This window comes from Rhopilema esculentum, chromosome 5, assembly GCF_057945365.1.
Source record: "Rhopilema esculentum isolate cy_ngs chromosome 5, ASM5794536v1, whole genome shotgun sequence".
Lineage (NCBI taxonomy): Eukaryota > Metazoa > Cnidaria > Scyphozoa > Rhizostomeae > Rhizostomatidae > Rhopilema > Rhopilema esculentum.
The window spans coordinates 3497455-3641633 of record NC_142819.1 but is presented as its reverse complement, the minus strand read 5'-3'; the positions used below and the strand labels follow the sequence as shown (position 1 = coordinate 3641633).

General features: G+C 35.5%; 7 protein-coding genes and 1 non-coding gene across 12 annotated transcripts in view; 6 read left to right on the top strand and 2 right to left on the bottom strand.

Moving 5' to 3' along the window:
- The window catches only part of LOC135689565 (uncharacterized), a 7762-nt gene extending 312 nt beyond the window's left edge, over positions 1–7450 (top strand). Inside the window, exons 2-11 of one of the 2 annotated variants that reach the window (XM_065206822.2) lie at positions 225–362; positions 650–698; positions 898–945; positions 1810–1940; positions 2249–2320; positions 4172–4442; positions 4826–5006; positions 5436–5642; positions 6217–6262; positions 7102–7450. In XM_065206822.2, the coding sequence (XP_065062894.2) occupies positions 225–362; positions 650–698; positions 898–945; positions 1810–1940; positions 2249–2320; positions 4172–4442; positions 4826–5006; positions 5436–5642; positions 6217–6241 (1122 nt within the window). In that variant the 3' untranslated portion in view covers positions 6242–6262; positions 7102–7450. The remainder of the gene's footprint in view (positions 1–224; positions 363–649; positions 699–897; positions 946–1809; positions 1941–2248; positions 2321–4171; positions 4443–4825; positions 5007–5435; positions 5643–6216; positions 6263–7101) is intronic. The other variant, XM_065206823.2, reaches the window with a different exon arrangement.
- Positions 7451–11412: 3962 nt separating this feature from the next.
- On the top strand, positions 11413–61987 carry LOC135689435 (protein scribble homolog). Its single transcript, XM_065206658.2, has 40 exons — positions 11413–11909; positions 12749–12866; positions 14139–14217; positions 15260–15349; positions 17265–17321; positions 18038–18101; positions 18389–18463; positions 19483–19627; positions 20644–20716; positions 21198–21243; positions 22643–22726; positions 23992–24107; positions 25049–25115; positions 25385–25490; positions 25906–26006; positions 26243–26338; positions 26991–27113; positions 28615–28917; positions 31633–31771; positions 32237–32424; positions 33460–33549; positions 35125–35205; positions 35384–35515; positions 35756–35827; positions 36868–36960; positions 38375–38455; positions 39065–39271; positions 44970–45050; positions 45801–45911; positions 48597–48656; positions 49157–49273; positions 49831–49947; positions 50280–50342; positions 51885–52115; positions 55100–55150; positions 56088–56150; positions 58876–58899; positions 59176–59197; positions 59646–59740; positions 60200–61987. Exons 1-40 carry the CDS (start codon positions 11745–11747, stop codon positions 60407–60409), a joined length of 4236 nt encoding a protein of 1411 aa, XP_065062730.2. The 5' UTR covers positions 11413–11744; the 3' UTR covers positions 60410–61987.
- A 2563-nt stretch (positions 61988–64550) lies between these two features.
- Positions 64551–90556, top strand: LOC135689370 (oxysterol-binding protein-related protein 1). Its single transcript, XM_065206563.2, has 29 exons — positions 64551–65083; positions 66405–66459; positions 67021–67106; positions 67849–67923; positions 68413–68524; positions 68919–69004; positions 70259–70335; positions 71142–71209; positions 71534–71601; positions 71715–71759; positions 71958–72031; positions 72697–72760; positions 73172–73270; positions 74056–74184; positions 74720–74810; positions 75875–76104; positions 79502–79827; positions 81054–81129; positions 81424–81448; positions 82053–82162; positions 82724–82821; positions 83455–83631; positions 84040–84118; positions 84706–84824; positions 85930–86107; positions 86554–86616; positions 87775–87835; positions 88771–88861; positions 89441–90556. The coding sequence occupies exons 1-29, from the start codon at positions 64997–64999 to the stop codon at positions 89541–89543; spliced, it is 2952 nt and encodes a 983-aa protein (XP_065062635.2). The 5' UTR covers positions 64551–64996; the 3' UTR covers positions 89544–90556.
- Positions 90557–90579: 23 nt separating this feature from the next.
- LOC135689371 (uncharacterized) lies at positions 90580–94297 on the bottom strand. The gene is made up of 2 exons (XM_065206564.2): positions 93870–94297; positions 90580–92909 (listed from the first exon to the last, which is right to left on the bottom strand). The coding sequence occupies exon 2, from the start codon at positions 92886–92888 to the stop codon at positions 91206–91208; it is 1683 nt and encodes a 560-aa protein (XP_065062636.2). The 5' UTR covers positions 92889–92909; positions 93870–94297; the 3' UTR covers positions 90580–91205.
- On the top strand, positions 94186–102800 carry LOC135689373 (tRNA-splicing endonuclease subunit Sen2). 2 transcript variants are annotated; one of them, XM_065206566.2, is made up of 13 exons: positions 94189–94419; positions 94508–94619; positions 95126–95183; positions 95305–95350; positions 95570–95647; positions 96294–96347; positions 96745–96883; positions 97316–97352; positions 97796–97913; positions 98848–98881; positions 99309–99364; positions 99906–99986; positions 101559–102800. In XM_065206566.2, exons 1-12 carry the CDS (start codon positions 94213–94215, stop codon positions 99957–99959), a joined length of 993 nt encoding a protein of 330 aa, XP_065062638.2. In that variant the 5' UTR covers positions 94189–94212; the 3' UTR covers positions 99960–99986; positions 101559–102800. The 2 variants fall into 2 exon arrangements, with proteins under 2 accessions (XP_065062639.2, XP_065062638.2); XM_065206567.2 differs by lacking the exons at positions 98848–98881; positions 99309–99364; positions 99906–99986; positions 101559–102800 and adding an exon at positions 98207–98832 and having other exon boundaries at positions 94186–94419.
- Positions 102801–102951: 151 nt separating this feature from the next.
- Positions 102952–133669, top strand: LOC135689369 (germinal-center associated nuclear protein). Of its 3 annotated transcripts, none has more exons than XM_089108541.1 (38): positions 102952–103056; positions 103575–103728; positions 104834–104962; positions 105381–105596; positions 105987–106295; positions 106840–107108; positions 107696–107804; positions 108880–108941; positions 109183–109339; positions 109700–109773; positions 110541–110609; positions 111339–111416; positions 112067–112213; positions 112397–112458; positions 113554–113686; positions 114424–114500; positions 115232–115345; positions 115851–115899; positions 117393–117506; positions 117720–117866; positions 119140–119747; positions 120196–120399; positions 121351–121608; positions 122443–122659; positions 123277–123339; positions 124049–124153; positions 125537–125761; positions 126138–126225; positions 126359–126432; positions 126738–126861; positions 126987–127088; positions 127748–127847; positions 128458–128727; positions 129903–129985; positions 130431–130557; positions 131924–132035; positions 133000–133115; positions 133381–133669. In XM_089108541.1, exons 1-38 carry the CDS (start codon positions 103024–103026, stop codon positions 133430–133432), a joined length of 5430 nt encoding a protein of 1809 aa, XP_088964667.1. In that variant the 5' UTR covers positions 102952–103023; the 3' UTR covers positions 133433–133669. The 3 variants fall into 3 exon arrangements, with proteins under 3 accessions (XP_088964667.1, XP_088964668.1, XP_065062634.2); XM_089108542.1 differs by having other exon boundaries at positions 105987–106298; positions 106864–107108; XM_065206562.2 differs by having other exon boundaries at positions 105987–106298; positions 106822–107108.
- Positions 124986–125057, bottom strand: Trnae-uuc (transfer RNA glutamic acid (anticodon UUC)). The gene has a single exon. It is a non-coding gene; the product is annotated as a tRNA-Glu (tRNA).
- A 2066-nt stretch (positions 133670–135735) lies between the features above and the next one.
- LOC135689372 (transcription factor E2F5) lies at positions 135736–140634 on the top strand. Its single transcript, XM_089108543.1, has 7 exons — positions 135736–135985; positions 136111–136333; positions 136453–136633; positions 137074–137284; positions 137720–137909; positions 138098–138208; positions 138659–140634. The coding sequence occupies exons 2-7, from the start codon at positions 136133–136135 to the stop codon at positions 139115–139117; spliced, it is 1353 nt and encodes a 450-aa protein (XP_088964669.1). The 5' UTR covers positions 135736–135985; positions 136111–136132; the 3' UTR covers positions 139118–140634.
- The last annotated feature ends 3545 nt before the right edge of the window (positions 140635–144179 follow it).

The window sequence follows — 144179 nt, the reverse complement described above, 5'->3', positions numbered from 1 at the left end:
ATTTTCAGTTTAAAAAATCAATATATTGCTTTACGTTGTTAGCTGTGACAAGATTCATGAATGAGGTTAAGGTATTTTTTTGACAAATTCTCTAACCCCCTATCCCCTCTTAGAAACGTGTCTGACAACCTGTTGCTAACGACGCGGATCATATCTTAGGTTTAAAAAAGTTATCGATTTTGATTTGAAAGTTTTTATCGAAACCCTTTCTTTTTGCATTCAAGGTTACCTGTCCTGGGACATTCTTGAAAGATTACGAGTATGTGTATCTTAATGTCGAGATGCTCGGGCTAGAGGCAAGAACGAAATCGGTACCACCCACCTTTCCACTGTTCTTCCATGAACGCTTAAAGTTTGAAAGGGTAAGAGCCAGCCGTTGTCTCTACAGTGCAAACCTTCTTTCCTTTGATGCATGCTGTTTGTTTGCAAGAGATTTCATAGAGAATGCACCATACTCGTTTATTTACAATTATCACACCTCATTGACAAACACATCTTCATTGATATTTCACGTGGCTCACAGTTGAATGATAAAATACATTGTTCCATTGCCGTGTGTATAACCCATTGTAAAACCAAGCTGACGTTTTTATTGCTATTATTTGATTATTGTTTTTTTGTATTGATTATCCCTGCATTTCTACTTTAGACATTTTATGACTGCACTGATCCGTCGTTGGTTGCAGCGTTACTGAAGGGTAAGCAATAAACAATTTCCTGTTATTTTCAATAGTATTTTCTTTTGATCAAATGCATTTTATTGTCATCTTTTATGGCTGGGTTTACAGAAGTGGATATTGACATGAAAAGTCCAAGTTCAACAAATTAAATTGCAATTAAGTGCGACTTCAAAGCATTTACTCCAGACAATGCTAATAATTTCTTGTTTTTAAACAGGTGAAGATGTCATCGTAGAACTTAGGCAACACACTGATTACATATCAGGTACAGATAATTTTCAAATGCTAAATGACTATCTTATTATTTTTTTGTGAGCTTTTTGATTGTGATTACCCAATAATTAATTAAAAGTGGTTTTCTAAAAAGTATCAAAGTTGTTCAGCAACTTGAGCTGGGATTTTTCATTCACAGATTTGGATGTCATAGATAAGAAAAAGGTTTTGTAAATCCTGCTTCTAATTATAGAATTTTAAGCCAACACAAGTATATTGTTAATAGATTTCATTGAAGAGACCTCAGCCATTATTAATCAGCTGTGGCTTCCAGCTGCCCACTAAAAACCTCAAAACAACAATTAAATGAATAAGAACTAATTCATATATTAACCAGGATACTTGAAAAAATCATATTCAGAACAGATCCACAACTCATTGATTCAACTTGTATTTTATCTTTGGAATTAAGAATTCCTTATTGAGTAATTTAGCAGAATTATTTCATCACCACAATGTATTCTTTAGCAAGAATACCATCTAATTGTGACTCAAGTGCCACAGTGTGACTCATGCACCACTTGCATCAATTAGCAGATAGGAGAGGACCCAATTGAGGGGCCTCCCAGTGCTTTTGAAATTTGCATGTTCGTCAGAAATTTAAAGAATTGTGTTGATTTTAGTAAATTATTTGGAACTGTTTGATTAGAATAGAGATCTTTGATTAAACTTCTTTTCTTTCTTTCAGAAACTATAGGCAATAGCTGCAGTTGATTTTACTGGAACCATAAAATTTAGAAGACACTAAAGCTGATAATTTGGAAATTAAATAAGATTATCCACTTGTACTTTTGAAGGCATTTTAATTTACTTGTAACAATTTTTTTCTCTACAATGAATTTAAATTATGTTGCAGATGGAAAGGTGATATCACATTGCAGTAGCAACACTCATGATTTCCTCTTCCCTGCAATTCCTCAATACTATGGACCCGGGAGAGAGATTCTTCTGTACAAAACTGCTAGGTTTAAGCCAATTAGAATCACTGTAAGTATCATTGATAAAACCAACTGTAATTGTTGGTTTATTTCTAAGACATTTTTATAAATTACTTTCATTATAAATTCCTACAAATCATTTAAGGTATTTGCAACAAATATTTTAGGATATACTTAGGTAGAAGAAAGAAGATCATGATTTGGTAGTTGCCTCAAAACTTAAAAATGTTTCACAATATATAATTTGCATTTGTATTCTTATATATCAAAGCCTTTGAATAAGTGACTTGAAATAAACATTATTTGAAGTTAAACTTTTACTGAAAGTTGAATTCACTTGGAAATTTTTCTAAACAGGGAGAGCCAGTAAAGATGGAATTTTCATCAAAGACTGCCATCAGTGAAATTTCAGATCTGTACAGCACATCTGTGAGTGGTATCCTACTTTTGTTATCTAAGCCTATTCTGCATACTCTGCAAAGTCATATGTTCTTATGGATGCCAGTAGCAACAACCTGATAATCTTGTGTATTCATCATAGCTGATTATCTGGCTATTCTACAACTTCCCTCTTCTTGATAACTGCTTTTTCTTATCTCTTTTCACGACCCTTTTGTTATTAAGAACAAAGAACTAATGTATGTAACATATTAGTCATTAGATCGGTATTCTTGTAAACAGTTATGATTCTCGTAAGATAAGAAAATATGTGTTTGTTTGCTACACATGTCAAAAAATCATGCAGATTTTTAGATTCAATTGCAACCTGTTTTTATTGCATTTGAATTATTAATGCTATTCAACTTACAATACTTGCCTTGTGTTACAAGGAACAACCTTGAAAGTAATCAGTCAACAAGCAATATCTGTTGATCTTTGAAGTTTGTCATAGGTCTACCGTATTTTAACAGGCAGGTAATTTGATTTTTAACCAGGCTTATCTGATTGCAGCCAGCAAAGTTAAGCTATTCAATATTTGGTGACAGATCAAATAGCCATTTGAATGTGAAAGGCTATCCAGGAATTAACTTATAGTTGCTAGTTAAATGAGATTTATTCTAAGATTTTTGTAATCCTGTCCAATAACTTTGTTCTTGTCTTTGCAAATGACACATGTACATAGGATCTAAGCAAGACCTGCGCCACCGAGGGGGCTGAGTTGGCCATGCCCCCCACTTTTTTGCGAAGCAAATAGTTTTAAAGCTGCAGTAAAAGGAGAAAGAATTCTTGGCCCCCCACTTTCAAATTCATGACGCGGGCCCTGCTGAGTAATTCAGTATTAACAAGGTTTTTACAGGTGATTATGAATGAATGGATTACTGATTTTCACAAACCAAAGCAACTGGCTCACTAACAAAAATATTACCCTGTTTCTGAGCTCTAGGATTGCTTTTTAGGATTTTTCAGAGTACCATCTGGGTTCCAAATAGTGTTTTTCTTTATACTACCGTGCAAAATGTTGTTATACAAAAGGATGTGGTTCAATAAACAATAAGTTTCTCTAAGTGTGTTAGAATCCCAGCAGACGTTATGCCAAATAATATTGCATTGGAAAATTAATATGATATAGGTTTTTTTCAGTTTGCAACTATTTGGTGTCATTGTACCATGTGCTTTTCACAGATTGCAGATTTGTTCGTTTATAACACAAAATGATGAAACAAACACAGGACACATTTCCATTTAAAAAGTCCAATTACCTCCTATAATCTTTGTTATTCGTGTGAATGTGTACAATGTGCCTTTCGTGACCAGGCTGTGCATTCTCTAAGCAAAACGAGCAATATCGGGTTATTGATACTTTATTTTTGAAGTAATCCGAAAATTCAAGTGAAGTTCGTCTCTGCAGCTGTATAAAAAAGGCGAGGACGGTTTTTATTCTGCAATTTTCCATGATAATCTCCAGCGCAAACTTTAATGCTCTCTTTGCCTGAAGTTTCCCATATCTCGCACACAGTCAGCTAAGATTTAAGTCGGCAAAAAGTGAAGTCTGCTGCATTAATCGTTGAATCAAAATCTTGCAGGCAGCTGCTTGTATAACGTTTCGAGGACTTGAAAGAGGACCCTTGAAAATGGTTATCGCATCATGTTTGTACCATCGCACTCTAAATTTTAAAGTAACTGCAATCGCTTAACTTTTCATCAATCTATATATTTTTAAAAGTGATCTAAGAATTATAACAACAAAGAAATGTAAACTAATATATTAATATAACATAAACCAAATCTATGGTAATCTATGGTAAAATTGTAATCCGTTTATTATCTGCTTTTCTGCAGGGAGCTTCACTGCGCCGATCAATAACTCGTTCTCGATCAGTGTCTCCTGTTAGACTTTCTCGCTCAATGTCATCTTCTGAACTGAAAACCGCAGATCATGATTCTAGTTTTCTTGTAAAGAGAAAAGACGATAAGAGTCTTCAAAATCGTGATTTCTCTTCTTTTATTCGCCCGAAGCCTCGTCGATCTAAGTCGCCTACGCGTACCAGAAGGGCAGTGTCGCCAAACGCATCATTTGGGCTTGGCAGCGCCACAGTAGAACCCTTACCGTGTATGTATTGATTATCTTTCGAAATTGGCTTCTTAATTTAATGAATTGTAACAGTTAAATTTCTTGAAACCCTATCAGAGTTATTTTTCTGGACATCGACTCGTTTAAGTCTTTGATATCGTTACTTTCCATGCAAGTTATAAACCAGAAGTGAGATTTTATTGCGTTTGTTGGAAACTATTGGTTGAAAAACCGTTGATTTTTAATTGGATACAGAAAAGGATTAAGCAAAGTATGAACAGATTTAATTATGCTTAGATCTCGATAAAACTTTAATTTGCTTTACAGACTTTCTTATACGTAGCCGTTATCCAAGTATAAGATTTCCTACTACGTAATTCTGACCTCCTAACTGTCTGACCTCTTTCAATATTTGTCTTTAGCCTGGAAATACTCAACCGATTTTCCATCGAGCACCCTCAGGTCAACTGCCAAACACACCCGCTCAAGAACAACTCCAATTCGATCAGCAAGTCCAACAAGGAGCCTGCGCTATGCTCTGGATGATCTGCATCTGAAGGACACCTTGCAACCATCGAAAACGTACGCGGATCCGGTGCTCAGGTAAAACCAAGTTTTTTGTATCAAAGTGACAAGGAAATGACGCTCATCGTTGCTTATGATTCCATTTGTCACTAAACCTATTTTTATACCAAATCTATGATTATACATATCCCAATGTATTATGTCTTCTCTCTATCAAGCTTTTATTCCAAGATGTTTTCACGTAGATAATCAATTGATAATCTTCTTATCTAGTTGAGATTTTGATAAAACCATTTTTAGGAGAGAACTTTAATAGTCATGATGTTAACGTTTGTTAACTCGAACTGTTTTTGCATTTCCCTTGAACCTTCCAAAATACGGTTCTATACTTGAAAACTTGAACATTCTTTAACTCGAACATTCTGTTGCATGTTTTGCCTGGTTGAAATATCATCAATCAACAGGCCTATTATTTTTTATGCTATCTTTTGAATCGTTTATTTGCAGATACAAAGCACGTTATTCCCCGAACTTAAAAGCAGCACTTGGTGCTTCAGACAGAATACAAAGAAGGGTTGAAGAGCTTGTGAAGAGAAAAGATTATTCTCTTGATTCTGATGAGAACCTAAGTGATGAGTCATTGGATGTTTTGAGGGATTCGCTTCGAGAGGAAAGAAAAGCATTGAGTGAGGCCATCAGAGAGGCAGATCGAGAGTATGTCCCATGTTTTGTTATTGCTTTATGAAAATGTGTTTCAGTGTTTTCTTTTTCTCCGTTTAATTTTGTATTATTGTGCTCTTGTTATTCTACGTTACTATGTTTGAATCTCGATTACATTCATCAATTAGCTCTCAAATCAGTCATGTTTTTCGTAGATTAAAGCATATATGATTTAAGAAATTAAAAAATGATAGAAACATTTTCCACGTTGTTTTTATTTTGGATTTATAACGTCTTTGAAGACGGTTTATGTGAGTGCATAAAATTGACTCTTGTTGATAATAATAAAAAAAGACTACGGTATTCATTCAAGACTTTGGCTATAATGCAATTAATTTGCCTGCTCAAAATTTAAAATATTTTGTTTACAAACTCTTCTCTCGATGATATTCTGGCGCTTTGTCACTTTTACCTGTAGTTTTTGTAATCATTAAATGTAAAGTGGTGTTGAATTTTTAATTGAATCAGCTGGAGACATAACTTCGAACGTATAAATGTTTTCTAAAAACTCAATGTGCATAGCCCCGCATAGCAGGTCCGATATTGAAAGCATAATTTTTTATTTCAGGGCGTTTTACCGCTCTGTTCGTTAACAAGAGCGTATGAAGTTTTTGGTGAGTTTCGTTAATCATTTACCTTTTTTTATTCAAAGCATGACATTCTTATGACATTTGCGTAATATCAACATAAATGGTGGCAGGGTGACTTTGCTGTAGTAGAGCTAACCTCGCTTTATTATATAAATATAGCCTCGATTACAATTATATATAGAGTTATATATAGTTGAACCATCAACCACCAATTCAGTCAATTACTCACTCATAACACAAGTCGTTGTCTTCATTTCGTGAGTTACTCTAAAGTAGCGGACTTTTGTCTCCGTTACAGTTTGTGGAGGAAGACAACGACTCGTGATGTGAGTAGGTAATTGACTGAATTGGAGGTTAATGGTTTAACTATATATATATACAAACGTAATCGAGGCTATAATTATATAACAAAGCGAGGTTAGTCCTACTACATTGCCCCCTCCCCCCCAAAAAAGAAATATTTGTCAAATGATTATCTTAGACCCTTGTTCATTTACACAGTGTGTGAAAAGCTACCTTGTGTCATTTCTGCTCATTCTGCAAACGCCCCCCCCCCCCCATTCCAAATCTGTATTTATTTGCTAATTATCTATCATGTGATTGCTTATTAATTTCTTCAAAGAAAGGTCTACTTCAATAGAACGCATCGAAGAAAGCAATATTCATTAGACTTCAGTAACACTCAATTTATATGCTCATACTCAAATTAAAAACACGGTACCTGCATAATTACTTTGGCAAAATATGTTTTTTATTTAAGATTATAGTTACCAGAATTTTCACGACATTTCTTTTCTTCATTTCCAATAACGTCACCCCCAACATTGAAATTTGCTAATGTCTGATGTTTTTTTCATTTTTAGGCGACGATAAGATGTATTGGTGTCTTGTAAAATTAAAACAAAGAAGAACATTTGTAATCCCTTTATAAATACAAGTTTATCGATAACTTTTAAAAGAAATAACTTTATGATATAGTGTAAAAGTATTCCTTGTTTAAGGGCCTTATCCAGATTCTGTAATTAGTAACATCTCCTGGCTGATATATTCAATTATTCAATTTACTTAGGGCTCTATGTCATGATTCCACTTAAAAACGATCATATATGATTGTTTTCATCTAAATTTAAAATTTTGTCTCACATATTGTAATCTTCTAGGTCAAATGCAGTGCATTTAATATTTTTTTATAATAATGTAAAGCGTGGTGCTTTTTTGTGTCATTGTACTTCCTTTTGTCAAAGTTTTGGGTTTGTTAGCAAAAATTAAATCTAATTTTTGGAGCTTGTATGTTGTAAAGCTTGTCTTTTTATAAAAAGTTTTAATGAAGTGACTGTTATCTGCACCGCAAAAAACATACCAGTTTGCGGGATAAACGGTACCCTCGACAAACTATTTTTATAGTATAAGGCCGAGGAAGGCAACTGTTGTTTTGAAAAAAACGTTTCTTGTAAATTACCAGAAACCACACCCTTATTCCCTAAAAAACAGTGTTTGTTTTTAAGATGGATATCATAGCTACTTTGAATGAATCCACGAGACCAAAAAACCTCTTAACGTTGCGTAAAAGAACATTGTTCGGATCAGGAGTGGGGGATGCAGTATGAAATTTTTGATTTTTTGCAAGACTAGCAAAGACTTTTTGCAGGCATTGTAGGCTGCACAGCAAATTTTGAATGATGTGCGAAACGCATCAATTTCTTTTATATTCAAAGTTCTCAAACGTGTTATTTTTTTATTGCTTTAAAATCGCGTTATTTACATTAAATGCGTTGCTCTTCCAAATATCAACATCCGCTAATAAAAACAGGTGCGGCAGCTGAAATGCCCTCTCTTCTTTCTAGTTCCTTGTCCAGTTCAATGAATTATCAATTGAAGCAATCTACGATGATGCAACAGCAAAATCTACAATGATGTTCAATAGATGTGATTATTTTGACCACAGAAATCTTGCAATAATTCCTGTTTCATATAATCTAATGCTTTCGTATAATCTAATGCTTTCGTATAATCTAATGCTTTCGTATAATCTAATGCTTTCGTATAATCTAATGTTTTCGTATAACCCAATTCTTCTGAAAGGAACTCATTTCTAAGCAACAAAAGTTGACGTCGAATTTTCCAGTTTCTTAGCGATTTTGGAAATTTCAAAACTCATTGTTTAATCTTAAAACTCATCTTAAATATGACGTAACTAATTTTAACATTCACGTCACGAAATTTCCTAACAGAAGCTCTTTGTGGAGTGCTTTCATAGCTGCATTTCTGTCACGATCTTCACTTCCGTTTATTGCTGTGGGTATCTGAAACAGTTCCCTCTGTGTCTAAAAATTTATGCTAACCAGCCAAATCATTTTGATTGTTTTCGATGTTCTTGGCTTTCTTCAGAAGAGTTCCACAAAGAGATGGATCCACAAAGAGCTTTGTACAGATTCTAAAACGGTGGAAAAACAGCACGAAAGACCTGCAATTTATGTTTTAGGAAAGTTTCTGTTCCCATCACAATTCAATTTTTTAACGTAAATGATACTTCTTGCCAGGGCACCCAGAGGGCTGAATTTATTTTGTGCAACTGTTATAACAGTCACTAGAGCGATTACTGTTATTGAGCCTTATAAAGTTAGAATTTTGCGTATTTTATAAAATGAAAAAATGCTGAGCAAAATGAATTTACAATTTCGAAAAAGAAAAGAGTATCACCCTTCTACCTTAACGGGTCTCTCTATCAACTTGCACAAAAAATAAAAAAGCTAGATCCAGAACTTGGTTAGAGAAAAATATAATAATTCTTTATGTTTATGCGAAAATCTCAGAAAATTTTTTCAGGCTGGAGTGGCCCTTAAACACTTCTATGTGCTGGAAAAAACTATTAAGTGCATTCTGCAGTGTATTCCTCAAAGTAAGACATCATCAATCTTCTAATGATTTCTTCATTCATCGCTATATAACTCCTGATATTCCTCACTTCTTTACTCTGCAATTATTGTTCGGCGTCTAAGTTATGCAGTACATAAGCAAGCCAAATAATATGTTTTCTTTTCAAAGTTTGCTCAACTTTTTCGTAGCCCTTAATGCAAATCTTGGCGTTTCCAAATGTGGGGGTGTTGTTGCCCTCATCCATTGTTACCCTTGCCTAACTTTCTTTATAAAGTTTCTTTTACATGGCTTTTGCCTTTGAAAGCCTTCTCTAACAGGGATTTGTTTCGTTCGTGTTGTTACCATGGCAACATGAAAGTACAGCTGATATTGCTGTAATTATTCTCTCGTCGTGCTTGTATTTCGCAGATCAATGCATATAGAGACCCAAAGTGCGAACGTCAAGCGGCACCTGTTAGCTTCGAGTTATTACGTAAATAAAGATCGCTAATTGCTGCTTAGGTGTCGGATCTAAGAATTTCTTCTTACAATTTATCAATACATTTGAATGCTAAGTATCCTCTTAAAGGCTTGATTGGGAAATAAGATCTTACAAAAAAAACAGTTTTAATAATTGATAAGGCATATTGCTGATAGAAAATTGCATTTCGTGGCATAGCATTTCATTTATTCCATTCTGTGTGTTTTTCCTCCTGGCTCATTTAATTTCCCTCTAGCTTTTCTGGAACTCGGGAAAAATTCCAGTTCAGTTCAGTTTTCATGTCTTTATTCTCAACATACAATTTTATAAATAAGCAATACAAAAAGATTATTAAACTAAAATACAATAAAAAACTCCAATAATACAGAAAAAATGGAACTATCTTAATGAGAAATTGTTACAATCTAAGTACAAACTACATACATAGCAATGAAATATGAAATAGACTGTTAATACAAAAAATACAATAAAATGAATAAATACAAAAGAAAAGGAACAAAACTGTGATTGTTATTACTAATGCTATAGTTAGGAAATTTGTTATAACTTTTTGGGGCCACTCTTCTCAGGTCAGCACAGGGCCTAGGCAGGCTTGAAAGTCGTCTCTTTATGATGAAATTAGAAAAGCTAAGTCTGGTGCGAATAAAGGTAGCAATCACAAAAATAAAAGATAGATATAATGCATATTACTAATCACAGTCCTCTAGGCACCAAGTAGGCAATACTAAGTGTGCCACACCCTGTATTTCGTGCGCGGGTGTTCTGTAGCATTGTGAACTACTCCTGTATTTTGCACAAACATGTGTATATTGTATTGGCTCAACTGATGATTTCCGGCAAAGGATTTTGTTATTTTGGTTACTCATTGAAAATTATTTGAACGATTTTCTCTAAAAAGGTCTTTGTATCTGATATTGCGCCATATATGAAATTGTTTTTGCTTTGAAGTTTGAGGTGTTCCTTACTGCGATAACTGTATTTATCACCATTTTGCAATATCTGGCATTTGGTAGGGAAATATGTTTTTCTAAAAATGTCAAATCATTTCACTTACCTAATTTCCATCAGGTTTTAAAAATTCTTTATCTCCTTCAATTTCAAATGCAATACACTTTTTTTATAAGAAAAATTTTATAAGAACACGAGCATCAAAATTGGTCAAAAGTTAAGAACAAACTAAAAACAAGCTGCGGCTGAGCTCCTGTAAAATGCAATTTTGAATACCGTTTTATCTCAAAAACGAGAATTTTTTAGCCATGTGTGGGTGCTTTTTGGGTGAATTTTCAAACTTGGCGGCAAATGAAGGTTGCCTCACGCACTCTATTGGCAGATGAGGCCTGAACACATCCCTAGAGCGAGAAAGCTAGCAATCGCACTGCTTTTACCATATTAATTTGAGAGCAAATTAAGAATAAGCCAGCCTCAGATTTTCGAATAAAATTATCAAATTTACTGGTTGTTATAAAAAAGTGCAGATTAGTTTAGAACAGGAGTTTTAAAGATTAAAGAGAACGTAAGGAAAAATGGATTGTTTGGGGAGGGGGATTTCACTGAAACCTGAAGGCATCACCTAATTTATCTGACAATCCAGTGTTTTACAAGAAAACCACTTTTTACTGAAAAGTGAGCGTCAAAAGACATATCCAATCTTTAAGGGAAAAATGGTCCCTATATTGTTAGTAAAGTTGCCTAGACACTTCGTCCCACGGTTCGACCTGCCTTCTCCAGGGAAAGTGCACTGACTGGAATGTTTGGCTCTTCCAATGCGCTTCGTGTTTCACCCGCGGTTCTACCCGCGTGTCATGGTGCATCTTGGGATTTACTGCCAGTTTACTAAATATCAGGGTGTCAACGAGCCAGAAGTTGAAAATCTCTGTTTGATTTTGTTTTAAAGCTGCGTTATTTCCTCTCATTTCAGTACAGCTGTTCACCGGATTTTATCCGCTCTCGTCAACAAGTGAAGATACGCATCGACAGAGTTTAAATATGGTTGTTTGTACGGAGAACTGATTTTTGTCGTTAGCTTTGGGTCTGTAATTTAGGCCCAACACTTTGTCTCCATCATAGTGTGCACTGGGCGCCACATATTGTAACAGACATTTAAAGCGTGATCTTACTATGATGTAGAGACTCCTACTTACTGCAGACATGTTCAAGTGCCTCAATTTATTTCCTTGGCGGACAACTCGACAGTATGAGTGCATTGATCGAAGGCATTCTAACTTGACGAGCGTGCCTGATGATGTTTTGCGACAGGAGCGTAGTTTGGAGGAATTGTACCTCAGTGCAAACCAGCTCAGGGAGCTACCAAAGGTTTGATTGCTCCCTCTAATGTTATTAGTGTAAAAGTTTGACTACTCTTTCTAGAATGTAACTCTAGGACATTCACAGTCAAGCATGTAAACATTTTTGTGGCTTGTGGCTTCTAGCTAGTTGATGTTTACAGGGTTGCTTTTGAGAGTTCGTTTTCCTTTTACCATTTCGAAGATCTTGTTCTGTTACCGATTACCTTATTTTATCATTTTTAGTCACTAGCCAGTATGCTCTCAATCCTAAGACCATGAAATTGCAGTACAGCCTGACGTGGGAGTCTTCTCAAGTGGTTTCGCATCGTTATTTCCTTGTGTATATGAAATATTCATTACTAGTGCTAATCCTTGTTGTGAATTAGCTTCCCTAAATTGATTTTCAACAAACAGTGAATCATGCTTTTGATATGGAGAATTAAGTTGCCGCAATTCGATTGTTGAATAGGAAATTCTTTCTGGTTTTTAAAGGAAGAAATTTGGGCAGTTATTGTGTGATGTTGTACACTTGTTTTGTTTACTAATGGAAGCCACGTAATCAATTAAAGGAAGCTTGTCTGTAACTAGGAAGTAATAGGTCATAATGAATGTAATTATTTTTTATTGCAAATTAATTCCAGAGAAGAACTGCTAAGTAAACAAAATTCATTTTAGCACAAATTTGGCAATTTTTGAGATTATTCACCACAACTTTTTTGTATCATCACTTGAGTAATGGTTTTCATTACTTTTTCTAGAATATGTTTTATCTCGCCAACTTTGATAAATTTTTTATATATTACATTTAAGTTTTTTATATATGTTTTTATATGTACTTACTAAGACATGATCCAATATGCTTTGCAGCAATTGTTTCGACTCTACAAACTGAAAAAACTTGCTGTTGATGATAATGAAATAGCAAATTTGCCCTCAGAAATTGGCAACCTTACCAATCTTGAGGAACTTGATATTAGCAAAAATGGTAAGTCTCAATATAACTTTAAAATCTGCTCAGTGATATTGTATTGTTGTCAATTAAAGATATATTTAAAAGATACACAAAAGAAAAGTTACATTATTATTAGATATATTTTTTACAGTATAAAATTTTACAATTACAAGTATACTCACTATACTACATAGAATCTACTTGACTACACTGCCAAAACAATACAACAGAGTGCAGGATACTATGACAATTTTGCAGCCATAAACATGAATAGCATGAAATTAACAAAATAATTGAAAACACAGCTACAGGAAATACACATTTATATTTTTACTAATCAATACTTAGGTTTGTTTCATTTTGTATGCTGGGCTAACCTAGGGCAATGTCATCAGATATAGTAGGTATTATTCTCCTCAGAATTAGATATATTCAATAGCTCAATAGAATATCCAAGCTTGTTTGATGATTTATTACTGATGATGTGATCAAGAAATCAGACTCCTTTATCCATAAGCAATTATTGTCATATTTGGTGGGTTGTACTGACGCTCCAAACATAATACTTAGTAACCTTTAACCCTCTAAGTTTATCGAAACTTTACTAAAGTATATTTAAAGTTAGATTGGAAATTATTATATTAATTATTTTTAACTGTAATGGACCTTTAGCCAAAACTGTAGTCAATGGGATGCCCTGTCAACATTCTGAATATCACTTCTAATAATAGCTAACAAGAGGGTAGCCTGTTATTGCAGTGATAACAGAGGAAGCATGTGAAGAGCTTAGGACAGATTCCATTATAATTCTGGTAATCAAGACAGTTGCGGTTAGAAATTGTTCCAAAATTGCAGTTTTGAAGATACCAGCTGCTGTGATAATGATAATATACTATCATTTGACAGGTGCTTTCTATGTGCAAAGCAAAGTATTTGTTGAATGTATTATCGGCAGGGAATAGACACTGATTTGGTACAAACAGATTGAAAAATATTGATGTTCTTAAAAATTGTGCATAATTATATAGTATTTATTTGGAAAACAATTAAAGTTAATCCTTTGCAATAGTCAAAATTTTCTTCTTAAGTCTGCTTATAGAAAGAAAACATTATGTTGAATAAATGTGCTACCTAATGAAATAGGTCCAAAATAGTTTCTCAGGAATGAGACTTAACTGTGGTGAAGTTATATTTGATTGAAAATACAGGATAAGCAAGCTGCTGAATCATAAATTTATAAAGAATGGAAAATGAAATCCAGTTTGAGAACTGTAATTGATGAAATTATCTCTTATTTCCCAACAGATGTTGGTCTTTTGCCAGAAAATATCCAGTATTGCAAAAAATTGACATCAATAGACATTAGCAGCAATCCATTGGCATTGTAAGTATTTATACCTAGTAGACATGTTTATCAGAGAATATCTATTTACTCTTCCGTGCTTAATTGTAGGGGTTGGGGGGGGGGGGGGGGTGATAGTTCAAATTGCATATTTTGAAATTTTTCACCCTCAGCAGTATTTTATATGACCCCCCCCCCAGATTAAGAAAATTACGAAAACAACCTTCCCCTATTTTATATACAATCAACCAGGAACAAAATGCAATGGTAAGCTGATAAAAACAGTAACTTTAATATCAACCATAAAAGAGCAAATTACCCCTCTTGGGCTGCCAGTCCCATATTCTGCTCTCCAATAAATATTCCCACCAGGTCATTTTATTTTGCCCCCGCCCCCTATTTTACAAAATTTATGAAAAATACCCACCCTCTTGCTTATTCCAACCTCCCTACAATTAAGCCAAGAGAGTACCTGAAAAGGAATATTGCAATCATTCAAAGAATTTTCATATATGTGCTTTCAATTATTTGCCTGAGAGTAGCTAGGTATGCAAATCTTGGCCTGAAATAATTTTTGTGATGTCAATTTTCAGTTCCAAAACACTGATCATTTGCTCGACATATATAGTATTTGTAGATCCTATCACAATGACTTTATTGCTTTGTTTTTAATATGCAGTTTAGCAATTTTGAAAATGTAATTCAAGCTATAAATTATTTAGATATACCTTTGTTTGTATTTCAATATAGATTAATTCATAGATGGACTGGTTCATTTTAGCATGTCCCTTTTCCAACATTCCCCTTTCTTATGTGTAAGATTCAAGGTGTCAGCTAAACTGTTGGCTATCCAAGGGAGTGCCACTTTTTCACTCAAATAGCAAATACCTCATATGAGGAAAGGCCCATAGACCTGGCTACAAAGTTGAATGCAGTTGCCACTGCCAAAATTTGAAAGAACTCAGTAGGCTATTTTATGTTAACCAAGCAGTAAGCAATAGATATTTCTGGCTATCTATATAAATATCTAGGTAAATATGTATTTTGTTTTATGTTCTATCTATATGTGTACTTTTGTCCACAGACTTCCAGACTCATTAACTCAACTCAAAGAATTACAAAGTCTATGCATGAATGACATGTCATTGAACAGAATCCCTCCTGACATTGGAAGGTATCTGAAGTAGAGCTTTTGATTATAATACCAGATTGAAATTGAAAGTCTAGTTAGCCTTACAGATAAACAGATTTACAGAATCATTCAAAATTGCATAATAAATCCAACCTTCTAAAGAATTCCACAATGCAAAAGGTCAAAACTTTATACGTAGAAAACTGATGAATTCTATACAGAATTTTGAGTACAAATGATGTTATGCTTGATTAAATGCACCAGAAGAAGTCATTTATGTCTTAGACAAGCCATTCATGTTTTAAGGGGTGCAGTGTTGTGTTTCCTCAAGTGGAAACTCAAGAACACTTGTGTTACCATATACTATTGACCGCTATGCTCTTTCTGTCTGTAGAATTAATCTCCTGTGACCCTTGACTTCACCTCCCTCATGTCTTAGTTTAACAGCTGATTTTTATGTACGAAGAATGAATACATATAGCAGTGGTGGGGGATCCTGTAAGTAAGTAAACAAAGTGACACGGTTTCAGTAACAGAATGCTACGGGAAGAATCCTCATTTTCCTCTAATTAATATCCTGCTTTCTATTGCTTGCGGCTATGAAATGATGTTGCCTCAAAGTCATCAGCATGTCAATTTCATAAATTTTTATTTTGGCCCGTGCCAAAAGAGAAGTTGGCATAGTTTCAAAGGAAGCTGCAGCACACAATTCAGCAATTGTGCACTCGTTCAATCTAAGAAATGGCTTTTGTGGGAATTAAGGTTTTCTATTCGATAAAATTTTCAATTATTGACAAAGCTGTTGGATACCGCTTACAATCTCCATGGAACTTTTTTCACATCATTGGTTGAATTGCAATTAGCTGTTTTGTCAATGGAACAGTGCCTAGATGGTCGTTTGTCATAAAGAAACTTCCAGAGTATTTGACGCAGTTAAAATGTTCAGAATCCTACTACAGTGATCACAAGCCACTTTTTCTCCCAAAAAAACCTTGAATGAAAGAATAAACTCTTTGAGTTTGCGATATCTCTGCATAATCATGAACTATTGTGAATAGGTTGTGAACCAGCATTAATCACCATTAATCACCATTAAGCAGTGTTGATAATCATGAATCATTGTGAGTGATCGAGAATCTTTTTAAGTCATAATAAATCTGCAAATGTCATCATGAATCAGCTCAAATCCTGGTTATGAATCTCTGTGAATCATTGTAATTTGGCATACTGTAAGAGCTCTATTAAGCCACCCTCTCTATTAAGGTATCTCTCTATTAAGCCCCATTACCATGCCAAAATTTAAGATAAGCCCTCCCTCTCTATTAAGAACTCCTCTTTAGCCCCTTAAGTCGAACAAAGAAAACACGCACATTGATTGGTTCTCTTGACGGGTCTGGTGTGATGATGATAACATCATGTGCATTAAATACGCCCCATTCTTTCGAAGAAATCTCAGAGCATTGTGGCATTTTTATAATATGTTTTATTTTCAATGATTAATAAGCCCCCCCCCCTTCTCAAAAAAACTTCCCTCTAGGACTGAACCAATAAATAAGCCCCCACGGGGCTTAATAGAGTTTTTACTGTAAATTAAAATGAATCAGCCCGAGAGAGTGTACTCTGACAACTCAATTCATCTGACGTAATTAAAACGTCAATGACAATGTCAACGAGAGTAAATTCTCATCATCAGTTACATGTTTGTGCTCAATGAAGTTTGATAAAGGAAATTTCAAAGAAGCATATATTTTTGGAATGAATTTTATTTTGAGGTTTGATGCACTCTTGTAAAGTCATCATAAAATCTCTTGGTAACTGGATATTGAATCTATAAGAAAAGACTTTGTTCTACACTATTCCATGTTGGTTTTGATCAAGCAGGTGCATCATTATGATAATGAAGAATTTGTTTGATCAGCAGTACTCTTTTGATTATAAATAATTTTATCTGTTTTAGCTTGAGTAACTTGGTTGTCTTGGAAATAAGAGAGAATATCATCAAATTTTTACCTGAGTAAGTTTTCAGTACAATTGAAATTAGCAGGCAAACATAGATTTTTAAGAATTTCAATGCTTGTTTGTGCTCATATATTTGACATATGTCTGTCATATTTGATGTTCCATTCTCTAAACCCATACATCAGTCTTCCAAGAACATTTACGATTGGATATTCTAATACTACTTCAATCCTCTTGTGTTCTGGTAATGCAGTTTTAGAATTAGCAGGGAAACATTAATTTTTTATAATTTTTAAAGGCAATCAGGGTAAAAAAGTAAATTGTCTTTTGGGAAAGTAAGGCGTTTCTGCAAATAGTCATGAATAGAATTATAAAAGCACAGATATAGAGTTGTACTCTTGGTAGTTACTAAAAATTTATTAGTGATGTTTGTTCTCTCATTTGTAAAACTCCTATTTAATAGTTAGTAAGAATAAATCAGTCGTTGACAGCTCGGGGGCAAGGGGGCTGTTTCCCCCAATATTTTGGAAGACGATGGTTTTTGTTAAAAAACAAGGGGGAAATTTGACATCATCTTATCAAAACAACAGGCTTGTGTCCAAGTGTCCATGTGTCCACCACTGAAATAAATAAAAAACTTTTGGTTCAAAGGTAAAAACATGTTGTCTTGTAGTATTTTTAAGACTATTTTAGAGTGCGATAATGATAATTGTGCTAAACCATAATTGTGTTGCCCAAGACTCACAACTGTTTAATTTTTTTTGTTTTCAGGTCTTTTTCCTTCCTCACTTCATTGGAGAGACTTGACCTGGGAAGCAATGAAATAGAGGAACTTGTATGTTTTTTTTTCAATGCCTCTTGTTATTCCTTGTACTTTTTTTCTATCAAAGACTAATCAAGGCCTCTTCTGTAAAGAAGATATGCTTTTAATTAGTTCTTTTTGGACGTTAAGTCGTTTCGACATTGTCAGTATTTCTATTTAGGCCCCAGTTATCTGTTCTCTCCGTCTAGATTTTCCTTCATATGGTGGAAAAACCCAGTAAAATGCTCCTTACCGACTTACAGAGCTGCAAAACAATTTCAAATCTATGAATTTTATGTTTACCAAATCGTTTATTCCAGCCTGAAAGTATTGGATATCTATCAAAGTTGGTGGAACTCTGGCTAGATGCAAATTTCTTGGTGACGCTTCCATCTGTGAGTTTTTGTCTTAAGCTTCAAAATATAAAACTGATTGTTTTCTGCTACTTTGCGAAAAATTGCAGCAATTTTTAACAATCTCTAATAGATTTAGAGAGAGCTTAGTTTAACAAAGGTTTTTTCTTACCCTTGAAATGTCTTAAAACACCGTCTGTGTTTGCTAAAACTTGTAGCTAAGTCCTCGCTATCACACTTCTTTCTTCTACCTTTTGTTTGCAATTGTGATTTAATCAGCCTGTTTCAGTGTTTGCTGAATGCGAGAAGAGCTAGAATTAAAAGGCCAAAACGATTATTCAAAATTGGCGGCGTAATATAAAATATTTGACGTCTTTCGATGCAAGGAAGCGAGTTCACGCTTTTATTGTTGGCTCTTTTGCGATTTTTATCAGCTGGTGATAAGCCTGTAAGATTTTTTTGCAATCATTTTTTATTCATATTATGAAAGTTGCATGAGGAAATGATTTAACATTTTGATAAGGTTTAGAAAACTTTTTGTCTAGTCTTGATACTTACATGTTATGTACTAACTTTGTTCTGTGTATTTTACAAGCGACATATTAACTGTTACAAAAGATGTTTAATATTAAACAAAGAATGTTTACTTGGAACATATAAATGTATCTGTGGTTGGAAGTAAATAATCTTGTAATTGCATTTTTTAAAAAGCCTACTCCGTAGTAATTATTATAATATATGCTACTCTGCGTAAATTAAGAAGTGCTGAATAGATGATAGTATACAAAATTTCATCTAAAAGTGTGTAAATAGCTTTAAAAATGTCTCTTTAAAATCTGTATACAGTTAGACTGCCATAAAATTTTTGTGTATTTTCCAGTCCAGCTACGGTTTAGACAAGGTTTCTCTGTGTAAAAACCATTCTGAGGTTCCATTAAAGTTGTGTTGGTTGGCCTATTGAGCATGTTGAAATCAACTGAGAATAGAATTTGTATGAATTAATTAGCCGTATTTGGATAAGGTTATGGTATAGTTTATTTGAACTGACATTTGAATTTCAGGAAATTGGACAGTTGAAGAGTTTACAGTGGCTAGATCTATCTGATAATAAGCTTGAGGAGTTGCCTGACGAAATAAGTGGGCTTACAGCATTAACGGATTTAATTCTGTCGCAGAATAATTTGCACGAACTGCCTGACGGAATAGGTTTGTCAACTTGGAAAACAGTTTGCGTAAAATATGACTTATTTGTATAAATACGAATGATTATTTTGAAGATTAAGCTTCTTGCATTTAATCATGCCGTAATAACATCATAAATATTTATTTAAATACCAGTTAAACCACATATTTTGAAATATTAATTCGAATCATCAGATCTCTTGCCAATCAGCTTCGTTTTAGCAATTGATGTTTAGGTTAAAAAACAAACCATCTTGTCTTTAGGACTTCACCTGAATTCCTCTTTTCTGCTGTTGCGAAAATGTTCTGAAGAATTTCTCACCATGCTGCTTACGTTTCAAGACATTGCTTGTTCAGATTAATAGCTTTGACTGCTCATTGCTTCATACATATAAAAAAATATATAAACTTTATATTTCTAGCTCGGATTTCTGTAATTTCTGAATATCGCTCAAGACTTTCGTACACCCATAAGTGATTGGAATTTCGTACACTCAAAAATATAACGGAAGAGATTTGAATAGGTTAAATTTGATCCTCGCATATAAGTTTCGATACCAAAAGAAAAAACGAGACATTCAAGTTTAATTGAAAGACAACCCAGTTTATTCAACCACTCAATCCTGAGCTTTTTTGAGAGCACCTTTACTCAATCGAAGACATCATGTCACTACAGCACAAAGACTTGAAGGGACAGGACAAGTGAGCCCTGGCCCTTAGATTTATGAGACGTTTGTGAATGTTTTGGTTTGTTTTCTGCGAAACATCTAAAGGGTATATTTGTGGTGACCGAGAAGCTACATTTATTGAGAAACTCCCTTCTCAACGTATTTTCACTCTCGTGATTCCTACATACCAAGTTACAGAAATCTGTTGGGTCGTAGTTAGGCTCTTCAATTTAAATCAGTGCAGGGATTTGTAACACAGTAGTTTTCTCAATTTTAAATTTTTTAAGGGGTTGTCATGATTTTAGGGTTGTCGTCATTTTTTGAAATTTAATATAAAATAGTAAAAATTTCTATTGCCCAAATTTATTCCAGGAAAGTTGAAGAAGCTGTCAATCTTAAAAGCTGACGTTAATGATCTTGACGAGCTGACACCAGCCATTGGCGGGTACGTGTTCATGTTTGCAACTATTAATACTTTTTTTTCTGCCAATACTGCTTAATTACCATCTACAAAGCCATCTTCTCAGTCTTTTAACTCACAGTGTTTCCTTTGTGTAAGAAATCCGATATAAAAGCCACTTGCAATCTTTTTTGGAATTTTTTCTCAAGTAAACTGGTCACATGAAGCATATATTGAGTACATGAAGGACGCTGGTCAGAAACTCTCTTATGTTTTAGTTCTTTTTTCAAAGCAAAATCGCAACGAGGAAGTAGATAAAATTATCTGAAACGTGACGAGATTTGGAATTAAAGCAGCTAATAAGTTGGCCAGCTAATTATGCTGCCTGTGAATTCAGAATAGACCGAATGGTTTTAGGAAAATAAGTTGATTAATTGATTTTAAAAGATCACCTCTTAATGGCATGCTCAATTTTTCCTGACCTTGCATATTCTCTAATCGAATTCGATGCACATTTTTCAATCAGGTTGTCATCGCTGACAGAGTTAATATTGACCGATAATTCGCTTGATGTAAGTTTTCAACTTGTTTGTATTTCTGAATAATTGTATTCTTCAAATTACGTTTCCATCCCGCTCTTCTGTGCAGTGTCAGTTTATCTAATCAAGAATTTTCCTGCGCAAGCTTCAACTGTTTCAAAATTGGATTTTTTGAAAATGAAGTTTTCTCTCATAGATATATACGTGCGCGGCATTGATTGTACCAGTTTTTAACAATGTGAAACAGTTAAAATTTAGTTTGGATTAGTGAGAACTGACTCGGTCTTCGATGTCTTATGTAAAGGTCACTGCCAGCCAATATTAATTCGTTACGGGTTTTGTGTTCCCTTTTTTATAAGAAAACACTTCGTAAGTTCAGAAATCAATCTTAAGAACATCTTAAAGTGCCTCTAAGGTAAAAAATAACTTTAATTTGAAAGAAACATTTTACCAATCTGGATTCAATTCTTTTTTCGGAATTGCTATATCGCATATCGTTTTATTGCTATTGCCGCTCAAAGTTTGGCCTAAGCTTTGAACGAAGCAAAGAATCGATGACGTAATTGGAGGCCTAGAGTCATGTGGTTCGATCCACACAAGCGGTTGTTGACAACAATTTCAACGAATTGAGTCCTTCTTTGGTAACAATATCAATTAAATTACGAAGCTAGATTAAATATATATAAAAAAAGATAATTCATAAAGTCCAGTTCACTTTTCACCCTTTGTGAGCTCTCTCTCGAGCTCTCTAAGCATAATCATAAACGTTTCTGTGTGGCTAGGCCAATTTAAATCACTGCAGCAGACATGCTTTGTTTTGCCACTATTCTGTGTTTTGGCGCTTTCCGAGCCTTTTAACAGTCTTTTCACATTCTATCTTCGGAAACAATTCAGTTCATCGAAATCAGCAAAAAATTTCACATTGGTTTCAAACAAAAAAGGTGTGGTGATTTTTGAACCTTAGAAGCACTTTAAGATCATGGCCAACCTCAGATGAAACCAGGATAAAAAGCAAAGTGTTTTGGAAATTTACACTCTAGTCAACAAGACAGAAGTTGTTTAATCAGCTAATCAACTGTGCTTCTAAAAGTGTCCCGTATAACTGTTATTTTGTGAACTTAGAAGCAATTTTTAGTTGAAGGAAAATCAATTTTGAAATAAGAACAACGTTAAGAGCACTTAGATCTAAGTTTATCATGAATTTAAGAATATCAGGCCTCGGCAGAAATTATCTGGTCATGATCAAGAAGAAGTGTACATGTTATAGTATGCTCCATATATCGTTAATTATGCATTGCCGTATATTATATATTTATAAAATAACATATATACCATAACATACTAATATCATGAAAGTTTAGTTTCTTTTTTTTTCAGCATTCAATCGGGATCAGATATTTGAAATCCTTAAGCATTCTCTTCACCTTTCCAGGGCCTACCCTCTGCTATCGGCAAACTCCACAAATTGAATCATATGAATATCGACAAGAACAGACTGGTTACGCTTCCCGCAGAAGTAAGTTAGCTATCGCTATCAGCAATATTGTTATGAATATATTGAGCAGCACAGTTTAGTTGATTTTTAATTTAGCTTCCTCATCATGCATACATATTAAATTCCAAATAAACATATAATTAAAGATTACAAGAGTAGCAAAATGCACATTAATTTAATGCAATGAAACAGAAAAATGGTACAACGTATGAAAAAATACAGGAACAAAATTAAATGTATGAGGGGAATTTCTTAAAGGAGGACTTTTCTCAATAGTTAAACTAGCGCTTATTGCATATTTACACCTCTTGAACCAATATAAATTAATACAAGTTTTTTGTTGTTGTTTGCTCAATTATTTCTTGTCTGTATTTATGATCATACGCACTACAATAAATTGTATTTAAAGAGTAAGATGAGTAGAAGTGATTTCCAATTCCTTTAGTTTGATAATGAAAATAGTTGTTTCCGAGGACATGATTGCTGTAATTAATAGTAACACAAAAGAGTATATATTTATGATAAGTTATTTCAATGATAAGTAAAATGTGCCTATTAGTTTAATTTTTATCAACATTGGGCCTGCATACTCTGTTGTATTCAAGTACAAGATTTACTTTTTAAAAAAGGTCTTAAACTTTAGGATGTCTCAAGGACTTGAGGCTGATTTTGATTTCGTAACTTTTAATTGAAAGGAGCTTGATGACATGATCTTGGTGCATGTTTTAGGTTGACCCTTAGACACTTTCAAGAAGCTTTCTTTACTTCAGTGTAAGATTTATTATAAGAGACTGTTAAAACTGTGTTTCTGATTACAAATTGCTATATAATTCAATTGATATACAGGGATTTCATCAGAAGCCGACAACCGGCGAAGGTCCCCCGCTTGCTCACCAACCTTCGCCGCCTACACAAACCTATTTTTAAATGTGAGCCTTCTACTTCATAAACCCTGGATATATTTTTGAAAACGGTCAACCATGGTCTTGTAGCCTCTATCTTTAAAAATTAGCAAACCTAGACATTCAAGACAGTGTTCCTAAAAGCTGCGATGAAAACTCTATTCATTGCGTGTGAATGTTTGATTCCTGATGTGTTTGAGTTTGCACATCGTATCAAATTTGAATTTTTTGCTTGTTGAAGATTAAACTGGGGTGTTTTCGATGAGTAATGAGGTAGCAGAAGACTTTTTTTATCATCATCTGCAGTGTTTCCACGAAAATCCACCAAAACTCTACCAAAACACATTCGCAGTTACTTACTATTACGGATAATTTGATTTTTAGATTGGCAGCTGCACACGTCTGAGTGTCTTATCTGCTAGGAATAATGACATCACCAAGTTACCAAAGCAGATTGGAAATTGTCGAAATCTGACTGTTCTTGATCTTTCAGGAAACAGGTACATATCATGATTTCTAATCTCATTCTTCTTTAGCACTTATGGCGACCAATGGGTTGGTTTGGGCTTGTAGGGTGTAGTCTCAAAAAATTCGGAAAAAACCTTTGTTTCAATTTAGACAAAGGGAATTTGAAATTATATAGTTGTTCCACTGTTAAGCCTGTGTATATTCATGATGTATGCAATGTGTAATCTCTAAAATGACTAAGTTCTCTTTGAAAATCACCTCTCCGATATCGTAAAATTTTTAGGTTTAAAGTAGCTTTTAATGATCTCTGTATTTTTCCCATCACTTGTTATAATTTGCTATATAGTATAGTTTGCCTTAACTCTTTCTTGATATGGTTTAGAAAACTTAGGAAAGTTGTTCTCAATGAAGTTTTTAATATCAAGAGCCTTTTACACCTGTGGGTACCGAAAACCAGATAGGGGTCCTTTGTTCACACATGCCCTAAATATACCAGCAAAAAATCATATTGAAAATTTGGACGCCACAAAATAACAGAAAAAAGTTAAGATTGTCAACCTGATTTTATGAGAAGAAGGATAGCTCTGTTTCTTTTCAGTTAAATGAGCGTTTAAAGGCGATTTAGAATTTCTTAGGTTTGATAATTCAAAATTTTAAAGGCCCCAAAGAGTAAATGGAATGAAATTGTCATCCCCAAAGACGTAACTGGGCGACCCATATCCAAATATCTTCCAGTACCCTACTCCCTGGGCTTCTTCTCATCGTTGAACTTAAACGTTTCTTATGAAGATCTCATACTGGCTTTTGGTATCTAATACTTTGTGTGCCGCTAGGAACAAATCTTGGTTAGTTTATGGAACAAACCAATGTTCCGGTAGCTGCACATTGTCTTTTATTTTGATCAGACTAAAGCCATTTTACCTACGTGTCCTCAAACGCGGGAAACATGCCTGAACTCGAATTCCTTTTTTAGGTTACCGAATCTGCCAATCACTGTGTCAGGATTACCTCTAAAGGCGCTTTGGCTGTCGTCGAACCAGGTATGGTAGCATATGGTAGTTTGTAAACCCCCTTTTTGTTTGTCTCTTCCTGTTAATAGATCCACTAGACACTGTGCTGAAAGATGTATTCATGGTTATAATTTTCTTAAAGATCTTCTTTGCCTATTCAAATATTCTAAACTTATGTTCAAAGAGTCAATTATGCATTACTGCTTGCGTTTTAAACTTAGTATCCTGAGCACAGCAACCTAATAGTATGAAATTGTGTAAAGATTCTTTTTATGTTAATTTTTCTTTTTTAATTACAGTCTCAATCGATTTTGAAATTGCAAGTTGAGGAACTTGAGGACAGCGAAGAGCAAGTTCTCACATGTTTTCTTTTACCACAACTGCAGATGAAGGCCGAAAGTCTAGGTTTGTCAGTTAAAATCATTTTCATTGCTTGAGATTAAGAGAAAAGGAGATTCTTTATTTGTCTGGTATCTCCGTCCATCTAATGATGATGATTATTTTATTTCTAAAGTAATCACATCTATGAAAAGCTTCAATGTTACAATGTCTTAAATATTGTTTCACTTTTGATAGTTTCAATTAGGTGCTTTAGAAATGTTTTTATTAACCGTGGCAAGGCTCAACATACCCTTAGAAAACATTTTCTTCAAACTTCTTGATTGAACCATTTTATTAACAAAAACTTCTAATTGACAACCCCTTACAAAATCCTGATCTAAAAGCAATATCCGTTTTTGCTTTCCTGTTAACGATATAAGTGTTTATTGAAGCATAATTATTTAGCAATATTGTGATGTTGATCTTGTCATTTTTATAGAGCAATTTTTGAACGAAGCTTATGAAAATCCGGAAGAAAGGATGTGGTCTTCGCCGCGACCAATGTCTGTGCAATTTGAAGAGATTGATGATCATGGAGAGGTACAAATTTGCTTCATCAGCTTTCACCATACGTTGGTTTCGTTTGTCTCAATTGATTGCTTAGTCTTAGACTACAAAGTTAAATGGCTTTGAAAAAAAATACTTTTTTGAGAGAAGAAACCTTGTTTCACTTAATTTGTTTGGTTTCCTATTTGCAATTTCCATTTCTTTAGTATATGTCAATTATAAGTATTTGCATAATAAGAAATGTTTATGCATATGTTTTGTATTTGTAGAGCAACCTTCAAAGACAACTAACTCCATTTCCCAAAGACCTTAAAGCGAGACATCCAAAAAAGATGCTGCAGAAGACGAGGTCTTCTAGTTTTGAGGTACTTGGGCGAAAACCTTTGATACCTGATTTTGATTGACAGTTGAGAGTTTTAGCTTCACTTTTGATATTTTCCATGTGAAAAGGGCCACAAAAACGTTATTGTATAAAATGGAGGTTATGGGCAAAAGACCCGTCCTCTGTAACAGAAGTAGCAGCCGTACAGCAAAAGGTGCTTCAGTGAAAAGAAGGGTTAAAAGCTGTTAGTGCTCGATGTTAAGTCACATGCTCTTCGATATTTGCTCACGTGTTCCTCGATATTTGCTCACATGTTCCTCGCTATTTGCTCACGTTTTCCTCAATGTTTAGTCATGTGTTCCTCTATATTTGGTCACGTTTTCCTCGATGTTTGGTCACGTGTTTTGTCTGCTTACTATCTACGGGGTCTGATTATGTAATCTAATCAGCATCATTTCAAAACTGTAGCAGCTCCACTACTTGAAATTTCGAAATAGATTTGGACTGTAAAAAGTAAGTTTGCAATCATTGCAAATCGAAAAAAAACATTAGGAAGAATGCTATTAAATTAAAATCATATCTTCATTTATATAAGGAATATGAACTTTGATTATTTGTTGTAAGTTGCTAAAACTTTCTTTTAGAAGTACAATATCAATTGTTTTCTTTCTAATTTTCACATTTGTAAATTCAAGGACAGCGAAAAAGAAGATCAACACCCACCCAGAGATAAATCACATCACTCAACTGATTCAAAACACCATGAAGTCGGCGTTCGATTTTCCCAGGAACCCAGTGCTAATGTGAATCACTTTCAGGTTGGTCTTAGTCACTGGCTGTCATAGCTACTTCAACTCGAATTTCTTTCATTGCACAGTCTTAACCTTAAGCATTTGGTAGACCAGTTTATCCATTGTTCCTAATCACCTTTTCATTTGATTGCATGGATTTGGCTATATTTTTATCTGTTTCCTTTTGAGCTTCTTTATTTTATCCAATCTTGGTTGAAAGATTTGGTTAACTGTTTAAGTTATCTGTACTTTTTTTCTTGACAGCTCAAATTTAAATTCGTTTACCTGATATCAGAATTAATTCTAAGCTAGCTGTTAAGACGTCTAATTCCTTTTAAATCTTGCAATCTCGTCCATTCTACCTTGCTATTTTGCAAAATGCAATTTGATCATGAAGATTTCTATTACGAGTCTTTGTGAGACAATATTTGTGAATTAGAAAGTATTTACCAAGGCTTGATTTGACTGACAGAAAGCTTCAAGTTGCTATTTCCTTCAAATGAATCCAACATACTTTCTAGGGATGTACCGGATATCCGGTAGGCCGGATAATCCGGCGCCGGATCGCTGATTTTTTGAAAATCCGGTTCCGGCCGGATTCTGAAAATCTTGATCCGGTACACCCCTAATATTTTCACATGGACATCGTGAATTAGGACTGTGTTTTGCATCTTTTTGCAAGCGATATAATGAAAGTTTTCTGATTATGATCATGTAGATTCAAAAGGCTTTCAAAATACATTCTTCATTGTCGTCATTGACTCTTTGTATTTGTCTTTACTGAAATGCAAATCAAAGCACCATAGTATAAATTCACTGGATGATCTACAATTCGTATTTATTTTATCACTGCCAGTTGCATTACTGATTTAGTAAACTGAAATGCTAGTTTATTGTCACTGACAGTTGCATTAATGATTTAATAAACTGAAATGCTAGTTTATTGTTTTAATAATAGCGATCATTGTATTTTGAGCCCTTCTATTACTTGTTGATCGATAGATGCACTAATTTTTTGCTGACTTCACAAATCAGTAGATTTGACAGTGTTAAATTGTTAAAACTGACTATTTTTGCTATGCAAACTTTCACTCTCTAACAAGCAGAGCTGGAATGCCATTTTTGTCATGGATCAGGCTGGGTCGTTTTTATTATTCATCAATGTATTATTCGTTAAAATCTTAGATAATCGTTCTAAGAACTTTAAGAACTTCAGGCCTCAAGAATGATTTCTTACTTTTCACATAAATTCACTAAATTTTTCGTAGAATGACTAGATGCCCCACTGAAAATTTTCAAATAGCGTTTTATTGCCCACGTACTTTTTCGGCCTTGTTTAGCTTTACTTCGTTGATGCTGGCTGGTATTATCGTGTTTGAGAACGATGCTAATTTCAAGTTTTTGGTTTTAATAATTGGAACATGAATGTAATTAATTTTCAAGCAGTAACATAGCTGAGGAATTTCTTTTCATAGAAAGTTTTCTTCGGCCGCATTCGAACACTTTAAGATGAGTAAACTTTTTTCAGAACCATGAAAACAAACACGAGGATCAAAGCGAAGAATCTGGCAAGGAGGCTGTTTGTGAGGAAGACGAGGATGAGGACAACGGTACACGTGGCTTTGTGAGTTTCGATCTGGCTTCGGTCGAGGAGAAGTCGGATAATACTGGATTTCTTCTCAAGAGAAAAGATACACCTCACTTCACTAAGGGAAAACGAATTGTGCAGAGTGACGAGCAAAAAGCGCGGGAAATCCTCGCAAACCTTGGAGCAAAAGAAGAAAGCGAGGATGAGAATTCGGATGGTCAGTCCAGCTCGGAACAAGAGGAGGTAAGAGCTGTTTCGTTTGATTTAGCAATCATCCCGAAGCAAGTCTAGAATGTGAGTAGTTAGATGCATGCATGACCTTCAATGCAAAATAACCACTAGTTCGTCAGAAGAATTTATTTCATTATGTCTGTTAGCAAAGGTCTTCTTGGGATACGGGCTAAAATATTTATTTAAAATCTGGGACAAAGAATAGAACTTAACCATTTGACAAGCCACTCCAAAAAATTACCTATTGAAGTTAAGAGAACCCAATTGATAGCGAGATTTCTTGCAGAAGAGACCTGTAGGAACACAAAATTTTCCAAAATCTTTTGACAGTCAATGCCTCTGGTGCAGGAAAGTAACTTCGATACAAGTTATGCCTGTATATTTTCTTGTTTTAAATCTCTCTTCACATGTTTCATCAAAAAAATCCTACTCCTTTCTAATTAAGAAAAGTCTGCCTATTTCAAAAGGAGGAAATTATTTCAATTAACTTATTTATATGTAATACGAATCCACATTTTTGTTTGATTGGTTTATAGCAAGCAGTTCTGTAAAAAGGTAGTGAAACACCTAAAAACAACAGTTATTGCATAGGACAATTAATCTTTGTAAAGCATAGAAACATTGATGTTACATATATACTCGTTAAGCTAGCTGTTATGTATGTTACTATGATTAAGGCATTTCTAATAGTGACTCGACTATTTGAAAATCCGTTCATAAGAATTAAAAGATCGCTTCATAACGCAAAGGACCTTGGTAAGCCAAGATGTTGTTTGTGTGCAAATTGAGATCCATTAAGTCTATTTGGTTAGATGAACTGACATCGTCAAGGTGCAAGACAACATTCTATGTAATCTTTCACATATCAAAGAGAATGCCATTGAGTGCTTTATTTATCATGTCGAAAAGATTTTACAGAGAAAAACAGCGAAGATGATCCGTGCATTGTGTTCTTATTTAAGCTGCGAATCATAAGATACAGTCAAGCTTATTTCTAGTTTGTCGATACTGTTGTTCTCGGAATCTTACCTTGATACCTAGCGAAATTGCAAGTAAATGCCAGTATTTCTTCAACGTTGTTTCTGCAGATTCTCAGTGACTCAAATTTATCTCCTCCAAACTGTTTTGTACGAGATGTATAGTATAAAAAATTATAATATTTCACATTTTTACTGGTTGATGTTCGGATCAGGCACTCTAGCAGTAAAGGTTACGGTTTCTATCGATCTCAATTATTGACTTTGTTCAACTCTTGCTTTTGGTAACCGAATACTACTGTACAATAATATTAATTAAATATTCCGTTTTGTGGTGAAAAAAGACACGGGTTGCAAGACTTACTGTTTAATGAAGGTATTGGAAACGTGAAGCTGTGATGATTTTTACAGGGGTTTTCTGGATTCTCAATTTTCGTAAGTGTGTTTCCTGTTGTTAAAAACAAGGGAATTATCATACAAGATTCTGCCCTTGAAATTGTCGAAAATTCCGTTCATTTAGGGACCGAATTGATCTCGTCTCCTCAAAAACAGTACGTCAGATGAAGTTCCAGGTCAAATTGATAATTTAACGTTTCTTGAAATGACATCATTTAACCGCATAAGATTCCCCGTATATGTATAGGATTTGTCACCATGGTATCTTTTGTGTTGTAAAGCCATGTTTTTTGTGATTCGATTTCTCTGTCGGGCTCTCGCAACCCTACGATGCGGACATTGAAATAACTGATTGTTGTCAAAGACAGTTAGCTGCAGGCTTGAAGGTAAGTGAATTGTCCTATGCTTGGGTGGAGATCAATCACGGTTTTGATGCGGTTGTCTCTTTATGTTCAAGTGTTCCAATTAGCGTGGTAACATTGAGTAATGTCTGATCGCCTTGAATCTCAAAGCCCGTTCCAAGAAATACCTGTTTCTGTCAGCTATCGTGTTTTTGTTTCGAGTTTGGTAGTGAGCTTTTGATGCTGAAAAGTAAGTGGCATTCAGTATCAGCATCCGCAAAGTGAGCAGTTGATGTAACAGGATTACCGCCAAAGCTAATAGGTTTACATGATGTTTACGAAGTTGTTCGACGGTCAAATTAGTTGCGAATTGGGCAAAGGCAGTGAAATAGTATCGATGGAGCTGTTTGTAAAGAGGAATGAATTTGATCGTTCCTTTGCAACGCGATACATAGAGACAGGCGAAAAACATTTCTAATTTTGTCAGTGGCATGGTTGAAATCGCCCCGGTGTTTTGTAGCCAAAATGTAAAACTCTGTTTTGATCGATGGTTGTAATAAAAATAGGTTCTTATGAACAAAGGGGTCATAATGACCTAATATTTGTGTCTAGTTTATGTTGATGACACTGGTTTATTTTCACTCATGTAGACATGGCTAAACTGTAATTTGATATTTCCATGAATAGACCAAGCCCCGCTGCATCTGGAAGAGATTTCATGTGTTTGCAAGCCGTGTGAATATTATTCCAGTTGGTGTATTCCCCGCCCATATAATTTTTAAGAGGAGTGGTCTTTCATCAGAATGGTTAAGTTGTCGATCGTGAATAGAGAATAGAGTACCGAAATGATGGCGTCACGAAAATCTATTTTAGATTTTTCAGTTTTGCCCATATATCCCAAAAAGTGTTTTGAAATACCTCTAAATGTGCAAAATCAGTTAAATTTGTTACAAATTGGCTTAGAAATGGCCACACAAGCATATGAATGAGCGTAGATTTTAATTTCTCCTCAGAGCGCCGGCCCTTCAACGGTGAAATTCGCTGTGCCAGATAAAGAAGAAGAGGCAAGTGTTGGTCGTAGACGGATTGTGCAAACGAGGTTTAATGCTGAGGTTATTCAAATTGATGCGGATCCTGAAGAAGAAGAAATGGGTGGGTTGATTCAGTCCTCTTGACAGGCTTGACAGACAGACTTTCAAACCATGTTGCTTTTGGTTGTGACGCTTCATATACAAATCTCCATTCAGGATCTTCTGTAGTTTTTGTTTACGTTGCATTCTTGTCTGACATTTTGTATGTCTGATATTTAATCTTGCTATTTGCAAAGCATTTGTTTGCTAAAATTATACAACTTGCTATTTTCATTACATTTTTATCATCTGCACACCTTTGCGAATGTTTTTTGTAGTTTACATATGTCTATGTTATGGTAAAACGTTGTTCTAGTGATTCTGTTTTGACGATAAATTTATCAATACAAACTTGTCCCCTTTTCTCTTTAAAATCTCAATGATTCTTTGTGTGGTCCTTAGATTAAAAATACAGTTTTTGCGTTTTCTTGAGAGACTGGAATGCTCTATGTTTGCAATCCTGTCATGTTTTTGTCCGTTTTTGTAGACTCTCAGTGTAAATTAGCAAGACGAGACACTCCTAGGCCTGCAGATATGAAGAACAGAATGAATCTAAGAACCGCTGCAGTGAACGCTTTTATTGAGGAAGAAGAGGAAGAAAATGAAGAGAATAGTCACGATGACGTCAAAGATCTCAGTGGCGAGCAAAAAACTATCACCAAAGTCTACGAAGAGGTACTGTATTGCTCATAATAAATTATTCCTTTTGATTTCCGTAACAAGCGAATTAAGCAAGTACGAGTACGCATATTCAATGCAACGGAAGGAATTGATTGATAATTCTTGAAAGTGTAGAAATAATTTGAAGAACACGCAAAGTATATATAATAATTGTAAGTTTTTTAATTAGTTTTTGATGCAAGTGACAGTGCCCCCACCTTCCGAAAGTGAGAATTAACTTTTTCCCTTTTTTGATAAGATCTCCTTCCCTGAAATTAGAAATTTACTTCTGATTTCCTCCCACATGTATCCTCCTCCAACTAGGCTTCAAGAGGCTTGCCTTGCTCAGCTACAGCGAGCTTGAGTTAAGTTTACTTAGTTAACCTAAATTTAACAATAAAATTACACCCACAAATCAGTCTCAGGTTACAGAGGCAGAAACAAAGCAGTTGAAAATTGTTAATTGTTTAGCAATATTGATTAACAGAAAAATAGATACTCATCATCAAAGATCAACAGCCACCCTTTTTAACCCTTTACTTGACCTGAGAGCAATTATTTAGTGCCATAATACAGCACTAAATAATTGTAAGTGTTATCGCCTCTGCTGATGCATTTGTAAGCAATATTTTTAAGCTGGCAGAGCAGGCAATGGACATTGTAAACTTATTGACCCCTTTCATAATTTGCCTTTGAATTTTCTTGCAATTCCTTATTTTTTTCTTCGAATTTCTATTTCCGTCTTATTCCCCTTGCAAATTCCCTAAATTTCCTTCTGGTAAGGAAATTTCCTTCCAAGTGGAAGCACTGGTAAGGGTTCCCTTAAAGCAGGTGATATCAAGAATGAAACTTCGGTATGCTTCCTGAGGTCTTTAGTAATCTAAGACTTTTATCGCGGTCTTAGGCCGTCAAGCACCTTCTTTTCGGGGATTTAACGTAAGACAGCACATATGGTCATTCACGACTTCCTTGTATTAGTTCCAACAGTGCCGTTTGTTCAAAACGCATGATTACACAGATGTATAGATGCCTTAATTTGTTCAATTTTAGATAAGCACAGTTATTATTCGCGACGAGCAAAGCCTTGGAATCAATATAGCTGGGGGTAAAGGAACAGCACCGTATAAAGACGACGAAGAGGTAGTGTATTTATATGGTCGTAGTACTCGTTGATATTTTTCGTATATTGTGGTAGTATATGGTAGTTTTAATTTGCGGTTGATTTGTTACGGTAGTATGTTGGTGAAGGTTTGCAGGGAACATAACGGTGGGGACTTAAAAGGCTATGTTAATCCTCACACTTACCAGTTTACTATTAAAACGGAAGGAAGGTTCCATAGAGCATGTACTTGTGTCTGGAAGTAGATACAATGAATTTTTCCGAATATTTACATGTGCATAGCTTTATACTTTGGTGACTAAATATAATGGCTTCAACATCGAGAGTAGTTTGCAGTTGTCTTGTGATCGCATCTTGCATCAAGCGTGAAACTCGGAGTTGCAACTTAGAACTGTCCTGTTCTTTACATCAAAGCTGTTACAGAGTTGCCTATACGGCATCGAGCACTATGTCATGAACCGGTAAAAATTGATTTTTGTGCTTCATAAATGCATTGTATGTGCATAAATACTACAATTGTTTACGGAAAAAGTACGCAAACCTGACTGAATTTTTTTATGGATATAATCCACAATTACAAGTACATATTACGAAATACTTTACCTACAGAAAATTATTCCACAACACTACCAGGACGATACCCCGGAGAGCAAAGTACTATGTCAACCAGGGGCGGACACTTGGTCAAATATGGGGGGGGAGCAAACCTATTGTTTTAATAAGATGATGTCATGTTTCCCATTGTTTTAGAACCAAAGACCATTGTTCTCTAAAGTATTGGGGGGTGATTGCTCCCCTCTCATGAGGGCAGTGCAACAAAAAGTGCTCTGTATCCTCAATGCCATCATTTCTGGGGCTTATTGGGTTTATTTTATCCCTATTGTGTTTGAATTTGTGAAAGTTCAGTTTGCTGAGACCAACCCTAAGTTGTGTAATATAAGATAATCCTAATAGGTCGTAGATGCCAAAAATGGATTTCGCAGGAGGACGTATTATGGACAGCAGGATAAGCAATGTGGATAAAGAGGAGACTGGAATTGTTCAGTCCTTGCGCTCATTTGCACAATTACGTCCCGCCTGCGAAGCGAGTATTGTGACTGATACTATACTGAAAATGGCTTGTTTTAATCCCCAAAATATGGATTCAGGCCTCGAAATTCGTGATTCACGAATGAAATCTTATTTTCATGCACAGAATTGAAAAGTTTGCAAATTGTTAAAGACACAACATGAAAGCAGAAGAAAGGAGGATCATAACACTTAATATTTACGAACCTGTTTCAGTCAAGCCCATTTGCCAACCCCCGTTCCCTCTCTGTGATCAACGTGAACAATTAGTACAGAAGGGGAAGATCCGAATGGATAATGGACGACAGCAGTTTGAAGATACAATTATTTTGAAAAACATATTTAAAAATTGTACAGTCAATGCCTTGTAATTTGCATCACTGTACTTTGGGAGAAGAAGTTTCTGAGTTACAGTTGAAAGATTACAGTTGAAAGGGTCATTTATTGCTAGTAATAACTACAGTTTTGATAATAAGTAAATTGGAAATAGCATATTATAGAGTGCTAATTTCTAATTTCATTTTCAGGGTATATTTATATCGAAGATATCAGAGGGTGGGCCGGCTGACCAGGAAGGAATCCTTCAAATTGGTGACAAAATTGTCAAGGTTTGGTTTTTTCGTGGAGTATTTAAATTCCAATTAGATTTACAATTTTGGTGAATCTTTTGAGGTACTAAACTTTTTATGAATAAGAGAGTCATGAATAGACTGTCTTGAAATTGGAGTGTAGTTAAAAATCATTGATTTGTTATGGAACAACCAAGGTTGTTTTTCCCATTTGCAGGTGAACGAGGTCGATGTTTCAGAAATGAGTCATTACGAGGCGGTGATGACACTAAAAAATGCAGGCAAAGAGGTGACTCTTATAGTTTTAAGGGAAATCACAGATGAAGATGCAATTCAAACTGCGCTTCAGGTGAATAAAGACTACTTAAATTTTTGAGGCAGGTAAAACTCCAGTGTCCTTTTGTGTCACACGAAGGCTTAAAAGATAAAGCCATTGCCCTACTGATGTACAAATGAAGACGTTTGTTTGGGTAAAATTAAACCTTGAATGCTTGCCCTTGAATGGTGTCATAGTTTTTTACAAGGCCGACAAATACTCTTGTTTATGGTGGCAAATCTAAGGCTTCTAAAAGTAGTTTATTTTTTTTAGGCACAAAGGGAAGAGAAAAACGTGCGCTTTGCACCTGAACCGGAAATGGAAGAGATTGAAGTAGCTACAGAAGTGAGTTCTTGATCAAATTAAATCAGTTTTGATGTGTTTATTTTAAGAGTAATCGTATTTTAACGGATTTATTTGAGAGCTGATCGGCTAATCCCACGTGGCGGTTGCACGAGATGATCCGGCCCTTTTAACAGCTGTTGTGTCAGGTTAGATATGACAAGCGAGCATCGATATGGCAAAGCGAACATCGATATGGCAAAGCGAACATCGATATGGCAAAGCGAACATCGACATGGCAAAGCAAACATCGATATGGCAAAGCGAACATCTATTTGGCAAAGCGAGCATCGTTGCTCTCTTTGTGGACCTCCCACCCTTTAAACCTTATACTTTGTACCCTACAATGAACATTATACATCAAGATTATTGCCAATGTTCTATCCATTTTTCTAATCATCGCAGCCTTTCCTCTGAGCATTCTAGCAGTTCTGGTGAACCTCGTTCCCTCACAGCCAACCTTACAGCCATCCTTGTGAACATCACAGTCTTTCTTTTCACCCTCCGAGCCCTCCTTATGAAACCTAAATCACTCCATATAAACAAGCAAACATCCCTCCCAGATGCAGATCTCACTTTTCAAGACAAGGTTTATTTTTGAAAGATTCAGAGATATATAAGTGACAATTATGTTGTTGATTTTTCGAGAAAAGTTGGTTTAATGAACAGGCTGTTTCACAACGTGTTTGGAATGAACAGGTGTATAAAAACCTACGGAAAATGCCCTGCAGGTTAATGTTCAATAGAGCTGCTCAGTATGGCTACAAATATACTAGAGATTTTGTTGGGCTTACATGCGATTAATTGTAATGTTCCAACAACGTTCAGCCCTCTAATTACATGGGCTTTCGTACCACAGGGAACTTTCTCATGGCACTTATAAAGATTCGATAGTTCCCGTGATCACCTAGTCAAACTAGATCCATTGATCGCAACTTGTATGTTTAATTCATTTGTCTCGCTTTCAAATTTTAAAGGTTTTTTGCAAAGCATTGGCTTTCTGAAGTAATAATTGCTAATCGTTGAATTGGGTTTCGTTTCAGACACTGACTGTGGACCTGAAACGAGACGGGCGTGGCCTCGGTTTCAGCATAGCTGGAGGATTTGGTTCAACTCCATTTAAAGGGAGTGACCCAGTACGTGTTTTATTAAATTTCTTCGAGATATATAACTTTTAATTATTTTCAAAGCACCTTTTTAAGGGTTTTAGTAGATAGTTAAGCGTTAGCCATGAAAATTTGAAGTTTGGGATGGTTTGACAAAAAGTTCATGAAATTTCAAAATCATTTGAAGTTCAAAAAGTTTTGGATGCTTTTCTAAGTGATAAATAAAGCACATAGAAAATTGAGCAGATTTCAACCAAATTGACAATGTCTGTAATTATAAGATAAAGATCTCACATGTCGAAGCTAGACAGAAGCTTAATTGTTTAAATTGATTAAGGGTAAGTCTGGAATTTGTAAACGGATTTGACTGTGGATGGTGAAGAGAGAACACCTTTTTATGAAAATAATATTCAATTTAAAGGCTGCTTTTTATGGAAATCATATTCAATTTAAAGGCTGCTTTTTATGGAAATCATATTCAATTTAAAGGCTGCTTTCTCCTCGTGCTCCTTTTCGAGCGTATTTCATCGCAAAGATGGCTGGATCTTCTTAAGCACCAGTGCAGGATAGTCACGCTTGCGGTCCTTTAAATTATTCAGGATTTGGTCACCGCTTACGTCTTTCATCTATGTTTAACTGTTCTTCATCTATCCATCTGCAAAACACCTTTTCTTGTTAACTATGATTGCAACTAGCATCGATATGAAAACAATATAGATTGATGAAGCATGCATGCAAAGCATCACCTCTCTGCCCTTTTGTTTGAAATCGTAATCATGACTAAGTAAGACTTTTAGCACACAGGTATATCGATTACTTAAAGGTGTTGATACGTACGTATTTATGATGCTATAGCTGAATCTTGTTAAACTGCATTGATGCTAAACGAGATATATTGCCTTAAAGATAGACAATTTTGCTGCTTGCCGAATTTGATCTTGTGAATCCCACATAAGCCGTCCTGTAGACGTATTGTTAAGGCATCAAGGCATCAAGTTGATTGTCTTATCTTGGATCTTGTCATGATTTTCAATATTAAGTTTGTTTTTTTAGGGTGATTGAAAGAGTGATATATCACTGTTCTCTAGTGTTTTAATAAACAATATTGATACATTATATGTCATATTTACGATTATGAAATTTCTTGACATGATGAACCTTTGCAAGCGAATGATAATCCAAGCTATGAACCAAGTGAAGATTTAGAAAACGTTTTTTCACAAAACAAGCTTTTCTGGATTTTTATTTGCTGAATGTTTCACATTATGATAAGGCATCAATCACCAACGATTTCTGTTGTCTTTTACGTCACACTTTAAATAGATAATGCACTTCTGATGCGCATTTCCCGTTGCATTCCCTTATCATTTTTTTGTCGCAGTACCTCTTCGTTTCTTAATTGTTGCTTGCCCTTCACCGCTGTTTTCTTTTCATGCAATTTCAGGGTATTTTCATAAGCAAAATTGCAGAAAATGGGCCAGCTGCAGCCGATGGGCGCTTGCGTGTTGGCGATAAAGTCCTAATGGTTTGTTTTTTCTTGTTGTTTTTGCTTCGTTAAGTTTTGTTCTGGATTTATTGAAATAGTTGACTCTAATTTTGTTTCGAAACTCCTAGAAAAGTTTCTGCTTTTTTTTGTTCGTGAACTGCAGATACACAATTCATTTAACAATAACATTTAATAACATCCGTTTAATAACATTTAACAATTAGCTGTTGCCATGCTTAAGATATTGTTCGTTTCACGGCCTTTCTTAATCACGAGCTGTCTGTAGGGTATCATATCAAACTTTCATGGCCAGGAGTAAAAGAAATCCTGCATTTAGCATTAAATTTCGGGATCATTCGCAAGTCTGTTACGCAATTGCTGTGAAACATATTGTTTGTAAGGCTTTTGATATTCAAACTCACCATTCCCGGTCATTTGATTTGTTTCTGCAGCCCGATTAATCATTATCACACATTCGAAAAATACATTCCCAAAGCTTTCCACCTTAACTTTTCCAAAACCCGCTATTTGCATACTTTCTTAAGCAACATTGCCATAATTTTTCTTTAGATTTAAGAAACACTTTCCTTGAAGAGACATACCTTCGTTAGCAAACAACAGAGTAACTGGAATGTGTTTTCATTGTAGATAAATGAACAAGACGTACAGGAATGCAGACACGAAGATGCAGTGGCCATTCTGACGAGCTCAGGGGATACCGTCACCATGATGATCTACAGAGAAAGGATCATAAACAAACGAATGACACCATTGTCAAAGCTGAACGGCACGGCCCCCAACCACACTGGGAAGTACTTTATGCAAGAAACGGTCTCCAAGGCCGAAGCCACAAAGGTAAGGCTTGTGATTTTATCGTTTCACTTAAATACGTAATAACTTCTAAGGTATTTTATCGTACTAGATTAGATAATCTAAGGCACTTGTTTGTCTTCAAAAAAAGGTTTGCTCTTTGAAGCACACCACTATTTATCGAAAGAGATATTTTACTTTTTCGGTATAGGAATATGGAGACTTTTTAGAATCAGTAACTGTTAGAAGATCGTTCAGTTGAGTGGAAAGCAACATTTCTCACCGAGCGTACTACTATCAGAATACCGCACGTCAAGATTTCTGTCAAAGTCCTTGCTACCTAAAATGTTGTACCTGCAATGAAAGGTTCTTGTACAAATATGAATTGCAGTATCTAAAATTATTTGCATCTGCAACAAATCTTTCCCCATCTTTCTTTTTTTCAAAGCACTTCTTTTGAACTTCCATGGAGCAGAAAACCTGTGAAAGAACTATCTCCGTATCTCTCTCTTTTCTTTGAGCGACTATTGACGATTTTTGACAGGGCCTAATTTGATAGACCTTATTTCCTGTCGGATAACATGCACGTGTTGTCCAGCATCTACCCTCTCCCCCACCCCCATTCGAAGTTAGTGTGTTTTTCAGTAGTTCAAAATCTCAACACCGTCTGTCCTTGACTGTAGATCCAGTGTTTTAGATCATTGTTGCTGTAGACATAATAACAGTCTGCATAATTTCATGGCTAGAACCGTCTGGTGATAAGACTCATGCAGCTGTAATTGTAGATATAATATTATGCAAAACAATACTTGACGAACATTGATTATTAATAACACCATAAATTGTCTAGAGATGACATATCTTATCTCAGATCAAGTGATGTACTCTTGACGCATGTGTAGGGAAAACAAAGTTTTTGAAACGTATTGCAGTTTAAGAGCGAGCTTATCATCCACTGAAATTATGTCTCCTACGATCAAATCTGTTGAAAAATTTGAAGGTCAATGCAAGAACCAAGATTTGAGACGCTCTCTCTTACCATCTTTAATTACTCTTTGGAAGCTATGAGCCATCGAAGCACCCTTTCAACAAATTCATGTGCTGTTTTTCACCTTCAAGTAGCTTGACACAGAGTACGCAAAGATTTTATGAATTTGAAATGTCTTTGATGGAGGATCTGTTTTACTTTTCCATTTTCTTTGTCTTTCTCACATTTGTATCCAAACGATACATGGAGGTTTCCCTTGCATGGTCGTTTTTTGAATATCCTCATTAAAGGGTTACAGTACAGATCACACAGTGGTTCTCAGTTTTTCAATGCTGCTTTTGAATGCTGCCTCCGAGATGCCATCCCGTATGCCTGTCCAAACTGACGTGAAAAGGCTCTTAAATGAATGCAAAAAACCTTAAGTAAACCCCATGCGTATTATCTTGTTGCCGAGACATTATAAGATAAATTGATGGAATGTATTTGTTAATGTCTGTCATTGTTTGTTTGAAGAAGCAACTTAGAACCATCCTGTTCTATAAACCTAATTGCTATCTAGTTACAAATTTCATTATAAAAATTACAAATGAATGTAGCCATAGATAAATCTAATTATTGTCCGTAGTAAATTCAAAAGAAACAAACAAAGAAAGGCAAAACGAGAACTAAAACGAAATGTTTACAAATTTTTCCAAAACTCATTACTCAGAAATGTTTTTTCTTTATGTTCCATTTTAAATTTGCTTATTTGTTTTAAAAATAGAGGTCTTTAAAAACCCGTCGCTCTTTAAAATCAAACATGTCGTGGCAAAAAGTTGTGATGACTTTTATCAAGGAAACTGGCCAGATTATTGCAATTTTATCTCAAATCTCAGTGGCAGACAAGGGAATGTGTTTCTTTTCTTGCTACTTCGGAAGTTTCAGGTCTCACTTTGTTTGTTAGTTTTAAAGATCTACAAACATGACGAGACAATATTGTTCTGCAATTTTTTGTTGCTATTTTGCAATCAAAATTCTTGATCTTAAATTTTCGTCTCCAGTTGATACAAAGTTTATCTACCATTGTGAAATCTTCTTCTTATCATTCGTTAACAGAGATGAAATTCTTCAGTCTTAACTGCTGTTTCCATGTTTCCAGCGTTAGTCTAAGTTTCTTTTGATACACAAACAGTCCTCTTTCGCAACGTGTTGGCAGCAAACACCCGGTGTTCGTTTCATTATTCGTTCGTCCAGACTTTTGAAACAAGAGATCTCGCAAGGCAAGGGTTTTTCACTGTTTACCCTGGCTGTGTTTTTGGCAGCTGATGCGAGGTAGAGGCATTCGACGTAAAAGCCACAAAGATAGACACCCGGGCTTTTTTAGCCGTCTAGATCAGAACCATAATATACACGTGCTCCTCCTCAGCCCGACATACACGTGCACACGTACAGCTCCTCTTCTCCTTCACACTTCATGTCCAGTCTGCGGCGCAGGCTATACCATCAAGCTAAGGTTTGATAGGATTCGAACCTTCTCGCACCCAATTTTTGGAGACATGGTTGTTTTTACCGTCAAATGATACATCCAGCAACTTATAATTCCAACATTTAGTTTGAAGAAAAATTTGTTCGAGTTGAGGAAATCGTGAATCAATACAAAGTCTAGTCACTGGACTTGGCTTTATTTACTTTGAACCTACAAAGAAATATACGCAAGTAATCAAGATTTAACCTCATTTCCATGCATGAAATCAATAAGCTAGTTGGATGCTTTTAGTCACCTTCATACATGATCAAGGGGGAGAGTCAAGCTGCATTTCATATTGTGCAATTCATGGGAAAACTTCCATGTACATCCCAGTACCGTGTAAGTAGTCTCGTAACCAGCAACCTGTCCTCGGAATAATAGCGATAAAGCATAAAAGAGAATCAATATTTCTTTCTCTGGAAAAATTATCTATGTTTTGATTGGCGACTTAAATAATTCCATATCAATCAATTGAACAGGAAAGTTCTTTTTCTAAGAATCTCGCTATCTCAATTTATCAGTACCTGTTAGTAGCATGAATAACAATTTTAGTTTCCAAAAAGTGATAAGTTTATTCTAATGTTTCGATTATAATGTTTTTTTGTTTTCGGCTATCAAATTATGTCAAGCCATAATGGAAAGAAAAAAAACAAAGAATTAGCCAGATTGAAAAATCGCGAGAGCCAAGAAGAATGAGATCCAATGAATTTGATTTATTCTTTTTTCTAAGATAATAATGTTAGTCGCTTTATGTTTTGATGAGCCGTCCTGGTATTAGATATCTCTAATTTATAACTACGGAAGGTCAGTTTTGAACGTGATTTGCAGCTTGTGGTTTATGGAGTAATACTGAATGCAAAACGATTTGTTTCAAAAGTTTGTTTTTATTCCAAATTTTCAACATTTTACTCCCCCTGCATTGTCATCAAAGATTTAGAAGCAAACAGGTTTTGCCCGCGGATCAGTGGAATTGCTCCCAAATTACTGATATGGATGGATAAAGTGGTTACAAGTCGGGCATATAGAGTATGTTGTTTTGCGAAGAGCACCTGCTTTTGAGGCTCTTATCATGTGATGTATGGTATAGTGAGAAAAATTCATACAACGACGGACAATGAAGACACGAGCTTCTTGGTTCTGACGAGGTTTAGCTCGCTAGTGCTTTAACGTGATCTCTAAAAGGCATTTTTCAATCAGCCGAGTGGGTGCAATCCATGCATCTGAAGGGAAATATGAAGAGGCGGCTAAGCCAGCTCTTCAAACTCAAACGGAATACACACTGTGTAAGTCAAGGCACGATTTAAGTTTTATTCTGCCCAACTCTGTTTATTCCTGAACAGTTGACGATGTTTATTTTCATATCAACAGTCTTCTGTATCTTCATTTTCGATATGAAATTGTAATTTGCGTGCTGGAAACGCGAAATAATGATGCTACCAGTATCATGGTATCCCTCAATCAAACCTTCAGTGTTCTGCTCAAAGTTAATGTATTTTTTTCATTCATATTTTTTTATTCATATTTTGTTTATAAAGATTTTTTGTTAGGCGGTGGTGAATGTTTTTCATGAGAGAAAATATACCTTGTTTCTCATTTTTCGTTCATTGATAGCCTAAATTCTGCAGGTTGCTTATCGCGTTACATCGTCAATGGCTCGGAATAAATTGATCTTAGAGAATAAAGATTGTCGTCTGTGTTAGAATGTTTAATTACCAACCTATCCAGACAAGGGAATACGACTTCTTTGATGTAATTGCACAAATTTAAGTGTTTATTTCGGTGATTGGCCGTCAATCGCTGTCTATTCGTTGTATTCTTGTATGACACTTCATATATCAACACTGAGCACTCTTCTTGCTTTCCATTTATTCGCATTAAACAAGTATTCCATTCGTTCCATTTCTTTTTACATTTTTTTTGTGTCACTAAACTATTATTCTTAGTAACAGAACGTAGCAAATGTTAGCTTGACCCAGTTAAGGGAGTTAAAAGCAGTTTTAACTTTCTTCATTGTGCTAAAATTTTGCTGTAAAGTAACCTAGCTGGCCCAAATGCACCATTTTCAACTTTATATTTAAATTTATGAACACAAATTCCTAACTCCTGCACGTTTATATGCCCACACGAAATTCCGTACTTCGGTTTAGGAAATCCGATTCATTTCAAGCGTTTTAAGAAAATGTGTTGTATTGATCGCATGAGCTAGCACATGAACTTAATCGCATCTTGCAATATCCAGTGGTGGGAAATATTCCTCTCAAATCACGTAACTCAGAACATTTGCTGAATAATTGATAAACTTGAAGCTGGTTCTGTCTTTTTTCTTGAATACTTTTGCTAAGAACTTGTCGGTATAATTTTATTGTGAATTAGTGGCTCTAGCGTGAAACATTTCCTTTATTTGGGAAAGTAGTTAGTATGAAGGGTGTAGATTGCTGTGGCAAGGGATCCGCTACTAACAAAATTTCAAATCTGAAATTTAATTCCTTCTTCACCTACTGATAAAAGCGAGAATAATCATTTATAGATTGATTAAATGGTCATAGCTATGAACAACCTGCTCTTGTCGCTTATTTGATGTTTTTCCCACTTTGTCTCTCTTTCATTTTTTCCGTGAGTTCTTACATCACGCCTTGCAACAGCTACTTGCAAAATCGAGGATACGCTTGCCCTTTCTGTAGTTTGTCATTCAAGTCCTCAACTCATTCAAGGATATAGGAGTATGGGGTAATAATGATAATGATGATAATGAAGATAATTTCAATTCTTGATGATGGTACCCCTTCAGTCTGAGCTGATTTTCAAGGAGCTGTCAAGGGGATCGCCTCAGGACGGTTTTACTCGTACGTTTTCTGAAATGAAGTACCCACATTTCAAGCCATTAGCCCCTACTTGTCAACCCTCATGTATATTCCATTGTCTCCGCTCGATTGGTGTTGTACATAGCCGTGTTTATTTTCCAGCAAGATGGCCTTCCCAATTTCGTAACCACCTGCTCACATGTAATTGCAAGCTAGACGCACTGTTTCCATGTGTATCCGTACACCTTAAACAAGGATCAATGCGATCTGGATCAAAACGTTCAAACTTCTGATTGCATTTGCATATTTTGTGAGGCCCATTAACAGTAGCTGAAAACGAATTTCTATGCTGTGAGTCGGAGGTCCATTTTCTTATATCACACGACAATAAACTAACCTATGCACCTGTCTTCCGTTTACTAGTTGCATATGTATTTTTTGTTGCAGGCGGAAACGATACCAAACCACAATCGAGATGAAAATGGGCCGATTTCCGACGCTGCAGCTGATAAAAAGATATTAACTGAAGTATCTATTTCGAACCTTTTTCTTTTTTTCCGAAATGTTTTTATTAAAACGGTTTGTCATTCATTTCGGCTACCGTGCAGCAAAAATATGATATTAATGATGAGATTAAACAGCAGAGAACAAGACAAATAGACATATCAGCGTCAGAAGACAAATAGCTCTGGTAAAAAACACATGAATGGAGAAAAAGAACACAGGAATATATACGTGCTATTCCCTACCATCGGCCTCCAAGAGCTCAACAGAATATATGTGAGGACGTTATCCCCCAACCCCCCCCCCCCCCCCCCCCCTCCATGGCACCACTGCTTGGAGCCGATTTCCATTAAGTTCCCTTTGTCTAAAGCATTTATTATCCGGCCTCATAAATTGTTGACCACCTGGACTTTGCTGACATTAACTGGTTTTGCAGGGAGATTATCTTTTCACGTACACTTTAATGTTAAAAAAGTATTAGTTACGTTGTTCTGATCAACATTGAAGGAATATCTAATATCATAAAGATGTATCGGTTTGCCTGTATTTGTTGAAAAATAGCAAATCTACTTTTTTGAGTTTTAATTAAAAGTGATAACATTATTAAGAAGCTCTAACCGATAAGACAGCTATGAAGCCCACTGCCAGGCCCTGCGATAGATTATGTCTACAGGTGCGTGTAGCTAGATTCAACGTATTATCAGTTCATTGATGTTGATGTGTAAATTTCTCTGTGTTTGTTGAATATCATTTTCTCAACTAATTTCATTTTAGGAAATAATTTTAAAGAAAGGCATTGGACCTCTTGGCCTCAGTATCGTTGGCGGTTCTGATCACGCCAGTCACCCGTTTGGCGTCGATGAGCCGGGGGTATTCGTATCAAAGGTAAGCACTTAAGGTTGCGTAATCTAGGGGCTGAAGAGCTGGGATTTGCTGTGTAGAACAGCACAGCATGTGTAGTGATATGCAACATGACTTGCCGTTATCTCCAGCAGTAGCTGTATCGTGAATTGAAAAATGTAACATTTACTGCTTTTCACTACGGCTTCTACATACTTTTAAGGCCCCACCTCCACTTCAATCTTTTTGTTTGCTCACACGTGCGCTGTGAGTCTCCTGATCTGATTGGCTCAATGCAGCTTGTTCTCGCGAAGTCACTTGGAAGTAGGATCACAGCCTACAATCGAGGCAAATGAAATGTGTTCCCTGTGAACAGTGATCACAAATTACGCATGCGCACGGTTGGTTGCGGCGTGGGCTCGAACAAAAAGATTGAAGTGATGGTCGGCCGTAAGCCAGTGCATGTATGCAACCAATTGTTCACGGACAGGAAAGCACCAATTATCTTCAATGTATTCGCGAATTGAAGCAAACAGTCTTGAATCTTGGGATACTCGGTGTGAAAGTATAATCGAGCCTAGTGTAAAAACTGCGGGGCAATTCACTCTTGCAAATTGTGTAAGAGATTTCCACCAAAACAAAAAGATTCCCACCGAACGTGTACAAGATTTTCATGGGGGTTCGTATAGGGGGGGGGGGGGTAATTACCCCCACATTTATCAAAACATTATCCACACAAATCTTTCGAAAATTGGTTTAAATGCATTAGGTATGGGTAGGTCATATTTCTTCAAGTTTTGCTTAAAGAAAATAATTCTGGTGTAAAGCACTGAAACGTGGCAAAAGGTTGTGGTCTCATAGGTAGCTCCCATTACCCTCCCACCCTTCAGTAGCTCTGTTTGCAGTCTTTAGCTATCATAGGTTAAGTTTTTTATGGTTTAATATTGAAGTATCCCAAGACGTCTCAAGTTCAATCCGGAGGAACAAGTATTACAAAACATTACTTACAAAGGCACCGCATTGAGCTCTTTATACTGACGCGTGTGTTTTGGCAATTGCTTATTGTGGCATCAAAATCTTGTTTAAAATCATATCATATCTCAGACTTAAGTCTTGAACAGGTCTCCAGTACTGATCATTCACATTAAATGTGGCTGATTGTATTTTCGTTTCCAATTTTCTTTATTAGATTTTTTGCCGTTTTATTTGCCTTTGTTTTCCTATCTTCCTGATCTTTAAGGGCATATAGGATAAAGATAAAAAACTCAAATTATTCAAAGCCCGTGTATTTAGTATAATAAATTCCGTTTATAGAATTTACCGAAAGAGGCTAACGATCGAGATTTCAAATATTTATATTTTTCGGCGTTACCCTTAATTGATAATCTTTTCTTTCTGATCAATGATAGTGTTTCTTAGTTCTAAAAGTGTTCTTTATTTGAATTTATACTAATACTTTGTCTTAAATTATTCTTACACTTCTTGTACGTTTATCTGTTTATGTCTTTGTCCCTTATTCATTATTACAGAAGTATGCCCATCACATTTGTAGTTACATGCCGAATTTGTATCTACTTGAAAAGTTTTGACTCGGTGTTGTGTGCGTGTGGTGTGGAGTATCAAGATTTGCTGCCTGTTAAGATCTTATTCCTTTATTATATACTTTAAGTGCAAAACTGTAGATTTTCATCATAACAAGAAGCTTTCATAAGGCTTGACATTTGTTGTTCTCCACCTACAGGCCTGCGTAAGTTTGGGTATGATTTCTTTGTTTATATTGCATAAAATGCAATCAGTTCCTTCCTCCAAGCGAAATTGAACCAGCACTTGATTATAAACCTCAGATTTTTCAAATTTTGTTCTAAGTTTTGGAGGAACAAGATTAGTCGTTGATTTTAATTCATGGACAAATTTTTTTGTAAAGAATGGTTTAAGAAGCGGTAAAATGGTAAAAGAATGATTTATGACTGAATCAAGAAGTTATCAGGACTAGTTATCAGAGAAAAACCTGTTTATTGGGAAATCTTGTGTGGGATCCCACGTTTTTTTTAATAAGGTTTTTTCATTGAATGTAATTCATTAAGTTGCGTAACCTGTAACACATGCATCTTTTGTATCCACAATTTGCAAAATAAGTTTAATGACACCATGTGAATGGTAAGAAATTTACGACGTCGATGGTATCAATCATTTGAAGTCCATCCTTGTTTTGATCACCTAATTCGATCATGAACATTTACGGTTGCCTTATTTACCCTGTTAAGCTCAGTCCTCAACACAGCACTGTGTTCTGTCAGCTGCGCCAATTTTCTTGGACATCACTTCCTATGTTTATTTGCTAGCAGTTCAAGCCGGTGGTCATTGCTGCGTTGTTCATATATGAAAGAATAATGAACAGAGCTGCAGCTGATAAAGCCAAAGTTTTCGTATTTATTAGAAACACTTCTGCACTTCAACTGGAGCCTCGTTTTCACGCAAGTCGCCACCGAGACATCTTTTTCATGTTTGTCTATTGCAGCTGACTGTTTTAAACTCAATTTCAGCGAGTTTGCTCGGTAACTTGCATGCTTTGGCGTGTTATTTTAACGAGACAATATCATGAAGCTAACCAGTCAAGACTACCTACATAGGCCTTTCACCACCTCCTAGCTGCCCAGTTTAAAAAAATATTCGAACGCTATGATGTTTTAGGCCCTGAAATTCCTTAACCCGAATGTGACTATTTTTCAGATCGTGCCTGGCGGGGCAGCTTCAAAGACCAATCTGAAGGTTGGAGACAGAATTTTAGCCGTAAGTTTTCTTTAATAGTACCATTGAATGTTTGCTTTTGATATCTTCACCAGTTGAAAGTGTTTCAGGCTTTGTCCGGCCCTTATTTCATGTTGCTAGAATACAAGTCTGTTTTTTCGTTTGCCCAAGCTTGTGAGATTAAGCTTCTGCAATTTGAACGTAGATATTCCATTAATATAATTAAAAAAAACCAGATGCTGCTGCTGATTATTCAGGAAAAACCTTTTAGCCCAGTTTAATAACCATGCTATGCAAACTCTTGCTATTAAACCTTTCTAGTCAAAGAAGTAAAGATAAAATAATTGTTAATGCTGTTTTTTATCAAGTAAGAATGGGATTAACTGTCGTTAATGGAGGTTTGGCATATTTAATCAGTGCAAGGTTACATAACAACAATGTTCATCGTATGTGTGCATTTGAAATTAATCATCTATTCACTCCCACTGAATATCTGAAAAAATTGTCGCTTGGTAGATGATTAGCTGATGTTTTGCCAATAGGTAAATGACATCAATATGCGGGATGCCACTCACCACACGGCTGTTTCTGCGTTAATTGCAAATGTCCCGCAGATCAAACTTCTTGTGCGGCATGATCGACCTCCTCAAGGATTACAGGTGCGTCCTTTTTACTTGAAGAGCTTTTGTTTTAGGTTTTGAAAAGGTTCCCAATGAAGGCGGTGTTCATCCTCTTTCTTTACAATATCCTTACAACACTGAAAACCTTCTTTCTGCAATCAAAGATTGGTTTACACTCCAATTGATTTGTTTTCCCAGCTTTTCTCACATTCTTTCTTACAAACAGGAGACCTTGGCAATATCTCTCATTAGTTGCAATATCTCACTTTTGTATACAAGAATTTGGTTTATAGGATTTAGATAATTGATAACAACGTTCTTAAAAATTATTCCTAGATTTACATGATTACGTATTGTTAATGTCTTAGGTTCGGCAGAATGGGCTCGACATGTGAGGCAGTGCTGGACAACTAAGGTCTTCTAATGGAATTGATTGATCAACTTGTAGTAGATTCAGCACGACATTAGTAGAGCGACGTGTTTAAGTTACTTGAATGCTTGCCACCTCTGGTCGAGAAAACGGTTTTGAGCAGTAATTACAAGTGTTTGAATATTCGATTTTGATTCGCCTGATTGTAATACCATCAATTTTTTAGGAGATTCAGATTATCAAAAAGCCAGGCGAGAAGCTTGGCATCAGTATAAGAGGTGGAGCCAAAAGTCACCCAGGAAATCCATTTGATAAATCAGACGAAGGGATATTTATTTCGAAGGTAAGACAATTTTCCACTTCTCCTACAAAGAAGGTTCTCCCTTTCGTTTATTTTCAAGTGATCTGCCTGATGATTGTATACAAAGCTGGCTTGACTAATATGTCATACTTTAACGACAGCCTTCCCGTACTCTGGGTGGCCGGTGATTCGCGAAGCTATTCAACCAACTCCCTGGCATGTATGACATCGAATTATCTTATCCATTTCGGTATGTTAGCTTGGAGGGAATGCAGATCTTTTGAATGTAGATTTTGTCTCATAGTTTGATAGGAAAGTACGATATCATTTTGGCACTTACTAGGCGTGTTTTCTATTATGGAATTACATTGCAGGTCAACGCAAGTGGTGCTGCAGGAAAAGATGGCAAGCTCAAGGTTGGCGTCAGGCTCCTGGAGGTAATTCAAGCATCACTTTCAGTTGATGACCTTTGGGACTTACTGAAAGATTGCTTTTGCATTTGACATCGCTGATATTCGTGTGACAGCCTTCTGATACGCCTATGGCAATCTTCTGACCCTATCCGGATACTGACACTTCTCTGAAACTCCTCTGAAAATCTGCTGTTACTCTTGTGACCCTCTCCCTCAACGCTTTGAAACCCCTCTGGCACCCTTCTGGAACTCTTCTAAAGATCTGCCGTTGCTCTTCCGACACTTTTCTAATAAACCTCTGACACTCTTATGGAACTCCTCTGAAAATCTTTCGTTACTCTTGTGACTCTCTCCCTCCATGCTTTGGCACCCCTCTTGTACTCTACTGACCCTTGCTTGACAGTCTTGTGGCACGGTCCCAGTACTAAAGTGATACCCAGGCTGTACTTAAGTGGTACCCTCCCAATACTGTAGTGAGCCTCTCTCGCTACTCTGGCTTTCTTCTGATACTCTCCCCTTACTCAAGTGACACCCTCCCGATACTTTAACAGACCTTTGCACTCTTCTGGCATTCCTTGTGCACTCCTCTTTTCCAGTCGACCCTTCACACGTGTCTTAAAGTTAATCAACTGAACCGTTACTGATGCAAACAAAATCATTGAAAACGCGGTCTTTTCGCTCATTTTGATACCTATCTTCGTCTATATTTCAGCAATGTATACACAAATTCGGCGCTTTTTATGCGCTACAATGCGTCAACCCTGCCAAAAAATTCTTGACATTTTTGCATATTGTTTTTGTGTTCTTTGACAATTATGCATTTCTGGTCCATTCTTGCTTGATCGATTCATGTGATGAGCAGTGTGAATGTTTCAGTTCAAAATGTTATGTAATCGTGATAAACTTCCGAGAATTGTCAAGATCAGTGCTCATTAGTATTCATACGTATTTGAGGCTTGACTTCATTTCTCTTTGCAATCTTTCTCCGCTATGAGAAATAAACCATATGTTGGGGGTTTAATCAGCGAAATACGTCGGTTTTTGGTAAATTTAGCAAGCTTTTTGTCTGTGCAAGTGTGAAATAGGCAAATATTTCGTTGGGCATTAAGTATAGCAAAACAGATGTTTTATTATGTTTGGGTGATTCGAGCTTAATTTAAGGTTTTGTCCTTGATTAGTTGGAAAAAGCCCACCAGGCCTGCTCTGGTTTGAGAAAATTTGTGACATTTGGCTTGTGGTTTTCGACAAGGCAAAACGTTTCATCCATTTCGGATATTCCAGACCGTAAACTGATATTTCCTGTCATTTTTTCCCATGCAACAGCGTTTATCTTACAGCGCCAATTTTAAAACCTCTCCCCGCTTGAATTTTCTGATCTCCTGTTTTTCAGGCAAAATACTCTTGTGGTTACAGTGTTGTCTCAACTATTGACGCGCCAAACACGTCAGCAAAAGGCAATCTTTTAGCAAACATCATAGCATCATAAGTCTTGTCATTATAGATGTTAGTATTTGTTTTTCCTCATAATTTGGGTTTTATTGCTAAAGCTTGTTCTTGCTGTGGCAGGTTAATGGACAGAGTATGCTTGGAGCTACGCATGTAGAGGCCGTCCGTGCGCTTCGTAACACCGGCGATAAATTGCACTTACTCGTGTGCGATGGCTACGACGCGGACGCAGCCAGCAACAGCCTCTCAAGCGTGATCGCCAATCCACTTGTGACGTCAGACATGACAAAGACTCACTTTCAAACCAGTTGCGAATCGATATCGTCTATTGATCGTGAGACAAGTACCGACGTGAGTTGATTTTTAGTTTGTATTCTATGGATTCCTGATTATTAAAAGCTCTCCAGGGGAAGCGTTTCGGATAAACATAGATTCGAATAGCCGAAAGTATGTCTTAACACTTACCCTTTTTTGTCAGAGCCACCAAGTCGTTTGTAGTGATTCGATCGAAATTGGGTGCATTAAGCAGAAATATTGAGCCAAAACATACATGGAATTTCCCTTTTAAACACAGACAGAAGAAGCTATATAGAAGTATTGGGAAGGGGCATTCAGCCGATTTTCACGTAGTAGGACTCAGAAAGGTTTAGAAGCCAGCGGTTTGAGTCGTTCTGAAGATTGGTCTAGTTGTTGGCAATTTGTTTAAGGGTATCAGCGTAAAATGCCAAGACTGTTTGTGTTTTTTACTCTCTAATGAGTTGAACTCTTGTGCAGTAATAGTTACAGGATTACAAAGCAATCACTGAGATTTGTTTTGTTTTATTTTATGGACGACAACCAAACTGGTTGCAAGCCTTTGAGTTGCACTAAATGAAAACATTTTTCATTTTATATTCTTCTACTTACAACAGTAACCTCACTTTACAGGTAGTTACTATCGGCTAGCCTGGTGACAAGTTTACTAATTTTACAAAAGTTATAACATTTAAATAAAATAATATGAGTGCAAAGAATCTTTAGAAGGAGAGCAGTTCAGGGTTTGTCCAAGTCTTATTGCGCATACAGAATATATAATAGGATGTGCGTATAATTATTGCTGACAGTTTTTTAATTATAAAATTACGGTGTTGGTAGTCAAGTTTTAGTTCATCACACATATCGATGAAAGAATCACAGGAGTTACCAAAGATACCGAGACAGCTGATAGATAGATTAACAAAGTTTACTTTTTTGAACTTAGGGCGTAGTTCCTTTAGAATAATAATAATATTACTAATAATAATAATGGTACAATCGAGCATATCCACTACAAATGTGGCTCTTCAACTCTAAAATTAAAAGCAAAGTTAAATTACAAGTTCAAAAGTTAAGAACAGTTGCATAATTATAAAAAGGGAATAATGTTTTTTAGTCCAATTTGTAGTTTGCTTTTTCAAATAAAGGCTTCTTTAAGTTAGAACAGAACGTCGTGAAGCTAGACTGAGATTTTATAGGTCCGGGTAAGGCATTAAAGCACTTTGCAGCGGCATCTTCAAAAGTATCTGCTATTAGTGATGGCCTTATACAGGATACTATTAGTGAATGCCTTATACAGGAGGCCTTATACGAGTTTCATTACTACTTCGCAGTACCCTGTTACAAGTTTGCAGTCTTTGCAAGCTCGAGAATTGAATTGAATAGGAATTGAATTGCCTTACTTTCTATTTGACGTTAATGTCATCAATACGTGAAACTATCGCACAAATTAAAAAAGTCATGTATTCGTCAGAATAGTCAGTGAGCCGCCCATGAGCGACCCCCAGTCAATAGTGAGGTCCCTAGTTATCATTGTTATTTGGTTTGGCGATAGAAGCACTATAACGTTATTTATGTATGCAGCACTTTATTTCATGCACTATAAGGAAAATAACCGAAGTAGTCGGAATAAGATCACTAAGAGCATCGATAACAGGTACAGCGTAAAAAAACGCAGAAGAAGCAACGTTATCTGAAAGTGATTTCTTTGTTCTAATTAGAACTTTAGTGACTGAATGTTATTATTGTTTAGAGAGTAATAAAATTACTCTCTAAAAACAGATCAGTCAACATAACTAGTGAAAAAGAGAGTGTATATCTAATGGAAGTGGTATCATTTGCTCAGTGGCGAAACGGAGGTATCTGGGGCCCAGAGGCAAAGCCGAGACAGGAGCTTTATCTACGAATCGCAAGAAATACCCATACAGGGGTGTAGAGCATGTCAAACACAATAGCAAGATGTTGAAATGATAATGGTTAAACCAGGGCGAACTGATTTAAATGTTAAAAGAGCTTTTCGTTCATTTATAGAGCTTTCAAACTTTTTGAAAATAAGTTGAACTTGGGCGAAGTCTCTAAAACATGGATATTAAAATTTGGGGTCCTTCTAGATCAGGGATCCTTAGCTAACGAACTAAGGTGCCCTAAACTGCTGTATGGTGCCCTAAACTGCTGTATGATCTGATTGTGTTGTAGTTCTGCGAAAAAGGGTGTTGGGCAGTTTGTGGAATTTCTTTGATTCGTATCACGTGAAATCTTAACTCGAAACAGCAGCTGCTTCCCCATTTAGTTTAGTAATCATAAGCTTCATTATCCATGAAATTCTAGATTTTAACCAAAAACCGTAATAATATTGAAAAATTCTCATCTGCTCCTTGGATTGTTCTGGAAAAGGAATTAGCCATGCCACGAATTTAATGCCCTGTAAAATTTTTAACCCTACATAGAAATCGCTTTATAAGGAATACCTAATTGTATTGATTAAAAAATCGTGATTTTCAGTGAGTGTTTCATGTATCTATTTCAGTATGGAAATCCAGCATTTTCCTTATCCATGAGATAACCTAACCTTGAAAATATGTTAAACTTTGGCTTTTGTATCTCCGCCCTGTTCTTCAAAAGCAAGTGATTTCTAATCTTTATATCTCACGTTGCATTATTAATGAGAAAAAATCTTTAAGATTTTGTGTTAGGGCAAAACAAGGATACGGTTTCCCATTTCATATGTATGCCAACTTAATCCTACAAATGCATAGATCTTTCAAGCCTATGTCTGTCATGAATCTTTCAGGTTTCTCTGAAATTTAAAAGAATTTTTTTAGATCCTTAATATTTATATCAAATTTTTTATATATACGAAGCTATGACCATCAAGTTCAATTATAATCGATAAACTTCTAAAAATGGGAAAGAATCAGTTTGGTCCCTGTAAGCATCGTTTTCTTTAATAAATTCCACCTTCCCAAAAGAATCAAGTTCCTTGTTTTACACATGTCACATGTTCTACAAAATATATTAGTCAATTAGTGAATTTTTTCTAGGAGGAAGCCGGGTCTCGCTCAAGTTGGGGAAAAGAAAACCTTGATCAAATCGTAAGTTTTTCTTTTTTAAATTTTTGGTACTCATTCGTTGATTCTAACTTCATTGAATTATATTCTGTCACAGCTAGCTATTTCGAACTCCCTCGTGCATTTCGCTTCATCCTTATCTGAGCTCGCCTAATTGGTGGAAACTGTATTTTTCATTCCTGAGAAAACATGTCAGATATTTGTTGTTGAAGTTTTCATGATTTTAATTCATTTTTATCAATAAAATAGTTAGAACTCATCGTTGTTCTGCTAAAAACCACCAACTATGCTCATTTGACTAGAAAGATCTTTTTGAGAAACTTCACAAGCTTTTGCTTTGAAAATTGAGAAATTATCCCAGAAGGAATCGTACTTCAACTAGACTTCAAGAAAAAACTTTTACTTTTTGGATACAAAATTCCATTTTTTAAATGGTTTTCAAGTTATGTTTAGTATTAGACCCTATTATGGTGAGAGCTAACTCTGGCAAACGTTTGTATTTTCTCTCTGAAAATGCGAGCTGAATGTCAACAGACTTTGCTGCTGCAAAATGTTTTTCCAATTATTGTACCCAAATATAAACCTCGCATCATGTTTTAAGGCAAGTCTCTCATATGTTTGCATTTAGTAAACTGGTTTATAGTGCACAAATAAACCACTGAAGTGATATAATTAGAAGCTCTTTCCAATTAAATTTACAGCCGTTTACGCTCCCTTGTTTTGATAGAATTCGCCGCAAAAACAAAATGTTTCCTGAAAACGAAGGGGCATACTCCCACTCTTTTGCAGAAAATTATGTTTTGAATCCTTAATTTGCCCTTGCCCCCTCCCCCATTTTCCACTTTGCGTCAATTCCCAGGAACTGCTTACCTGATTCAATTTTCCCAACAATTTAAAGATAAAATTATGATTTTCAACCTGGTGATAAATATAAAGGGGTATTTCCTTGCTTTTGTTTTAGGAAGCACTTCGAAACGCAAGGATTTCAGAAACGCAGTTTCTAGAGAATGAGTTAGAACTCAAGGTAGCTACTTCAATTTTTAATTTCCTAACAATAAATACACGAGAGATTGCTATCATCATCAATTTAGGCAACTGGTTTGTTGGACTCAGGTAGGGTGGGGTGGGCTTGTTAATGCTGAAAAGTAGTCAAATTCTTCTTTTGCTGTTCTATTTGCAACAATTTGTTCAAGATCTGCCCTCGGTATTTTGGTAGGTATCACTTTACCCCTGTCTTGAAGTTCTCAATCATGATACCTGCATCTTTTCTCTTACAATTTCTTTTCCTCGCTTGAATGGCATTATTGTTTACGACTGTACTGCTCTATGGGCCAGAATTGTGGTACTTGTGTTTCAAGGCATGTCATTATTTCAACATTGCCTGGGGTATCTTGTTTACGTAGCGTTTGAAACTTTCATTGAATTATTCGTGCTTTGCATCGACGCAGTTCTAGCTATTATGCTTAAAATAGAATACAGGGGCGTTCCTAGTACAAAAATAGTTGACAAACATGGGACAATAGATCTCATTCCAGTAATGTTTCTGAATAGTGTGTGGGTACTCAGAGGGTCATTTGTCATTCAATATAACGCTATCCCATCGACAAGTGTGGCTCGCGTGTGAAAATCTCGCGCTGAATCCAGAGAAATCTTGACTTTCAGGCAAAAGTGTTCTATCATCTTTGAAAACTGTGAGAATTTGCCTTCAAATTTTTGTTTTGGATTGGATATCAAACCAGGCGTAGCTTGATTTTTCTCTTCATCTGTGGTATGAAGCGAGAGATTTTAGGCCTTAGAGATACATCAGTGGTCTTAATTAAAAAAAACGGATAGTGTATCCATTTTTTGCTCTACCTTGCTTTGTTAATTTAAGTTCAAAAATCTAAGGAATTACCTTCATAGTTGTCTTTGCTGAAAGCAGCCAGATTTAGCTAATTTATTTGCAGGTTAACTTCCTCTAACCAATTGGATTCCACGTTGTTCATTGATCAGACCTCCAAATCAATTGAAAATACAATCAAAGTTTTGTGAATACTCTATCTGACAATCTGAAATTTGCCTACTTCAATCAACCATTGCACAATTTTTATAAGAAACACTTTGTAAGAATTCAAGATTATTGTGTGTTTGAGAATTTATTCTCATATTAACGAAACAAAAAAGATTTAAAACTGTTTTTAGTTGTCTTAAAAGCAATTTATTGTTTATAAGTGCAGAGAAACCAACATTTAAATAAGAACAGCATTAAGAACACTCGAGACACGAATTATACAGAAAATAAGAACTTCTTGCCTTAGCCGAAATTATCTGCTCCTTAAAAGTAAAGGGGGTTTAAGGTTTGAATTCTGCAGTGCTTAAATTTTATGGAATTTGGTGGTGTTGCCAATACGAAGTGTTTGTTTTCGATTACCTTCCAAAAACCCAGTGTTCGTGTGTTGTTCATTCGCAAAATTGATAACATTCCAGCCGATTGCGCCTGTCAACATGCGGACATAACGGTACATCAATCTTGACATAAGCTTTCCTTTGTTTTCGGTTACCCATTTTGGCATTCGGGTCCATATGATTGTTGATATGATGAATCATCTGTGTCTGAGACTTTGCCCTTGCTGTTTTCTCGCTTTGTTTTGGACAAGGTGGAGAAACTGATATAAATATGATAATTTGTATGTCAACTGACACACCCTTCCCCTCCAGTCACCTTGCCAAGAGTCCAGATTTGCTTGCTTCCTCTCATCGAAGAGCAATGCTCTAAAGAAATATACGATATGTTAAAAGCTAGATTTTTGTGTTTTTTAACCCCCTTTTGAGGCTATCGAAGCAACAGGTTCTCGGAATCTATGTTTTTTTTAATAGAATCCTCATGGAATTATTAGCACCCAATTCCGGTATTTACGATTAAACACTTTGTATAGATATTTACATCCAAATTTTTGCCAGCCTGAATGGAAATTTTTGCCAGCCTGTTGAGGCATCGGTTTTATTTTTCATTGAAGTTTTTCGTTTTTTGAAGGGGAGCAATTCAAATTTATCAATGAATCTTGTAAAACAATAACATTTTGCATGATAATTTTGAACCTCACGAATTCTCTTATTATTTTATTGCCAAACCTGTCCAATCGCATCAAGTTATTAAAATGATTTCTGGCATGCTCATCTTTCGTCACCTTATCTTATGAGTTATTTAAGGCATCCGATGCGCGTCAAAAAGCGTGGAAATATTGTTAATAGAACTCCAACTGCGTGATAGAAACTTTTTGATATATTTAAGGGTAGGTCAGTAGCACAAGCATGCATTTCTATCGAATAGCTGTTTGTTGACGGTAGCAAAACGATCGATCACAGTACCTTCTAAATAGTACAGATGGTATTAACAAGGAAGGGTGCGCCTGTTTCACACACTACAATGGAAAACAAAGGGACACAAACAGTCTTCCCTGTTGCAAGTGCCTTGACTGCGCGAAGAGCTAGTCTGCAAGAGAGGCATGCTCACCGATTATGGCAATATTCGTTGCTTATAATGAAGGTACTTTTTGTGGTTCCTGTCAGAATTTCTAGAACTATTGTTATTTTTTTCAAAGTTTTCATCCAACCAATCGTGGTCGAATACAAGTGATCGAATTCATCATTATTGTTACGTGTTTTGAGTTTGATTTTATCAAAGTGCATCGTATATTTACAATTACCTGGCAAGTTTTCCGAGTATGATATTGCTAATCGTTTAGTAATGACTTTCTTGCTTTTTTTAGGAAAGAGAACTGTTAAAGAAATCGGTATGTTTCTTAACTAATGTTTCTAACCATCATATTCTTTCCTATCTTTATGCTGATCCTCTGCAATGAAATGACTCGCGTGCAATGAAATGAAATTAAGATTATGTTTTCACTTTCTGACATTCAAAAGATAAAAAATGCGATCACACTCCCCCGAGTTCCCCTTGTAGCTTTTCCGTGAGTGTTTTCCGTGAATGTACGGGATTCTATGTATGCTAAAATATATATTTGCTTGGTTTTTGAATTACAATTATAACAAGAAATTTTTTATTTTAGGAAAAAGCATTCCAGATGTCTGGTAAGTTTTTAATCAAATTTTGTCCCCTAAGCAAATTGTAATTTTACAGAATATATTATGTTTTTATCAAAGTGCTGTACATTTGAAATGGAGCTATCGTGTTGGGCCGTTTTTACGTGCATTTTAATATTGCTATGCACAGGGGTTGAAAGCTTTTTTGTGTCTTCAGCCATAGGGCTCTGTATTCTGTTCCGAAAACCAGCATTGTGGGCAATTTAAAAGACAAATTATTTTTCACCTTACATCTAACACTTGTTAGTATTGTACGTATAAGAGGTGTTCTTGTGAAAATTTAACCTAGACAAAATTTAGTTCAAAGATCCCAGGCCAACGACCCCAAGCTACCGTCACCTACGTTATTGATATTTAATCTTGTTTTGAAATAAACTATCGTCGTTAGCATCGTCTATTTTGAAAGAGGTTACTAACATTAATTATTGATCTATAGGTAAATTGACGTCATCACTGGAACAAAATAACAAGTCAACAGAAAACCATGACAGATCCCTTGAAAAGATCGAAAATGGCTCTGAAAGGCAAGAGGTAGGTGCACCATTTTATAAAAATATGTCATAACTAATTTCGTTTCTCGGAGTTGGTGCTTCCTAATTACAATTACATCATGCAGAATACCTCCTTTGTTCTTTTTATTTGTGCGACATGTTTAAAAGCATTTAGATGGGCTAGGAAACATTTTGGCTGGGAGGGCTGCAGCCCCCCCCCCCCCATCCAATCAAGAAACATTTATCACATTTCAGGCACCATTCGAGCAGTTCTATCTCAATGAAGAAAAATATTCGGGCATGGTCCATGCTAAGCCCACGCCCCCCCGTAAGCGTTTGGCATCCGCTTGGCCCATGGGCATTTAATTTCTAAGGTAGAATTTCCCCAGTAAATTTACCTAATAAACCAATGAACTTGATGGGATCGTCTGATTAAGGAAGCTATTTGATTATTTTTGGAAATGCCTTTCTTGTTTGTAATAATTATATTTTTCGTTAGAATACACGGCAACCAACTGCAGCTGAATTACGTGCAATTGAGGCTGAAAAGAAGGCTGTTTTAAGACAAGCCCGCATGAAAGCTTTAGAAGAAGACGCTATGAAGGCGCAAGTTGTAATTGCTCAAGTGAAAGCGCTGTCATCGTCCTCACTAGAAGGTTCTTCTGTGTCAGACACAGATAGACCACTCGAAAATTCGCTTTTCAGCTAAAGAGAAGGCAACGTAGCGTAGTTTTCTCATTGACGCCGCCCAGCAGCCATTACGCTGGGTGTGTATGTGTATTTGTAATACACTGTGTTAACCGATGTTTCATTGACTGTGTTCACAGGTATACACTAGGTACTAAGATGAAGTGGATCGCCACTTTCTGTTTAGGCCCTGGGGAGGTGCTTGCCCTCCTAAATGTCTTTTAGTAGACAAATAATCCTTTTTAGATCCCAGTATCGTCAATACCCTATGCAGCTGTAATGTTATCATGAGATACTTTATGTTTCTTAACTGCTTGAAATAAGACAAGACTTTTCGAGAATAATTTTTCTATGCTCATTCTATTCAAGTAGATGCTTTTTTAAGCAACAATAATCCCCCCTTCCTCTGTACTTGAACTTGTTTATCAAAAGTTCTGCTGATATTTGGAAGAATGCTCCAGTTTTGTACCGCAGTTGTCAGTCGCATTTGAACTACCGAGCAGAATATCTGGAGAACTAATATGCACGTGAATAGAAAGGACATCTACGATCTTTAATGGTTTGATTAATTTCCAAGCTTCTAATTTAAATTAGATTTTATTGTTGGTGTTCCGAATCCTAAACACGGTTCTTGCACTCTGAGCTTTTTTTTATTTTAGATGAATTTTTGTTTCATCGTTGTTAAAGAACGGTTTGATCGTTATATCGGTTCATTTATTTTTAAACTGATTTTCCCTTTTTAATTCGGATAGATATGTTGTGTGTAGATAATATGGTTCTATTTGTGATCTTAAAAGAAGTTAATAATTGGGACTTTTAACGTCGTTTATTATTCTGTATCTGATTCTTTAAGTATTATTGAAACTTTGCCTGATTATATAGGTTTTTGACTTTCATAGTTTTTTTTATTGAAAGACCTATGAAGCGGACAGTAATTTTTGAAGCTATACCTGCACCCTGATTATTGCCAGTTGTATCGTCATGACAGATTCGATAGTTATATCCCGGTGGTCTTTCCTCAGCTTTTTACAAGCTAGTAAATTATTGTTTTCCAATCCTTGTTTTTCGTTTTGTTCTTATCCTCCCTGTCTCGCAAAATGTTGTAATTCGAACAGGCTATAGATATATAAATGTTTAATATACTGGATAGTGTACTTTTATCGAACTACAGACCTGGTGTTGATGTATTTTAGCAACTTTGATATTTTGTTTGAAGCGTTTGATAGCACGCATGCAGGCGATGATAATGTGTCACATAGATGCACTTTGCTGTCGTTTGAAATTAGATTTTTATTTTCATGCATTCGAAAGTAGTTTTTATCACGAAATGTAATGAGAAAAACCAGGTATTGGGACTGATTTACGAGGGTTCTTAGGACGTCGCGTTGATAAAAACTCCTTCAGAATGCCTCACGTCTATCAGATAATAATTGGTAAATAACTTTGACTTAGCTCGCTGCATTTACTTTTTAATTAGGTTTCTATTGATATTTGTACCAAGGTTAAGGATTGCTTAAGATCTTGTCTTTTATGATGGATATATTTCCATGAAATTTAGATCATACTGTACAGATGTAATGTTGTAGTATCTTGAAACTGATCTCAGTTGTGCTGTATTTTTGGTTTTTTTCCGATCTTGTGCTTTTGGAGAGGGAAATAAGTATTGTGATTAACAGCTCGACACATTATGTCACTAACAAAACTACTTCATGGAAGTGGCGTAACGCACGGTGTGCACCTTTAAACACAAAACCAAAACTAAGGGCCCCCAAACATTTGGACCCCGAAGGGGCCCCCGAAAAATTTGTCGAAAGGTGGCTTTTTGGATAAAAACAAATGTTTCTTAATAGCATTCGCAGCAATATTAATATGGGCGCAGGACAGGATATGATTTGTGAGCAAACACAATAATGATATAAGATAATGCATATGCATGTCAATTAGGCTTCCCCATACAATAATACCCCCACAAAATGAAAGTTTTAACTCGTTTAATTCTCACGTCAGAAAAGAATAAGGAAAGAGATGGTGCAAAAGGCCTTAAAGAAAAGATGGATAGTTTCGAATTTGTTCTGTTTATAGTTACCGCAATCCGCAAAGTCAAGTGTTTCTTTGATGAACTGTCTTGAGATGATGCGTTAAGTGATCCAGAAAAATGGTTTAAGGTCAAGGTTTTCTACAAAACAGTCGATACAGCTCTTATGCAGCTTCGATTGCGATTTAATGGGCAAGGTTTGGTAACAAACCTTCTCATGTTTCTTTACCCCAAATCACTGGCAAGTATGAGTTGTCTGATCAGATTTTCCCCATTAAAGCTGTAATTGCAGCATATCAAGATGATTTTACGGAAAATTTGGAAACCGAATTGCGGTTATTTGCAAAGGAGTCCAAGAAAGATATTGCAGACAAAGAGTCAGTTTTTGAAATTGTAAATTTGATGCTGGAAAGCAGAGTGAGTTCATCCTTTCCAGAAGTGTACAAATTACTAATTCTGTTTGTAACAATTCCAGTTACGGTTGCCACAGCTGAGAGATCATTTTCAAAATTTATATTGATTAAAACATACTTAAGGTCAAAGATATCTCAAGAAAGATTCGATAACTTGGCAATACTGTCCATAGAAAATTCAGAAGCCAAATCAATTGATAAGACGGAACTCACTGAGCGATTCGCACATGTAAATGCTCGAAGGCATAACAGAATTGGCATATAGAACTTGAAAGTTCTTTGTTCTGATACCTTTTCAAATAAAATCATATTCATGACGTTTTTTAGGTACTTGTGAACAAACTTTCGCATAATTTTACGGAAATTGCATTGATTACGTCTCTTCATATAGGCCTTGAAATATTCTTCATTATTCATAAGGACCACATAAGGACTTAAGGACAGAAAGTTTAAAGTTATGTTGGAATTTATAAATGTAGCTGGTTAAACTGTGCCAGTGTGAAGGCAGCATGAGCAAACATTTGTTATGCAAACCAGCACAGATTTCTTTAATATTTTGATAAAGTTTCACATTCAAAGTATTACGGAAGGAGAGGAGTTGTTGTTTCATTTCATGTGCCACCATTAGAAAACGTAGAAATATCTTTGGCGGCAGAATCTCTCTTCGTATATTGTTCTATGTATATTGTTCTTTGTATATCTATGTATAACGTATATTGTTCTTTGGTTGGAAGTAAGGAAGTCCTGAAGAAGATAATGATGACGTCATAAAAATATGTTTTTAGAGTTTTAGAATCTAGACCAAACAACACTTGATTTATAAACAGGGTACTTATAGATACATATATATTTATATATATATATATCTATTTTTCTTTGTTTTTTGGTCTCTATTTGGATTAGTCGACACTTACACACAGGGTCGCACTCTTCTCGCCGAACCGGCAAGGGGGAAACCTAAGGTCCTGCTGGTCCTGCTGAGCAGGACCAATAATTTCCAAAGATAAGATTTACTGTAAACAATAAAAAAATTTCTTCTTTGCAAAAAACTTCAGCTGTAGAGGCTTACTACCATTTGATAAAGATTTGTTTGAAAAGTAAGAACCCTAAAGCACGCCTTTAAGTATGAGTTTATTTTTCAAAGGATAGACATCAGTTTAAAATTTGCTTTTTACTGAATTTAAGAAAAAATTAATCTGCAAAAAAGAATTTTTGTTTATAGGCGTTTCCTATTGAATAAGGGCGTGGCCCTGTTTTTACAGCAGGACCAACAATTTTTGGCTAGCTTCGCCACTGCGAACCAGTATCAAAAGTTAATTTTCTGAAATCATTTTTTATGATGTCACACTATCGGATTCGGACACTGTTAGAAAATTGAAACAGAAGTCCACCAAAGGTCGATGCACAATCACTCGATCAAATGGATTTTTTTATCCAAAACGTTTCTAAGTACAGGCCCGTCGAAAACGGGGGGCTAGAGCCCCCCAATAATTATAACTGTAGTATGTTTCCTTTATAATGGTGTACTGAATGAGAGGAAAACAATGGACAGCCCCCCACACAAATATGAATTTCGTTCCGACGGCACTGTAAGTAACTTTTGGCTTCGATCAAGGAAGACTTTTGCAGCTTGCCGAATGCAAGAATGACGATATGAATGGGGATTGCCTTTGTGGAATCCTCGCTTAACCTCCTAATCAAAAGGAGTTTGATTTCAGATTTCTAGAATATGGAGATTTGGAGAACGCCCAAACATGTTGGGAAATACCACGGTTCTATAGCTTTTAAAGATATCTATAATTATTAATATGAGGATCTATATTCAAAATTGTTATTAAGAAGGGAGCGCATGTTGGCAACCACCGAAACATTCAGTGAGGGTGACGACTTAATTAGAGTGAACAGTGGAAAGTACAGTTGTCCTAAGTATATGGTCTTGTCAATTTAGTCCAAAGACAATCACAACAGTGGATGATAGACACCATAGATTGAACCACGAAATAACTATTATAGAGACGATTATCGATTTTGATGGGAAATTTTAACCGGTAGGTCTGTCAGTGGATCGGAATTGTGGCCGATCTTATTACTTTGTTTTCAAATTAGGCCGAGCCGAGCGTGAATAGGTGGTGTGACTTCGCAATACCCTCCTTACGCTTGCATGAAAATGGAAAATATACCAAATTTTGACCAGAAAGAAGAGAAGCTGTTACAGGCTGCCAGAAAAGGAGATTTAGCAGTAGTTAATGTAAGTAGAGTTTTGATGTTCACGATAATTTTCTGCCTCGTACCGTTCTTATCTTGTTCACCAACCATGAATAGCCTAATTGAATACATTGAAACTGTAGCAACGTGGTGTCGGTAGGCCATCGTTCTGCGAGTTCAGATCATAGACGGATTCATTTATTTCTCGGTGTTGAAATGGGTGCGGTTTCAGAGAAGCGATTGAGATAAATGAGTCACCCAATTGGCCCTCATTTATATGGGGTGGGTCAACTAAATTGTCATCATTGTTTTGCCCGCTTACGTCATCAAAACACAGGCCTGTCGGAACCAGGGGGCTGGGGGCTGCAGCCCCCAATAATTGTTTAATGCATTAGTTTCATGCATTCCTCTCCTTGATATATGAAATTGCAACCTACCCAAGGCTACTGTAATATTGATCTGTCATAGCTGTCTTATCACTAACTGTAGTATGCATTGCCATGCAGCCAAAGTAAAACATGTTGACCAAGTGCCCTTGCCAAAACTACTAATCCGTTAACCAATATCGTGTCTAGTTATATGTCGTTAGGTAAGGTAGGTGTGTTGTAGTGAGAGTATGGTGTATCTCTGTCATGGGCTAAGCCTTTTGAAGACTAACATTGTAGATGGTAGATTGCAGATTGTCAGGCTGTAGTATGTTTCCTTTATAGCAGTGTACTGAGTGAGAAGGAATAGAATAGGCAACCCTTCCCCTAATATGCATTTCATTCCGACGGCACTATTATAACATATTTTTTAAATATAATCAGGGTAATTATTCACTGTCCAGGCTAAATACATTCAAATACCTTCATCAACCCTGGAAGATATATCAACACTGACATTCTCACATAATGTATATGATTGGGATTTTCTCTACAGTCATTATACTGAGATGAAAACTGATCTAATAATGGGCTTGACATCATGTAACCCCCCCTCCCCCCTCCAAATTATTGCAGATAGACTCCTGTTTTATACCATTTCATTTTGATTTGGAATAGTCAAACACTCCACTGTATTGCTTCCCATTTAGTACACTTTTATAAAGGAAATAAAGTAAATACAGTTTGACAATTATTGGGGCCCCCTGCTTCATTGGAAATAAAATCTTATTTTCTGCAAAGTGCTGCAAAGTAAAAGCAGACTTAACACCAACATGCTTTCTCGTTTATTCAAGAAATGTTGTTTGCACAATTTGGTTTATGTGTGTTCATCCTTGTTAAAACTTAGGGAAATTATATACATATGCAAACATTTCTAAAACTAGTTTTTGGCCAAAATACAAAAGCTCACCCAACACTTAACTTGAATTTTCTTTGTAGAGCCTGCTTGACCTATCTAATGATGGTACTTCCACTCTGGACATTAACTGCAAAGGTATGACTAAATTGAAATTTATTTCTGAATTATAATAAAGACTCTAGTCACAGAAATTGAGAATAAAGGCTATATATTTTGTAATTAGGTTGTTTTTCAAAAGAGGATATGTTAATGCCTGTCCCTTGTTTGAGAGAGTGCCACAATTCACAAGAGGAGAGGACTTCTACATTTGTAAAAAAGTTTATATTGCAGCACAATGGCAAAAGAATCATTTTCTTTCATGTTTAATAATTTTGTTCTGCCCTTCTGTCTTTATGAATCTTACAATAGTCCACACCAGTTTGCATTTTTTTCTGCTTACTGTTTCACAACATTATTATTGTCTTTTTTCTTAAAGCATAAATAATTTATTTGTTATTGGAAAGACTTCAAATATATCATGGAAAATATATCATGTCTTTGTTAGTTCCATTATCAACATGACAAATATTTGCTTGAAAGGGTAGATACTTATTCAAGGGTAGATTACTCACAGGTACCTATTATAACCCATCACCAAAACTCAGTTCTACCACTTGCAATATCTTTGGTGTTATTGTATCAACTTCTTATTTTTAGGACAAAACAAATCAAATTTTGGATGGAGTCCTCTTCACCTTGCAGCATATTTTGGCCATGAATTTGTTGCAGAAGCCCTTTTGACTGTATGTTATCACAATTTTATATTGAATAGAAACAATCTGAAATTTGATGGCTATTTGTTTTCATCTTCTGTGATATTTATCTGCAACAAGGAATAAAAACTTGCCCTTGATTATGTTAGCCACAACAATTTAGTTCTGAAAAGCTTTAATTCTTGTATGCATGTACAGTAGAATCCCGTTATAACATACTCGGTTATTACGTACTTTTGATATAACGAACTGGTGTGCTTGGTCCCGGAAAAAGGTGTGCTTGGTTTTAATCAATTTTTACTTACCCTCGATGCAACGTACTTCGGATATAACGTACTTAATACACTGGTCCCTTAAAGTACGTTATAACCGTATTATACTGTACATATTTTATTGGTAAAGTTCTTTAAACTAGTTTATTTGAAAATTTCCATTTCTTTTGATCTGACAGTATTTTTTACATTTAATGTTTGTTACAGTTGTTACAACTATGTATAATAGTACCCATGGAGAGAGTGTTTTTAATAGTTTCTTAATGCTCTTATTGAGCATGAATTTCAGAGTAACAACTTAGAACCGTCCTGTTCTATACACAAAACCCAATGATGAACATTGTGGAAGATCTGTGTACTTGAAAATCACCTGTGATCTTTTCAAGACCTTTTTAAGAAATTTGTATTGATATTCATAGTACTTAGCTATAAGCATTTTAGAATTCGGTTACAGTAAGATTTGATTAGTATATTTATGCCATAATTCCATTTTGTTACAGCATGGTGCAGATGTGAATATTTTAAATGGAATGGGTGATACTCCTCTTCACAGAGCAGCTTTTACAGGAAGGACGGTGCGAATATACTTTTGATACTGTTGCAAGTTGATTGGAAATATCTTGAAATACCAAGTGCATGTTCATAAAATTTCACATGGGTTCCGTGGGCAGAGTCGCAAGGAAAAATCTTTGCCCTCCACATTGAAACTTTGGATTGTCATGTAGCGTGTGAGGATGAAACTATGCCAACATAAAGTTTATATACCAAAGGCCAATGCACACTTGCACCCTTGTTGCTTTGGCTGTATAAAAGGCACAATGTAATGCTACTTGAGCACTGCTACAATAAACACAAATTCCCACAACCATGCAGTCTGTGCTAAAAACAAAAGCCCAAGGGGCACCAAAAAGGCATACCCGATCACATATAAAACATAAACTTAATTTAATTTAATCAAGCTTTAACCTTGATTTTGACAATACCTGACTTGACATTGATTTTCTTTTTATGTTCTTCCCTGGAGATTACAGCAAAGCATTTAGCAATGGAATTTTCTTTTTCAGAGTGTTGTTCTTTTGCTACTTAAATTTGGAGCAAATGTATCAATAATAAATGGAGAAGGAAGAACACCTTTGCAAATGGCTGACAATCAAGAAGTTCTTAATCTTATTAAAGGTATTGTGGTTTAGGGCATTTTAAATATGTTATATGTAGGTCTTCTTTTCTACACAAGTTAATTGTCGGCCAGCCCCTGCAGTTCACCCAACACTTTTGATAAAATTCAAGTACTAGTGGCCAGATTGCCTTCTATTCAAAATAAGTGCCTTTAAGATTCACGATGCCTAGCAGTTCTGTTTGGAGGCTTAATTTTCAAAATGTTTTTTTGGGGGCATCAAGCACTATAAGGACATAAAACGTTTCTGGTTCAGAAGTGTTGTTTTAAACATCATGAATGGTTGCCCACTTACCAAACTGGCTCACAAGTTCAAATTGCCTACAAAAAACTCTGATATAATTTTTTTTGAAGCTACCATTTCATATTTTAAATTAAAATGTTCTCATTTAACAGCGGCTGAACGGTCACAGAAACTTCGCTGCAATGAAAAGCTACTGAATGCAGCCAGGGAGGGAAATATGAAGAGAACCAAGGAGTTGGTAAGTTACACCTTTCAGGCAATTTAAAGACAAACTTTTGAAAGGCTGACAATTTTTATCAGTAAATTTAGCATTTAAAACTTGAAATGGCTTTTTAGTTTAACATTGTTTATCATGGCTGCAGGATGATTGTCCAACTTCTGCAGACATGGTCACTGACTTTTTACAAATAACTCTGAAGTATTTTGTTACATGTTTGAATGTTTACAAGAAGGCTACAGTTTTTAGTCTTTAAAGCATGTTATACTTTTGTTGACATTTCAGAGTTCAATAGCAGTGATAAACTACTTGGTGTATTATCTTTGCTTAATATTTGGTTTACTATGGAATAGATTCAATTAAAATAAGTTACCCAATAGCTGTCAGACCAGAGTCAACACAAAAAGCAATGAAAATTATTGTCATACTTTTGTAATGCTATCTACAAATATCATGGAACGATCTTACCACTAAGAAGTATCCAAAGCAAGAACCTGGCTTGATTCGGAAAATTAGGCTCATGCTGACAAAAATCTTGAATGTCATGAAACATTTCTATTTTTGGACATTTTTAAAGCTCCGTTATTTGTTGCTGGTTTTGATAAAACCAAAATCTGTCAAGAATAACGCATAGGTCATTCTATTGAAGATGGATAAATTTGCACTATGGGAGAAGGTCATGACCTTCAGATGGGAGGAGTTTTGGAACATAGTAACTGAAATTAAATTTAATAACTGAAACAATGTTTCCCGTGCTATTAGAGTTCTCAGGAATTCATGGGCCCTTGTGAATCAGCATTACAGAATGTGTCAAAACCCTAGAATAACAATGTTATCATTATGATTATTATTGACAAAGAATAGATTGGTGCCTTCGAAAAAATTTGTTTCGACCCGGGAGCAAAATAATATCCTAAATACGAATCAAATGGATTGATTTAATCCATTGTGACCTAAAGGCTCGACGTTGACAGTATCATGTATCTCATAAAGGAATATCATAAAAGAGTGATTAAAATGGGTCTTAGTTTAATCAAGACCGAGAAAATAACTAAAGTCAATGATTTTAGACAACTTAGTTTGAAATGGAATTTCGTGATATCGAGGCGTGGTTTAGATCGCAATTCTAGGCAAGTTCAGATGTGGTGCAAGGGTGCTCGCAGGCTTTCCTTAGTTAGGCCTGTTATTTAGAAAGTAAAATCCTGTTATAAAGAAGATAAAAAGAAATAGAGAAATAAATCAGCTCATACCATGATATTATTTTTAAATTCTTAGCTTGGCTGCCCCAGTCCACCAAATATCAACTGTCGTGATTTAATGGGCAACACTCCATTGCATTGTGCAGCATACAGGTAAATTGATTTTCCTCCGTAAAACTTTTTTCATTTTACATCTGAGTTTTGCTTGTGAATAGCGATATTTAGATTGAAATTGCTAAATAGTCTTGACTACTAAGCATTTGTTTTTTATTAGTAAGTTTTTTAGGGATGAGGGGCTTCCACAAGTTGTTTGTTTTTGGTCCTCGTATTTATGCTACCCAGTTTTTGAAGGTAGTTTTAGAAGACCGAAAAGCGATGCTTATTGAGCAGTGTCCTACACTTTTCTGACAAAATGTGTCAAAAATGTGACAAGACCTCATGATTCCCACGCCTTGAACTTCCGAGAGCTGGCACTTTCTCGCTGTAAGAGAAATTATGGTCATGGCAGTGACTGGAACCCCAGACCGTTGCACCTGTTATCGGTTGTAATCAAATGGCGACAAAATTTTACTTTATTTGCCTCCTTTATTGTAAATTTGAAAAGTGAACTCTAAAGATAGGCGGTTCCACGACCTAGGCACCAAAAGAGTGTGGACACCCCCACCCCCAAATCTTTCCCACTAAAATCTGCCCCTGGCCGAGCCATTCACCATACTTCCTCAAGCATGATTGTAAAGACATGCAAAGTAAATTTTCCGTTAATTTCATGCCGAATGAAAGATTCTTGGATTTTTCATCCAAAAGACAGCAAGTTCTTTTTCTCTAGTGGTTGGTATCCTAGCTACTGTATTTTATCAAGATTCTTTCAAACACACCCTCAATGAAAATAATCAATTATCGAGTATCTTTGTCTTCAAAATGATGAACTGCTTTTTCCAACATAATATTGGCTTTTCCAGGGGTCACAAAGAAGTGGCAGTATTGTTACTACAAAATGGAATTGATTCAACGATCAAGAACAACAGAGGTTCGTGAATTACTTTTCATATGAAATGGGCCCACTGACAATGAATTTGTTCATAAATTACTCGCATTATCTCAGATTGAAGAACTTCATCTGTACCATTTTAACATCGCTTCTAATTTTCCTAGTATCAGTATCCTCAATGTTCTAGCAGGATTTGTAAAGTGACTTTTGTTGGATAAAGGAGCGGTTGTTGTCCACTTATTTATATACGTTTTTCATGAAGATAGAATAAGCCTTTATAAGGCTATATAATTAATCCGAACCTGCGTTTTAAATGACTGTTTTTGATAAGCCATGGTAATGGGCATGAGTTCTCTTGAACAGGGTTGACAGCTAGTGAGCTAGCAAGAGATGACAAAATGAGGCAGCTGCTCGATGTTCAGCCAATGCAGGTATCCTCTATCTTACATTTTTGCTGTTTATGTACGTTGGACTAAAACCAACATATATCTTGGCTATTTCATGTTGTTATTAGGTAGTTAAAATAACTCGGTTATCTTTCCAGGTTGTCCAAAAGACAGTTCAAAGGTTCGAAGGGTATTTGATGAAGGTATTTTACTGCTTATCTTCCTGAACTAAACTTTTCAAAATATTTTTATCTGTAAGTTTAACCGGTAACAAAAAATTTAAATCTCGTTCTTCCTATTGTCAAAAGATCGAATGCATTTTGTGAAGAATTTTATCAAGTAAAACCAAAATCTGGGACAGAATTTCACATACTGAGGCTCTGCGATATTGATCTTTGCAGAGGACCAGGGTGTTTGGATGGAAGAAGCTATGGGTTGTCCTTGAAAGAGGGATTCTTTCGGCATTTAGTGGAAGGTATCTATCGCAATAAATTTTCTTCCCAATGAATTCCTTGCAATTTCATTTGTTGTGAAAATAACTCTTCATTTATGTTTATTCATGCTCCTAGGTTCTAGAGTGCAAAAATGTTTATAAGTTATTTATGGCATGTCAAAGCTTTGAAGAGATTTTTGTATATTTAAGCATCACATATTGTCTACCTTCACCCCCGCCCCCACTTTTAAAAGCGCTATTTCTTTTAGATGACTTTTCCCTATTTAGCAGTACCGGTCTATTTGAGACCAAACCGTAAAGACATCTCCCTCATTGTCCCTCATATGCCCTCCCATTGTTAGATCTACCAGATGGCGAAAATTTGACCCAGTATGCATTGTTGAATCTGCATATGATTCTAAAAAACTTGTATATTAAGGCGGATTACGAATCGTTGTAGTTAGATGAAGTCGACCTGCATTTAAACCATCAATCAGAAGATTTGAAAAAAATTGATTTACTTACTCTAAATTTAATTTATGTAGCTTCAGCGGAGTACTTAGCTAAACTTTGAGTGTAAGTTTTTTTTGAGTCAGGCACACTAAACTCAGATTTTCATCAATTAAAATATTTTGACCTATTCTAGCATTTCTAAACACAACATAATTTTTGTGGATATATTCACAAAACCTCTTACCCAATTTTAGAGCTGATGCTGCCAGTGGAATAAAGCGACATTTTCATAAATATCTTGATAATGCAAAATTTCATGTGAGTATTTTTTGTTTTTTTTAAGCTTCCCTTGAGTATTATTGATGCTTAAGATAACATCGATTTGTAATTTTATACTCTCACTATGCATGTTTTTAACCAACGGCACCTAGTTTTTTTTAATTTTAAGAATTTTAGATGCTTTTCCGTATGAAAGATACTTAATTATCTTAATTATCTTAATTATTCGGCTCAAAAATCTTAATTATTTGTAATTTAGAATACAGCTAATACGCATGGCTGCTTTGGCATTTAATTGAACCCTTCAGTTGTGCTGGATCAAGTCACTTAAGTTTGATTTGATTTGATTTGATTTGATTTGATTTGATTTGATTTGATTTGATTTGATTTGATTTGATTTGATTTGATTTGATTTGATTTAATGTTGTTGTATCGGTCGATTTATCCTAGAATTCCAGAGAAGACAAAAGCAAGTTTCAAGTTCAATACAATGATCACACTGTGCATATGTGGTCAGTGATCCCAACTGCAGCCCAAGTTGATCGACAGGTTTGCTTTCATTTGTCAACTGTCAATTGCACCGTTGCTAGGCCACTTAAGGGCAAGATACCTTTTTAAGTACCGTCCCACCTCGAATATCTGTCCCCCAAATGATCCTTTTTGGCTCTGCATTTCATGGGTAATCTTGCTTTTCTTTCCCTAACTGAGGAGCTCGGCAATTTGTTAAAATTCGATCGTTGATTTTTAGACTTGTTTTGTAGTTCTTTTAAGCTAATTTTCTCTACCAATTTTGGCGATGGCACAATGATTCTACGTTCCCAGAGCACAGTACTTGTTACAAATACAAGGAAGAAATAACTAAAAAGTTTTTAGCTGGTATATCTTTGCTATTGAATAGTTTTCGATACAGCAAGGTTTCTTCAGAAAAATAATGGAACTTAGTCCTGGCATAACTATTGACAACAAACTCAAGTCACAACCGGTAACTTTCAAGGTGACTTGAAACCTTTTTGTCTCTGTAAAAATTATTTTCTTGGTTCTCGCTGAGGTGGTCAACCAGTCTATTTTCAATGAAACTACATTCTTTATTTAAGCATGAAATGATCCAACAAAGATACTTTCTAATGCTTTGAATGTCTCACGTTGGCTTCTCTGTAGCATCAAATTCTGTTCTTTGTTCTCGCTGATTTGGTCAACCCGCATTTGCCAATTATACTACATTTTCTTTCTTTATTTAAACATGAAATAATGCAACAAAAATCCTTTCTAATGCTATGAATGTCCAATTATCCCATGTGAACTTCTCTGTAGCATCAGTTTTCTCATTCCTCTAGAGGTGGCTCAACGCACTTCAAGATCACTGTGCATACAGTACTCATTACACAACAATGCCACACGTGGTCTTGCTAGACGAACTAGATGAAGATTACCTACCGCTAGGAAGCATGGAAGATGCATTAAAGGTATGATAATTAACGTTCATTGCATTTCTTCATCGTTCTTAAGTAATTGAAGAAAGATTTTAGCATAGGTGTAAATGAGTCAGGGTTGATGGGGTTATTTTCTCTATAAGAATATTTGGAAGCCTTCAGAAGACTTTCATGGTTCATGGTTGCTAAACAGCCAATTCTATTCGTGGTTTATAAACCTTTGATGTGAAGCATCGACACCCATTTATTCTGTCCATTTGTTCTGTCATAAAGACAAATCTATCACCCAAGAGCCACGCTACAAATGCCGTAACTCTTTATGATAAAGTCTTAGCCATATAAATTCATTTTATCGCCGTCTTGTAGAGAAATAGAAGGTACCCCTTTTTGGAAAACATTGACGCTTCTGCTCGTGGCTTATTGTGTTTTCACAGTTTTCACAGTTTTCACAGTTATGGCTGTTTAACCAGCTTTGAACTGCTTGAACTTTTTCACAACTAAGATTTTACCAATACTGTCGCTTTCTTCAAGCATGGGCTTGACAATGATGTACAATGTTTTTATACAGAGTGCCAAAGCACATCAACAGCTTCTGGAACAGCAAGTATTCTCATTGGTTGCCTATTTCAACACTTTGCAGGATCAAAATATCAGACAAGGTGATGCTTTCTTTGTTTTAAGGTATTGCATTCAAAGAATGTGGAAAAGTGTTCAGCCTTCCTCCGCAAAATGCCCTCAAGCACTGAAAACCTTCCTCAAAAAAAGCAATGAAAGTTAGACGAGATTTAGGTGTTGCACTCGCTTATATTTTGCTTCTGTGGCCTTCCGCATGATCATTGACAGTGTGGCTACTATGTTTTCTGGGCTCATTTGTCGAGTAACAGTAGAGACATCGCTTTTGTATGGACACTAGCAAAAAAACTAGAGGAAACATTTAATGGAAGATACATCCATATACACCTCACTTTATTGAAAAATTTAATGGCAAGATCACGCTCCTAACACTGGTCTCGATGATAGCATGCCACGTATTACCGATAAGGCTGCTGGTAGAAGAATGGGTAAAGCTAGTTATTGCTTGGGTCCCTAGAATTGTCAGCCAGTAGATTAATACAACGCATAGGATACAAGGCATGAGCGAATCCCTGGTGCACGCCCGGAAGCAACCTATATAATGCTTGTACTAATGAGTAATGCTAATGCTGAATCATGCAATGAACTGACACAGGGTATTAAGCATCGTAACATCGAAGCATCATTCTCATCTGTTGATGACCAAGCTAACTAACAAATTACCAACGCAGAGAATGACTTGTCACTATTTAAGAAGAGAATAGCATCCTCGATTGCATCAAACAGCAGCCTCGCTTTGGATAGGTCTACCAAGCATTTCATATGCTTTGTTCAGTGTCGCATGTCATTATCTAGCTTATCTTTTTGAAAGGTTCTTAACCGCGTGAGTCGTAAGCTCATGTTCTGTCTCGGCTCATAACTAACCTCGCACAATGAATGGGAATCTGGCTGCTCACTCTATACATAGATCTTAGACAGTTTTAATTTAAGATCAAAACATCTTAAAAATAATCTTTTCTGACAAACATGCTGCTTCAATTTTGCCCTCGAGTCTTAAATAGTAACTTCGTTATTCGCCAAGTAACTTCGAAAAAAATTCAAAGTATATTTGCAAATAGATTTGATTTCATTGATTCGTTCTGTTTTGCAGGCACTACTGCAAACTTGAAGTTCAAACTTAACGAAGTAGTCATGACGTCACAAGAGGTCTGCACCAATTTGAACCATTGTTTATCTGTCATGTCACAACAAGACGAGGTCAGGAGGCTGCAGTTGGAAGAGGAGACGGAAAAACGAAGAGTTCTAGAAGATGCACTGCATGTCTTGGCACAAGAGCATCACGCACTGGAAAAATCGGTTCAAACCAAAGCCAGAAGAGGGGTATGTTACCATTTGCTTTCTCCTGGTGTGTTTTTCTATCTCGATTAAGAATTAAATAACTTTCATTTCTTTTTATTTCAGGAAAAAAATTCATATTGAGTAGTAAAACCGGACACATATCCAGCATGTTAAATTCAATGATTTTAAAGCATTTTCTTAATTTGAAGATGGCACAGGAAAACGGAAACATAACATACTATAATGTTGAAAATGAGCATAGAAAATCACACTGCGCTACGCCTCAAGCAAGCGTCAACAAACGCAAATAAATTATAGATGGTCAACATAAAACCCCAGCATACGGGGCTTCATCGCAGCGTAGATGATGCTCTGTTGATGACTTTTGCTCTGATGAAGCCCCGTATGATGCCGCGATTAACCATCTATAATTATTTGTGTATGTTGTCGTTTGTTGTTGGCGCATTGCGGTGTTTCTTGTTGTCAACATTTTACCGGCCTTTCCCCGCGAGTATTCCATTTGAATGATTCGAACTGTCTGCTACTGCGACCTTTCATTATTTATTTACATAACATACTAATACTTTTTGCCCGACAAGCTCCTCAGATTTTATCGTTAGATGTCGACTAAAGCCAAAAAGATGGGATGGATCTGAAGCTTGAATTGATACTGCGTAAAACTGTATCAAAGTTGCTACAGAGAGAATGGTATATACAAGAGTGTGATTTCCCTTTTTGATGTGACATACAAAGTTGTTGTTATTTGACATATTTAAGAAAAAGTCTGAACTTTCCGTTTGTCAAAAAGAACGTTATGCCCTTTTTTCAGAGCTGAATCCCTTCTCCTCAAAACAGAGACCAGTTTTTGAGCTTTTTCTATAAACTTTCATTATAAATCGTTTCTCCTTCCACTTCAACGGTCCAAATTGCCTTTAATTTTCTCACCAGCCCCCCCCCCCAAACAAACGCAGTTAAGCGCAGTGGTTTTTGCACTAGTTTAGCCACGGTAAGTAGCTCTCTTTAAATATTAGGATAAAATCTTCAATATAAGACATTTTCATGAGCTAGGTCAAAAGCTAGGAAAGAGGTTAAACAGGTGCGTAATAACAGTGAAGAAGCAAACTAACTAAGGGCGAACTATGGCTACTGGTAAATAGATAATGAATAATAAGAAATGAATTTATACAGTGTCATTACGTAGACAAAACAACAAATCCCTGGGATCAAAGGTGCATTACGTAGTTCTATAAAAAAGTTAAAAGAATAAGATTAATTGCAAAATGCTGCAAGAATAAGATTCAATATACATTAAGATTTTGAAAAGAATCGAATTTGAAATAGGCAGAAGCGGTGCTGCCTAAACCTACGTAAAATCAAATAGAACCTGATAAAAATAAATAAATAAATAAACAAATAAATAAATAAATAAATAAATCTTCAAATAAATAGATTTTGTGTTTGCATTAAAAAGCAAGTAAAGAACTTGTTGCCCACGCAGTAGGGTTTTCTGTAATTCTATCTTGTTTGCAACAGTTGCATTGGTTATCAATTGAGTTTTATCTATGAGAAATAAGTATAAATATGTTTTACCTTGTTCACAGTTTACCTTACAAAGACGACGCAGATACGAGCGAGCCTTTCTTATCAAAACATTAGTTGATTGTCATTCTTTATCTCCAAAATATTAGTTTTCATTGAGCAGCAAGCAGATTAATGCATTTCATATTTCTTAATATTCTTTTACTGCGATTACAATGTTGTTTTGTCTGCAGGCCGATCTTTTGAAATCCAGCGTCATGGACCTGTACAACAGTCTATGGCCTCGTCTTTCAACTGAATATGCTTTTGTTTACACATCTGTTTCATTGTTTGATAAACCTCGGAATGCATGTATTGTTTTCGATGCATGTACCTGCTTAGGCCATACCTCACAGGCTAATAATAATTAAGTCGCGGGCCGATGTGTTAGCAATTCGCTGCTACAGATTTAACACGGCAACTTCAACACGAAATGTGAGGAATTTCCTGCTTGCATTTGGCAGTATTCGAAGGTTCTAATTTTTTGGCAATGGCTATGTTATAGCCGAACTTCTTTGCTCTTGGTTTTAATGTTGTGGTGAAAAAGATTTGATACGCTCGGAAGCAAGTGTGTGGAGTTTCTTTAAAATTACAATGAACTGTGGTGGCTTCTAAATATTTGGGATATAAAGTTCTGTTTGTTACAATTACCTTTGCGAATTAATCGTACCATATCGTGTTTGATTTTAATCAAGCGATGCAATGAAAGATATAGAGTTTCAGGCAAACGGGGAGCTTTCTAATAACGAGATATATATGGTAAGTTTTGGAGATGAATTAACGCATCAACACTTCCGCCCGTAAGGAAAATCAAATGTAATGCCATTTCAAATGTTTTGTTCTGATGTGTACATCTTTTGTAGATACGTTATAAGGACTTGATGAACTGCCTTCAAGTACCAGGGCTGGGTGGATGACAGGTTTATGATAATTTTGTAGGAGGCTGTGTTTGTTTAAAAGTCAAAATGTATTTTAATAAGAAGAGATACTGCGCGAACAAGGAAGTGTGAAACAGAAGCCTTCGATGGCACGTGTCTATCTACCCTTTAGAAAGCATGGTGCAAGTGCTCATCATGTTTAGAATGTACACTTTTGATGTTTGTAATGGCCTATGTCGGTTTCCAAGAAGTCTGTTTGTACAACGCTACTTCATTTTGAATGTTTGTTTTTCACATCTAACATGATAATCTTTAATCAATTATTGTTATGAGTTGAGGGTTCCTCAATAGAGAAAATGGCGCCGTCAGTTGACTCCTTATGTGTACCTTATGTGTATCTTCAACTTGCTATACTTTCAATTAACAACTGGTGTTGTGGTGCTGCGAGAAGTGCACATATACTTATCCTTGCTTCTGAAACGCGCGGCTTTTCCCCTTGCAATGCAACCTTGGGATCTTACTCTATTTTAGATCAAGATACCATTGATCTTAATCAAGATAGAGTTGATCTGATATCCATTTGTTTGGAGTAGACCATTGTTTTATGCTCAAAAAGTTAACATGCACAAAAGAAAAAGACTTCCTCGCTCATAAATCAACTCTATAAAGAGTCTATTGAGGATTTCAGAAAAATTCTTGAAATTTTTAAGCTACTATTTGACTTGCCGTTGAGATATTTCCAGAGATAAATTCTATAGAAGTTCAGTAAGATTCAGTTGCACTCAGAACAGTGGTGAATTTAGCAGGGGAGTGATTTTTATGGCAACCCCTCTCCCAGTGTTTGGTTAAGACTAGTTCAATCAGTACATTTATTTTTCCTTTGTTTGTTGAACTCCCCAATTTAAACCCCAACAACCCCTTGAAATTTTATGAAATTTTTTGGAAAGTTTTCGAATATTAATTTGCTATTTTTATTTGTTCAGGGGAGCCATAGAGTAATTGAGACTGATTCAGATTTGGAAGACTTTGAAGAATTCTACGATGCTCCCCGTGAGTTTATGGACAGCTTTGAGCGTTCTGTTCAGATGTCAACAGAGGTCAAACCGAACGGAACATTTACAGCCATGCATGAAAACCCTGGCAAAGACTCACTTGATGGTTTGCCCTTGGAAGAGCTTCGAAAGCCCAGATTTCAAAACGGAGCCACGATTCTTGAGGAGAAAGCAATTTTAGATGAAATTAGGGAAGGCTGTTTTGGAGACGTACAGAATAGTCCTGAGAAGCTACAACTGAATAAATCAAAATACAGGTGCTTTGAGTTACGTCATATAATCACAGGGCACTGATGCGTCACTATCTTCAGTTGAAATATTGTTAGTTATGTTTCGAGAAGTCCATTGGCACTTGCAGGCAACTTTTGGCTCGACTCAAACTCAATGGAAGGTGAAGTTTTCAGGTGGATAGAGGCCCTGTCTACTCTGCAGACATTCCTGGGGTTGAGTACAGCCTTGAGTCGTGCTTAAGCTCTGCTACTTTCCCTTCTTAACGGAAAAAGGGCATAAGGCCTCTAACAGATTGAGCTTAAAGACATACTAGTTGCATTTGCCCCGAAAATTGTTCGAAAAATGCAAATTTAGTAGGTTGTTCTTCCCATGGGATAAAATTTGGAACGTTTACTGTGCCCCTCAAATATTGAAGCCGGCTTTTTGATGACCAAATTTGCCAAACTAGCGCTGATTATAAGCAATATCATCTGTAAACAGACATTAAAGTCACTAGAAACAATCAGAATTTGGCAGGCCAATAACCCAATTTTTTTACCTCAACCTCTCTTTTCTTGAAAAAAACCCCCTCAAATACTTGATCAACATATAATTTCACAATTTGCGCCCAAAACTACATTAGAAAAACTTGGTGTCGTAAATGTTTCGCTTTGGTGGCAATACCCCCTCCCCCCTCTTTAGACAATGACATGTGTGCTTGCCTCGAGTCCAACATTTTTGTTCACGTATATGCCTTATGCGAAGCACGCCTTTGTTTTCCTTTTGTACTCACTGTGAACCTGCCAGACTTAATTTCATTTCAATTTCCTTGGACAAGTCGTCCATAGTATTTATTTACATGATTTAGTTTGTGAGAGGTACTTAACAGCGCTAGCTAGTTAAATCCCACAGTGGCCTAAGTTATGTATAAGAGTAGTGTCCATGTTATTCGGATAAAGGCTAGACATTCAGGGGTCATTAGCAAAGAACAGTGTCATAGGGTATGGACTTTGTGGTGTTTCTGTGTTCATTGCATATATGATAGAAAGGATGATGCTTTAGAACAGTAAAATATTAGCTGGAAAACATTCAGGTGGCCTTAATATTTTCAATTTTCACTGTTTGTTTGTATTCTGGAACCCATTTCTGGTTGCATTGAACGTTAGACTTAAAACTTCAAGAAAAACCAGTGATTATTTTCAAAATGCTTCGACCTTTACTTGTCACATGCATTTCTCTACATGCTTTGATCTGTTTGGCTTTACATATTCAGGACTCGACTACCTCATAATATGCATTCAAGAAGCGAATTTAGCGTTTGGACCGTTCTCAAGCAGGCAATAGGAAAGGTTAGTATTTTTTTCTATGTGAATTGTTCTTGGTTTCCCAAAAGTCTGAATCATACTTGTAACATTGGTATGTGAGGATCCAGTTTGAGAAAGCTGTATGATGTATGATGCGATACTTAACGACATTCCCTCGCTTGGAGCCATTTTTAAAATATCTTTACTGCGCAGCCTATTTTTATGGCATTGTCGATAATCAAGCTCGATTCAGATATATCTGAAAATACATTCTATTGTTAATGCTATTCATTGGTGCAAATGATGTACTCACACTAAAGCTTCAAATCTTTTTTCTAGGACTTATCAAGAATCGCCATGCCAGGTTAGTTTCATACATTTCACATGTTGTGCATACATTTCACACAATTGGTAATACCCTAATGCTGATAATAACACTGTGGGCTTCAACTGAATTAAAAGATAACGTAATCTTTATTATCAGCATTGCTTTTATTTAGGCTTTAAACAATCGATCGGGATACACTTGTAGTTGGATTCTCGGTGCTGATCTTTTTACCTTTCATGATCACAATTCTAAATTATCAGCTGTATTGATTCGAAGCTACGTATTTCTTGATAAATGTTTTTAAGCCCCGAAAACCGATGTATGGTCCGTCGTGTCAATGAATTACGTTAGTAGTTTTATCATGCAAATTTATTTGCCAACCAAAAGCTTTGCTTAAACAGGCATTGCTGACGTTGAAACTTTTCGAGAATGGTGAAAATTACCGACCTACGGGCGGTTGTCGTCGCTGGGTTACATTTGATTGAAACATTGTTGGTTCCAGACATTCCAAACAGTTCCAATTCTTCTTGTTATTTCAGATGCAGCTCTTTCCGCCTAGATAATTCACTCATCTAGTGCTCCCAGTTTTATTTCAAACCACAAATTTTTTATTTTAATTCACTTTTTCTCGTCTTCATAGTCGTATTCAATGAGCCGTTGTCGTTTTTGCAACGAATTGTCGAATATGGAGACTATATTGAGTTGATCAGCAAAGCAGCAAAAACAGACGATCCGGTGAAGAGAATAGAGGCAAGTCTCCCAGTACCATATTTGTGATGTTTGCCTATCACAAATGTAAATAATCCCTACATGCCTACATGCAAGACTCGGAATTCAGCAATAAGCAACCTAACTAGATATTTTGTTTCTCTGTTGTTTGTAAATGTTCCTTGTTCAAGCAAGTGACGGGGGATATCCTTTCTTGAATACCTTCAAAAAAGTTCGATGCCCCGAAAGTATGTATATAGTTTAATATAATACTTGTGATATCATGCCTGGTGGTTAGAAGATAATCCTGTCCCGGGCAAAGAGCAATCAGCAGATCGTACTGACGAAATATTGATCGTTCAAATCGATTTCTTGATTTCAAAAGTGTTCGTTAGATTATGTAGCACGATATGCTGAATTCGTATCTTCTTTGTACTTATTTATCAAAATTAGTTTATCATTTTTGCTGCCCAGATTCGTCCTTGTTATTGTTTAAGGCAAGTTTTCATTGTTTGTGAGGGCCCATTCGAACTGGATCTTTAAAAATTTCTAAAGATTTCATTTTCTATATATAACTGAATCATATTTTTTTGAAACCTGTAGCTTATTGCTGGCTTCGCTGTTAGTGCCCAATCCCCAAATGCTGGCAGAATTGGTAAACCTTTTAACCCTCTGCTTGGAGAAACATACGAACTCGTCAGGTTGGTGAATTATGCCAGATATAAATGACGCAATGTACTATTTATTTTGAAAAATTTGAAGAACATTATTTTGATTTAATTGTTCACCTCCATTACAGGCTCCCCTTGCTCATCGGCATTTCGAAACATTATCCGCTAATAGATTTTTTCTAGTGGTGGATTGTTTTACCTTTTAGTGGGCCGTTTTCATGAGATCTTTGATTCAAAGTAACGATATCTTGTTTCCACCTTCCTGTGTGTTATCGAATTTTTTACCAATGCAACCCCTCCCCACTATTCCAAAAAAATTGGAAAAATTACCACCCCTTCTCCTATTCAAAGCCTATACTTGCAAATTATGCTATGCTTACTATATAAGAGACCTGCAATTGAACTGAATGTTTCTCATTTGCCAAAAACGTGTTTGCTAATGTTTGCCAAATCAGTTTGACTTTCTGAAGCTAGTTTTCAAGTCGGGATACTTTTTTTAAAAGCTCTATGATCTCTTGGATGTCTTAGATGATCAGATTTTTGGCATCTTGATCTAAAAAAAGGTTTCCTTGTGTTACCAAAACAGCGAGTAGAATAGACTTTTTAGACAACCGAATTTTATTTCCTCACAACATCAACAACAAACCACTTATTTTGCTACAGGGAAGATCTTGGCTTTAAGCTGATTGCGGAGCAAGTAAGCCACCACCCGCCAGTCAGTGCTTTGCACTGCGAAGGAGACGGATTTTTTCTTCACCTTTCGATAGAGCCAGCTCTTAAATTTTGGGGAAAGGACATCGAAGTGAGGACAAAAGGAAACCTAACCATCGAAATACCGAAGTGAGTAGGCTTTGAAGTTAAAACACCAAAAGTTGCTTTTCATTTTGCTTAGAACCCTAGCAGCTACTTCACTATAATTTTGAAGGCAACATTTAAAGTAAACAGCATATTTTGGATGGTCTGTTTGCCTAGTTGCTTCACATTTTTTGGTTGTTTTTTTTCTGTAACAGTTAAATATTATCCCAGGAGTAGCCCTTAAGGGTGGCCGAAAGAGACATAGTATCAAGCTCCCTCAGATACATTACTGTAACATGGCTACTGTAACATGGTTAATGAATCTGGCAATGATGTCTGTGATTTTGATGCATAATGTTCAGCGTTTACGTTTCATGCTATAGTTGCGTTTTTGTAGAATACATAATCCTTTTCTGTATCTTTGTAACCTTATTATCTTCATTCTCCATCAAGATACAACGAAGCTTACACATTTGGGCCGGTTCAAACTGCAGTTCATAATATAATCGTTGGAACTTTATGGATAGAACTGGTAAATTTATTTCACGTTATTGTTTTAGGGCTTTTGATATACTTTATTCTTTTTTTAATGGTTAGAAGAGCTTCTACAGCAAAATTCGCCTCCTTTCAGATAAGCGTTCAGATTTATTTGCTCGAGTACGTTTAGTATCCCTTTACAGTTTGATATTTTTTTCCTCATTTGAAGTTACTTCTTTTCCGCCAAACATGTATTCAAGGATGTTGGGAGAGGGGCAGGGGGCAGTAGGCAGGCAGCAGGGGGTATTTACACGCAAGCATTATTCTATAGCATATTCTTGCTTTTCTTAGATAAACCACAAAGTGTATTCATTAGTTTTTCGAGTATTTTATATTTACATCTGGTCAAAGACGGAGTTTGATTCAGTTGTCTAGTCGCATCAGTACTTGTAAGAAAAAAATCAGTTTTATACATTATTTTGATAAACACTGCAACCGTATTGTCACATCCAATTAGGACACGTCTTTTTATCGGAATTTCGGGATGGTTGCCCTCTTTGGAGCTTGAACCACAATGCCCCTGCTAGTATTGATCATTATTCATAACTTCTCTATTTGATTCTTTGATTATTTTTACTTCAGGTTGGCACAGTTAATATCGTTTCTCACAGGTCAGGGCACCAATGCAATTTGAACTTCAAACCAGCTGGTTGGTTTGGAAAAGACCTAAATCAAGTTGAAGGCCATGTTTTGGACGAAAAGTGAGTCATTTAAAATCATAATATTATCATAATATAAAATCATAATTTAAAAGCATTTCTTCTCAGTGTCGAAACTTATGGTTTAGAGAAGGAGTTTTAAGCCTGGCTCAAAGTTACTTATTAGCGTACGCTAAATACTGCACAAGGCTTTGAAGCGTTCCCCTTTTCATCTTGCATATCCCCAATGTGTAAGCACGTATGTTTTCCGCATGTGCATGCGGAAAGCTTTGAATGATTTGCCATAAGCTTTTCGGCTCTTAGTTTCCAGACATGTCATTAAGGAAGGCTCCTCTTGCCTTTCTACTTTTACGGAGAAAAAGAAAAGAAGTATTTCTCAACTTTATAAGTTCAAGCATACGAGTTTCCAGAAAACAGAATAAACTTCCGTACGCAAGACGTATGCCTCTGATATGGGCCAAAATTTAGCGTACGCTAGTTCTTTGGCAGACCAACACTAGACAAGTTGGAGCCTCCCGCAGAGAAATGAGTTGTACGGGTATAACTTTTGATGTAATGCATTGACTTTGAAACGGTCTTCGTATAAGACCCTCTAACAGGACACCTTTTCTTATTTGCTCCACTTTTGCCATGAGATCGTTTTTCTTGTTATATCTCACAATGAAGGTTTTTTAGTGCACAAGTTCTAAAGCCATTTAAAGAGTACATAGTAGTGTTTTTAAGGTGTTTGTTGAGGAACATTGTATCAAATGGTTTGTGACAGGTTATTAAATCCCCTAAGTTGGTCAATTGCAACCAACCAATTGATACTTTCAATTTTGATTTTGATTTTAAATAGTTAATCTGGTGATAACTTTGCTACTGGCCTATTGCTTTTTGCCACTGCAGTTTTGCATTTGATCTTAATCTCCTTGCAAACCCCTGCTTTCTCATGATTTTTACCCAAACACATCTTCCTCATGTGTCCTTTGGATACCTCAAATATATGTTACTTTTCCTTTTCTGCTCAAGCCACAGAATCACAGAATCAATGTATTGAACTCAATTTCAAGAAGATTGTGTAGCTTATTGTTATTTAATATTATTGCTTTGATTGCTGTAGCTTTCTACCTATAGAAGCTTAATTCAATAAACGATTTTATTTCAGAAAAAACAAAGTTCGGCTAGTAAAAGGAGACTGGACCTCGCATTTTTATTCTTGCCCTGCTGACCAGCCAGATATAATTTTGAACGACAAAAGTGAACAGAGTGAGGGAGAATTTGTTTTGCCTGAGGGTGCTGATTTGATTTGGAAAGTTAGGAGGAAGCCATTGTATGCTGCAGAAGTATGTAGTTAGTTTTCTATGAACTGAGTTTGATACTTTGCAGAGTTGTTAAAGCATGTTTGAAGAACAGAGGCAAACGTTGCAAACAGGACCAGATGACCCACCCATCCTTGAAAAAATTTTTAGTTTACTGTTGTTTTGCCATTCACCAAACATGTCACATATTTCCGGTAATTTTTTAACAATAAACTCCCCTAGTGAGTTTCATTTGCGAAGACCTTAAGGATATTTACGATTCCAGACATAGTTATAGTTATATTTGTGCTATAAAGCTGCATGTATCCAATTTTGAATGAGGTAGTTGTTAGACTAACCATGCATGCTGTATTTCATGTTTTTAGCATTTATCTCAACAGTTGTGGCTAAGATTTTAGGTTATCTGCGATTTCTATTTGCTGCTGTAGTTTTTGCGTTGTTGTCGATAAACATTTTATTCTTCGTTTTAGATGTACAATATGACTGAATTTGCAATGTCACTGAACGAATTACGAACAGAGCATAAGACCACTGTAAGCTGTTGTGTTATTGCCTTCATTTAAAGTTGAAAATTTTAGGAAACAGAAATATTTCAGGGAAGCAATTTTGGAAAAGGCAGGCACATTATCAAGACGTTCGGACAAACAGTTGTCATTGGACAATCATGGGCTTCTTAAACTTACTTTAAGGTGTAACAGAAAAACTAAGAGCAATAAGAATAACTGAGGAAAGATTCGAATATTCAGAGTTTAGAATCATCCCTCGCATTGTAAAGAATTTGACGCATAGTTAATCCGGCATTCATAAGCATCATAAAAATTACATCATGATCTTTGCACCACCCAAAAATAAAATAGCCTTGGAAAGTCATAGCATCTAAAGCAACAAGATTTTAAGAGGGCTGTTTTGAAAGATTTAAAAAATACACTTAAGAAACTTTTAATGCTAAGGATCTGAGAATATCAAGAAACTTCTAACACTTGAACAAATATTAATTTTTTGTTAAAAAGCTTACCGTTGTTTACCGTGTTTTTTCCCAATGCCTTATAATTTATTCTATTGTTTAAAAGTTTGATTTGTCCAAAAGTTTGATCGTCTGAAAGCAGTATTTTATATACAGTATAATCTTGATAACTCAGAAATCCAAGGGAACCTCGAAAATTAGTCCAGAGCTATGCTATCTACGAATGTTTAAGTTATCAGGTGCTTGTGAAAGTATAAGTAAAAGTTCAAGGGGAATACAAAAACAGCTTGAGTTTATTACAGTTCAAATGTGATGTGCTTGTTCCCATTTATTTATCATAGTTGTGTTTTACCCTTCAATGACAATAATTCCATTTGGCATGTACAGACCTCGCAATTTCATACTGGTAAAATAGCTTGCCTTTGATAACCCTTAAAATCAGATCAACCCTAACCGGCAAAATCAGAAAATTTTTTTGGCTTACTTGAAGCAGTTAGGCCAACAATTATTCTTGGCATGGTCAATTTTTCCCTTCAATTATGATTTGGAGGTGAGCTTCAAGAACTTTTCTGAATAGACTCCAACCCTCCTTTACCAGAGTTTTGCTGTCAACCATGTTTTCGGAAACGAATCACAGTCTGAGCTGCACTGTTAGCACCTTTGCTAAGAGGTTTTGTTTTGTTTTTGTTTCTTGTAAATTTTTAAGTTCAATTTTATTTCGTTCCAGATTGCACCAACAGACTGCAGATTTAGACCAGATATTAAAGCATTAGAAAATGGAGATATAGGTAATTATTTTTTTAAGATCTTGTCTCTTATAAAAGAAGCAATGAACAATGTATCCAAACTTTGTCTATAACTTCTTAAAAACGGTTTTTGCAAGTCCCACTGAAGTTAGATTCTTTACTCTGCCCATTTCATTGCTGATAACATGTTATCACATTTCATTCCCTTAAACATCAAATCACATGGATTTTACAACCTAAATAGCATGTTTACTTTTGACGTCTGTGTATAAAACTGTGTTGATCTTCTATTCTTTTTTTAAAATTTGTATTGATTCTCTGTCATGTAGTTTTGCAATTTTCCTGATTTCTCAGGCCTATTCGTTTCGCAATCAGCCTTTGCACAAACCCCACCATGCACGATTTGATTACTAGCGCAAAACTGTGAGGAATAAATACAAGTACCACATTTCCATTCATCTTTTGTGACTTAAGCAAGTCAAATAGATGATGCAAAGATGGTCTATAAAAGCACTATCTGAAATAGTAAGCTGAATTAACCAAATTTCGATGAAAAAATCCAATTGTAATTTGATTCCACTCAAATGTTTAGGCATACTAAAGGCACTTGGTATTTGAACTACCTTTGCCCTTGGAAAATTGTCTGGGCAACAACGGCTATATAACCCTCAGGATGTACATAAATTTATAAACATAGCACATTTATATTGGGTATTTATTATTTCTTGGAGTACATTAAAGATTATCATAACCATTTATTTTCATTTTATATTACCTTACACAAAAGTATATTCTAACAGGATTATACAGTTTGTGTAAACATTACAGACCCTTGTAGCATGGTTGATTATTATTTATCATTTTTAGAGCGATTGCTCTTGCAAGGAAACTCTCGCAAGCGCTGGGCCACTCTATGAGCTATTTCTTACAAAAAGGCCTGATTTCTGTTGTAAAACTTTGTTTTTTTTCCCTTACAGACTTAGCAGCTGACGAGAAATTTCGATTAGAAGAAAAACAAAGGGCATCAAGGAGAGATCGACATCAGAAAGAAGAGAAATGGAGAACCAGGTAGATGGGGTTTGGTATTAACATGTATTGGGGTTAATCAAGTACTACACCAAATTAAGAGGCTATGTGTTTGTGTACAAAATTGTCAATCCGTTGCAATCAGTTGGTAGTTTGAGTCATTATTAGCCATGTGAAAAACAGGTTTTGAAACAAGTTTTGTTCAAAGAGACTAAGAATTTTATTTCACAACACTGTTTTTAAAAAGTAGAATTGTTCCAGCATTACTAGCCTTATCCAAGCAGCTTGAAATCAAACATGTTATAAGACTGAGGCTAATTTTTTGCATTTTTGCAATATAATCTTTGCCAACAATCTTTTGGTGGTATAAAAATTAACATGGCTTTGAAAAAAAGCCATGAAATTAAGCAATATTTGCCAATTATTTTGATATGGTTGGAATCGCCACATTCTTGTGCATCAAATGATGTATAGCTTAATCTGATTTCATTAATAGTTTGGCTTTTAGGGAGAGAAAACCAAATATTGTTTACCGTAACCTTGAAAAATCAGACAGCCATCATCAATTCAAAGTAGTGCTCAACAAAATGGATATCTAACAAATTCCTTTTTTTTCTTTAGATGGTTTGAATTTGAAATCAATAAATGGACAGGGAAGGAAGACTGGATTTACAAAAATAAATATTTTGAGCGAAATTGGTCTGACAGTCCTGATATCTACTAGCCAAAGATGTCAATCTTGGGAATTTAAATTAGAAGAATTACAGCCAAAACATCATCCCTCTTCTGTTCCACATTTTTCAAAAACAACTTTGTGGGAAATCCATGAGTGTTTCATACTGAATACTTGGGATTTACAGCAGCAAGTGTGTTGCAGAAAAGAAGCATTAATTTACTACAAAAGATTACTTTTGAGGCATCTTCCTCGTAATCAGTCTCAGCTACAAAAATGGCTTGACACCACCGACAATGTGTATTGTTATTTATTTCAGCAGGGTTTAAATTTTTTATCAACAGGTAGACATGCAGCTAACATTATGTTAGTACATGTCACATACATACATTGTGGCTTAGAACTAAAGACTGGACCTTCTGTGGTGATCCTGTCTCATAGCAGGTTTTAGGGGATCCAAACCCTGGTAATTGAGGGTATTCAAAATCCTGTGTTCCAATGCCAATCAATTTTGCCATAAAAGTGTCTTGAGCTGCATCTCAGATGCTTGTTGATCAAGGTCCAGCTATCAAAATATACAGCCTGTTTTAGAAGCCCTGGAATTATAAACTCTTCAGAAATGATTCCTGGAAAAGATTCCCACTTTATTACTCTTTGACATGTAGTTTATGTTATCTTCTCGAGTAGTTAAATCTAGGTTTTGACTTGCCCTTGTTAGTTGTTTCAGCAAGGTAATGGAAAAATTTTGCATCTCAGCTCAGTTATCAATTTTGACAATGATCAAAACCTTCAATTTATCATTTGCATGTCCTAAAGGTCAAGCCATATAATCAATTTTAGTAGACCAAATCCCAGAGTTCTTTGGTTGTTGTATTGAGTCATTAGATTCTTGTTAGAGATCTATAGAAATTAGAGTTTGATAATGCAAGACTAGTTTAAAATAATGATGGAATACATACCAGGACATTATTTTGATCAGAAGTTATTGAGTGTGATTTTGGTATTTGTTTATTTTAATATTTAGTTTTATTTAATAAATTGCTATCTGTATTGAATTTACTGAACCAAGCATGTTTTGATTTCCCAGCCAATCTATCAATGATTTTTTCAGTAAATTTAAGTGGTACAAAATGAAATTTATGCAAACGTTTTTATTTGGTGACCATCTCAGAGTTTGCGATGACATGATACAAATGGGTAAAAGCTGCAATAAATGCAATGTCAGGCTATATCAATGTAAGACTCGTAATTTATTCTTTACCTCAAACAATCAACAAAATTCACATTTTCGTCCTAAAAGAACCTTTTTCTCTATTCTAAAGAAGTTTTAAGACCAAAATGATGGAAGAGCAGCCTCTATTCCCCCACCTAAGTGTTTTGAACTACCTATCAAACAATCATGGCGTTGTGAACTAGGAGATGGTCTATTCTGTAATGGATAAAAATTGTGCCTTATTGATTAATTGGAAGAAATAATATTATATACTTGTTTAGTATTGAATATTGAAAATTGAGACATGATAAACTGTGTCAGCAATTTTCAGTTTGGTATCTTTAGTCTGTTTTTCAAACTTTTGCTTTTAAAAAAGAATTCTAACGAGCATCACAAAATTGGTTTTATTGCATATCTCTTCCTAGAACAGGATTTTTATGGATTTTTACAGATATTTTAGAATATATCTTCTGTCTTGTTACATGTCTCTGTGTTAAAGCCTAAGATTGGTTTTCCACTATTATTGTTGTAGATGATAATTTGAATAAGTTCATAGTTTCTTCTAGCCGCTTCTGTAAGTTCCTGACTGTTGTTTTTGTTCCTTCTTCCATAAACGAGAACTCTGTTTCATGTAAAGGACTCAAGGCAGGTTGATCTTTGTCAGAATCTTTATCATAAGCACCTGTCTGACCTGATGGTGCATGTATGTTTTCAATTTGATCATCAAGAATCTCATTGGCTTCATCTTTATTGTCATTCCTTTTTGGTTCAAATGAAGTAACATCTTCCTCATCGCTTATTGTTAATGGTTGAAAATCAGCAGGTAAAGTGTTATCAATATCTGTATATTTATCCGGGGAATATTCAAGATTTATTTCATCTGGCTGAGGATCAACAGAACTAAGGTGCCCTTGACCCCTTTTTTGATTTCTTAGTTTAACTGCTCTTGTTTTGTGCCCAAATGTTTTTTGTATACCTTCTTCCTGTTCTTTATCAAGCCTTGAGGCCATGACCTCGATACTACCTTCCATAAGTCTACACTGAGTTTCTAACAAAACTACCCTGGCAGACAGATCATTGTTCATTGCAATAACATCTTTAAGACTTTTTGAAAGAATCTGAACTTGTTCTTGGAGGTCCTTTGCAAGAGATTCATTCATTTTGCACTCACAGCTGTGTTGTACTGCACAAGAATTATTTTTTGCATCCATATTTGTACTTTTCTGTACTAGGTTTTTATTTGTTATAGATTCATCCTGTATATCCATAGCTTTAAGGACATGTATATGATCAGAATTACTATCTTTTCCATCTCCAAAACTAGATTCAAACAATGTTCCATCAGTCTCACTTTGATTAAAAAGGTGGCTAATAACTTTAAATGTCTTTGGTCCATTGTCATCAACATCAATAATGTCAGCTCTACTTTTTCTTGGAACAGATTCTGAATTTGAATCTTTATCAGAAATTATTTCTATATCCTTTATTGGTGTAACAAGAAGTGAATCTGAAGGTTGTGGAATTTTAGTCTTTGGGGATATTTGTTCAGAAAAGGCAAACTGAGCTGGATATGGCATTGGCATATTCAAGGTTGTTTCTGGCTTCAGCATTTCAGACATTACTAGTTTACTTTGGTTTATTTCCCTGTCAGGAATTGTTTGTGATTCATTCTCTATATTCTGTGCAGATGTAACAGAGTGTGTTTGGCTGCTAGAAGAAGAATTTATGGCATGAAAATTTTGATCTGGAAAACCAAACCTACTTTGAGACAGAGACTTTGAGCTCTTTGTTGCTTTGTTCTTTTTAGAAGATATCAGCTTTGTTTTCTCTCGACAAAATCTGACCATGTCAGTCACAAAGATTATCTTTCTCTCTGCAAATCCAAGTGCCAGAAATTGCTCTTTTTTTAAATTGGGCTTGTATGAAAATTCTTTCATTAGTATCTTAAAAACAGTTTCTACAAACCGAAGATCTGTTCTTGCATAGAGATCATAGTTTCTTTTAGCCAGATAGGATGCTAGGTGAGGTGAGTAATCAAGGAAAGTATAATGAATCATTGGTAAAAAGGCTGATGGTATTCCATGAACCAAAGCATCAAAATCAATGGTGGCAATGTCATATGATATGCCTTTTAATTCACTGACTAACTTTTGTAAGTTATTTCTTATGTCTCCAGTTGTCATCTTGTAAAGGTAGGATGTTATCTAAAAGGAAAGATAACATAACTATGATTATTGTCTAAACAAAATTGATGCTATTTTTATTAATATTTCCTTGCGATGGGTCATTTGGGCTATCAATATCTTTTTGACAAGGGGACTAAGGCCGAATAGAAAGAGGCTTTACTGATGGTTCTTTTCTTAATATTCTGCTAAAGCCCCCCCCCCAGCCCCTTCTGCTCTGCGGTGCCTGAAACATGGACACAGAGTATGGTGTTGTGTTGTTCCAAGTGGAGGCAACCTCCTTGGGGCCATTTTATACATGAAAAGCACTGAATTATGAGGAAAAATGCAGGACTCTCGAATGTCAAGATTTTCAGTCAATGTGTTGGTTGATTGGCATAAAATTCTAGGTGCAAACAATGAAAATTCTTCAATGGCTTGGGGATTTTTCAAAACCAATTTCAAATGTCTCTTTCTTCCATAAAATGTAAAAACAAACAAAAAAGACAAACAGTTAATAGGTAATTGAAATTTTCTTCCAGCATTAAATAACTTCTTTCCACGTGTAAAACTTAAGAAAACTTGAATACACAACGTAGGTTCTTGTTTCTTAGCAAAATTGATGTATTTTACCAACACAAGACTTTATGTTTGAGCCTTAATCTTATGCTATGCGCAAAAATGTGAATTTAAGTACCTCCTTCCTTTTTCTTTTAAACCAAAGTTGACATATTTATTAGGTAAAAAAAGTTAGGCTCTAGCTCTGAAACTACTTTAATTTGATTTTAATTTGTTTAGGCTCTAGCTAGGTAGATCTGAAATTATTTTAATATAGGCCTATGACAAGAAAATTTCTGACCAAATGAGATCATGATATCACAGATTGACTTCAGTCATAGAGGCATCCGGTCTGGCTTCTACTAAATGTTTCTCGAGGGTTTAAAATAGAGCAGGCTTTTAAATATTTGCTGTAGATATAAATTCGATGCTTTATTGACATACCGTACAATCCAATTCTTCGTCCCTGCCATAACTGTTTTCGAATTTCGTGCGCAAAATGTAGCGCCGAAAATGAGTTCAGGGGGAACCAGTGAAATTATAGTGAAACTGATTTTGCAACAGAAATCCTTTTGAAAACTCACAGATAAAGAAAATGTCAGGGTGTATTTTTATCAAATATTTTCCAAAATCTATCGTTGAAATTTTCGATTTTTTTAAACATCGAAACTATATTTTTGCGATCTAAGTTTGTGTTGGCCTCTGTAAATTAATTGTCCCCCCCCGTCACTAGTTCGCTTTTCGATACTTAGGAGGCGTTCCTGTATGAAATCGAGGATGATTGGAAATGGCTTCTCGCGAAGATGATGTACGAAAGCCAAAACCAAAGAAAAATTCAAAAAATATTCAACGTGATGCACCGTTTCCCGTTCCGATCGCAACTCTTACTGGAAAGCCAGCTAACCCGAGTCGCTGGTACCATTATTTTGGAACATTGAAAGGAGACAGTGTTGTTGTTAGTGGTCTTGGAGACATGACTTTTCTGTATAAGATGGTAAGGCCTAAATGAATAATTATTAATAATTCTGTTTTCTTTTTCGTTTTTAAATATTGCAGACAATGACTATAACTTTAACATCTAGGGGTTTTTCGGCAAAGGAAACTTGTCACAGAGTGAGCCGCAGTTCAACAAGTTTCGCAATACGTTCGATGACCGCATCAAGAAACAAATGACTAGATCGGAGAAAGGGAAATGTAAGTAAAGTTCATTACAGTTCAGTTAAGCTAAGTTTTTATAATGTAAATTTTAACTACATATACTTTATTTAATCCAACAATGAAACAATAACTGATCTACAAGAAATTATCTTTTGATACAAGCAACTAATATGATAACATATATTTATAAATATTAAATGACATAAACTGCAAGGATCATTCATTTAAAGGGTGTTATATGGAATGACGAAATTGTTTTAACTATTTTGAGTTTCCAGGCATTGTAGGTTATTGCATAGCTTAAAAGTGATTCAAAGGAAGCATTAAAATTTCCATCACTGAAAATGAAATACATTTTCCCAAATTTATTTCAATTAACTTTCCATCTATGTTGTTACAATTTGTACATATTCAATCTGTCTATATTTCATATGACTTATTCCTTTTTATGTCTGGCCCCTTAGAAAACATGCTTTCTCAAGGGTGTTTTGATCAAGGTCTATAATAATAGATAGTCATCCCATTAAAGAAGTAATCTTTAGTCACCAGCAAAGAAAAAGAACAAAGGGAAGCATGGTTCAATGAAATTCACACTGAAAGGTATTTCCATTCCTTTTTTCTGTTTCTTTTTAATTAATCTGTTTAGTGTGCATGAATTTGCACTGAATGATCAAGTAGAAAGAACATGTTTGGTATCTATTATCACTGTTTTCAAATGTAGGTGCAGACAGCACAAAGAATGGTCCTCTGAGGAGCAGTCTATGGCGGTTTGTCAACATTTGTTCATTAACAATTGCAGTTACATAGTGATGAATGCCTAAACAATTTCCATGCTAGAGCTAAAAAATATGCATGAGAGCCAGTGAAAGTCTATATGCAAACAATCTGCAATTTCTTTGTATTTTCTCCTGTATTGAACCCTCTTTGAGTTCAATATGTTTACGTTTCTGCTGTTATGCATGTGATAAATCTGTTTGAAATTGAAGGAGGAGGTTCCTGAAAAGCAAGCCAAGCTAGAAGATCTTTATCAAGTAGATGAATTCTTACAATTATCTCTTGAAGAGGTTTTGTATAATCTTTTTTAGACATTTAAATCATCTTTACATTCAAACTTCTGAATCAAACACTCTAAATTAACAAAAACAGTATATTTTCCCATCAATATAATACAGCAAGGAAGGCAAAAGTTTAATTTAGGCTTTGCATTTTTTTTGCTTGTGAATTTTGAGGTTTTCAGGTTATAGCAGCATTCTGCAATGTAGGCTACTTACATCATTTGTTGTGCGTTTTAAGCATCTTTCAAGTTTTATTGTGCTGCTATATTTTCATTTATGCTATATTTTAAGTTTTTGGGAAGAACATTTCATAAATCTTAATCTTAGCTGAAGTTGATGGGAGCAATTGTAGCTCCAGTTTGGCTTTTTGACTGCACATTGTTGGTCAGCCCTCTCTATTATTGACTTCCAATAACAATTTTTAGAATGGTAGAGTTTTATCTGATTAAATTTAGGTCATTATATTTAGGTCATTATATTTATGATTCAAGTTGTTATATTTAGGTCAGAGAAAAGCAACCATATTTAATTTTTCAGGATGTCTGTAAAAAGATTTCTTCATGATATGCCAGTGAAATTAATTTTTACACAATTTTACAGATATAACCTTCTGTTAAGTATGCATAATTATCCCTATTGTTTTTCATAATTTTAGGCATATTTCTTGGCTTTTGGTTTAGGTTGTCTTACTGTTAAAGATGAAGATGAGGTATCAATAGCTTTATGGTTTGATATATTTTCATTACTTAATGCTTAATTCTGTTTACAAGTGTTTATATTTGATTATGATTGCATAATTTTTTGCATAGTCAACACTTTTTCTTGATCAGTTGGATAGAAGTATATGTTCAATTATTTCTTAAAAATGAATTTCTTTATTTTAAATGGCCTTTGCAGGCTTTGTGATAACAAGTTGATACTTTGTTCACCTCTTTTATTTGTTTGTCATAGAAATTGAACTGCCTCTGGTCATAACAAAAAAACTTGAGGTTGATTGAATTATGGAAAATGCCTGATAGAAGAGTTTTGTAGGCTATATGATAACAAGTCAATTTTTTGGTTTTTATTGATAGTATCTTGTAATAGAGATTAAAATATCATTGCAGAAAGAACTGCCATTGGTTGAAATGTGGAGAAAATTTTGTCACCTAAAGGCAAGGTTTCTGGAGACTTATGCTGCCTATCATTATTTTCGAAGTTTGGGATGGGTTGTCCGTGATGGTCTTATTTATGGCTCTGATTTCTGTAAGTTTAATTTTATTTTGACATTAAAAACTTACATCAACATTGCATTTTAAGTTTGTTTAGATTTAAAAATCTTATAGAGTTTGATTGATGTGACTAATAAATCATATTGATAAATAATAGGTAAACTTTAAGAATACAAATGAACCTTACTGTCACAGAAAGTACTACTGTGAAGTGCTTGTGGCTGTAAGCAGAGTATGACTGTAAACAGAGCTTAACTGGACGGTTTTACATATTACTTTATTTAAGCCAAGATGCTCTAAGAGAAGCCCACTGTACAAAGCCTTCGGAAGCCCACATGAAAATCAAATGACCTCAGCGAGGATGTTTTTATTTTATTGACTCATAGCCTTTAAGCATATATTTCTTTATTTTCCTGTTTTGCTTTGTACAAATCTTGTGTATTGTGAAGCATCTTCACATTTCTAGTGCTTTATAAAGATGGAATGCCTTACTACCATTCCAGGTAAGTGATTAAAATTTTTCATTGCATATCATATTTAATAAAACTGTAAATAAAGCTTTAAATTAGAAATTTTTGCGAATTTATAACACAAAATTGGAACAACAAGCTATTAATGTTTTTGACATCGTTACAGCCAGATCCAGTCCCTGCAGCAATATAGATGGTGGAATACAGTGTAAATTTTTTAAATTTGCTGAATATGTTAATGGAGGCTGTTTTGTGTTGCCTCCGGTCTTTGTTGCATAGTAAAAGGAGAAAGAAGATCATGTTTAATTACTAGAAATGTTTTTATCAAAAAAGATCTTTAGATAGTTTTAAGCAGCAGCCTACTATCAATGCACTGAAAACTTCTGAATGTCATAATTCAAGCAAAGCTACAATGTAGACTATATATGAATAAAAAGTAAACATTAGAGCATGACAAAATTTTTATCTTGTTATAGTTATGCTGTGTTGGCATATCTTGTTGATGATGACAAAGTAGGTGCATCGTTGGAGTCATTACCGTGGACTTGGTCATATCTTACTTGCATGAACAGGGTGGCTGAACGTGTTGCAAAGGTAAGTTGGTAACCATTAACATAATAATCATTATTTTGTCTTTACTGTCATTTATAAGCATCATAGCTTCAACCCAACTTTCTTGAAATAATACTTTACACCGAAAAGGCATAACCTAAGAATAACAAACCTTTCGAGATTTCACTGGCCATAACTGTTGAGGCAGTCAGGTTCGACTGATAAAAGAAAAGGACAAGATTCACTTTAAAGATTTGTATATATTAAGCAATAAACTTGAATTCGACGATACCTGAAACATAAGTTGAGTTCTATTTAGAATTTACTGTTTATAGAATAAGCTGCATGGTGTCAAATAGAGGAAATTAACCAATGGTAATTAAGATTAACAGGAACAGTGACTCTAGGGTATTGTGACCCATTTACTGGATCAAATGGATAGCTTAAGAAAAACAACCAAAAAGATCAAGCATTCAACATTTGTCAAGACGTGGTCAACGTTTGTTTTTCTGTCAAGAGGTTTGTAGTTAAGCAGTTTTCTGACCATTATTCTTCTCTCCTCTATGTAATGACGGCTCAGTTGTTAGGGGCGCTGGCTACGGACCCAAGGTTCCGTGGTTCGAGTCCCTGGCATAACCAAACTTTTTACCAGAGTGAAGAGAGTCGCCAGCTCTCTGTAATTCCAGGCGTAGGAATCACGAGATATGGTCACATCGAGAGGAAGGACCAGGACACTGCTCGATACGCATAAGCTTCTCAGTGTCCTTAAAAACTACCTTTGGATGCTAGGTAGAAACAAATACAAATACCAATATAAATGATACTTCATTTTCTCTATGCGTCCTTATTTTAATACTTTCTGGCGGTTAAAGTGTTATTAGCAACGTATTTTGAATTTACCCATACCTTTTTTTCAATCTTCAGAAACTTTTGCCTCAGTTATGAAATGCTTATAATCTTTTTCTTGTTTTTAAAGGAAGTTCTTATTGCTTTTGTCGTAAAGCCTAAAGGTGACGTATTCCCCTTTCTATCAAACGACTATAGGCTGAAACAGATAACGTCTTTCATTTAGTTTGAATCTTTCATGAATGATGTCAAAATTAATGCATTTATCTGTTTGCTGTTCATATCATTGCAGTTTATTTTTTAGAATGTTTTGAATCAACGACAGCATAGTCTTTCAATACGTCGATCTATATAACTGTTATGATACTTGACACCGTAGCCTCAATTCTAACATTTTTGCGCTTCAAGCTAAATTATTTAATTTCATTCAAATTTTGCCCTTCAGTAAAAGTGCAGATTGTCCAAATACTCCCCTGCCTTGCCACGATGTCTATTTCATTTTTAGACTTTGAACAAATGCTCTAGACACCTTGAATTTCATTCCAAATTAGTTCTTCCCCCTTTTCATCAAAGATGCATTTTTCTTGATAGGCCTTACAAAAGAAGAACTGACTACTCCGCAATGTCTGAAAAAATTAGAGATTCAGGTGAGACTGCACTACAAGTTTTTTGTTTTCTTGCGCAAATTTCATGAAACTGCTTCCATGCCTTTAACATCAGTTAGCGAAAATTGTTTACTTACCGTAAAAGCTCTATTAAGCCCCCGGGGGGCTTACTTATTTATCCTAGAGGGGGGCTAAGAAGAGGGGGCTTATTAGAGAGGGGGGTTTATCAACAATTCATTGTTAAAATGTTTAAAAATGCCCTTATTCATTTTTTGTTATGAAAATGTCATACAAGTGTACTCAAAAAGACTTGCTAGCAGCTTCGAAAGTTTCTTACAATCAATCAATTATAATGTCCCCTTATTTTAAGTTTTGCTTGATAAGGGGGGCTTAATAGAGAGGAGGCTGAAAAGAGAGGGGGTTAATAGAGCTTGAACGCGGTATTGTCAATCAAGAACATATTTTCCAAATAATTTGCTTTACGTTACCAGGGGTACATTTAGTTGAATATTTTCATTTCGCTACACTTCACTTGGTTAAATTTGGTATTTTCAAATAATACTAAAGCTTTTGTTCATGTTAGGAAACTCTTCTGAGGCGGTGGATTCCTGAAAAGAACCGGGAATCGAGAAAATGAAGATAATTGTCTTATCAATTTTCCTCTGTAAGTAATTGTTGTTTCTTTAAATGTATATAATCATTGTTGACATGTGTACGCGGATGTTTAGATAACACGTTTTATTCGTCTAACGGCTCATTGCAAATACTCGGTTTTCTATAACCTCGGTTTCGTTGTTTGAAAGTATTTCTGTAACTCTGTAAAGACTCATTTGCTCTGGAATAAATTAACTCAGTTGAAAAAGAGCGAGACATCCCATCATTTTTTAATTTTGTTTTTGTTCAGCATAGTTTAAATTTTGTGCTTGTTCAGCGTAGTTTGGGAGACTTGTCCGTTCGTGGTATCTTTTATGAAATTTTTTTACATGCTAGTCTCAAGCTACGTTTTATTTTACTTGTGTTTTGTTGAAAAAGACTTTTATTGGTGATATGACGTTGATCATATCTGCTAAGTAGTTGCAAGTATGAAATCTATAGGGTTGTATTCGTGCAAAGAAAATACTTCACGGCAGCAAGCAAGTCAGACAATGTCAGTGGAAGCCTTTTTTACTATGGTATTTTCTCTCGTGCTTCCAAAATGTAATAATCTGGTATTGTCTAGATGGAAATTTATATCTGAATCTCTTGCTTTTGCCCTAGTGAATAAGTCTTATCAACAATAATTATTTCTTTTAGACCCAAAATATCTTAATTACAGATCTGTAGAATGGTGGTTAGAACGTTTTTTGCCATGTCTATGCTAAATTCATGCGATATGCAAGAGATAGCCTATAAATGCCAACCCATGCTGGCCAACATTTTTTTAGTTGAAACTGAAAATCGCCTGCTTGTATAGAGGATGTCCTTATCCAAAGTAGGCTATCGACTTGAGCTATTGACATGTGGATATCGGTGGTGGTTATGAAATTAAGCATATTCTGGCCATCTCTTTTCTTTTACTTTTCCTTGAATTAATAAAAGTTTGATACTACAGTCACCTGATGAGAGCATTAAGCGCATTAAGCATCAATACTTAATTCAATGTTATCAAACATTTACATTACATTTTTGCTTCAATAAGACAAGGCTCATCGTAACCCAGCTGTTTATGCCAATGAGATTCTTGATTTCTTGGAAAAAGTCATTTCTTGCGAGCACTGAGATTAGAATATGTCGTGTTTCCATTCTTGATTAGCTAGAATCTGATTCAGATAAGTATGTTGCCCTGCTTAAGGTACTTTATAATCAATAAAGCAGCGACTACCTGCTGATGACTTTGGTTTTTTTTAATCTTCCTTTTAAACATAGGCTAATTTTTTCCGCGTATAACCCGTTGACTTATATGATCGTATTTGTTGGAATTCTCACAAAGCTAGCTTTGTCTTTTAGAATTAGGTTCATGCCATAGGGAGATACGTTTGCATTTAAATCTTTACCTTCCATATTTGAGTAAACTATACTCAATTTTGTAAAGAGGAACAATTTATGACTCCAAAAAATATAATTGATTCAGTGATGAACTATTTCTAACAATTTTATTTATCATTTTGGAACAAGGTGCACTTTACTTGAAAGACGCTCGTATTTGTTAAATGCCCGTGCCAAGTTTTTGTATTACGTCGAATTTCTTATCTCACAGGCCTAAAGACCGGTTCTGGTTATCGATTGGGAATCGACACATGCCACTGGAGGTCTTCTTACGCCAAGCTGTATGTGAAGCGATGCAAAACATTTGTCACAGAGCACGAGAAAGATGAAGAATAAGAGTTTTGCTTGCCGGCAAAATGGCACTTAAAGCAAGACATCTAGGACGCATCTTGAAAATTTGAACTGAAACGCCAAGCAATATTTTGTACCCTACTGTAGGTGTTTAATCAGAGAAGGCTGATCTTGATTGGCCCTTTACATCTTCAAAATTGTCATTAATTGTTGACAAGCGACAAAGACTTGCATGATTTGTTTGTAATTGTGAGGAAAAGAATATGTTTGAAAAAGAAGATTTATTTGATAAAGGAAGCCAAGAGTTTGTGACACTCTGAACTTTAAATTCTTTCTTTGTTGTATCTTGTTATTTTGTCTCTAAACTGCTCATTTTCTAAATCAGCTTGACTTTTTAGGATTTGGGTCAAATTTGAATTAACTTTTGCATCACAACCTTCCCCCAGATTTTTGACAATTTTTCACCTTTATGAAGGCTCGTTCATATTGATCATTGTGACAAAATTATTAAAACTGGATGAAAATTTTCTCTTTAGAATAATTTGTTGTTTGAACTTTTGGCTGAGTTAGTCCCCGTTGAACTGTTCCAGCTGAGCTGTTTTTAATATGAAAGTTTGGGAAATTTAAAAAGAAAATCCTTCAGAAATAATGGAATTCACGGCAACTGCTTGTGATAATTTTGTTGGTGGCATTTTTCGAAGACATTTATGTTGTCCCTTCGCTTTTGCTACAAAAATTAGCGTTTTTAATTTTCCACTATAATTGCACAAGGACGGTCTATGCTACCAAATAATCTCAAAATTCCCCTGAAAAAATGCGACCCACATTCTTGAACGTTTTCAAGCATTTCAAGACACAGCTACATACACTGGCTGTGGGTCTGCGGTGCAGGCTACACTGGCTGGGGTACCACACTAGAGATTATTGGAGGCCTATGATAGTGGGTCCAAAATCCGCAGAACCGCGCAAACATAATCGAAAAAAACGCAAGACTCAGTGAAATAAAGCGCAAAGATGCGGTTGCAATGGCAAAACGTGCTGTGGCTGAAAAAGTAACCACTCGTATATATGAAATGCAACAAGATCGCAAGCTGAGACTTATACTGAAGCCCGGGAGCTTACCTTTAAGAAAAATGACGGGGATGTGCCCGCCAAAAAAATTTTATGACCCTGTCCCGGAATAAAATTCTAAAAACACTTGTCCTGGAACTAAATTCTGAAAACATGACACCTGAAAATATATCTTCATTCGGTCTACCTGTGCAGGAAAAAGACCAGGGCCGCAGCGGCAAACCTGTGTTCTTCAAGTTACCACCTTAAAATGTAGTTGTTGCTGCATTTAACAGTAATGGCGCCTTCCTGTAAAACAACGAAGTAGTTGCAGTATGAGTACCTCGCGAAGATTTGAAGTACAAAAGGTAAGTTTGATTGAATGTAGATTAGGTTTGGAAGTTTTATAAGCATTTTCGTTGCGTTTCAATTCTTGAAATCATTGATCTTTAAGGTAGAAAACATTATAAGCAAGATCATAATTTTTTTATTATCAATCAAATCAACAACGAGCTCCACGTTTATTTGTACCTGGAAAAGAATCAAACAGTGGAAACACTACCAAGACTGGAATCTTTGTCTCTTCCCAAAAGGTATAAAATTTGCCTTGATATAAATAGCATAACTTCTGTGGCAGCTACTGGGCACTCCAGAGCTGCCTACCCAACCTTTGTTTCTTTACTTTTAGACAATTTTGGTTTTTGAAGCTTGAGGAATTTTTCAATTGGAAGAATGAGCATTTTTCTTGACTGTAGAGTAATATGTGCAATAGGTAGGTTTGGTCATCACAAAGGACAGACATTTAGTGGTGTATATATAATTTTTACTGATTTCAACAGGATTTGCAAAATTAGTCTGTATCAATTTTCAATTAATTCCTTTGTAGAAAAAACTTGCAGTAAGAAGACTTTCACAAGGTGCAAGAGCAAACCTGCCAAGTCCTCAAGGAGATGGAAGATTCAAGTTTAAAACTAGGCCTAGCCCTGTTGAATATGGAGACAGGAAGAGGAGGTTTCCATCCAAGTTAGGAGCAACAATAGGTAAGGATAAAATGAAATCATTAGCTGATATAAAGGATATGTTAAAGCCATGCAGTAATTTGAGTTTAATAAACTTTAATTTTGATTTTTAAAGCACAATGAATAAGTAAAATATAAATAATATATAAAAAATAAATAAGACAATTCAGTTAGTAGTTATAAACACTGCCTTTATAAAATACTTGGGACATTTTAAACGAAAGTTCTGAAAACACATCTACCTATGGTTGTTCTGTTTATCATTATGTTTGACATCCATGGCATACTTTCTTTGGATTTAGACATTTGGTCATGTTTAGCATTAGTTCAAGAACCTTATGTCTTTTTTACCTTTATTGTCTAGTCTTCAGAATTTTCTTGTATGAGTCTCAGTTCATATTTTTCTTATTTACTTCAATCCACTTGATTACATGTTAATTGAAGATGTTTTTTCATTTACTTCTTTATTTTTCCAAATTTTGCAAAAAGAGGTATATTTAGTTCTTTTAAATCCTGTTTAATTTAACCTAGACTTTCCTAGAAATACTATATCCATAAGGCACCATGCTACTATGGGGGCAAATCTAAACTGCACACAAAAAATCTATTTCATCATGTTCCAACAATATTTAATACTTGGTAATTTTTGTTTCTTATTAACCTGTTTAGTTAATCTTTCTGTATCCATTTTGAGTATCTTGAGTAGCCATGAAAGTTCTTTTTTCTTTTTTCTGCATTCTTTAGTTTTGTATATAGATTTGATAGCAACATTTATATAGCAAGCCTTAAAATGGCGTTGATACTGGCAATTAGTTTGTTATTGTTAGTGCATCTTTTATTAGCAGGCATCTGTATATGTTTGCCCAAATTTCATCTTTATATGATTTTTCTGATATAAGTACATTTACTATAAATTTGATGCTGACTTCTAAACTTTTTGTTTAAAATGGTGTCTGGTTTACTAGAAGTTTTGTTTTAATTACCCCTGCTTTGGCTGGCAATGATCTTTTAGCAAGTAGCCCTTATTATCCTTTAAGTTATGCATATGATGGCAAATCAGTTTCAAACTTTGTATGAGGTTCATATATTGTTATTGGTTTTATATTTCTTTATTTGATTTCAAAAGCTGATGGTTCAAGGAAGTGGGTTAGAGAAGACTTGCGGAATAAACTATCAACCAAAAGCCAGGGACAGGGAAAGGAAATTCCACCTCTGCTTCAGGGTAATGAGAATCAACTCCCAATGAATTTACCTGGTACGTATACTGTTTCAATTACCTTTTGGTAAGAATTATATATAAGGCAAAAATCAATAAATGAATATTGAATCATTGGGCTGTAGACATTAAATAGTTTTTAATAATTGTTTATTGCAGAAACTTAGAAAGCAAAAATATCACTTTCCAGCCCAGTATATTGCATCACTATAATCTGTGCTCTATCTTCTTTGTCTGTTGCTTTTCAATGTATCCTTGTTCTGTATGGCCTATTTTTACAGGAAATGTCAATGTTTCAGCTCTGATATCATCTCTCAATTATAACCAATGCACGAGTTTAGTTCTCATGAATGCACAAATAGGACACGATTGAAAGCCCCTGTGTTTTCCAAACTCCTGAAGCATCAAAATAATGTTTTTACCATGACATAATGTCTTTATTACTTTTTCTGACCAGGAAAGTCTGCAGCCCCTGTGTTTTCCAAACCTCAGGCATCGAATTTCCGTAGCCAGCCCCAAGTTGGTAATCCCTTCAATCCATTTGCTGTTGCTCTGCAGACTGGTAAGGCATCGTCTGGTCCGGTGTTTCCAAATGCAGCAGAAAGCCTTCCCCTAAATGTAGAGAAGAAATCTGCCCTTGAAGATGCTGTAATTGAGTTTACAGGAAAGGAAGGTATGTCAAAAGATTTGTCTTGTCATTGCATTAGAAGTTTTATTTTTTCAGTCTTGGAGTTTTCAGTGCAATTTATTGTCAATGATTTTGTTGCAATAACCTGTAAAATATGGTCCATAATTGCATGCACTTGCTAAAGAGAGGAACACCACAATGTCCAGTATGAAAGCTAGCTAAGGGCGGTCTAGCTTCCCTTTGGAGGAAGCATTGGCTTGGATGTCAAAAGTGCTCGCAATTGGGATTTACAGCTGTAATTAGTCTTTCAATTCACAGACAATTGATGGTATATGAATCATTGAATGACTTGTAGTTGCTTTCTTCTCCCAAAATTTCATATAATGATCTCATAGGCTGTATATTCAGAATCTCTTATTTTTTTAAAAATTCTAGACAAAATTAAGTTCCCAACTCCTCAGATGCCCAAAGAAGCTTTGCTTGGAATAACAAGAAGCAACGAAAATACATTTTCAAGGCCACAGAAAGTCACATTTTCTTCCCCCTTAAAACAGGAGACCACCTTAAAGCTGCCAATGCAAGCCCTTGTGACTAAACCACTTGCTGTTTCTGCAGCGCCTCTACAGAGCAGTAACCCCTTCGCTGCTGCTCTGCAAGGATTTCCCAAGACAAACACTGTGGAATCCAATATTTTTCGTCCTATCTTTCAAAGAGAACCTAAGCTTGATGGTGAAAATGCTGGACCTGGTTTGTTGGATTCATTTATTGTTGTATCATAAAGTACCAGATTTGTTCATTTCTTTGTTTTCCCCTAAATTTTGTATGCTTCGTTCTGTTCTCCAAACGAGCTTCATGAACTATACTGTGTAATCGTATTTGTTTACATCGTGTCCAGATTTTCGATTTTATCCAGAAAAAAACCTTGCTTCTAAATTTGCACTCCCCACAACGTAAAAAATCTGGGTACAAAAATTGAGTGAAAACAGCGGATTTTCCATTTACTTTCCACCTTTTTGTGTTGGCTAATGTTTATTTGGAAACATTACCATCCTCTGACCCTCTTGTGAGATTTTTCAGTTTGAAAAACGTTTTACAACCAACATTTCTGTGTTTGCTTAAAATGTCTGTTTTCTTTTGTATGTTTGTAGAAAAATGGCCAGTGAATCAGGATAAATCGAAACTAGATCATGAAACTTTTATGCTGTAGCCAATCTAGGATGAAGTCATTTTGATGCAACTTGATATTTCCAATTTTACTATTATTTTCAAGCATTGGTGCTGCCTACACAGGCATTGGCGCTGCCTACACCAGCATTGGCGCTGCCTACACCAGCATTGGCACTGTCTACAGCACCGCCTATGCCATCTAGCAATTCATCAGTTTTTTCACGAGATGCTTCTCTTATCATGGAATTAACCTCCCTGAAGTTGATGGGCGTCCCTAGTCAACTCAACAACAGAGATTTTCTGAGGAGATATTACTCAAAATTCGGAGAGCTGAAAAGAGTTCATAGCAATCCTGCAGCAATGTCAGCAATTGTAACCTTCTTAAAGCATGTATGTAGCATTCTCATCATTTTTATCTTTAAAGATTGCATGTTCTAATCCAATGGCGGCAGCAGCTGCCACGGAATGGGGCAAGAGATAGTTGGCAAAGCCTTTTGGCAATCCTTGTAAACCACGCCCACTGATATATATTTAGAATCTCCCTGTTTTTGATCAATTCAGTGATGCAACCTTGCAACCGTCCTTTTATCACATGAAAGAGAAAACCTCCCTGCATTGAATACATTTCTGTTCATCTCGAAGTGGAGTAAGATGGACTATATTTTGACAGTAATGGGCACATTATCCCCAAACAAATTTTGGCGCTGCCGTTAACGGACTGTTTAAGGCCAAGTGCTAAGAATGTATGCTATGAGCTCAGACCTTTTTTCTTGGATTCCGTTGGCAGATTAATTTGTCAACAAATGTTTTTTGACAGTTAATGATATATCATTTCATGTATTTTTTTACCTGACGTGTTTTTTAGAAGTTATCGTTGACTCAATCTCTTTTAGGTACATCAATGTACCTTTAAATCTGTTTGTAGCAAAAATACCTTTGTTTCATGAACAAACATTAGAATATTTTAATTCGTTAAGGGTGATGCTGCTAATGCGAAAAGAAATGGCACTATACTTCAAGACGGCACAGAACCTCTGAACATTTTCTGGTGCAAATCGAAGACTGTAAAGCCGAAAACCCCCACTGGTAAAAGCTCCTAATATGTATATTTTAGATCCTTTATTTTAATGATTATTTGTTTAATTCCAGTAGTAAATAGTTTGAATTAACTTTTATTCACATAATATCCTTTCTGAAGCTTGAAAAGCTCTTCGGATTACGATTTCCTTTCATCTAGCAATTAGACGTGTCTTTTAAACAGCACGAAAATTTTCATAATTATATTTGCCGCAAAAATGAAATATTTAGGTATAGGGAAAATGTTGCCGGGTATGTCCCACCCTACTTACAAGAAATAATACACAAAATAGAACCTTTTTTATTTCTTGGAAGACTTCATTTTAGATAAAGCAGTTTCTTCAACTTACTAGGTAGGCCAAAATTTCACTTAGACAGGACAACAGAAATATTGCAACGTCGTGACTCGGATAATTTTAGGCAAAGTCAGACTGGAGCTGTTAACATTATAGAATAATATATGTCACATAACAACAGTGGAATATAAAGGGAATGCTAGTGATTAGAACGTTCTGAAAAGAAAATTAAAAACCATTAATGGAGGCCTTTCGTAGATATCACGATTGACAATGGGCAAAACTTCAACAAACAGTGACCATAAGACCAAAAGCAAAATTGCTGACGCTGGCAAAACGTTCTGAACGCTGCAAAGTGACAAATTATGGAAGAGTAACCCAATTATAATAAAAATTTTATTCCCAGATTTGCTTGTTCTCAATAGATTTGCTGGGTTTGTAACGAATAAATATCCCCCAATTTGTAGGTTGATGCAGTATCCAAAGGTACAAGGAAACGTTCTCTCATTCATCGCAGAACTTTTATGGATACAGAAATATATAATCCTCATCTATGATCCTAAATTAGGCACAATTGGTGTCATTTTTTACGAAATTTGATAAGCTTAAACTAGAGTTATTTTAATTCATATTCAAATGTATCAATACTTCTAGCTCTCCAATAATTTCATGACATCATTCTAATAATTTCATGCACATTATATGCTGGTTTTTTAACGTTCAAGTAAAAATATTAATGAAAAATCTTTACTTAATTTTGGGCTGAATTTAATAAGCTTATTTTCCAGAAGCAAAGTCGTCATCTGAAACATCCGATTTGGTTAAGGACATAAAACCAATTGAAGTTAAGGTAAGGCATAATTTGTTTACGTAACTGAACATTAAACATCATAAAACAACACATACCTTTAGTATAATTTATGAAGAGATTTATATGTAGCCTATCTGGAAATACTTTGAGATGACAAGAGAGTGATTCTATCCCACTGCTGGATTTTGTGTTTAAATGATAAATTGATCAAACGGCTTCAAGACTTGTTGCTGGATTTCTTCAGGATTTCTTTGAAATAAGTATTTGGGTGTGTTTTTAGGCAAGCAACACAAGGACGATGGGATTGTTGGAACAACGCAAGGATGCATTCATCAAAATGATTTCTGATTTTGTGAGCAGCCTGAAGATGCAAGCAGCTAGAGATGCAAACGAAAGAGCAGAATTGTTAGAAAAGATCGATCAGAAAATCAGAGAAGGTTAGATTTACTAATAGCATTGCTATCCTGCAGATTTACTGAGCGATCACAGTGAAAACAGCCTTAATTTTTTACGAACATTTATGGGTTTTGCTCTGCTGCCTTGCCTTGCTCGATGTGAACGCTTTGTTAAGGCCCCTCTTTATCATTTTTCGAACTGAAAAGTATCTTGCTATTTGATTAAATTATTTAATATGCTAGTTGTATTCTCTGTAAGAATAGCCTAGTATTTTTACACACCAATGTCTAATACTACGTTGTTACATTATACAATATTTTGATACAAAAGCGGTATTACAATATTACGAATGCAACAATACCGAATTGCTACAGTACTATATTGATCTCAATTTTTTTCAGGAATGAAAAAAGAAACGGACATAACAAAAGCATCGAAAGTTGTTGGAACATGTCCGGATATGTGCCCAGAGAAGGTATTGATACGGCATTGAATTTTGGGATCTTTGTTGACGGGTTGACAATTGTGATACATGTGTACACATCCTCTTGAAAGTTTTAAATAAATGTATCTCTGATGATCTGAAGTAATATTGTTTTTTAAATCAAATGCAAGTGGTCTTCATGACCTCTAACAGGCTGGTTACAAAGTATTTTTGCTTCATGATTCCTCAAATACCACATGACGTAACGAAACGATGAAACGCCATCATTTGACCTTGCTATTGGTTATAGGTTTAGCGTTGACTTTTACATCCCCCTTGCTGTAATTATCAGAGATTGTGGCACATCATAACTAGAATTTCTAGGTAATAGAGTAGCAAACCGATGTCATCATGAAAATCTAGAATTCTTAATTTTGACCACATAATCTAAAAGAGCACCATGGGATACCTCGAAATCTTTAGAATAAGTTGAATTTGTTGCAGATGGCCCTTGTTATGGTCACAGCTGGATATGGCCATATGAGCACATGCTTTTTATTAAAACACTGTAAGAATGGTTGGTCACAAAACTAATGAACTATGCCAAAATAACATTGAACCACTTGCAAAACTCAGTTTTTTTCTGATTATGCACTTTTGGAGGTATTTCTTGGTGTTTTTGTAGGTCATGTTATCAAAATTAAAAAATTCTAAAAATACATGCACATGACAATGACATCGTCAATTTTCCTCTCTACTGAAAATAAGCGTTTCATTCTTATTAATTTGATTTAAAGACTGTTTTAATCATTTTGCAGGAGAGGTATTTGAGGGAGCATCGCCAAAGGCTTGCAATTTATGAGATTAAAACTGGCATCGAATCATCTGTAGGTTACTTAACATTCTGAAAATATTGCAGCGCCAGCTTTTAGATATTAAGTCCACAAAGAAACATTTTTTCTATGGGTTTTAAAAAGACATGTTCACTACTGCTCTACAAAGATAACCCGGATGAAACTATTTTATTTCTTGTACTCAAACCATAATAGTCCAAAGAGTTGATAGAATTCAAAAACCTGTGAAATGAAGACATGCATGCAAAGAAATTTTATTTTCCTATCTCATTAACAACTTCGTTTCAAACAATATGATGTGGATGTTAAAAGTAGTTCTGTAGAAGTTCTATGATGCAATCTCTGTATTACCAGGTTTGAATTAGCTATTCAAAAGTGGTCAGAAAAGGTTATGGCTATGTTTTATGGTTTTTCATTTCTTCGATCTAGCTATACTTTGTTTTGACTAAACGTCAACATATCCTGACGAGGAAAGCCTCACGTGGAAAGTAAGATTTTGCTGGTCAATCACAAATCACAACCTGCTTTGTCAAGCCCTGTTTTAACATCTGGTTGATCATTTTGTTTTAATCACCGTATCCTAAAATGGTATCCTATTCTTGCACAGTTTTGAAACTCTTATTGAAAAGTGAGTGTCATACACCTGTTAACTTTAGATAGTGTTATTAACAAAGTTACAGCTTTATTGACAATGCAACTTGATATATCTGGGCACAAATATGAACACAGTATTATTTTTGTTGGTGTTTATCATCCTTACAGGAAACTATGAGTGGCCTATCTCTTTTGGCTGATCCTTCGAAAACGATCAAGGAGTACAGCAGATCATCAGCTGATCAGGCAATTTGATTTCAATTTTATCTCTTTCGTCTGTTGAATGAGACTGACAAGTTACGTTTTCATCATGTAGCGTCTTTTTTGCATAAACGTATTTCTGATTTCGGACTACCAGTCTCTCTTCTTATCTATAATTTCCTCATCAAGTTCTCTCCATGACTTAGTTTATTAACACGCTCGACTTTGTTTTCGTAAAATGTAAGAAGTCCCATACTGGCAGGATACCAGAAATCAAGCAAAAAATTGACATGACAGAAATTGCCTTCTATGTAAATGGCTCTATTTTAAAAGCAAATAATTCAACTAATCAATCTCTAACATGACACGCGTGTGTAAAAATGGGCTTCAAAGTTTGTTTTAGTATGCCAATTGTTTTAGTATATTAATTATGTCCTAAATCAATGGCGGGATGCTACACATAACCTTGAAGAAAGATCCTTTACACAGTCACCATCAAGTCTCTTGAGACTCTAATAATAATAAGACAAAGGTCCTAAATACCTGCTATTCAAATCTCTTGAAAAACATTTCGGAGCATTAGTGCCTCCCTCATCTAGTATTTTTCTCCCTAATATTGGAAAGCCATTGTATACTGATTCCTGGAATACCAGTTTTACAAGGCGTTATGATTGCGACTGTATTTTAATTTTCAGGAAGAGCCACTTCCTCACGAGTTAAGAGCTGGTCACGTGCTACAGCTTTCAATGAACTACTTGATGTTGAATGTCATGGATGCTGGCGATAAAAACATCGCTGACTGGTACGATTTCGTATGGAATAGAACTCGAGCAATTAGAAAGGTAGATTTTTCTCTTGCTAATCTTTAATGAATCGCTCTAATTTTTCTTATGCAACAAATAATTTTATACAACCTTAGACAACGAGTCATCAACAAAAAACTTCTTCACGTATTCTCTTCGTTCCTTCCTTTACTCTCTTTCTTATGTAAAAATTTCAAATTTTTTCTAATTTCTTATTTGCAGGACATCACTCAGCAGCATTTCTGTGATGAAAGTAGCGTCGATTTGATAGAGAAATGTGCAAGGTTCGATCAATATCTGTGGTTTCTATTTTTGTAACAAATTTCATTGCCATTCATTGGTTTAAAATATTCTTCATTATTGACCGAGGTTTTAATGAGCACTGTTTTCGTATTTTTTGTTTCAAGGTTATTTTGTTTCACCTTAATTCTGATTAGTATGTGACACTGAGTGAGGCTCGAAAAGCTCGAACCAGTGCATGGTTACACACAGTGGTGAGAGACAGCAGTGCTTTCTACTGCGCCACAAAGACGACAAATAGTGGAACAGGATAACTAACAACATATTATTAATAACTGAAGCCTGGAGAGAGAATGATCCCGACATGTTTTGATAAACCTTTTATAGGATCTTTTTTCTGCAATTCAATTATCTTTAAACTCCTAACAAGTCATTATAGATAAGGCCTTGATCTCAGAGTAGATTATTTGCACTGCAAGAGAAAAAACTTTGAAATATGAAGAGTCTTCATTTGGTGATCAAAAGTTTCAAATGAAGTATCACTTTTTCTGACTGCTACACGTGCTACATGTCAACTATTGACCTTGAAGCCCCCACTCACATCCTCTAAAGTCTAGTCCACTCTTTTATGTTTTTATAAAACACTCTGGAGCACTTGAGAGTTTAGGATTTAGCAAAAGTTGATTCTCTCTGGAAGCGCAGGACCTATAGGCGATAAGGACCTATTGGGCACTGTGAACCCTTCCGTGTCAAATGAAACCTGCTCTTTCACTGCAGCGTGCCCTTGTTTAACAAAATTGAGAAAGCAGTTTTTTTAATCTTTTAAGATTTCCAAAATGCAATGAAGTAATAATATAATAATAAGTAAATGCGGAAAATCGTTTATTACCAGATGAAAATTTTTCTTGTTTTGTACGTTCGGCAGAGTTCGCAAGATTCTTTTTGAGAAACATCTTAAGGGTCAGCTTCTTTTGCGCCTCATTGTTTTCAAAGTCGTATTGAAAATTGAATCTCTAAATTCTGTACCACTTATACTGTTTATGTTTAGGTTATACTGTTCTACTGTTTATGGCTGTCAGAACAATGTTCTTATTTTGTTATTTTTAAGCAAAATGACAGTTAACCCTTTTGTCTTCAAGGTTTCATATATTCTGCTCACACTATTTATGTGAAGAGGACATCAATGTATTTGATCCGAAGATCAACAACGAAAACCTGACCAAGTGTCTTCAAAGCTTAAAACATATGTATGAAGATCTATATACTGAAAAGGTATGAGGAACTGTGAGTTTTCAAACCATAATTCTGCGAGTTTCGGTGTAACTTGTTCTAAGTGACGATAATAACGATACCTTGTTAATCTACTTATAGTTGTTTATTAAGACTGAAAAATACGTAGAACAGAGTCCGTCATAACCTGCATATAGAGACAGTAAATAGTTGAGATGTCATCAAACACCCGTTTACTATGCAAAGGTCTTGCCAAGGTCCTTGGAACTTTCTGTTACCTAACTGTTAAAATGATTGCTTCTGGTAAAAATGACCGTCACCAGCCCCCTCCCCCAAAAGAATCAGCTGATTGGAGCTAATAAAGGCGTGATTAAATTGGTTTAGTTTACGGCTTACAGAGAGATTTAGAATACTAACAGCTCTCTTATAGAAAGATGTAGTTACTTATAGTTACTCACAGTTACTCACAGTTCTTATTGAAAACCGCTGGTTTATAAAGCTTGATCTGAATGACATAAACATTGCGCATATAAGCGGAAAAGCAAATTTTTACAATTCAAGATGTATTTTTATGATTTAAGATGTTTTTTAACAATTCAAGATGTATTTTTACAAATCTAGTTGTTTATTTTTCTTGCTTTATGATCTTTTTTGTTTTTCAGATTAAAATTTTCTGATGAGCTCAAATTTTGTCTCGTTCATTTGGGACCGTTTCAATATTTTGTAACTCTATTTTATTTTTTTCCTTGCTTTAAGACATTACTTTTCATTTTCCCCAGGGTATAACCTGTTTATATGAAGCAGAATTTAGATGCTACCAAATTCTTCTTAATCTAAACAATGGCGACATTTTAAGGTTTGTTCATGCTCCTGTAATTCAATGCTAGTTCAACGTTTGTTTTTCCCTTTGAAGTTTACCTTTCAGCTGCAACCTGATCTCACGAGTTTTCAATGGAGCATCGTTGTTAAGGATCCCCAAACCTAAAGTAAATCTTCAAAAAAGCAACCCGATAATTGTAGAACCTACAGACTATCCAACGTCGCTTTAGCGTTGTGTCTTCAAGAATCTATTTCAGGCTCACAAATAAGGAGGTCTTCATTTTAAACGGCATATCCCCCTGAACTGTCTATTGTCATGTGACGCCGATTTAAGGCATCTGTGACCCTGTTCATCATCGAAAAACACTCTTCTTTAAATATTCATCCTTAAAAAACAGTGTCAAAGTGCAGTCTGTAGTTGGTAGTTGGTCTTTTTTCTAGATTTCTTCTTCAAAATTGAAAATCAGTTCTTGGTTTCCGAAAAACTTTTTAGGACGCAACTTATGCAAAAATGTTATAGTGAATTTGTTTGGTCAGAAGAGACCTGTCAATAAACCTTTAGCCAGGATATCATTATAGAACCAGATAACATAAGACGCTCTATTGCCCCCTTTTTCTTAGAACAAAGGCTTCACCCTCCATTTGAAGTGCCTTCAAATGAGTAAGATCCCTGCTGTACATTTTTAATCAAGCCTTTGCATAGTACTTCGCAAATTTTCGTGCACGTTTGAAAAATTCTCATGAAAGCTTTTTCCTTTTTGGTTCTAGAGAGGTTACAGAGTTTCGACCAGAGGTTCGAGAATCCGAAGATGTTAAATTTGCTATTGAAGTTTTCAAGGCATTGAACAGCACGAATTACGTGCGATTTTTTAAGCTGCTAAAGTAAGTAGAATCTTCTTTCAGAGCACTATCACAATCACAGCATGGGATTCAAATGTTGTTCATTCAGATTAATTGGTCTGTGTACATGAGATCCATAGGTTAAAATTTGCCCCAAAATTCATTTTGCAGCAATTTTAGGAATCTACATGTCTAAATTTGTCATGAATCTTTTCCTAATTCCACCATCGTGGTAACTTATACCAATTTTCTGTGAGAATGAATGCCCTTCCATCCTTGAAATGTTTCCTTATGGTCAAGGTATTTGGAACATGGAGTGTTGTTGCAATTTCAAAATGCTTAACGTTCCGGTTTATTTAAGGTTTCTGTTTATGCAAAGCTTCATCATAGATGCATTTTTCTATGTTTACATACAATCCATCAACTGGTAACGATATAATTATCCTATCTGGTATAAAGGATGTGATTTCTGGGAGGGAGTATTTTCATAGTTGCTATTTCATTCCCGTAACCTTAAAATTTGTCATTTCTTTCTTCATATCAACAGCAAAGGGTCATATCTGGCAGCTTGTATCATGCAAAGATATTTCAACCAGGTTTGTTTTGTGACTTTCTTTTCTTATGAAGCCATTTCTTGATTTGTCCATCTCTAATTAATCCAAATTATCTAGTTAGAATATTCAATTTTCATGTTTTCTTCTTTCAAATAAATAACTAAATGTAATTATCTTATCTCATAACTAATTGAATATGCTTGATTGTGATTAGTAAGAAAGAATAATTAAAAATTGGAGTTTGGATGATTATGACCCTTTGGGAAGGGGCACAAGATGATTAGTCCCTAGAAATGCAAATGCCTTTGTATCCCCGCCAGACATCGGGAATTTGTAAATGCCTTCAGACATGGGGAATTTGTAAATGCCTTCAGACATTGGGAATTTGTAAATGCCTTCAGACATTGGGAATTTGTAAATGCCTTCAGACATTGGGAATTTGTAAATGCCTTCAGACATTGGGAATTTGTAAATGCCTTCAGACATTGGGAATTTGTAAATGCCTTCAGACATTGGGAATTTGTAAATGCCTTCAGACATTGGGAATTTGTAAATGCCTTCAGACATTGGGAATTTGTAAATGCCTTCAGACATTGGGAATTTGTAAATGCCTTCAGACATGGGGAATTTGTAAATGCCTTCAGACATTGGGAATTTGTAAATGCCTTCAGACATTGGGAATTTGTAAATGCCTTCAGACATTGGGAATTTGTAAATGCCTTCAGACATTGGGAATTTGTAAATGCCTTCAGACATTGGGAATTTGTAAATGCCTTCAGACATTGGGAATTTGTAAATGCCTTCAGACATGGGGAATTTGTAAATGCCTTCAGACATTGGGAATTTGTAAATGCCTTCAGACATGGGGAATTTGTAAATGCCTTCAGACATTGGGAATTTGTAAATGCCTTCAGACATTGGGAATTTGTAAATGCCTTCAGACATTGGGAATTTGTAAATGCCTTCAGACATTGGGAATTTGTAAATGCCTTCAACCACGTCATTTTCTGTGAAAGATGCCTTTCATTTCATTTCATTTTCTCATTAGTCAGTGATATTTCCTGACCAACCCCCAATCCCAGAAATATTAAAGAGTTTGAATCTCTCTACTCCACCCGCCCCCCCCCAAACTTCAATGTTGATGTCTCTGGTACTTAAATACATATCCCCAACTTTCAATGGAATGAAGGAATGAAGATGTTGGACTATAACTGCATGCTACCGGCTGCGTGTTAAGGGGTTGTCTCAATAGCTTTGTTCAAGATTGTCGTAGTATTGAACATTTTGTGTAATAGTCCTTCCACTGACATTATTTATCATTACGATTCGATAATAATTTAAATGATATTAATATTCCACTGGTATAAAGTGTCTGACGTTTTTTTATTGCAACGCATTACCTGGGTGCATGCCTGTTTTATTTGCTTTACGGTGATAAATCATATGTGTGTATCAAGCAATAATTATTTTTGTTCTACTGAAGCGTCTCAAGATTTGAAGAAGTCTTTTAAAAATATTTTTTATCGTTTAAATAGATTCGTTCGAAGGGGCTTTTTATCATGAACAAAGCCTATAGCAACATCAACAAGCCGGCATCAATGCCTTTGATTGAAATTGCAAGACTCTTTGCCATTGATGAAGAAGACGAGGTACTTGCAACATGCTTATATCAGTTTGTATCCAATTCGTGAATTCTTGAATAGTTGGAATATAATAGTCTGTGCGCAGACTTGATTTGTCTTCCCAGAGATTAATTTAGTTGAATGGAAATTTTAGCGTGCAAGCGTGCAGGCGTGCAGGCGTGCAGGCGTGCAGGCGTGCAGGCGTGCAGTCTTGAAGTTGGGTAAATTTTCTTCTTTTAGGCCTCCGAATTTTGTGAACATTATGGCTTTCAGCTGGACGAAGGGCTAATCTTCTTCAGTAAGTCTTCATATGAAGAGCCAGATTCCAGCTTTCCACCTGTGAGAAATGGATTCATTGACAGGAAAAGGAAATGCTCTTTTGGAGAGGTAACTTTCTTTGTTTACTGAAAAATGATACCTTGTTAATCTACTTATAGAAGTTTGTTGATGCTGAAAAAATACGTTAAACAGGGACTAAAGATAAGAAGAATCAGTCATACGCTGCATATAGAGACAGTAAAATAGTTGAGATGTCATCAAACACCCGTTTAATATGCAAAAGTCTTTCCAAGGTCTATGGAACTTTCTGTTACCTAACTGTTAAAAAAATGATTGCAGATTTTGAGAAAGGCTGGCTCGTTTCCGGCGTTTCAGATATTGGTAAAAGAAATTGGATTTTAGCGTGGAATTGAAACTGCTTCTCGCAGCATAAGTTTCGATTGAATAAAACAGAAGAAGAATAAAGATTTGATTTCGGTAACTTAACAAGCACTCTCTTGCTGGAATAGAAATTCAGTCAAACTAATCTGTATTTTACCAATCTAAGGAGACTGGCCAATCTACGTCATCTCAGGGAAGCGCTAGGCCATTTTCTTATCTTGGTTAGGCCATTTTCATTTAGAAGTGAATAGAGTGAATAGGGCAGTACAAAGATAGAAATTATAGTGTAAAGTGTTGAGCAAAGTGCTGGGTCGTTTGAACACCTCCGTATTTGTGCATCCAACATTTGAAAAAAATCTTTGGGTGAATGTCAGGTGAAAAGTAGGATCATTTAAGCGGGCCTTTAGCTTCAAAATGTAGCTCCTTCTGTATTGACAATGTTCATGCTATGTAAGGCAGTAAAGTGATGGATGCAATGCTGACGATCACAGGGAAACCCATTAACAACAATGGACACTGGATCACAATGTCGAGACAACGGCCTGTTTTGGGAAGTTTTTTTGAAAATTCTAGCTCACTAGCCCGGGAAAGAATGATTACTTTTTTGACACTGACCAATGGTTAATGAAACTGATTTGTGAAAAAGGAACAAGAAACGATATTAAAAGTAGGACTAAAATCTAGTGGGGGATTAGTCTCAAGTTTGGGGGTGTTTTCTCTCAAGTATCAAATGAGGTGTTTTCAGAAGAATGTATAGAAAGGGTAAGTTTGACACTGCAGTAGGAAAGAACCTTAAAGCCTCTTGCGCAACCGACATGCTTAGCAGCAGTTGTCTTGAGAAATTGACCATGTTTTGTATTTTTATGCAGTGTGATATTAGGCCAGTCTTTTGAATTATAGTCACAAGGCAGGGTTGCGCACGGTGGCGCAAGAACTTTAAACATACCCTTTTGCGTCAATTTTTTTTGTTTTCAGCTTTACATTTGAAATTTCTTTGCAGATCGTAAATGGAAGGCCACTACCGGCAAATTTAGATTACTCTCCAACCAACAGTTTTGATGAAAATGGCATTTACAACGGAACCTACCACAAACATGCAATCGAAGGGATTTACAAAAGTAGAGAAAAGACTGAAGATGTTAGAAAAGATGTCAACACAGAGGAAGAGGCTATTATTGACAGTGTTATTGATGACGAAGATGTGCAAGAAATATGTGTTGGTATTTTAGGCCCACTTGTCAACCAAGAGGTACTAATGGTTTGTACACATACTATGAATGACGTGAAGGAAGCTGTCAAAACTGCATGTGAAACCACTGTTGATGTTATTAATACTACAATTAGGGAGGAACTGAAGACATTGATAGAGAATGGCTTGCGAGAACACCAATGTGATACATTATCTGCCAGTATTTATGATGACATATTCAGAAGTGTTGCAGGGAAACAGATTAAAGAAATTGTGGAAGAAGAGCTTTTGATTCAGAAACGTAAAGCGGAGCATGAAAAGCGCATGAAAATTGTTCACACCGCGACTGAAGTATCGCAAAACTTTTTATGGGGAGTTATAGAAAGAGATTTAACAGAGATTGCAGCTGCAGCTATAAGGTGAGTATTTATACCAGTTCCCCTTTTAGATAGATTCATAGGTGTTGTTCGTTCCTTTATGCATTTGAAAACTGCCTTAAAAATTATAGCGTTCAGTTACGCCTTCCATTATGAATTCCCAAGCAATTTTATGTTCTTGTCAAGGTTTTTTCATGTGTTCGCCATCCGGGAATGAAGCATCAGTATATTCTTTGTTTATCTTGCATTGATTATGTACTACTTGTCCGAGGGTGACTAGCAAAATTAAACAAAATTCTCTGACCTTTTTTCCCGTACGGCAAAACAGTTTATTTTCATAGTTCTTAGACCCCATTATCTCATACCTTTACATCACTGCTGGTCTCACTCAGTGCTTGAGTTTTTCGTACCCAACTGTATTTTCTTTCCTATTTGATAAGCACGCGCCGATTTACGGTTCATCTTCAATCTGAATTTTTTTTGTCTGCAGATTCGAGCGACAGGAAAGAATTGATAAAATAGTCGCAGAAGAGAGTGCAGAATACAGTCGAGAAATTTTTAATAATGTTTTAGTGAAAGAAACTGCAAGTGTTTGCCGAGAAAGTTTATTATTTGAAGTCAACCTCAGGAAACAGAATTTAGAAGCCATCAAGCAAAAGGTTTTGACCTTAAAAAGCAGAAGAATTTTTCAAAAGTAGGCTGAGATTTATTGCTAACTGTGATTCTTTTTCATTTGTTTATTTGTAATGTGTTTAAAAGGAAGAATAATCTGAATTCAAAATATTCACCAGAACATTGTTGTGCTTCGCGTGGGTGGAATATTTTCCAGTAGACTTCTATCTGGGGATTTTTCGATAAAGATTTGGATAGAGATTGAATTGAATGTTTGCAGTTTTGAAAAATCTCTTAAACAAAAGTTTCTGTTTTTGTTCAAAAGAAGCATCTTAAAGACTCATTGCTAACAACGAGCCATTGCGCTACGCAAGCATCCCATAATGCATTTTCAGACAGTCTGAAATCAATTATGGTTAATCTGTAGAAGTTTACTGCCATTGTTTGGATTGTCACCTGGATAATTTGCCACCCTTGTTCCATAAAGGCTCCTTGTTCGCGAGTCTTTAACAGGTTTGCTTTTTAAAGGATCGAAAAAAGAAAAAGTATAATGGCGGAAAGTTTCACATGATTACAGGAAAAATCTTTTGGAAAAGAAGGAGAAATTTATTTATAGGCAAAGGATTATTGATGAAGCACATACATCTTGGGGATTTTCACTATACTTTACGGGCTCAGCTAAGTAACGAGGTAGTCTGTTTTGTGAAATGAGAAATAACAACGATGGAAATTTATTGTTCTATGGCAGGGCTTTTTTGCTTCCAATTTAGTAGAAAAGAACAAGAGTTATATCATAGGTTCTTTCTGCATTCTTTAGTAACACGGCAGTGCCCTCATCACTTAATGGCAAAGCAAAAACAATTATTCCACGTAGTTTCAACTATTACTGACAAGTCAAAAGTTACCCACACCCTATTTCAAAGTACAGGGGTGTCACTTCTCCAAGCCCTCTACTGAACCCCCTCCCTGTTCCTTGTACTGATAACGTATACTATCAGTTCTATTGTTAAATGAAATTTGTATATATTTTTAGGTGGAAACAAATGAGAGCTACTCGAAAGCGTATTTGGGAAACGCTGAATGATTTTCCAGCTTGTTACCCTTTAAAGATATCTTCTGAAGTGATTCGCTCATTGACACGAAATGCGGGTCATGCGTCAAACCTTCCAAATTACGTCACACTTGATAGCGACGTTGAGCTTGCGATATCTTCCGTCAGCAATCTCGCAAGGAAACGAGACAGACATAGAGATGCTGTAAAAAGATTGCACCAGCAGCTAATGACTGACAGGTACCGATTCTTTTTGCTTTTTGATGCAACGTACGCTTAAGTGGTGCTATTCTGTTCATTCTAGAGTGTTCCGTGTTACGGTATCATATCATTATTGCCTTGCAAGGGCAAGAACAAGTTTATAATTGGTAATTGCGGTGGAATAAGCTTCAATCCCCCCTAACAAGAAAGACTTGGAGCATTAGCGTCAGTTTTCAGAGTTGAATTCAACAATCCTACTTGGAGCAGTGTTGGTTTCTATGAAATGGCGTAGAAGATAAGGAAGCACGTTTTTTCATGTGACTTGTGTTATATTTGCCTAAACATTTAGCATATTCGGGAAAAGAAGTGAAAAATATGAACACATAACAAAAAGACAGACATTTTTGTCTTTGTTAAAAATTTTTAAAGCAACCTTGCAAATGGGAGCTTTGTGAAATAAAGGAAAAAAGAGAGGAAACAGGTTTGCTAGGTTCAGTCTTTTAGTAATAAAGAGCCAGACTCCAGAATTCAGTCTTCGTGAATTGGGCCAGATTCCATCTACGCAAGGACGGGAATTATTTTTCATTTAAAGAAATCCTGTGTATAATTAGTCTATAAATCTATTAGGTTAATCAATTCGCATTGTATTAGCCTTGTTCCAAAAGTTTTTCACACAAACTCGTCGTCCCTCACAAGCATGTATTGGCTGGATTGCTTGCAAAGAGTTTAGGAAATGGTTTTAATCAACGGGATATGTCTTGAATAAAATTGCAATTAGGAAAGCCAAATGTATTGGATTTATTAGTGTGACCTTTTGGACTAAACTGAACAATGTACATATTGTTTTGAACCTTATCTATTTTGTCATTATAGGAAGGAATTGACACGGCCTCTTTCTCCTCAACCTGTTCTTGATTCCATGTTTAAATCGTTGAGTGGATTTCGCAAACATTTCTTCTTTAAACTCCTTGTGAGCGTGCCAGATCATGCAAAGTCTTCGGAGTGCAGTGGACTGAATGCCGAGATCTTAAAGGAAAAACTCAGGATGAGGGAAGATAATGGTCCTAGTGCCAATGATCATGGTTCATGTGTGGGTGCCATTTCTTTTTAATTAAAACCCTCTGTGCAGGTTTAACATGTGATTTTACTATTTTAGTAAAAAAAAATATTTAATAAAAGAGTTTATCTGAAGTTTAGATTGGCACAATATATTAATGTGTTCGTGTCATTATAATATTTTTTGTATCATTATGATATTTTTTAAGGCAATATATTGGAGTTTTAGCAATATATTGCTGAAGCATTAAAAGTGGCGTTTAGTAACTCTAGAAAGGGTGTAATGCGCCCCTTCTAGAGTGTGTAATAACCCCTCCTTAAATGATAGTGGAATAAAAAATTGAGCCTCTCGCAAGAAAAGTAATATTTTCCGGTGCTTGCTCTTTGGTCACTAATTTTCTTCAATACTTGTTGCACTGTAAACAAACCTTGGATATCAAAGTTGTTTTAGAGAATTAATTTATTATTTCTCCTCAGTTTACTTCTATACACATTTGCTTTTGAAGTGTCTCTCACAGTACGTTTGACTTGACAAGGAATGTTTTCACTGCCAAATGCTGGTGTGATGAACAATATGATTTATTTTTTCACTCTTTGTCATATTGCTCAAGGTTAACTAAAGCATTTTTCATTATCTTTCTGCTTCTGTAGGTCGATCATCTGTGTGAGATTTCTGATACAACTCCAAATGGACCCGTATCAATAAGCATTAAGGTGATTTTATGCATTTATAACAGTTTCATCTTTCCAAGCCAGCAAAAGTTACTATCCTTCAAAGGAGAATTTGAACAGCAAAATGGCGCGGCAGGCTATTCAAATAGATGTGTTTTCTGATAAATCTCTTTTATAGTCAGATTTCCAAGAAACAAAGAATTGTCTCTCTTTTTCATGCAGAATTGTCGCCTTCAGAAATCCGTCTCTCTTTTCACCAAACTTCCTAGCCTGGGTTCAATCATAGTTATGTCAAACACTAGTTGGAAAAGTAGGGTGAACACATCTTAAAAAACGGACTTTGAGTATAGGGGACTTTGAAAAGCTGATACCATTCTTTAGGAGAATCTTTCATTTGTTAATTTTGTTCTTTTCTTTGTTGAGGACCTTTTTGTCCCTCTTTTTTAAACAACGAGTAAAGATATTCACTTTTCAAACGATTAAAGAATGTTGAAACCCTTTTCTAAGGAATCACGTGAATATTATTGCAACTGTTAGGTTTTTTATGGTGTATATTCTTTATATTTTGGGGGGGGGGCTCCATTACCATGAGAATCTTCATTTGATGTTTCTACAGTAGCTGTTTGTAAGTTTCAGTTTGAATTGAATATTGTAGCTGCAAAAGAATCTTGTTTGTGAATGACGTTTTTCCCGATTTCAGCAAGATTTTATTATATTGTGGGATTTCACGTGCCAATTTTTTCATTTCAAGGCTCTATCAGCTTCGTTTAGAAAAGATCACAAGAAATTGAAAGAAACCAGAGAACTCTCTGGTGTTAATGGTATTCTATTCATTATCGATTTTGCTGAACCTCAGGTACAAATCTTACCAGCTTTCTTCTTTCAGATCAATTATTTTCTTAGATTACACTCATTTTTTTATAAGAAACAAAGGTCGATGGTGAGTAATTTCTTAGTGTTCTGGAAATTTCAATACTCATTGTTTCTTAAGAGTTTCTTAATCATGATGTCATGAATGATGTTATGAAATGTTCGTGACCTTTTTTATCACGTCAAGAGATTCGTTTCCGTTCTGAAGCTGTATTTAGATGTGGGAAATATATTTTTATCCGTGAACAATTTTTTTGCGGTACAGAATTTGAAAATGGCTTTGAAAAAAGCAAACATTTTACAACATACTTAAAGCTTTTTCGTCTGACACTCCTCAGAGCATAAAACGTCAGAATAGGTTCCGAAAAAACACGATGGAAAAATATATACCCGATGGAAAAAATATGGAAAAATATATTTTTATCCCTTGTGTCTTAAGTTCTAGGCCAACAGAGCAATCATTTTCTTGGATTTTAAAAAATTTCGTCGTTCTCAGTTTTATCATGATTTAATAGTTTCTTATTTTTTTTGCTTTTAGTACTGAAGTTTCTTGATTTTTTCTGACTGTCCAGTACTCGTTTCTTATAGCCAGTTTCTTATAAAAAAAAACGACTGTATTTTATCAGAAAATTCGTCAATTGCATATATATGATAGATTGACCTTTAAAACATATAATAGGGTTCTTTAAATCCGCAAGCATAATTAAAGAAGCTGTGTTTGGAAACGTTTGTAGTAAAACAGGACTGCACAGCACAATTAACAGTAAACAAATTGGATTTTTTCGCTGAATTTTCTTGTTGTGTAGGAAGAAAAAGAACTCCCGTGCGGGGAATCGAACCCCGGCCACGGCGGTGAAAACGCCGGATCCTAACCACTAGACCACACGGGATGTTGACCTAAGGAACGAAAAAGCGATACTTATCGTGAGATACTTATTAAAGAACCTCGAGGCTCCACTTGCCAACAAAAAGGGACAACTTAAAAATATTTCCGGCGGCCACGTTTAAGAAATTAGAAAAAACGATCGATGTGTTTTTGGAAATTTCATTCTAACAGAACAAAGGATATTTTATCAGCTAATCAACGCTGCTACTAAAAGATATAGTTTGTGAATAGGAAAATCAATGTTGAAATAACCCTCGAGCCTCGAAAGTAAAATAATTAAAAGAAATTGAGCCTCAGCAGAAATTATCTGACTTATGCAAAAAAATGTAATTAGAATGGCACAAATGTCCTCATTTTATGTCGCAAACTTATCCAAAAACAACCCGAAGCAGCAGAAGGAACGGTTAGCGATTTAATGGTTGACTGCTTCTACTCAATCATCTCCATACTCCAGGCCAATAACTTTTTTTATTATTATTCTAGACTTTTGATGTTCATCATGCAAGATTGCAAGATATTTTATCACTCACTGCAGCCGTGCCACCATACCCACTCCTGTTAATCGGGGTAAATTGCCCTTCCTCCTGTCACAAAGACGAAATCATTGCTCGGTTGAAACTGACAGGGTTGAAGAATGATGGGTACATATCGGAGTTTCGAATTTTGCTTCTTGATCCTGATGTCGATGGGACCAAACTGAATAAAGAAGTAAGCAGTTTTTCCATTTACTATTCTTGTGTCGAAGGCTCCACCCGATCAAACCCCTTCACTTTGTTGTTAGTTGGATGACAAACTTATAAGTTTTCAGTTGATAGATGTAATCTACTATGTGCCGGTAAACTGAAACAATATCGCCTTTATCAATTTCTTTCGAAGTACCTTTTTAACATATGTAATTTATTTGTGGGAAAATTAGATGTGATGGATTTTTGCATTTTAGTCTATTCTCTAATCACACCTCCCCCCTAATTTGGAATGTCCAACTACACCCCCTTTAAAAAGGGCAATTTAAGTCCCTGTATAGCTAATATGCTAGCTGCATTGGATATTTTGTCAAATGTGGAAGTTCTTTCTTGTCCTACAGTTAACTGATCATTTGGTAAATCTGGTTTCAAAAATTCCTGATTTTCCTAAAGTGCAGACGACTACACTCCGGAATCTTATTGAAAATGGTAAGGGCAATCTTCAATCATATCATTTCAATCAAAAATTCAATTCCGCATTAACATTTTTAAGACTTAAATCGTAAAATATAGTAATTTTTCTTCGCGTAAAAAGAAAGCTAGTAACCCATGTATTTTACAGCCACGCAGTGCTACTTCTATGAGAACATTTATGAAGACAGAAGCAGACGGATCAATGCTGAAATGCCTCCGATTGTGAGCTTTGTTTGTCTTTTTGTATCGCAGTTGTAACTGTTTTTAATGGTTTGCAGATTTACCTAGCTACTGTAAGATTTTTCTTGCTGGGATATTTCGTTCTCCCAAATGAAGATTCCTTTATTAAAGAGCAACGCCCTGATGCCTGGGCGTAAGACTTCATATATGTTTGTTGCCTTTTTTGGAGACACTAGCACTGCCAATGTTGTGATTTTATAATAAGAAATTCAAAAAATCAATTTTTCATTCTCATGGTTTGAGCTCTTTTAAAAAAATTTCAAAATTGATTTGCATTCATGCTTTAGGATGCTAGGCCTGTGGCTGATCTTTACAACAGTATTCTGGATCATGTACAAACCATTTGTACCTCTGAAGAACTGATGAAACTTTGTTGGCCATCAAAGGAAATGATTGCCTGGGGATTGAAGGGTGAGAAGTTTAACATCTTCACTAGTTTTCAACAGAGATTTTTTACTGAATCTTCGGTTTTTAAAATCATTTTGAACTTGTTTGCTAGTAGACGATGTTTAATCATGTTGTTTCATTCCCTGCAGATGCCCCAGATTTGCACTGGAATGATGAACATAGCTTCACTCAAATAAGATGTTTCTTGGATGGCTTAAAACTTCCAAGACTCGACCACAGTGTTGACGCTGGTATGATCGTGTTTCACTTGTTTTTGCATCCTTTTTAAAAAATTTGAAACCATCCAGAGCAGTAACTACTATCATTCTTAAGGGGTAATGCCTCTCCCAAATTTTGAGAAAATCATTTGTTTCTAATCAACAATTCCTTTGGTCCTATTTTTCTCGAATATTGGTACCCCTCAAATAATTCTGTTCTTCCTGCGGTACTGCAATTTTTAATGTTGCTTAAAATTTGTAGAAATATGTAGCCTAATATAACCATTTTTATAAGAAACTTGCTATGAGATTAAAGCACTGGACATTTAGAAAAATAAATAATCTTCAGTACTCAAGCTAAAAAAGTTAAGAAACAATTGAATTTTGAAATGATGGAGAACTCTGAAATCTTATTATTTTCAACCAATGACATTGGCTGTTTGTTATGAGACGTTAGACGCAAACAAATTAACATTGGAAGGGCACTTATATATCGTGGTCATCAGTCGTAAAATAGTTCTTGCAAAAAGGTCACTGTGAAAGAACTCAACCTAACCGGGGGCATTTACTCCTCCCGAAAGGGCATTTGCAGAAACTTGGAGAGGGCATTGTCCTCTCGTGTCCCCGGTTTCTACATCTCTGGTTTAACGAACCATAGTGAACGAACAGATGCAAGCAGACTTCTTTTTCAGATGGCGATTGGCATGAACAGCAGCAACTTTGCTTGAAGTACCTTTATGAAATTCTGAAACCAGGAAAGCTGGATATACACCCGTCTGAGCTCATTAGCAGGTATGCTGAAAGATTTTTATAAAAGCATCAAACTTGGAGAAATTAAGGAAAGCAATTATCCTCAGTCCTAGACGATTCTACTTAAGAAAATCAGCCTCGCTTGATTAATGAGCGTACAAGACTGGAGGACTGAGCTTCCCAAATCTTAAAATGTCTGACAAGATAACGTTAATACCCTGACAAAGACATCGCCGATAGTCGGGTGGAAGGGTCACCAACAGTTGGACATAAAGGTCGCTGATACTCAAACATAAAAATCTCGTATACTTGGGCTTGGACAGAAGGATTTTCAATTTTCAGACAAAAGTGTCTCCGATTGTTGGAAATAATGATCGCTGATACACGGAAATAAAATTATCTTATTCTTCAAAAGAAAGAATGTTAATAATCGGATAAAAAATATCTACCATTGTCGGATATAAAGGTCGCTGATGATAAAAAGATCGCCAATAGCCACACACAAATATATCCGATAGTCGGACATAAAATCCCTGATAGTTAGCCACATTGTAAAAATGCGTTGGGCAAGCTTCCTCGATATTTAAACTTTTTCTCCTTTGTCTTGATCGATTATTGGAGGCATCACATCTCTTATCCTACTTTATTACAGAGTGGAAGGCGTAATTAACAAATACCTCCACAAATGGAAATATCGCGCTTATACAACTGATTTTCCATGGCCTTTAGTACTGGAAGAATGTGTCAGTGTCATCTTGGGCTCCATTCATAAACATCAGTCCAATTCTGACGCCGCAAGGAAAGTGTGCTTCTTCAAATCCGAGTTTCTCAGATTCAAGCTACCAGCTTCGTGGAAAGATAACATCATTCGTCTAAGTAGAGACTCGCTTTCAGAAAGTTCAGCATCAGAATATGGTCAAGGGTATTTATTGTTTGTATATGTTGTTCATGGTAAACTGTTAATGGGCAACCCACTTGCTAATAGAGTGGGACCCTGCGTTGATGAAAATTGTTTCCCCTCAAGATTATCAAGATAAAGCATTTGTGTCATTTAAACTTCATTGTAGCGAATCCCTTGGTTATTGTCAGAACCCGCTCACTATATGATTATATATTCACATATTCTCGTCCCACTAAAAGCCTCAGCTTCCTCCCTCCCCTCAGGAATTCTTATCTAATCAATTTATCTTCCTTTCATACTACTCTTTTGGTGTATAGAACTGGATGGTTCTAAAATGCCTCAAAACCTTCAAAGCCTTGAATGCAATTTAATTTAGAACCGTCTTTACACCAAAGACGTGTAAAGCTCTGCCAATACGGCATCGAACACTTTACAAAGAACCAGTACATTGGAATTTGTGTTCTCTTTCATACTTTGTGCACGATCTGGGCGCCTATACCCTGGGTACTAGACTCACTATATATAAAATAAAATAGAGATTTTGAACATGTATGGAATTTCAGGGATAACTGTTAAACAAATCGACCCAACTGTAGATTGGTGGTTTTCACCTGCATGCATGTAACGATGATACGCCTCATCACTTGTCATCCTCATGATACGGCTTAGTAGCATGTGCCTCACTTGTCATCCTTTTACCGAACTGTATAAAACACATTGGATCCAATTTTCCATAAACTCCTGCTCATTCCACTGAGTACCTTGGGTATTTATCCGACCGACAGTTTGGTTTCCAGTCTGTTAAATTGACTAAGTTCTTTCAAATGAGCTCACAGAATTTACACCAGAACGAGAATGGGGCGCACTAGACCAGACTCCCTATTTTATTTTATATAAAGTGAGTCTGGTACCCAGTGTAGGGCGCCTATTGCTTCAACTTGAAAAGAAGGTTGATAGGCTAACAGCAGCCAAAGATTGTTTTGTTGAATGTAAACGTTGCCATAAGCAAGATTTCGGTCGTGGTTAATGTGAAGTGATCATAGTTTCTCCCTATCTGGTTAATATAACGCAAATTTCAGTTCATTATGAATTATTTGGATTTTGCAAGCCTGTCACAAATACAAGCTTTATAAATATTCTTATTCTGTTTCTAATGAATTAATTTTTGTTATGATGGATTTGTAAATCATTTCTAGATCACAAATCGCCAAGACATCTTCAAGAAACGGGTCTATACAAAGATCGATCGCCGAAGTCGAAAACAGTCTTTCTATAATTGGTATATATGGCTTTACTTCAAAATAGTCCACAATGCTTTGGATATTTTTATAAGCATCTTAGTTTTAACACAGATGTTGTCGGGTACGTTCTTTTTGCAGTAACTCACACCATTGCAATTAGACAAATTTATTCTCTCGCTCAAATGTGTTTACCATCCTGCTTTTCATTGACGTTTGAAACAATTAACTGTGAATCAAAAGGTTTTATGACATTTGGTTGTTTGGCACAGAAAACCCTTTCCTGGGCACCACTCCCTTTCTTTCTTAGAATATTTCCGGTTATTTTACAGCCATTCTTATATAAATACCAATAAATGCATTTTCCTATGTATCATTTCTTTTTTCAGCAAATTTGTGTTCCCAGCCTGCCTGTTTTTATGATCTGTATCTCAATGATGCTCATCACTAATTGATTTTTGTCTTTTCTTCGTTGGCTACGTTCAGAGCAGTCAATGACATTATCAAGCAACACCCTTAATTTGTCTGGCTCGCATTCGCCATTAGATGAATTGTTACGTAAGCAGAAACTATTAGATCAATCATTGTCAGCCGAGAGACATGCCTTGTCAAGGTAAGATTTCACTGTTTCATTTTTTTTATCTCAAATTGGATTGGACAATATCTACACTAAATTGGACAAATACATTTCATTAGGAACATCTAATTTGGTTTGAGTTTCAACTCAATTCAAAATTTTAATGGGCGATATACCCCTTGAAGTTATAACTCAAGATATGTTTCATTTATCTTTATCTTATATTGTTGTTTTAGCAAAGGTCCTGATGCTTTAAACAGCTCTAGAGGATCGTCCTTCACGGGAGATCTTTGACTTCAAACCAGTTACCTTGTCGCACACCTGATGCAGCAAAACCGTCGCCATTCTTTTTCAGATAAACACACCCTAATCTAGTCATACCCATGTCCTAACCTTACTTTTCCATGCCATATAGTGGGTAATTTCCTATACAATGTAACGGGGATGTCCCAATCCTTTACGGTAGGTTTGAAATATCCATTGTCTCAAAGCACGGTTTGTAATAAGCAGTTCTTAATAATGACGGTTGCTTGCTTCAAAACTTGGTTCCATGTAAGATTAAGTGCATTTTCATTTTGTCATTACAACTCCATTTTTCGTCTCATTTACTTTAGAACCTTTTAAAACTCAAATACTATACTCCTTTCTAAAATGTGGGTATAACAAATTACTGTTTATATTAAAGTATGGGTCTCTTCCTGTAGTCCATGCAACCTCCTATTTGCTATGATAATGACCTAAATGAACACATAAATTGGAGGGGACCAATAACCAAGAAATGATCAAAATAAAAAAAAACTCCCAATCTGCTTGATTAAGATTGCAGTCAATACACCTTATGACGTCACAAAAACAATGTTTTTAGAATTTTTGACGGTTGACTACATATGTTAAATGAACAACGTGAAATACCACTCAGTGAAAACAACATGAAAATCCGAAATCAGTTAATTAAGTCAAAAATTGGGTAAGACATGGCCAATGAAAGATTTGAAATTTTGCTAACGGACTACTATTATTTTTGCATGATTCATAGGTTGTGAACAGAGATCAAATAACACCGATTTGATAGGGAAATAACCTTTTTTTCTTTCAAACAGGGCCCTTATTGATAACAATACTCGTAGTATTGACAAGGTTTACCCTGTATAAATATTCCTCTTATTATTATTATTATTATTATTATTATTATTATTATTATTATTATTATTATTATTATTATTATTATTATTATTATTATTATTATTATTCACTCATTTGTCGACGATATCTCAGCGAATTCGTAACAAATTTAACTAGGGGTATTTCACGATGTTCTTTCTTGTCATGTGATCCAAGTTACAAAATTCTCACATTCTATTTTTGTGACGTCCTCACTTCAGATCTTTTTAATCTTTCCCAGATTTTCAGAAACATACAAGAACGAATTAGCCAGTCTATCACTAAGCCCCACAGCAGCTGTATGTGGCACCAAAAGAAAGTGGGGCGCAGATTATACCGGAAAAGACACAAAGGTAATTAACATTTCGATACTAACCTGTATCGAAGGGTGTTAAGATATTTATATCAAACTACACAACAAATACATGTATAGTAATATTTAGTGACGTCATATTATCATAGGTCAAAAATGTCGGAACTTAACGGGCAACCTGCGGTCCGCGGGCCAAAGCCTGTCCGGCAGCATGTTTTATAATGGCCGTCGGATCGAAAGAAATGGCACAGAAGATATAATTCTGCTCTTATCAAAGCTCCCCACTTGTTGCAAATCAGCAGGGCTTATTTCAAAACCTTCTGTTATGGGTGTTAATTTTCCTTGCCCTACCCCACTTTCCAACTTGTGTCGGAGCCCTTGTTTATGTTAGCCGCACGCCGGGATACCAAATACGATAAAGTTACCTCACAGAAGAAAAGGTTGCCTACCCATTACCTAAGGTATTTGAAAGGAAGACGTCCGGGTATAGCAAACATAATGTTTAAATCAGGGACAAGCAACCTTTTTCACTTTGGAGCCAAATTTATGACGTTAGGTTCCCAGAAAGGGTGGATCGGGCCAGGAAGGTCTTAGAAAAATTGAAGGCAAATCACCTCATGTCTACTCAAAACTCCATGGTTCATTAGGGTATCTCCCTGGATTCGACGTTTGCTCGAATCTTGCTCTAAAATAAATTTCTTCTTTTACGCTTCTGAATGAACTTCAACCATTCAATAACTATATATACTTTATACATTTAGATTGAAGATATTTACAGCCATTAATCTACCAGATATTTGCTGAAAAGCCGGATTTGGCCGGCGGGCCGTAGTTTGCCCGCGGGGCGTAGAAAATTCCCGCGGGCCGTAGATTGCCCATCTCTGGTTTATATAATAAAGTTTTTATGGTAATAGTGAATACATGGATTTGTGGTAAAATATCCATAAAATTTAATATTCAACTCAGTCATTACACACCTGCTTATAACCTTGCCTTTATTTTAGGATGTCGACATTTCTAATCAGTCAGAAATCGACGATATATGTGACAAAACAAAAAGACCAAAAAAATTGCTTGAGGCAAAGATAGATGACCTTTTATCGGAGATTCAGTCGATGAGGTTGGTGAAATTACGTTATCGTTATGTCACTGGTCTTTTGTATTTGTTATGTATAATATATGCATTTTCGTTAGTAAGGTGTTTTCTATTAAGATTCTAAGTTTTCTGCTTTGAAGTTTAAGATGCGGCCTCTTCCCTGTAAAAGAGACAATACTGATGAGTGATATGATATGTAAAAGAATTTCCAATCGGATGCTTTGTGAAGAAATGTTATTGAGAAGCAAAAGTAACCCAACGTCAATAAAGATTTCATAATATTTCTTAGGTCAAGATTCAAACTTGATGAACAAAGATATCGTGACGTAATAGGCACATAGATCACGCGAATTCATACACCGCAATGAGTTATGGTATTGAAAGAAATGTCATGTCACGTGATTTCGACTTTCGCGTCAGTGAACAGAACTCCAAGAAGCGTCAAAATCCAAGAAACGAGTGGGGATTTAGTATTTTGTAATAGCCAATAGTCATTTTGTAATACTTTATGTAAAAGTGATTGTTAAAGTTAGAAAAAACTTTTATGTTATTTTCCATAAGAAGTGTTTTGTATTAAGTATTCTATTACTATTTTTGTCATTCTTGGTCTAGTAGAGGTTTTGGCATGTTTTTGACCAAGTGGGTCTCTAATTATTATCAAAATTGTCGCGGCATTTAGTTGCTAACAATGTGCCTTTGCGGGCGCGGCGACGGTCCAAACAATGGCAGTAAACTTATACGGATTAACCAAAAGTGATTTCAGACTGTCTGAAAATGCATTATGGGATGCTTGTGTAGAAATATTAGAACCACGCCAGAACCCTTTCATTTTTTCATGGGAAAGGTTATCAAAGCTCGAGGGCATTGTCCGGAGGAAAGATGAACACTTCTGGGATCTGGTCACTGTGATCATGGATGTCAAAAACATTTCAAGTTAGAGGAGTACTGGTAGGGAGAAATCCCTGGTAAGGAATACCCTGGGTTTTCCCTGCGACGCAATTCCTTCCCCCGTTCTTCATTCTTTGACTCTCTGAGGCTCTGGCACCCAGGGTAGGTAGGGAATGGCCCTTCCCAAAATTTCAAGGCACTTTCCCTAGTGCTTTCCCGGTTTCGGCATCCCTGACTTAGATGGCTGTTAGTCGTAAACGAAGAAAATCTGGCGAGGATTTTGGACGGAATTCTCCACACTTACCGGATGCATATTTTGTCGAAAATGATACAAGGAAAACGAAATCTATACCCATTCTTCACCTGTCGCTTTTAAAAAGGGACTTTATCAAAGCTTGGTTTTTATTGTTCACAGCATCAATCAACAAGTTTTGGACACGGAACTTTGGCTAAAAATGACCGGAACGGCGGATTTCAACTAGAAAGTGTGCGGAACCTCAGATTTATCCTCTCTTCGATAATCCCCATATGTAGTTTCTACCTTTCCAGATCACCCAGCTGCTCCACACCCCCACCCCATCAATGTTGGTTAACAGGGCCTTTATTTCTATTTGATTGCAGACAATTTTGGATCAACAACCATGTTTCAGCGAAAAATTGAAGTGAATGGCAAGGATTGAATTTGTATCTTAGAAAAATCAAAATCGCAAACATTGCTTTGATGTGATTAAAAGGAAACCTTAGAATTAATCGCTGTACGTATGTAAACATTTTTATGTTTCAGCGACCTGCGGCCCTTGGGCATAATTCGACCAGGCAGTAGGTCTTTAATAGCCCTTGAACCAAAATAAATGTAACATAGATATATACCTGCTTTTTTGTTGGCTTAACCCTATACTGCCCCAACCTCCTACGGCAGATCTCCCCTTTTAGGCCGATTGCAAACTCTGAAACTACTTTAAAAGCTTTCATTTAAAAATTCATTGATTGGGGCCTCCGGCACAAGTTGAAAAGGGGGAGGGTGCAAGGGCAAGCTCTAGTGTTTTGCCTGACATGTATTTTTCAATTATTTCACAGGTCTACCAGGGCTGGTAACACAGAATCAGTGATTATTTGACTGTTTTCTGTGGTTGAGGGACAGGTTGTCGCCTATGTCAGAGTCGGGGGAAACCGGGTATTTATGAAGGTAAAAGCTTGGGTATAGACGTAACAAGGTGTTTACTCGTAAGTCATTACTTGGTAAAACTTTTCGTGGGGCAATTCTTCAAAAAGTAAAATCATCAAATTTTCACGGCCACATGCTGTTGCCGTTGCCATCCTTTAAGAAGAAATCGCCACATCGCCATATTGGTAAAGCAGAGTCAACCTGCATCTTTCCAGAGAATAAAAGGGCCTTGGCGTTTATCTATGGGGGCCGCCCCCAATAATCTATATAGTGTATCACTGTACTGCATTCCATCAAAATATCCAGTGTATTTTGTGAAATTATATTGAAAAACATAATGCAACTCTCTCCAGCTTCCCAGTGAGTTCCTTCTTACTACTTCCCTGGATAAACCCTTGCATCTTCCTCCAGGATGGGTTACTCGAACATTATGCGTATAATTTTAAAATATAAGAAATATTTGATTTAAATGCATTGCATGTACTACAGTATGTAATGTAATGTAGGTTTCCAATTCCACGAAAACGAGTCAAAATCCTCCCCCTATAATCCCCCACACAGTGTTTCCCGCCAAACGTTTCCCGCCTTTGCAAGATTGTTTTGTTTAGGAAACCTGAATGAAGACTTGTTTACTGACGTTGATGGAAGGCGAACTGACCAATCAGCTATCGAATTCATTGTTCTAGTGTACGCGTGATTGCTCCGAGAACAAAGAAATTTCCCAAACTGGCGCGAAACTCAAACCAAGGCCCGTTCCTCTGAAGCTCAGCTTTATCCGTCTTGTAGTGGAAGCTAAAGGAAGTGCCTGTAGCTTCACTGAAAATCGTGTTGAATCGTGAACGTAAGTTAATAACCTTCTCTTTTAAGGTTCTTTATACAATGGTAAAGGACCTTACTTATTTTTAAGTTATTTATTTCAAGATGTTTTGTCACCAAAGATGCTGAAAATTGATTTTATTTTAACAGACTTCAAAGCTCCGAATACAAGATGTCGGCTGCAAACTTATCTGCTCACATGACTGCTGAACATCGTAAAGTTTTTGCGCCGCTTAATACACTCAAAGATCATCGTTCTGTTTATCAAGTTCTGGAAGAAAAAACACCCTCTTCAACTGCGAGTAGCTTGTACACACAGCGGACTACTGGAACTTTTGGAAAACCTACATCTTTCCAACAATCGAAACCACAGGTAAGTAAGGCCACTTTACTTCATTCTCCTTTCTGGGAGCTATAATACCTTTCTATTTTTGAAAACATAGCAGATAATTCGACGATAAGACAAGTATTTTAAAATGTTTGTATTACTAGGTAAAAAGAAAGCTTGATTTGGAAGCAAAAGACCTCGATTATCCAGCATTTAAAACCCCGAAGACAAGTGCAAAGGGTCGAAATTCCAAGCGGAAGAACACTCGAGTGCCAACGCCTGTTATAAAGGAGAAAGCTGCAAAACCCTCTCGGCGAAGAAGTTCCTCTCGAGGTTCAGAGAATGGTAAGCAATATTGATATTCTCGTTTAAATTTTGTGAATCTTGAGTGAAATGATAATTCCAGTTTGATATTAGTGTAATCCCTTGGTTGGGTTTCCATTGGAGATTGCATTCCTAACAGAACCCGAGGGTCATATTCAGATAATTTTTATATGCCAAGAAGGATTTTATAAAGCAATAATTCAGTAACAACTGGTTTTTAGTAACATTTGTAGCATGTTTTTGCAGTTTTTGGAATTTGGGTACTTTGTTGTTAAAAATTATCATTGTTCTTGTTTTGATTAGTGCTGGGTGTTGCCATAGTTATTTCAAATGTATTATTTCAAATACTTAATTTGTGTGAAAAATTTGTGATGCTCACCTCCAATAGAAATAAACTGTATGATGATAAAGATTCATGGATTATAAAGAAAAGCAGTTTTAGTATGGTACTAACTTTTTAGGAAATGATGAATCTCCAAGATATGAGACATCTTTAGGAATGCTAACAAAGAAATTTGTGAGTATTCTAAGAGCATCACCACAAGGAGTCCTTGATCTGAATAAGGCAACAGAAATGTTGGATGTTCAGAAGAGGCGCATCTATGACATCACAAATGTTTTGGAAGGCATTGGAGTCATTCAGAAGGAAGCAAAAAACAACATTAGATGGAGGTATGTGTTCACTTTCATTCTTTGAAGGAAAACATGAACCCAACGTGAACCATGTGAACCACATCTTGAGTTTTAATGCATCTAGGGTGTGCTGAGGGCAATTGGAACCAACATAAAGCTTTAAAACATAAAAATGCAAGTTTAGTAAGCTCACTAAATCTGTCTTGTATCCTAGCATCCTGGTGTGGCATGATATAACATTATTATCTCTATTTACCAGTTTAAGATAAAGTGTTGCTACATAAACATTTCCTAACATATGAACTAATTTCTAATTAAAGGTGAATGGAATTTTTATTCACAAATATCATTTTGATATATGAGGTGATATCATAGGTAAAAAACCCTAACAATTGTTGTTTAAAAAATCTTTAAAGATATGAAAATTTAGCACTTTTTTAAGACAGCAACATGAGGCATCATTTTTTTCTACAGGGGTGCAAAACATCTTGAAAGGAAGCCAGTTTCAGTTGACAGAGAACAAGCTGCAATGGCCACAAAAATGGTGAATCTACATCATGATGTAGAAGAACTGAAACAGCAAGAAGAAAACCTTGATCGCATGATTGAATCAAGAAAATTACAAATGGGACTGAACAGTGCAAATGATGAAATAAGAAGATATCCTTTTTAGCAAAAGCAATGTTTCTATGAATATCATAAAATCTTCAGACTTGCACAAAGAAGCCTATATCTGCCTCAATGACAGTAAACCTAATCACACTAAGTTTTTCTCTATCTTAATTAAGCATTTTTTACTTCAGGTGTTAATGTAGAAAATATTTTGTTTTCCCTTAATTGATGAATACATATGCATATGTGACCTACCAAGACATAAGAGGTATCTCTGATTTTGATGGTACAACTGTGATTGCTGTCAAGGCTCCACCAGAAACAAGACTTGAAGTTCCAAGACCAGAAGAAGTGAGTAGCCATGCATTTACCTTCCTTTATTTTTTATGCTAGGCATAATCTCTCAGTCTCTTTCTTTTAGTTTGTATGGGGACAGTAATAAGTTCCCAAACAAATTGAGTGCAGTTTATTCTTCATGTTTTGGTGTATAGAACAGGACAGTTCTAAGTTATAGTTTCATACTTGATGCAATCACCAGGCAAATGTAAACACTCTATGACAGACTGGTGAAAAAAAATTTCTTATATATATATATATGAATTTATCTCTGTCATATGATGCTTGATTCAGTAAAAGTAGAGCTTCAAACACTTTGGTGTCTGTTGCCTATCACAAAGCATGCAACTCTAAGTTGAAACCTAGAATCTTCCTGTTTGTCTTTCTTCATGTAAGTTACAATAGAATGGAAAGGGTACTTGGTTCACTTGAAAATTTAGTTAACAAAAGTCCTGTTTGATATAGGGATTGCAGATATGGCTTAAGAGTGGAAATGGTCCTATTGATGTTTTCCTTTGTCCTGACAACAAAGAAAATTCAGACCCAAGTAGTGATAATGAAGGTGATCATGATTCATCATACAGTACATCACAATTGTCACCAACCAAAAGTGTTTGTGGTGAAAAAGATAGCACTGATTACTCAAGTGCTCTTGAACTAGACTTTGCAACCTTTGCACAGCAATTTTCAAATGAGCAGTCACCTATCAGACAGAGACAGAGAACACTGTCTTCTATGAATTCCCCTGAAAGCTCACTTGTTGAGGAAGATGATATTAGGGTTGAGGAAGAGCTGATGTCTTTTGAGCACCTACCTGATACAGACCAAACAGTTGCAGCATTAGATACAGATTTTGATTCGGCAGAATACTTATTCTCATTGGAACAAAATGAAGGTATCACAGATCTGTTTGGTGTGATTTAGATTTCTTTTGGTGTAAAATATATCCTGTAATATAATTTTGGGGTCATTCATTGTATATGTGTGCCAAACTTCATAACTCACCATGTCATACAAAATCAATCAGCAGGCACGGAGCTGAATTACAATATGTATGCAATTGTCACTGCCCATTCCTGAGTCATCCTTGTACATATTTTGTGAGTGACCCCTTTGTAAACTTGTGGATACGGTACGTATTTTAGCATGGTAAATAGAAATCTTTGCTGGATTGTGAGTAGATTTTATTACAAATTAATTGTACTTGTATAAAAAGTTTTGCAATAGATCACTTGTAGTTCAGTCTGTATACTAATCAGGGTATTTCATGGTCCTATTAACAAATGGATCACATTTTCAACGAAAAGTACAAAACATGGGTTTTTCCAAGCAATAATTTGTATTTTTTACTGGGCCTTTAAATATACTATTGTATTTTGCCCTGTCCATGGAATGATCTTCTTTGATATGTCAAGAATCAATGTTTTTTAGAATGTTTCATAGAATAGGTACAGATTTTACAACAATATTTGAAAAAGGGCGAGGACAGATCTCATAAAAGTGATTCCACTAAACTGATTTTAAACTATTCTCATAAAGAACAAATTCTTAAAAACTTGCAGTTGCTCTTTAAGCAGGACCTGTATCCTCTTTCTCCTTGCTACAAATAATAATATATTGTCCCATTTTTGTAAGAACAAAAGCTTGACCCCACACAAACCCCCGTTATCATATACAACTAATAATAAAAATCTTTCAGAAAACTTGATGAGTAGATTATGTATCTAACATCATCCCATCCAGGGATGAGCTGTGATTTGAACCAGCCAAATACACTTCTAGATTTCGCATGCAGGCCTCCATGATTTTCCAAAGACAGTGATTTAAGTATCTCACTGCCCTCGATATATGGCATCAAAATGTGAAATAAAAATGTACATTGAATAATTTTAAGTACTTTTATTTTATGCTAAGTTTCTTTTAGATTTGATTCTAAAATTCTGTAATTTACTTAATTTAATATTGCAGAGTAGGAAAATTAAAGATGTAAACTTCAGATTGTTCATTTTCTGTTTTTCATGCCTAAGAGGGTGTTTTTAAAAGATACTCTATGTTTTTTTTCAAGATGACAAAATTATTTAAAATTGTCAATGCAAGTTTAATTGCACAAAAGAAGTTCATTCTGCATTTGAGGCTATATTTTCCTAGGAACTTTCTTGGAGTCGTTTTTTTAATTTTTAACTGGGCAAATAAAAGCAAATTTATTTGCCTTTTCTTCGATTAGAAAAAACAAGGATTGGACCCATGTTCCAAGAAAAGAGTTGTTTTTTTGAAGAGATAATGGCATTTGAAGAGGGTCCTGTTTCCTATGAAAAAGTAATGCTATAGCCTTGGAAAAATCATCAAAAATTTAAAAAAAAGATATGTTTTAACAGCAAATTTATTTGCCTTTTTTTTCGATTAGAAAAAACAAGGATCAGACCCAGTTCCAAGAAAAGAGTCATTTTTTTGAAGAGATAACGGCATTTGAAGAGGGTCCTGTTTCCTATGAAAAAGTAATGCTATAGCCTTGGAAAAATCATCAAAAATTTTAAAAAAATATTTCTTCAAAAGCAAATTTATTTGCCTTTTTCTTCGATTAGAAAAAACGAGGGTCGGACCCAGTTCCAAGAAACAGTCGTTTTTTTGAAGAGATAACAGCATTTGAAGGGAGTCCTGTTTCCTAAGAAAAAGTAATGCTATAGCCTTAGAAAAATCATCAAAAGTTTTAACAAAATATTTCTTCAAAAGCAAATTTATTTGCCTTTTTCTTCGATTAGAAAAAACAAGGATCGGACCCAGTTCCAAGAAAAGAGTTGTTTTTTTGAAGAGATAACAGCATTTGAAGGGGGTCCTGTTTCCTATGAAAAAGTAATGCTATAGCCTTGGAAAAATCATCAAAAATTTTAAAAAAATATTTCTTCAAAAGCAAATTTATTTGCCTTTTTCTTCGATTAGAAAAAACGAGGGTCGGACCCAGTTCCAAGAAACAGTCGTTTTTTTGAAGAGATAACAGCATTTGAAGGGAGTCCTGTTTCCTAAGAAAAAGTAATGCTATAGCCTTAGAAAAATCATCAAAAGTTTTAACAAAATATTTCTTCAAAAGCAAATTTACTTGCCTTTTTCTTGGAGAAGAAAAAACAAAGATCGGACCCAGTTCCAAGAAAAGAGTTGTTTTTTTGAAGAGATAACAGCATTTGAAGGGGGTCCTGTTTCCTATGAAAAATAAATGCTATAGCCTTGGAAAAATCATCAAAAATTTAAAAAAAAAATTATGTTTTAAAAGCAAATTTATTTGCCTTTTTTTTCGATTAGAAAAAACAAGGATCAGACCCAGTTCCAAGAAAAGAGTCATTTTTTGAAGAGATAACGGCATTTGAAGAGGGTCCTGTTTCCTATGAAAAAGTAATGCTATAGCCTTGGAAAAATCATCAAAAATTTAAAAAAAATATTATGTTTTAAAAGCAAATTTATTTGCCTTTTTTTTCGATTAGAAAAAACAAGGATCAGACCCAGTTCCAAGAAAAGAGTCATTTTTTGAAGAGATAACGGCATTTGAAGAGGGTCCTGTTTCCTATGAAAAAGTAATGCTATAGCCTTGGAAAAATCATCAAAAATTTTAAAAAAATATTTCTTCAAAAGCAAATTTATTTGCCTTTTTCTTCGATTAGAAAAAACAAGGATCAGACCCAGTTCCAAGAAAAGAGTCATTTTTTTGAAGAGATAACGGCATTTGAAGAGGGTCCTGTTTCCTATGAAAAAGTAATGCTATAGCCTTAGAAAAATCATCAAAAGTTTTAACAAAATATTTCTTCAAAAGCAAATTTATTTGCCTTTTTCTTCGATTAGAAAAAACAAGGATCAGACCCAGTTCCAAGAAAAGAGTCATTTTTTTGAAGAGATAACGGCATTTGAAGAGGGTCCTGTTTCCTATGAAAAAGTAATGCTATAGCCTTGGAAAAATCATCAAAAATTTTAACAAAATATTTCTTCAAAAGCAAATTTATTTGCCTTTTTCTTCGATTAGAAAAAACGAGGGTCGGACCCAGTTCCAAGAAAGAGTCATTTTTTTGAAGAGATAACAGCATTTGAAGGGAGTCCTGTTTCCTAAGAAAAAGTAATGCTATAGCCTTAGAAAAATCATCAAAAGTTTTAACAAAATATTTCTTCAAAAGCAAATTTATTTGCCTTTTTCTTCGATTAGAAAAAACAAGGATCAGACCCAGTTCCAAGAAAAGAGTCATTTTTTGAAGAGATAACAGCATTTGAAGGAAGTCCTGTTTCCTAAGAAAAAGTAATGCTATAGCCTTAGAAAAATCATCAAAAGTTTTAACAAAATATTTCTTCAAAAGCAAATTTACTTGCCTTTTTCTTGGAGAAGAAAAAACAAGGATCAGACCCAGTTCCAAGAAAAGAGTCATTTTTTTGAAGAGATAACGGCATTTGAAGAGGGTCCTGTTTCCTATGAAAAAGTAATGCTATAGCCTTGGAAAAATCATCAAAAATTTTAAAAAAATATTTCTTCAAAAGCAAATTTATTTGCCTTTTTCTTCGATTAGAAAAAACGAGGGTCGGACCCAGTTCCAAGAAAGAGTCGTTTTTTTGAAGAGATAACAGCATTTGAAGGGAGTCCTGTTTCCTAAGAAAAAGTAATGCTATAGCCTTAGAAAAATCATCAAAAGTTTTAACAAAATATTTCTTCAAAAGCAAATTTATTTGCCTTTTTCTTCGATTAGAAAAAACAAGGATCAGACCCAGTTCCAAGAAAAGAGTCATTTTTTGAAGAGATAACAGCATTTGAAGGAAGTCCTGTTTCCTAAGAAAAAGTAATGCTATAGCCTTAGAAAAATCATCAAAAGTTTTAACAAAATATTTCTTCAAAAGCAAATTTATTTGCCTTTTTCTTCGATTAGAAAAAACAAGGATCAGACCCAGTTCCAAGAAAAGAGTCATTTTTTTGAAGAGATAACGGCATTTGAAGAGGGTCCTGTTTCCTATAAAAAAGTAATGCTATAGCCTTGGAAAAATCATCAAAAATTTTAAAAAAATATTTCTTCAATAGCAAATTTATTTGCCTTTTTCTTCGATTAGAAAAAACGAGGGTCGGACCCAGTTCCAAGAAAGAGTCGTTTTTTTGAAGAGATAACAGCATTTGAAGGGAGTCCTGTTTCCTAAGAAAAAGTAATGCTATAGCCTTAGAAAAATCATCAAAAGTTTTAACAAAATATTTCTTCAAAAGCAAATTTATTTGCCTTTTTCTTCGATTAGAAAAAACAAGGATCAGACCCAGTTCCAAGAAAAGAGTCATTTTTTGAAGAGATAACAGCATTTGAAGGAAGTCCTGTTTCCTAAGAAAAAGTAATGCTATAGCCTTAGAAAAATCATCAAAAGTTTTAACAAAATATTTCTTCAAAAGCAAATTTACTTGCCTTTTTCTTGGAGAAGAAAAAACAAGGATCAGACCCAGTTCCAAGAAAAGAGTCATTTTTTTGAAGAGATAACGGCATTTGAAGAGGGTCCTGTTTCCTATGAAAAAGTAATGCTATAGCCTTGGAAAAATCATCAAAAATTTTAAAAAAATATTTCTTCAAAAGCAAATTTATTTGCCTTTTTCTTCGATTAGAAAAAACGAGGGTCGGACCCAGTTCCAAGAAAGAGTCGTTTTTTTGAAGAGATAACAGCATTTGAAGGGAGTCCTGTTTCCTAAGAAAAAGTAATGCTATAGCCTTAGAAAAATCATCAAAAGTTTTAACAAAATATTTCTTCAAAAGCAAATTTATTTGCCTTTTTCTTCGATTAGAAAAAACAAGGATCAGACCCAGTTCCAAGAAAAGAGTCATTTTTTGAAGAGATAACAGCATTTGAAGGAAGTCCTGTTTCCTAAGAAAAAGTAATGCTATAGCCTTAGAAAAATCATCAAAAGTTTTAACAAAATATTTCTTCAAAAGCAAATTTATTTGCCTTTTTCTTCGATTAGAAAAAACAACGATCAGACCCAGTTCCAAGA

Excerpts from the sequence above, each read along its gene's own strand:
- LOC135689372 (XM_089108543.1), top strand. The coding sequence starts at position 136,133 with ATGTCGGCTGCAAACTTATCTGCTCACATGACTGCTGAACATCGTAAA. Across the intron at positions 136,334-136,452 it reads TCCAACAATCGAAACCACAG|GTAAAAAGAAAGCTTGATTT; the intron begins GTAAGTAAGGCC and ends TTGTATTACTAG. Across the intron at positions 137,285-137,719 it reads AAAAACAACATTAGATGGAG|GGGTGCAAAACATCTTGAAA; the intron begins GTATGTGTTCAC and ends TTTTTTCTACAG.
- LOC135689435 (XM_065206658.2), top strand. The coding sequence starts at position 11,745 with ATGTTCAAGTGCCTCAATTTATTTCCTTGGCGGACAACTCGACAGTAT. Across the intron at positions 32,425-33,459 it reads TCACCAAAGTCTACGAAGAG|ATAAGCACAGTTATTATTCG; the intron begins GTACTGTATTGC and ends GTTCAATTTTAG. Across the intron at positions 49,274-49,830 it reads GACCTCCTCAAGGATTACAG|GAGATTCAGATTATCAAAAA; the intron begins GTGCGTCCTTTT and ends TCAATTTTTTAG.
- LOC135689370 (XM_065206563.2), top strand. The coding sequence starts at position 64,997 with ATGAAAATGGAAAATATACCAAATTTTGACCAGAAAGAAGAGAAGCTG. Across the intron at positions 74,185-74,719 it reads GCATGGAAGATGCATTAAAG|AGTGCCAAAGCACATCAACA; the intron begins GTATGATAATTA and ends GTTTTTATACAG. Across the intron at positions 81,449-82,052 it reads ATCAAGAATCGCCATGCCAG|TCGTATTCAATGAGCCGTTG; the intron begins GTTAGTTTCATA and ends TCGTCTTCATAG.
- LOC135689369 (XM_065206562.2), top strand. The coding sequence starts at position 103,024 with ATGAGTACCTCGCGAAGATTTGAAGTACAAAAG. Across the intron at positions 111,417-112,066 it reads GCAGATCATCAGCTGATCAG|GAAGAGCCACTTCCTCACGA; the intron begins GCAATTTGATTT and ends TTTAATTTTCAG. Across the intron at positions 122,660-123,276 it reads CCAATGATCATGGTTCATGT|GTCGATCATCTGTGTGAGAT; the intron begins GTGGGTGCCATT and ends CTGCTTCTGTAG.
- LOC135689373 (XM_065206566.2), top strand. The coding sequence starts at position 94,213 with ATGGCTTCTCGCGAAGATGATGTACGAAAGCCAAAACCAAAGAAAAAT. Across the intron at positions 96,884-97,315 it reads TATTTATGGCTCTGATTTCT|TGCTTTATAAAGATGGAATG; the intron begins GTAAGTTTAATT and ends TCACATTTCTAG. Across the intron at positions 98,882-99,308 it reads TTTTGTCGTAAAGCCTAAAG|GCCTTACAAAAGAAGAACTG; the intron begins GTGACGTATTCC and ends TTTTCTTGATAG.
- LOC135689371 (XM_065206564.2), bottom strand. The coding sequence starts at position 92,888 with ATGACAACTGGAGACATAAGAAATAACTTACAAAAGTTAGTCAGTGAA.